At 40.7% G+C, this 140,950-nt stretch overlaps 10 protein-coding genes and 1 long non-coding RNA gene across 31 annotated transcripts in view; 7 read left to right on the forward strand and 4 right to left on the reverse strand.

Annotated features, from left to right (window-relative positions):
* Positions 1-26,091, forward strand: part of LOC133466492 (serine/threonine-protein kinase N1-like) — a 48,247-nt gene extending 22,156 nt beyond the window's left edge. Inside the window, exons 1-22 of one of the 5 annotated variants that reach the window (XM_061750265.1) lie at positions 1-92; positions 4,002-4,302; positions 8,513-8,658; positions 8,767-8,887; positions 11,447-11,592; positions 11,678-11,891; positions 13,337-13,531; positions 14,230-14,339; positions 14,827-14,970; positions 15,175-15,250; positions 17,501-17,642; positions 18,240-18,315; positions 20,396-20,484; positions 21,094-21,169; positions 21,571-21,662; positions 21,781-21,957; positions 22,488-22,550; positions 22,626-22,702; positions 22,787-22,929; positions 23,732-23,839; positions 24,742-24,822; positions 24,935-26,091. The exon at positions 1-92 is cut by the window's left edge and continues 55 nt beyond it. In XM_061750265.1, coding sequence (XP_061606249.1) covers positions 3-92; positions 4,002-4,302; positions 8,513-8,658; positions 8,767-8,887; positions 11,447-11,592; positions 11,678-11,891; positions 13,337-13,531; positions 14,230-14,339; positions 14,827-14,970; positions 15,175-15,250; positions 17,501-17,642; positions 18,240-18,315; positions 20,396-20,484; positions 21,094-21,169; positions 21,571-21,662; positions 21,781-21,957; positions 22,488-22,550; positions 22,626-22,702; positions 22,787-22,929; positions 23,732-23,839; positions 24,742-24,822; positions 24,935-25,138 — 2,871 coding nt within the window. In that variant the 5' untranslated portion in view covers positions 1-2 and the 3' untranslated portion in view covers positions 25,139-26,091. Of the gene's footprint in view, positions 93-2,195; positions 2,325-4,001; positions 4,303-7,318; positions 7,341-8,512; positions 8,659-8,766; positions 8,888-11,446; positions 11,593-11,677; positions 11,892-13,336; positions 13,532-14,229; positions 14,340-14,826; positions 14,971-15,174; positions 15,251-17,500; positions 17,643-18,239; positions 18,316-20,392; positions 20,485-21,093; positions 21,170-21,570; positions 21,663-21,780; positions 21,958-22,487; positions 22,551-22,625; positions 22,703-22,786; positions 22,930-23,731; positions 23,840-24,741; positions 24,823-24,934 lie in introns of those variants that run through there. The other 4 variants (XM_061750264.1, XM_061750267.1, XM_061750266.1 and 1 more) reach the window with 4 other exon arrangements.
* A 4,315-nt stretch (positions 26,092-30,406) lies between these two features.
* On the forward strand, positions 30,407-58,755 carry engl (endoglin, like). Of its 9 annotated transcripts, XM_061749827.1 has the most exons (18): positions 30,858-30,921; positions 31,996-32,105; positions 32,195-32,364; positions 33,418-33,555; positions 34,773-34,947; positions 36,103-36,274; positions 36,377-36,521; positions 36,661-36,865; positions 38,066-38,235; positions 38,427-38,582; positions 40,281-40,364; positions 40,860-40,928; positions 41,013-41,090; positions 41,297-41,797; positions 42,186-42,333; positions 42,395-42,505; positions 43,401-43,515; positions 44,585-45,011. In XM_061749827.1, exons 2-17 carry the CDS (start codon positions 32,036-32,038, stop codon positions 43,511-43,513), a joined length of 2,505 nt encoding a protein of 834 aa, XP_061605811.1. In that variant the 5' UTR covers positions 30,858-30,921; positions 31,996-32,035; the 3' UTR covers positions 43,514-43,515; positions 44,585-45,011. The 9 variants fall into 9 exon arrangements, with proteins under 9 accessions (XP_061605806.1, XP_061605811.1, XP_061605807.1 ...); XM_061749822.1 differs by lacking the exon at positions 30,858-30,921 and adding an exon at positions 30,407-30,768 and having other exon boundaries at positions 40,860-41,090; XM_061749823.1 differs by lacking the exon at positions 44,585-45,011 and adding an exon at positions 57,981-58,755 and having other exon boundaries at positions 40,860-41,090.
* LOC133466568 (zinc finger protein Gfi-1b-like) lies at positions 48,654-52,680 on the reverse strand. Of its 2 annotated transcripts, XM_061750417.1 has the most exons (5): positions 50,837-52,680; positions 50,536-50,708; positions 49,242-49,367; positions 49,017-49,182; positions 48,654-48,933 (listed from the first exon to the last, which is right to left on the reverse strand). In XM_061750417.1, exons 1-5 carry the CDS (start codon positions 51,138-51,140, stop codon positions 48,740-48,742), a joined length of 963 nt encoding a protein of 320 aa, XP_061606401.1. In that variant the 5' UTR covers positions 51,141-52,680; the 3' UTR covers positions 48,654-48,739. The 2 variants fall into 2 exon arrangements, with proteins under 2 accessions (XP_061606401.1, XP_061606403.1); XM_061750419.1 differs by lacking the exon at positions 49,242-49,367.
* A 171-nt stretch (positions 58,756-58,926) lies between the features above and the next one.
* On the forward strand, positions 58,927-69,265 carry mcm5 (minichromosome maintenance complex component 5). The gene is made up of 16 exons (XM_061749830.1): positions 58,927-59,232; positions 60,013-60,139; positions 60,575-60,703; positions 60,770-60,942; positions 61,028-61,183; positions 63,272-63,441; positions 63,546-63,717; positions 63,811-63,922; positions 64,276-64,419; positions 64,933-64,998; positions 65,188-65,364; positions 65,487-65,599; positions 65,685-65,813; positions 66,466-66,608; positions 68,632-68,759; positions 68,930-69,265. Exons 1-16 carry the CDS (start codon positions 59,060-59,062, stop codon positions 69,029-69,031), a joined length of 2,214 nt encoding a protein of 737 aa, XP_061605814.1. The 5' UTR covers positions 58,927-59,059; the 3' UTR covers positions 69,032-69,265.
* On the reverse strand, positions 61,528-63,594 carry LOC133466280 (uncharacterized). Its single transcript, XR_009784908.1, has 3 exons — positions 63,482-63,594; positions 63,255-63,401; positions 61,528-62,193 (listed from the first exon to the last, which is right to left on the reverse strand). It is a non-coding gene; the product is annotated as an uncharacterized LOC133466280 (long non-coding RNA).
* Positions 69,266-69,728: 463 nt separating the features above from the next.
* On the reverse strand, positions 69,729-72,222 carry hmox1a (heme oxygenase 1a). The gene is made up of 6 exons (XM_061748891.1): positions 72,098-72,222; positions 71,966-72,015; positions 71,757-71,868; positions 71,139-71,354; positions 70,787-71,059; positions 69,729-70,686 (listed from the first exon to the last, which is right to left on the reverse strand). Exons 2-6 carry the CDS (start codon positions 72,013-72,015, stop codon positions 70,537-70,539), a joined length of 801 nt encoding a protein of 266 aa, XP_061604875.1. The 5' UTR covers positions 72,098-72,222; the 3' UTR covers positions 69,729-70,536.
* A 991-nt stretch (positions 72,223-73,213) lies between these two features.
* Positions 73,214-79,532, forward strand: foxred2 (FAD-dependent oxidoreductase domain containing 2). Of its 3 annotated transcripts, none has more exons than XM_061748517.1 (10): positions 73,214-73,366; positions 74,540-74,757; positions 74,833-75,138; positions 75,223-75,474; positions 75,687-75,995; positions 76,695-76,861; positions 76,989-77,154; positions 77,900-78,126; positions 78,242-78,412; positions 78,808-79,532. In XM_061748517.1, the coding sequence occupies exons 2-10, from the start codon at positions 74,543-74,545 to the stop codon at positions 79,035-79,037; spliced, it is 2,043 nt and encodes a 680-aa protein (XP_061604501.1). In that variant the 5' UTR covers positions 73,214-73,366; positions 74,540-74,542; the 3' UTR covers positions 79,038-79,532. The 3 variants fall into 3 exon arrangements, with proteins under 3 accessions (XP_061604501.1, XP_061604500.1, XP_061604499.1); XM_061748516.1 differs by having other exon boundaries at positions 73,223-73,375; XM_061748515.1 differs by lacking the exon at positions 73,214-73,366 and adding an exon at positions 73,382-73,521.
* Positions 79,533-80,686: 1,154 nt separating this feature from the next.
* Positions 80,687-87,854, forward strand: ankrd54 (ankyrin repeat domain 54). Of its 3 annotated transcripts, XM_061748524.1 has the most exons (9): positions 80,688-81,417; positions 81,781-81,828; positions 81,915-82,013; positions 83,567-83,638; positions 84,182-84,229; positions 84,480-84,604; positions 84,879-84,986; positions 85,099-85,209; positions 87,502-87,853. In XM_061748524.1, the coding sequence occupies exons 1-8, from the start codon at positions 81,030-81,032 to the stop codon at positions 85,171-85,173; spliced, it is 963 nt and encodes a 320-aa protein (XP_061604508.1). In that variant the 5' UTR covers positions 80,688-81,029; the 3' UTR covers positions 85,174-85,209; positions 87,502-87,853. The 3 variants fall into 3 exon arrangements, with proteins under 3 accessions (XP_061604509.1, XP_061604508.1, XP_061604507.1); XM_061748523.1 differs by having other exon boundaries at positions 85,099-87,853; XM_061748525.1 differs by lacking the exon at positions 83,567-83,638 and having other exon boundaries at positions 80,687-81,417; positions 85,099-87,854.
* A 118-nt stretch (positions 87,855-87,972) lies between these two features.
* On the forward strand, positions 87,973-101,732 carry hmgxb4a (HMG box domain containing 4a). 4 transcript variants are annotated; one of them, XM_061748518.1, is made up of 14 exons: positions 87,973-88,062; positions 88,403-88,443; positions 88,674-88,770; positions 89,386-89,522; positions 89,634-89,709; positions 89,825-90,415; positions 91,212-91,415; positions 91,516-91,694; positions 93,611-93,692; positions 93,779-93,843; positions 96,953-97,049; positions 97,137-97,291; positions 100,730-100,852; positions 101,037-101,732. In XM_061748518.1, exons 3-14 carry the CDS (start codon positions 88,734-88,736, stop codon positions 101,079-101,081), a joined length of 1,791 nt encoding a protein of 596 aa, XP_061604502.1. In that variant the 5' UTR covers positions 87,973-88,062; positions 88,403-88,443; positions 88,674-88,733; the 3' UTR covers positions 101,082-101,732. The 4 variants fall into 4 exon arrangements, with proteins under 4 accessions (XP_061604502.1, XP_061604503.1, XP_061604505.1 ...); XM_061748519.1 differs by lacking the exon at positions 88,403-88,443; XM_061748521.1 differs by lacking the exons at positions 93,611-93,692; positions 93,779-93,843.
* A 146-nt stretch (positions 101,733-101,878) lies between these two features.
* On the forward strand, positions 101,879-104,846 carry si:dkeyp-69e1.8 (uncharacterized protein LOC100001340 homolog). The gene is made up of 3 exons (XM_061748522.1): positions 101,879-102,730; positions 103,008-103,147; positions 103,749-104,846. Exons 1-3 carry the CDS (start codon positions 102,679-102,681, stop codon positions 104,601-104,603), a joined length of 1,047 nt encoding a protein of 348 aa, XP_061604506.1. The 5' UTR covers positions 101,879-102,678; the 3' UTR covers positions 104,604-104,846.
* A 26,957-nt stretch (positions 104,847-131,803) lies between these two features.
* On the reverse strand, positions 131,804-133,211 carry foxd7 (forkhead box D7). Its single transcript, XM_061748981.1, has one exon. The coding sequence runs from the start codon at positions 132,927-132,929 to the stop codon at positions 131,988-131,990; it is 942 nt and encodes a 313-aa protein (XP_061604965.1). The 5' UTR covers positions 132,930-133,211; the 3' UTR covers positions 131,804-131,987.
* Positions 133,212-140,950: the final 7,739 nt, after the last annotated feature.

A 140,950-nucleotide genomic window follows, 5' to 3' on the forward strand; every position in this document is an offset into this window, starting at 1 on the left:
ATATGACCAGTGAGGATGCAATAGAGGACTATATGAGGGATCAACCTGCGGATGACCCCGTGCACAATGAGCTGAGTGACACAGACTGTTCGGTAGGCAACTTTTCAGCTCACAACATGGCTGCCTTTTTCTCCCTCCAACATTTAACATTGCCCTTCTCTTTTCTGCTGCTTCCTCATTGAAGTTTTGGAAATCTGAATCACTTCTTACTGTTCCGCCGGGCACTGTTTTGGCCCTATCTGCGACCTATCTTCCACTTGGGCGTCTTTGTTGTCAAACTGCAGACATTAAGATGTATTGTGTTGAACAGGAATGCGTCACAGCACAAAATCTCCCTTCCTGCCTTTCATGGTGTGTCACCGTTGAGGTCCCCGCTGTGCTGGCAACGTGGTGTACACTCACTGACCTTAATATTCGATACACCTGCATAATATACCTAAATCAAAATTAACCCATTTACGAAGATAATGCTCAGTTTGGATTGACTCTGTCAGTGTCAGTTTTTTTCTGTGAAATTTCCCATCTACAGATTTGAGTACAAACAGATGTTTTAATCATGCGTAGTTATTCTTCTGTGGATGTGCCCATTAAAACATGAGAGATGTTCTTTGCATTCTCAGGGTCTGTCGGATGCCCTGGAGGTCAGGGTCACTTTGAGTCTACTCCTCAGGGTCAACAGTATGTTATCATAAAGGATGACTAATAACCCATCCATCTATCCATTTTCGACCGCTTATCCGAGGTCGGGACGCCAGGGCAGTGGCTTTAGCAGGGACGCCCAGACTTCACTCTCCCCAGCCACTTCATCCAGCTCTTCCGGTGGGATCCCGAGGCGTTCACAGGCCAGCCGAGAGACATAGTCTCTCCAGCGTGTCCTGGGTCTGCCCCCCAGGGTCTCCTCCCGGTGGGACGTGCCCGGAACACCTCACCAGGGAGGCGTCCGGGAGGCATCCCTTCCAGGTCTCACTGTCATTGCCCACGTAAGCATTGAAGTCCCCCAGGAGAACGATGGAGTCCCCAGCGGGAGCGCTCTCCAGCACCCCCCTCCAAGGACTCCAAAAAGGGTGGGTACTCTGAACTGCTGTTTGGTGCATAGGCAGAAACAACAGTCAGGACCCGTCCCCCCACCCGAAGGCGGAAGGAGGCTACCCTCTCGTCCACCGGGGTGAACCCCAATGTACAGGCTCCAAGCCGGGGGGCAATAAGTATACCCACACCTGCTTGGTGCCTCTCACCGTGGGCAACTCCAGAGTGGAAGCGAGTCCAACCCCTCTCAAGAGGACTGGTACCAGAGCCCAAGCTGTGTGTGGAGACGAGCCCGACTATATCTAGTCGGAACTTCTCAACCTCACACACCAGATCGTGCTCCTTCCCTGCCAGAGAGGTGACATTCCGCGTCCCTAGAGCCAGCTTCTTTAGCCAGGGATCGGATCGCCAAAGTCCCTGCTTTCGGGCATCGCCCAGCTCACACCGCACGTGTTACTGCACGTGGGGTGGGGGGGGGGGGGGGGGGGGTGCTTGTCTTCACATTTCGTGGGTCTCTATGAAAAATACATATAACGATTTGTGTTGAGGGCTTCTTTTGGACAGAAATGAGGTGCTGCTGTGTGTTGTATTTTTTTCTCTTGGCCTGTCCCTTCTCGTGACATTTTCTATAAATCTCAATTCAAAGTGCAACACAAGGAGACTCGTGCACAGCAAAATTGTTATGGAACTGTAAAGTCAATCATATGATAAGACAATCCATATGTTTATGATATAACAATGTCTAAATTATTTGTAATAATGAACAAATAACCGCCTTTCTGTCCAAACCTGTTCAATTTGATTACAATTTGTTGTGTGGCGTGTGAAATGCTCTGTCAAGCTCAAATTGTATCTATATTTAGATCTGCCTTTAACATTTATAATCTCAATTAACGTAAAATGCTTCTATGGCAATGAAATTAAGGAGTAAGTGTTGCATAAAAGTCAAAGCGCATGGAGCATTGCGTAACTTGTGTTTGTCTCCCCCCCCCCACACACACACACACACAAAACATGTTGGACAAATTCCTCATTGTACAACATTAGGGACAGTAAGTATTTCAAAGAATGAAGACTGAAAGAATAACATACTAGAATCTGCTTCAGAAACTCCTGGCTGCATGGTTCGGAGCAACTGTTTCACTAACTACGGTACTACTACGCTGCAGTTGGATTATGATTGCAATGATACAGAGCTGCAACCCCAGTCAGCTTGTAGCTGGATGCACACAGAGGCATACAGTAAGACGTTGTAATCAGATCTACTAAACTGGATGGATGGCTGGCTCCATGATTATGTGAGTAACCCTGTGCCTCCAACTATGGTGCTTTGACATAGGGGAAGAAACATAGTAACAACAAAATGCGTATAATTTACAGGTGCTCATATGTTTTCCACAAAACTGGAGACATATAATGTGAACACCATTTTGCCATTTGGTTAGTTTCTGCTTCCAAGGTTTTTGGTTTCCCAAGAGGTTTGGTCTACATTGTCACCATGTAGATAAATTCACACTGCGAGTGCAAATACACACACACACACTGTTGATACCATTCTGAAAACCCAAATGAATCAAGTCAAGTTTATTTAGACAGCCCTTAATCACAAAAGATTGATGTACAATGTTGGTTGAAACAGCATGAGATTCCATTTAATGAAATTAAATGTCACACCTCCGGCAAAGTGCTTCTCCTCAGGAACGTCCCAGTTGGTTGGTATGGATTCTTCCACAGCAATGTCTCTGGGGAGGTGGTTCTCCTCAGATGATGCAGAATCTTTACAGCAACATCCTTACTTCATCAGAAATTTAGAGCCTTGAACTAACCCACGTTTTTGGGGTAAAGGAGGAAGCCGAAGTACCTGAGCAAACACCCACATAACCCTTGGGAGACCATGCAAACTTTACACAAGAAGCTGAGATGTGAATCCTAAATTCCGAGCTGTGAGGCAGACATGCTAACCACTAGTACAGTAGCCTTTGCACCATCCAGAAGCAGATAAGACCCTGATTAAAATCTGTATTCCTGCAGTTCTAATCTGCTATAATCATGTTTGTGTTGATCATAGGAGTACTATAATGTTGGCACTCAGCTGTTTACGCACTTAAAGTAGATGATAAATGGGCTCCATTTATATAGAACCCTTCTAACTTTAAAGTACTCGAAGGGCTTTTAACAATGTTACAGCATAAACCCTCAACTCATAAACAGAGGTGGTTAGAGCAGCCAAAAATTCGATTCAATTAGAATAATATCTAAACATTATTATTATTATTATAGCATCTTTGCACATTACATACACGTTTTTACACTCTCTAAACTACTACTGAGCTGTAAGTCTTTTTTAATTTTATTTTGCACATTGTCTAGACTACCCTTTTTTATATACTCATGATTTTTCTTTTATCTTCTTTTTATAAGTGGAGGGAAACTAGCAAAATAAGAATGCCATTGCATTGTGTTAACATTGTGTTTCACTGTGAGGATGGCAAACATTTTGAATATGACTCAAGGAAAAAGTAGTCCTCCAAATAATTACTTGCATAAGAGTAAATATTGTAAGTAGACAGTGAACAAACTACTCAAGTACTTAGTTAACCGGGTAGTTACTTCTGATTTATTATTTACATCAAAAACCTTAACGTGTTTTCTCAAGTTCGAAGTGGAGATCCTGTAAGCTGAAATGTGGAGATTTTTAGGTAGACAATGATGACATTCTTTTTTTGTAGTCTGTAGTGTCAACATAGACTGAATGTGAGACTTGGTGTGTTGTGCCTCTTCTGACTGTGAGTGCTCCTGCTTTATTTAAATTAGTCACTTGAAAACTTTGCATCTGTGTCAGACCGCAGAGACGTGATAGGCTGCAAACAGCTAGTGGTTATGTTGGAATGGTAAAACAGAGTCTTTCATTCATTCTAGAGTTTCTCTTGGATATTTGCACAATTATTCATTCGAAGCTTTTTCTCCCACTTCAGACTGATCCAGGCGGTCTGTCAGTGCTGCAGCAGCTCGGCTTGGACCAGAACGCTGACCTCTCGGACTCCAGTGTGCAGCAACGCCTGGATGAGTACCGCGAGAGGATCCGCAGGGAGATCCGCAAGGAGCTGAAGATCAAGGAGGGAGCGGAGAATCTCCGCAGGGCCACCACTGACAAGAGAAATGCCCAACAGGTGGACTCGCAGCTCCGCAGTTCCAAACGCAAGCTGGAGTGTCTCCACGCTCAGCTGCAGGAGCTGGATGCCCACATTGTGGTCAAGGGCCACAACGAGAATGAAGGTACACTTTCTGCTTAGAAAAACATTGAATAAATTACAATGCTTTAGTTGGTATTGTATAATACATACATGTGTGTGTGTGTGTGTGTGTGTGCGTGTGTTTTGAAAACTCATCCATCCATTTTGTACTGCTTATCCGACTGTATGTCTTATATTTATCGTCCTAGTTTTGTAACATTTTCACTTCGGAATGAGATTGGATTTTTTTTATGTTTGTGGAACGGAATTAACCGATGTTGGAACCTTTCTCAAATACTATTCAGGTAGTAGATGGTAAAGTTTTAAATAGTTTTTAGATTAAAAAAAGTTAGTCTAAACAATTTTTTTCCGGGATTCTTGTCGATCTCTCCTTTGTACTTTGTACATGTCTTTTGTACACAGTACAGTAAGCCGCCAAGCCCAGACGCTCGCACACAGACTATCCAGCAAAGTTCCTGATGTCATTCACAAGCCCCTTAAAAGCACCTACAGTTTTTGTTGTTGTGACTTTCGGCATGTCCTAACCTAGATTAATTACTGTATACTGTATTTAAACAGTTAATTTCTTTATATTCTATGTTTTATTGTGTGTGTGTGTGTTTTTTATACAATACAGTGCTGTATTTCTTTATTAAAAACCAAATGTTGGTGTTCTTTCAAGGGGCTGGAAAGGATTAATGGCATTTCAATTCATTTTTGATTTGATATACGAGTAAATGTTAAGAGCTCGGCCATGGAATGAATTAAACTCGTAAGTCTCTGTACCACTGTATTAGGTTTTTGCTCCACGGACATTTATTTATTTAACTCATCAACAGCAGTAATCCTGCATTACTTGACCAACATAAGCATTAACAATGCCAACCAATACTTATTAGTAGACAATCTTGTCAGTTTTACAACCTCATGTCTGGAAATAAACATTGATCATTTTATTGTGTAGCAAAGTGTGCTGTACAAGCAGTAAAGTCAGCACCGGCATTAGTTCCAGCAGAGGTAGGAGTGGGCCAGGTTGGTCCAGTAATAATACAGACCACAGACCACTAAAATGGGTCTTCCGGGCATGGCTGAGAAATTTCACCTTATAACGAGCTAGTGTGACATCAACCCACTCTATTGCAGTGTTTCCCCAACCTTATCTGAGCTGCGGCACATCCAGGTATTTTACATTAGGAATAATCTCATTGCACCCCAACAAACAAAAATGTCACAAAAAGTGGATACACGAGTTAATGATGTACCTTCTGGTGGAAGAACATTCAATTGTTCTGTCTATCACTGTATGTCGCTGGCATAGATGGATAGATGAACAAAGATATACATTATTTGTAGTAAATGAATCATTTTCAGACCCATTAGGATAAATTGGATCATTTCCCATGGCCCACCTGATTATCTCACAAGGCACACAGTGGTTGAGAATTATTGCTAGATAGGCTGTAGACAATGGGTTTATCGCAATTCTGCCTCTTAGCCCTTCCGCTTTGTTTTACCCCCTTCCCCTTAATTATTGTAGGGTAATTGACCCTAGGAATTGGGACAACACATCGTCACCCCTCACCCCCTGCTGGCTGTGTCATAGCCAAACGCGACAATTGTTTACACTTGCAAGATGATGTACTAAATGAATGTTACTATTGTTATAAATTGCTTGTTTTATTTAAATCAGAATCAGAATCATCTTTATTTGCCAAGTATGTCCAAAAAACACACAAGGAATTTGTCTCCGGTAATTGGGGCGGTCTAGTACGACAACAAACACTTTTGAGACATGAAGACATTAAGAAAAACAGTCACTGAGCAATAAAGGGTTGCTAGTTATCTGGTAATGGTAACATTTTTTATTTTTATTTTTTTATTTTTTTTGACAATTGTGCAAAAAGATGCAGAGTCCTCTAGCACTTAGAGCAGTTTGAATGACTAATATTACAATAGTCCGGTGCAATGACCATTGTGCAAAGGGCGCCGAGACTTCAAGCGAGTAGTGCGATAGTGTGGGACAATGTTGATTGTGCAAATGTTGCAGATACTTCTCAGTCAGTGTGCAAATGGAGCAGATGCTACTGTGGCATGAGTGGTCAGTATTGGTCAACAACAGATATGCAAATAGTGCAGCACGGTGAAACTACTACAGTGAGTGCACGAGTAATATATAATTGGCCCAACAGAAATGTGACAACAAACTAAAGACAAAAAATTGCCAGCATGTTGCAATGGAATTGTAGGTTAGGTGTTTAAGAAGTTGATTGCAAGAGGGAAGAAGCTGTTGGAATGTCTTGCATTGATCGGTAGCGCCTACCTGAGGGAAGGAGCTGGTGACCGGGATGTGGAGGGGCCGAGAGGATTTTGCACGCTCTTGTCTTAGTTCTGGCAGCGTGCAAGTCCTCAAGGGTGGGTAGGGGGGTACCGACAATCCTTTCAGCAGTTTTGATTGTCCGTTGCAGTCGGAGTTTGTCCTTTTTTGTAGCAGCACCAAACCAGACTGTGATGGAAGAACACAGGACTGATTCGATGACCGCTGTGTAGAACTGCCTCAGCAGCTCCTGTGGCAGGCCGTGCTTTCTCAGAAGCCGCAGGAAGTACATCCTCTGCTGGGCCTTTTTGAGGACGGAGTTGACCACTTCAGGTCCTGAGAGACTGTAATTCCCAGGAACTTGAAGGTCTCGACAGTTGACACAAGTCAGCTGGACAACGTGAGGGGCAGCTGTGGCGAAGGATGCCTCCTGAAGTCCACGATCATCTCTACAGTCTTGAGCGTGTTCAGCTCCAGGTTGTGTCGGCCGCAACACAACTCCAGCCACTTCACTTCCTGTCGATATGCAGACTCGCCACCGTCCTTGATGAGGCCGATGACAGTGGTGTCATCTGCAAACTTCAGGAGTTTGACAGCCGGGTGCGTTGAGGTGCATTCGTTCGTGTAGAGAGAGAAGAGCAGCGGAGAGAGGACACAACCTTGGGGCGCCCCAGTGCTGATGCTGCGTGGGGATAAGGTGGCCTCCCCCAGCCTCACCTGCTGTGTCCTGCCTGTCAGGAAGCTGTAAATCCACTGGCAGATGGCAGGTGAGACGCGGAGCTGGAGAAGCTTGGAGGAAAGGAGTTCAGGGATGATGTGTTGAACGCTGAGCTGAAATCCACGAACAGGATCCTCGCGTAGGTCCCTGCACTGTCGAGGTGTTCTAGGATGAAGTGCAGTCCCAAGTTGACTGCATCATCCGCAGACCTGTTTGCTCGGTTGGCAAAAAATGTCTGTTTGTGCAGTTTGTAAAGGTGACTGGTATTTTAAAATTGTTTAGAATAATTGTTTCCTACCACGTGACAGGGTGCATACATTTCTATATTTCACCTTTATCTACTCTAAAATCAGTTTTATATTGAAGGAACATTTTGAGTAACTTTACGCCCTAAGGTCGGCCAATAAATAACACTAACAACAACCATCACAAAACACTGAACTAAACATTTGGAAACACACACAAAAAGAAAATATGTCAAACACAATAGAATAGAAAAGAACTTTGTCACTGTCACAGGAAAATCCTTTGTCATTCTGGCGCCACGCTTGTTGTTCTGGAGTGTTGTGCGCTGTTGTGGAAAACAGACGTCTTGTCGCATCCCTGTGGCGGAAAAGGCGTCCGGGTTTTTATTACGTTGACCTCATATGTAAACCGCAAACCCGATATCAGACGAGGATATTCACAGGGAATGACAGCTAACGGCATCACGCCGATGAAATACCGCATTACATGAGTGATAAGGCTACAGCTGAATTACACTACAGTATATAGAAAGCGAATGTCACAGTATACTCAGAAGCGACATTAATAGCAACGTTACATTTGCTACGTAGCTTCTAAATGTGACTTGGCTGTCTAAAAATGATTTCTAATCGCTCATGAAATGCAGCACATTGTAGTGAAGTCCCTTTCATGGGAATTTGTCACCGTAGTCTAAAGGTAGACTAGGAATACGCGAGCTCGTTATAACGAATCGTTTAGCCAACAATTCAAAACATGACTACACCCCTTCGTCTTAGCCCTTCCCCGAGGAAATGGGATATCCCTTCGTTCTCGTGCATCCGCAAAACCAAGGGCTAAGAGGAAGGGGAAGGGCTAAGGGGTAGAATTGGGATTGGCCCAATATGTGCTGATTGTTTTGCTCAGGCTACATTTTCCTGTTCTACTATTACAGTTTGTCCGACAATGTGTCCTTGACCTGCTGAACTCCTCTTTTAGATGCTGCAACATCTCCAGGCTCAGTTAGTCGACCTTCTGCCAACCAACACCGCATTGCTGCGTTGGAGCGTCAGCTAAACATTGAATTGAAGGTCAAACAGGGAGCAGAAAACATGATTCCCATTTACGCCAATGGAGCTACCAAGGTATTCATCTGGTCCCACTATCAGACTTAGCCTTCACTACGTAATACCTTCTTCTTGAATTTTCTCCAATTATGTGCATTCACACTCTTTATTTTTTTTATTTTGTAGGACAAGAAGCTTCTCCAGACGGCTCAGCAGATGCTGCAGGACAGCAAGACGAAGATCGACATCATCCGCATGCAGATCCGGAAGGCCATGCAGGCCACAGAGCAGTCTGAGGACAACCAGTGTACCTATTATGCTTTAGTTTTTAATCCTCACTCATCTTTCTGGTCCCCTTTTAGCGTTCACCCACCTGTCACACTGCATATTTTATGATGCCGGCAGTAATGAATCGATTCTTGCTTCAGAACCTCACAGTGCCCGGTCAAACCCACTCACAAACACACACACAATGATATACACATTGCCCATTACAGCCGTCTCGCTCCTGGTTAGAGTCTTACTGATGTTCCTGCAACCCCTTGATGTTGGCTAACAAGAGAGCCAGGCGTCATTCAGCAAAGGTTGGAGACAAAGCAGGTTGGGTCGGGACAGACGTCGGGATGGACGGGTGGCTGAGTCAGAGATGATACTTCAAGTGATACAACGGTGTTCCTGCCTTGTCAAAAATAGGGCTACAGTTTGGACATTTGTTATGGCAAAAATGTAAATGGTTGGTTAAAGTCCAGTGATGTCCCTTTTTTTTTTTTTTTTTTTTTTTTAAAAGTGTAGCTTCACAAGCAGCGAGACCACCTAGAGATTTAAACATTAGCCAATAATGCATGGATTGCTTACACTACCCTATTGATTAGGACCTTTGAAAGATCAAATTTCACATGATTGACAAAGTACATAAATACTAAATATTAATATAAATATTGCAAAAAAAATTTTGAAATGGCGATATTTTTTGAGAAAAGAAAAACCGTTCAAACTGTGACAAGTGAGTGACTGTATACCCCGCCATATATACTACTCGGCCAATGGCGAGTATAGCTTTTGTCACTATGACGATCAGGGCGGAGCCCTGGCACTATGATTAGAACGCCTTCTACTTGCGGGAGCAGAGCCCATCGTGTGCAAAAACATAGTGAGCACCCATCAAGACAATAAAAGCAGTTTTACTCATGGAGGCAACACTTCTTGCACTAGCCGCATTCACACATCACCCAATTGTGGTGTCACAATACAGCTAAATTCTGAACGGTCGCTATGAGACACATTTTCAAAAAATAGGCATAAAGCTAATTTTTCCACTGTATGTCTCATTCATTCATTTTCTATCGCGCTTGTGCTCATTAGGGTTGCAAGTGAGCTGGAACCTATCCCACCTGACTCTGGACTCGAGGCAGGAGAGATTTGAACCATGAACTGCAGAAATGAGAGGCAGACGTGCAAACTACTAGCCGACCGTAGTGCCTGATATGTCCCCTTTAAGACAATTCCTCTTGAACCTTTAGTTAGTCAGAGTTTAAAATAGACCTGGCCAAGAGGTCAGCAGCACATCATCAGAACAGTTACAAGGAAGTGACAGTGAAGAGTTAAACAATGTTTGAGGTGCAATGATGTTTTTTTCCCCCCCAAATGGCACAAGAACAAACAACAATTTAACATTTAATAAAACACAGGCACTGTTCGTTGGTCTCAAACTGGAAGTCCCTCAGCATAGAACGGAAAATTCCAAGTGGAATAAATTCAGTTTCAGATTAGTCAGCAGAGTATTCTGTGCCGCGGGGCCACAAAGCTGAACAATTGTTTCCCAAAATCAGTCCCTTGCCGAGGAACCAATAAATAAAACTAGTTAAAGCACACAAGGCATTGCAACAGCGTGTTTTTTTTCATGTGTGCAAAAAAGCACACAAATAAGGAGGAATAATTTGTAAAAGAGCCTTATTAATTAGGGTCAGCCAATCTGCATATAAGTTTGATTTTAGATACAACTCACAATGGTGGGTGAGGCAACTACAGCCAGTGCACATCGCATTCCAGAATGAAAAACAGGAATGGAGACATTTAGTTTATGCACGTAAATAAAGCATGTCTCATCCATCCACCCATTTTCCGTACCGCTTGGGCAAGAAAGTTGCTGTGACTAATTTCTTTCTGAGACTAAGAGAGAAGCAGGTTCTATTTCTGAAAAGAACCCAAGCTTCACCAAAAGTTGAGTGACCCAAATTTTTATACGGGCTTTAAATAAAAGCTCCGGATTTACTATGTAAGATTTTCTGCTACAGAAACGCAAAATATGTTTAGTGGGGATTTTACAAAAGACAAAGGGCCGAGCTCGGCGCATCGCATGGTAAAAAGCAGCATTTCCGTGCCATCATTTCCGCTTCGTCATTTTCGGTGTGCCATCAAGTGAGCCAGCGCGGGTATAGATACGGTATTGACTTAATATATAAACATCTAATCCTGAAAATTACAGCATGATGTTAGAGGAGCTGATAGGCTTAATCAGCATTGTGTCATCTCCCCTAGTAGTGCCTTTGGTGAAAATGACTTTTATGAACAAAAAAGTTACATACTGCAGGTTTAAAACCGGCATAGCTTTCCCTTTGTATTTTATTATAATTGTAATATTCTGTGGTGGCACCTTTGTATGAGCGATAACCATGATTTTGGTTTTATCTGTGTTTAAAACCAATTTAAGATCATATAAATTGGTTTCCGCTCATTCTAATTTATCTGAGATGGCGTGCTAAAAATGAAGTAAATAAATGAAGTGAATGAAGTGTCATTTTATCAGTTTTGCTAATTCTATGCTATGTGACCTTTATACAATATATAAAATCCCACTGTGTCCTAGGTAAACCTGACGTATGTGGGGTGGAGCTGCGCGTAGAGGAGCTGTGGCATCATTACCGTGTGGAGCACGCCATGGCGGAGGGAGCGAAGAACATCCTGCGACTGCTTGGTGCAGGAAAGGTCCAAGACAAAAAGGCCATGGCAGAGGTCGGAGAGTTGATCTTTGTTTACAAAACAACACAAGCAGGTACCAATACTTGTGCTGTAAAGCATTGCTCCTTATGACCTGCAGGCACAATGTGGTCTGAGTGAGTCATCCCAGCGTCTGGACCTGCTCAGGTGCTCTTTGGAGCAGCGGCTACTGGAGCTCCCAGAGGACCACCCGAAGGCCTGTCTGATCAAGGAGGAGCTGGCATTGGCTTCCTCCGCAGCGTTTAGCTCCCGCCACAGCACACCCTATGTTCACAACCAGTACAGCACCTTGAGTAAACCATCACCTCTCACAGGTAGACGCCAAAAGCTTGATTTACTAAAGGTTTGCACAATCGGACGCAAACTTGATTGCTCACGCAAACAGAAGTGGGAGCTGATCAACTAACTGGGCGCACCCAGCAATGCATCTGCCAAACGCGCTAAACTACCTCATACTTCATTTCATTTTGCGCGTTCTCGGAGGAGTAAGTGCAAATAGGCGAAATTAGCACTCGCAATGGGATTTATCAAACCGGAGACAAATTGTGATGACTGATGGCCTTTTGAAAGTGCAAACAGCACTGCTGTGCGTAACCACGACCAAGAGGAGATATCTTTTCCACTAGTCTTAAACATTTTTGAAATGCGACGAAAAAAAAAAAAAATGTATATCTTCGACTCAGCAATGCAATTTTGGAACTTCTGAATGATTTAAGGGCTGACTTGTAGTCTGTCACAATAAGGGGTCATGCCATATCTCACCTATGGAAAAAAAAAAAAACTTCTTCCAACTCTGCATTTCCTTGCGTCTGGGTCATTTCAGCTCACTGTGACAATTTTCTGGTGCTGGCTTCTTAAAGAGCAGTTTTTCGGGCGTGCTATCCCAAGATTTGTTACGTAAAATGTTAGGCAGGCTTGGCATTTGGTACGAGTTAAATCAAACAAAACATGGCTTTTATGGTGCCTTCACCAAAATTATTAGTGCAACATATTTCGTTTTCTGTAACTCAGTAATGTGTTTGTTCTCCTTTCACTGTCGAATTCCATTTCTTCAAACTTCATTTTGAGTTTGTGGAGGCCTCCCAAATTTTTTTATGTTGAAAACCATCAGCGCTATCTAAACCACATTTGGCTTTAAAAACTGACAGCCATTCAAAAAATGGCTAAATGCATGTGGGAAATAGTTTATTTTACTAATAACATATATATATATATATATATATATATATATATGACCTGCTTAATGATTTGCCATTTATTTTTAAATAGTTGTTTCTGTGAAGATTGGAAAATCCCAGAAATAAAATCAACAAGTTGTACTGTGTAATGTTTGTAAAGAAAAAAAAAATATATTAAAAAAAGTGTATAAATAAGACATTTCTGCCCCTCATTTAGCCCCCGGTGTCACTGCTGGATCAACACATTAATATATTTATTATTTATTCATATAAATTCACACATCTGTTTTTAATATAACAACAAAATGGTATTAGATAATAAGAAAGATAAGCCCATTGTAGTTCGACTTCAGTAAGTCATTTTGAGAACTAACCGGGGGTGTTGGGGGGGCTAATTAGTCATTTAAACAGTTGTAGGAGGAATCGGATAAATGAAATGCAACAAATATAAAGGAGTCTTGGTATTGGTGGGTGGACTGGATTAAATAACGGAATTGTCATACTTTGCCCACCCCTGTACTACAGCATATCATTCTCACCTCTTATTTCAAGCATTGATATGTTTGTTCTTTTTTGTCCAGGAACTCTTCAAGTGCATCTTCTGGGATGTGTAGGGCTTGCAGAGGTTGTCCCAGGCAGGAGCAGAGGGACTCCCGTGGTTCTTCCAGCTTACTCTCCAGGAGATGGACGCTCCTCCTTTAAACTGAGTGGCCTCTATAGCCGTAGCACCAGTAGCATGAGCCTCAAGATCCCTGGCAAGAATGATGAGCTGTCTCGTACGTATTTTATTAAATTATAGATGTGAAAAAAATGAAGGAAAGAAAAGAACTCACATTATTCCTTTCAAAGTGATCAAGAGACTGATTGTCATATTATAAGAAACAACAAAAAGCTAATTTCCTAATCATTTGCTGCCATACGAGGGCCCTAGTACTTTGTTGTAGGTATGATGTTTTGATATTTCCTTGATTAACTAAGGGGAACATTGTTGATTGATGAATAACATGTTTCAAAATATTATTATTATTTAGCAATCAACTAATGTTATTTACTGTGTGTAAATATTGGCGAGGATGGCGCATGGGCCAAGGGAGAGTCCATGCAGTTGTGAATTAGGATCAAATGTTTTTGGTTTTATTACTGCGGTAACTGAGCAGATGGCAAACATATCTTCTTTCTTCATTGGTTTAGCAGTTTCCATAATAATACACTTTGCCATCTGCAGGATTGGAGAGGAACACTGGCCACAACTTGCATTTTTTATTTTTTTTTGTAATAACTTTGAAATTTGGTTAAACCTTAACGTATTTAATTGATATTTTTATATATTTTCACCTTTCCACATTTGTTTTTCATCCGAACATCACCAAGTTGCAGAGCGAGTCAAACTCAAGGTTATTTATAACATTCATGAATTACTTAATTCACCTTTTGAATGAATAAAATAATGCCTCTGTTTGTGTTAATATTACAGAGGAAGTAAGTGCAGTTCTGAAGCTAGAGAACACAGTGGTGGGTCAGACCGCTTGGAAAACCTTTGGAGATCAGACGTGGGACCAAAGCTTCACTGTGGAGCTAGAGAGGGTGAGAATGGACTTGTGGCACCGCAGTCACTCCAAATGAGTCGAAAACAGAGCCCTTTAGAATACGCCACATATGCAGATGTCTACTCTAATGCCAGTATTGTATTGAGAAGAATTTTGTTTCCTGGAGGGTCCAAAGAAGAAGCTTGAGTAGCGCTCAACTTCTTATAGCTGGCATAATGTTGTTGTTCATTTGATTGCAAACTAGTTACGACTGTATTAACAGCGCCTCTGCTGGTTGCCTCCAAGTAGTACACGGTTTTACTTCAATCGCTTCAACAAAGATCAATTCAAATTCTTGACAGTCAAAAGATTATTATGCCCATCCCTCATAGGAGATTTTAAGTTTGAACCCCTGTGTGCATTTTATTGGTTAAGGGGAAGCCTGCAACAATGTGTTATTTGCATTCAGCATTGTGTACATTTCTGCTTGTATTATATAGATGCGGGAACTTGTGTTAACATTCTGTTGTTTTGTTTTGGATTAGTCCAGGGAGTTGGAGATTGCGGTGTACTGGAGAGATTACCGCTCCCTGTGCGCTCTGAAGTATCTCAAGCTGGAGGAGTTTTTGGATAACCAAACACACAGAGTCAAACTAGAACTTGAACCACAGGGGCTGCTGCTGGCAGAGGTAGAAACAAACAAACAACAGTCGTATGTTTTGACACACGAATTAGCGATTTTGTCAATGCGATTTTTGGTATAATTTTGACTGTTTCACTTTGAGGGATTCAGTCAAATTGAATCCAGAATCACAGCTGTGTCATGGCATTCAGAGCAAAAGCCTTTATTTCCCCTTCACTTTCCATTTGTTAACTTTAAGCTTCTGTTTCAGGTCACCTTTTTCAATCCAGTAATAGAGAGAGGACGAAGACTCCAGAGACAAAAGAATGTCTTTTCTAAACAGCATGGTACGCTACAGAACTCACAGACCAACACTGGGCAATTGTGTTATGTTGCATTGTATGTTTATTTCAAAATAGGAGTTAAGCTGTAGGCTTTACACGATCACTGATCACCAATCAACGAGCTTAAAAAAACGATAACCGATCACAAGATGGAGGAATGTGTATTTAAATGACCTGTTCGTTTACTGTTTATACTTGTGTACTTAATTGCTCAAAAAATGATATTTACAACAAATTATGTATTTTTGTTCCTCTATTTATGCCTGTGAGGCATTATGACAGACAGAACAAATGAATTGTCTTCTATTAGATGGCAGGAAGTAAATACAATAATTAATGTGTCCACTTTTTGTGACATTTTTGTTTGTTGGTGTGCCGTGAGATTTTTCAATTGTCAAATATGTTCCGTGGCTCCATAAAGGTTGGAAATCACTTCTCTACTCAGGTCATGTATTCTAATCAGTCAGGTCAAACCAACATGACAGAAATAATGGGTCCTAATTTACTATAATTAAATTACTTTATTTTTAATTAAATTATTTCACCCACACCGAAAATTTGCGGCATGTTTACATACAAGCGTTCATCCTACCACTCGCTTGCTAGGCTACATATCGTTTTTGTTGCCTGCTTGCGAGCCGTATCGTATTAAAAGTACATGAACATACCTCAAGCAAGCCTTAAACGAACGTCCTCTCCTGTCCTGAGCACCGGTGACCACCAACACACGTTTTTCCCCATTTTGTCCTCATACTACAGTCTGCGCGATCCACTCTTGTTGTCGTCGCCACGGTAACGAGTGTATCCGGTCGCATTTGAGTTGACAAGATAAAGCCCAATGATCGTAAAAAACGGGATGCGGTGGTATCAGAATACAAGATTTTATTGCAGTAGTCTGACATAGTGCAATCTTGAAAGAGCAAATTTGTCTTGTAGTCTGATCCGGGCATTACGTGTTGTATGTCTCAGACGTGTTGTCTGTTCCACACCGCCGACATGTTTTTTTTTTTTTTTTAATAACTTTATCGGCCATCAGATATTTACAGGACTACGCCAAAAAACACGCATCAAGGCTAAAAATAAACTAGCTTTGGGATTCAAATATACTGTGCACGACGGCGAGGCGGAGTCAATGTCTTTTGCGGAGCCAATCAATGACGTCATTGATCTGATCGGCGAATAATGACATTAAAGCCGATCAGCATTAAATGCTAAATATCGGCCGATATCGATAAGGCCAATAAAATCGATGTAAAGTCTAGTAAGCTTTCACATGGGAGCCACATAGGGGATGGCAGATGGCCTTGATGCATTTCCAAGCAACATAGTAGAGATGATGATTGCTGGCTTACAATGCAGCTTTAAGTCCTTGGGAGCTCTGCTATTTGAACACATTGTTCACCAGCAACAATGAGTTAGAATGGCATGTAAGACACAGTTACGCATTTAAATGTTAACAGCCGCTTACCAAAATAAACATCAAACAGATGAGAATGTTGTTTTCAACATTCATTGTACATGCTCAAGGTGTGCGTAGAGTTGCATTAATGTGTTACATTTGTATGGAACTCTGCAGATAATACAGTCGCATTCGCTGCGCACTTTATTAGGTACATCAGCATAATCTAATAAGGTCTAATCGTGGGTAAGTAATGCATAAAAGAAGTCTTCAAGCACACCCATGCTCCCATATTGCGAGACTCATGTCTTCATGACCAAGCTACAAACTCATCTATTCATTTTCTATCGCGCTTGACCTCATTTGAGTTGTGGGTGAACCTATCCCAGCTGACTTTGGGTGAGAAATTGGGTACACCGTCGACTGGTTGCCAATCGCGGGCTACACACTCAGCACCATTTAGAAGTGTAAAAACTTTCTTGACAATTTTGCATAGTATGTCAGTGTATCATAAACATACGCTCACTTTCCACAACAGTAGACTGACTTATACAATTTGATAAGATCAAATTCAAAAGTTGTATCCCAGATTTGGGAAGAAAGAGAGAATAGACAACAATTATCAATTCTAGCTGACACATTAATTCATTCGAGCTGTTTCAAGCAGGTTGCTCCTCTCATGTTGCTAAATAAAAAGAAAGAACTGTCACCAAATGCAAGTGTACCTGTGGTTAGTGTATAGCTTGACTGAGACGCATGAATTAAATCACCGCTTTTTTTATGTGAATACAAATCTACCAAGAAGGTAGTTTTACTTGCACTATATCTTTAGTTATTTACATGGTTTGTCTCAGGAAAGGCATTCCTGCGTGCTCGCCAGATGAACGTGGACATCAGTACATGGGTTCGCCTGCTGCGGAATGCCATCCCAAGTGGAAGCAATCCACCTGCATACGCACCTGGTTTCTCAAGCAACACACTCACACACAGCCCTGGGTAAGCCCATCCACCCGGACCAGTAACACGTGTTCAAAAATGTCTTGCATTATTTGCATTTTACTGTTTCACTTTGAGGGCTGAAAACCATGCTAGTGGTGAGTCTGACGTTGAACGTCTAACATGTTTAACAGGGGGTCCTCGGTTTAGGACTGTGCCAGCGTACGACAAGGGGACAAACTGGTTGCAGCGTAAGAATACGTTGTTTCATACCACAAAAAGGAACGCTCAGTTACTGACATTCTTACTGTTTTTCATTTGATTGTTTTATATTTATGGCTACAAAGTGTTTTTGTTATCCAAATATTTACTGTAATCAGAACTGTACTACATTGTTAACGTGGGATGTGATCCAGTGGCGGGCCGTGCCTTGTTGGCCATCCGCCTCCACTAATGCATTCCGACTGATGTACAAATTCGGGTTACATTGTCACTGTAGGAACGGAACTGCGTGGTAAACCGAGGACCCCCTGTACTTATGTAATGTGATTTAACTTAAACATGTTTCCATACTTTGCAGTTAAATGTTTACCCATTAATAAAATACGTTGAATAGAATGGAATGGAATCTGTCATTTAGTGTTGTTGTGTTTGCAGAGAAATCTCTGTAGAAAAGCTAACTCTGGACACAGAATCTCCCCTCAAAACCGAGATCGGAGACTTTACCACTGTGGTGAGTGAGTGCGGGTCAAAGACGAAGTGGCCCGTCTTAACACAATCATGTTGCAGTTCCCCTCTCTTGGATCTGAAACATTTGGCTCAGAAACTGAGCAGCAGTCACACATTTGCTGGCAAGAAAGGAAAGTTAGGAATAATTAGAGAAACGACAAAGCCCAAATCCAAAGCTGGACAGTTTTAATGGGTCTAAATTGGATAGAGGGGACGCTTAATTTGATTGAAGCCAAATCCCTTTGAGTTTCCTGGTGAGAGGAATACAATCAATGGAGAGTGGCCATGTAGGAGAGAAAACATGGGAAGTGCTCTTGGGAATGATAGACAAGAATACAATGTCTTTTCTCATTCCAGTGCATTAAACTAAAACTGTACACTATTCATGCTACTATTCCACTAACATGAAAGACAAAAGCAAACCTGAATGAATAGTTCATGCAGTATGATGTAAGAAAAATGATATATGATGTTAGTGGTTTTCCATTTATTGCATGGTAAATACACTGAGCGGCCACAAATTTATGAAAACTCCAATGCAATAGCTATAAAGCTATAAATATCCTAATGCTCAGTTAGACAGTTTTGAATTTAGTAATACTGTGTGTTTATTATGTTGCAGTGGTTGCTACGTGAGAGTCAAAATTCAGTTGCCCTCTGTATAATGACTTTTTCTGCTGTTGCAATATGGACATTCTCACGCTCAATAAAAGCAAATAAGAATTTTGCAGGCCATAGAGTAGGGGACTGATGATGCCAGCTCGGAGGAGAGGTGATACGTCATCGAAGACAATCAGAACAGTCCAGTTACAATCGATTCAATGCCCAGAGAATGAGATGACTTGTATGAAGGAGAATAAACACAGGCATAATGTAGGATAGCAATTCCAGAATTTTCCCCATGTTATAAATGCTCCATGGGAATTAAGGTGACTACATGGCAATTGATACCACTTACTATGTATAAAATGGAAAGTTGCAAATTACAGGTTTGTCTATAAGTGCAAATTAATTATAGCTAATTTGGAGCAGCACTAGCACTTGAGCAAGACACAGAACACCATCCTCCCAAAATTTCAGTTTGAGGGTGCAACACCATTTGTGAGAACCATCAGCCTGGCAGCTCTCCTTCCATACCTGTATGTGTGGGATGTGTTTCTCTGTGTGATGTACAACACAAATATACAGCAGAGTGAAAACTGAGTCAAATATTTTTGATGAATAAATTAAATAAAACATTCGGGAACTAGCTCGGCCAGCAAAATATTGCTTAAAACAACCAGAATTGATGCACTATGCATCCATCCCTTTCACCCCTGCATTCCTCCATCACACATATCCAACAGAATAGTTATAGAATAGAATTAGTTGAAGAATTCCTCAGATGAACTTCCCATGGAATGTTTCCAAAAATTTATTGTAACTTGTCCACCCACAAAAAGTAATTAAACAAAAAACAGGTCACAGATTTAGCGAGTTGGAGCGGGAAAAGGCTTGTGGCAGATGGCATATTCATCAGAGGTTGGAGCATTAAGAAATTAATGACAGTGTTTTTAGGGAATTAATTAGCATTGAGGAAGGAGGGGAGCAGACAGGGTGAGGGGAGGTGCCAGCAGCCAGCACATTGGTCAGCAAGGGGGATCTGCCATGCATTTGCCAGCGGCCCGATATCCTACTAGACTAGATCCGCCCCTGTACTAATCAGCAGGAGAATCTTTGCATTCAGAACCAAAATAAGAGCAATTTGTATTACAGCAAACAATCGCGATTCACGCAATTTGCTGCTGTACCGGAAGGATCTTTATTCATCGGGGAATTATAACTAAAAATGTTGTGACTATTTTTATTCAAAATAGTCTCTTTGCATTTTTGTCTGAACTAGATAAGCGCTTATTAATATTGAGGATGTAAATTTTAGTATTATGCCACAGTCTGCAAAAACGGACAGCGGGCTGCGTAGTTTGGACACCCATGTTGTAAAATCATTGTAACATATTATTTCTAATTAGTCCTGTATTTTCTTTGTGATCCCTTTGTCTCATCGTCTTTTCTTCCCCTGCTTCGTTCTGCGGTCTCCATAGCAGCAGACGGCGGTCTTCGAGCCCCCTTCCATGCCGGATGTTCCTGTTCCTGACCCCCCAACCAGATCACAGTCCTGGGACTCATTGCGCAGGTGCCAAAAACACACATCTCGTCCAACACACTCACTGTATGTCTGCACATAAACTGTGTGCGCATCCTATTGCAATATGGCCAACACAGCATGACACCAGAAACACACACCTGCACACAATATGTTTTTGGGTTGAGCCTTTTTTTAATTTTTTTTTATAAATAACCCATTGTGCTGTGAATTACAGCGTATGTTGCTGGTAAATGATGAATACTTAGATAACAAATACTGAATAAACAGAAATTGTCCTTATCAAAGAGCAACACAACATTCATTGATACCATTGAGGTTTAAAGATGACGCAATACATCATTTTTTTGTACAGTAATCATTTACTTTCAGCACAATCACTTAAATTGTTTTAAACACGGTTGAGAAAGAATTTACTAGCGCTGGCATCGAAAATGTGAAAATGACATTCTTTCTTTTTTACACTGGAGAAATAAACCTTAAAATTAATCAGTCTTAAAACGGTGGATACTGTAAACTGCTCAACAACCTTCACATTTGCTGATATCTAAAAGTCCAAACAATCAAATGATGAATGAGAACTGTATACTACTGTATGTTGCATGCATGCATATAATCTCTATTTAATCTCTCTTTTAGACCAAGCAGAGGTTTGCCTGTTTGCCTGCAGGATTTCAAGCTGATAGCAGTGCTTGGCAGGGGGCACTTCGGCAAGGTATTAACGTGCCATTCATTTATTTGATGAGTGACACCCTTAAGCTCATTTTTAAAACTATCAGCCTCTTTTTATTTGTAATTCTTTTTTACCACTTTGCCTATTGTGATGACAGATGGTGCCGAATAGCTTTATATTGGAAATAGTGGAGGCAAAAACAAAATGCAATATTGTGCTAGATACGTCTAAGCACATTTGGAATAAGAATTAAAAAAACAAAAACTTGCATATCTGATGGATATGTGCTGCCCCTTTGTGGTGAAATATAGTAAATCATTCCACTGAATATAAATGAGTGGTCATTTTACCTCCAAATCATAATAATTTTGATGGTATACTGACTTGTAATTGTGTTTTATTATTTCAAAATGTGTATTGAAAATTTTTGTTGGGCTCTGCAGGTGTTGTTGTCGGAATACAAGCGGACAGGCAGCCTGTACGCCATCAAAGCCCTGAAGAAGGGAGACATCGTCACGCGGGATGAAGTGGAAAGGTAATGATGAAGCCCACAGGCCCGTCGCTTAATAGTGATCCCTGCAGTGTAATCTAATAACCGTCTCATGTTCATTCTCATCTTCCTTCCTCTCGTCTGTCTGCTTGTCTTGCTTCAGTCTGATGTGCGAGAAGCGGATCTTTGAGACCGTCAACAGCTCCCATCACCCATTCCTGGTCAACCTGTTTGCGTGTTTTCAGACGCCAGAACATGTGTGTTTCATCATGGAGTACACTGCAGGAGGGGACCTGATGATGCACATACACGCAGACGTCTTTTCAGAGCCACGTGCTGTGTGAGTGCTACGCTGTGTGTCAGGATCTCATTAAATAATCATACAACTAGAATCACACTCAGGAGGGCAGAGACCTCCACCAAGGTGGAACTTTAAAATTAATGAATACATAAAGAGTAACTCATTAACAATAATCATAATATGTGGCACACAAGACTATACCCCCCCACCCCACCCCCTCCATTCTGGAGCCAGACAGAAAAATTGTAATCCGCATAATCCTCCTCAGAAGCCAACTAACAAATGGCCATTAAAATATCACTTAGCTTTTTTTCTTTTTCTTTTTTGGAGGGGGTTGGGGGGGTCCATCTGTTATTTGTTTTAAGATGGATATTAATTGAAACGGACGGAACAAGATTCGAGAGGGGACAGACAGAAAGAAAAGAGAGCAGAGAAGAATTACAGAGGACAGTAAGAGAATGATAGCATGATGTTAGATTTTACACTTTCATGCTGTGTGCACATAATTAATGTTACTATGAAGCTATGTTTTTGTTGAAGTCTGTGGCCTTGTCCACCATGTCTAACAGGTTCTACACCGCTTGTGTGGTCTTGGGTCTGCAGTTCCTTCATGACCATAAGATTGTTTATCGGTGAGTCTTGAGCTTCAAAAAAGACAGCTACATGTGTATTTGTCTGATATGAATTCACTTTGGTTTCCTTCTCAGAGATCTGAAGCTGGACAACCTGCTGCTTGATGTAGATGGTTTTGTAAAAATAGCAGACTTTGGTCTATGTAAAGAAGGTGAATCCTTTTAGCTTCCATCCCTTACAATGCATATTGTAAGTATGCTTTTAACCTTGACCATTCTTCTTTCCTTTTACTAAGGCATGGGTTATGGGGACAGGACCAGCACATTTTGCGGGACCCCTGAGTTTTTGGCCCCAGAAGTACTGACAGACACCTCATACACAAGAGCAGTCGACTGGTGGGGCCTGGGGGTGCTCGTCTATGAAATGTTGGTCGGAGAGGTGAGAGGTGGCTAAAAACACTCAGCACTGCTCAGTTAAAGAATTCTGAAATAGAATCTCATCATTTCCAGACACTGGTCAACTTCTAATTGGTTTACATTGCCAAGCAAATTCTTCCTATCACAAACAATGGAAATAGAAGAATGCCTTTCGTAACTGTACAGGCATATTTAAAGTAACACTTTAACATTTAACAGTCACACGAACAACAAATTAATCTGTCTTATGTGATGGTGATGTGAAGGTGGTTGTGCACCACATACAAGTGTAAAAAGAAGGTGACCACTGCTCATAGCAAAACATAATAACAATAAAAGCAATCTTTGATAAGTGATGATGCGGTCGCAGGTCACTTTGGTGTTTTGGAAAGCAGTATGCTTCTGTTTCCATGACACCTGCGAGTGGCGCTACAGCATTGAAACAAAACTAAGGGCTACTCAGTGTTGACAGCTTTGTGACTTTGTCGTTATATTTCATGACTTTTACAACCCCACTAGTGAAAAGAAATTACTACGAGTGACTTTTTCTTCTGCAAATGACTCACACGTCCATGAATCCACCACCATCTAATTATGTTTTTTTTGTCTCACTCAAATAAAAAGCAAAGACACATACCGACGGTTAACTGAGGTAGACCAAGGTCTCGCCTTACGGAAAAGTCTGTTTGAATTCTGAAGGTTGCACTGTACTCTATTTCAAAGGAGATGTCATGCAGTCATGCTAAAAAATATTGGCACCCCAGGTGTGCCAATCTTTCTAACCACAACTTTAGGAGAATAAACACATCCATTCTTTTTTTCAGTCTCCGTTTCCAGGTGATGATGAAGAGGAGGTTTTTGACAGCATAGTGAATGATGAAGTCCGCTACCCGCGCTTCCTCTCAACCGAGGCCATTGGAATTATGAGACGGGTGAGATTTGTACTTCGCAGCTTCTCACGAACTCATGTTGGAAGTATTAAAGTTACTACATTATTATTTTCATATCAGGCAGTTCCTGTACAACAGCTGTCTCACAAATTCAGTCATTAAGAAGATAATAATGATCAGTCGTGCGTGATATTGTCAGAATTATTCTTTTAACAATATGATATTGTAGTTACTGATCATTTAGTCTTCAATAAACCAAACGTATATGTTTTTAAAATTTGGCTGGAAACAGAGGGGCTTTTTTCTTGTTTTTGTTTCTTTGGGATACATTATATGAAGCAACTATTATTGTATTAACATGACAGAAGTCAAAATATTGAGAATGGGCTACGACTAGATGTTTTTTTTTTCTTTTTTCTTTTTTTTTTTTTTTTAATTTTTTTTTTTACTTCTTCCTTTGAATGTAAACTGTGCTGAAAACAGATGTTCCTTCTTTTCTTTTAAAATTTCCTTTTGCTGAACCCAGATGTTTCCTTTTACTTTCTGTTATAATATCTTCTGTTTCATGTTCATATGTTAAATAAAAAGAAATCAATCAATCAAAACCTACAGACTCACAAAGAGAACAAAAATTGGCTAACCATGTGCATTACCATCCAGCCTATAACATTAATATTAGAAGTAGTGAGGGCATTAATAGTAGTAGTATGTATCTGTATTATGAGGAGTAGTAGTATGTATTGCATTTATTGTTGCCTTTTCAAATACACAAGAGCAAGATATAAAGTAGGTAATACATTATAAATCCTAATGATAGAACAATCAATAGAATGGCAAAAAGTGGGAGTAGTAGACAGGATATAAAAATACAAGGTTACAGATACATTTATAAACCTTCATTTGATGTGGTTTAACTTTTTCTATGCTGTATGCTCTGTTGTAAGATGCTGAGAAGGAATCCTGAGAGGCGGCTGGGTTCTGGAGAAAAAGATGCTGAGGAAGTCAAAAAACAGCCTTTCTTCAGAGTGAGTTTTAACTCATTCTGTCACTCTTGTCTCAAAAAAATACAAATGGTCTTTGTGGATGTTATAGTGGAATGAGATTCTCTGACTAAACCAAAACTAATTTGTGCTTTAGGATATGGATTGGGAGGCTCTCCTTCATCGGAAAGTCTCTCCTCCTTTTGTCCCGACCATCACTGGAAAAGAAGACGTCAGCAACTTTGATGTGGAGTTTACAGCCGAGGCGGCGACCCTCACGCCGCCCCGCGAGCGACGCACTCTCTCCCGCAAGGAACAGGCCTATTTTAAGGATTTTGACTATGTATCTGACCTCTGCTAGGGTCTACGGATTAGTAGATGACCCCTGCCAGCCTCAGACTCTAAGAGGAGAGAGATGAGGATGGGATATCTGACTGCAGGAACTCAATGGGATGAACAACTGGCTTGGACCAGTGTGTGCGTGAGTGTGAAAGACGGAGGGGGCGGGGGGTGTCAGCTAGAATGTGATCGCGTGTCTCACACAGCTGCAGTGTCACTGACCTGCTGACATTTTAGACAATCTGGAGGGGCTTTTAGAGGAAAATGAGATGATAACTGAAGATAATCCAGATTATGTAGCAACTGAGTTGACTGGTCCTCCTGTTTACTGCACTGTGTGGAGTCAATGACAAATCGGCATCATTGTCAGCGAAATGCTCAATGAGCCAAAAAGTAACAATCGGAAGCTGATTATCATCACGGCAGGTTTTTGTCTCCCGTCTTGTCTTTTTGTCTCTGCTGTGTGCTGCTGCTATGTGTCGCCGTGACCCAGGCTCAGTCGTTATGAATGTACGGTGTCAGCCTCAATCATGTGCAACTTCAAAATGAACACTTGGGGACGGCAAAGAAAAAATCTGCTTGTTGTTCTTCAAACTCTGTTGCTTTCTGTTGATTGTGTCAGAGAGACAACGCGTGATGCTCTTTAATAAAAGATGACACGTTTGTAATGGTATGAAATGCTCTCTCGCTCCTATCCTGCTGTGAAAGAGGTGTTGTCAACATTGCTTTAGTTTACATTACTTTAATCCACTCTTTCACATAGAAATGCATTTGTGTTTGGCTAACAAAGAATGTCAAACTAAGCCTTTGGGAAAAAATTATTCAATGGGTGTAAATCGACTCTTCAGCCAACAAATGCAATCATTTTCAATGATAAAAGATAATTTGGTGATTTTATTTTTCGCACTGTTTCCTCTTGTATAATTTTCTGGTTAAATGTGTTTTAGTAAACGTGAACCAAACATGAAGTTCAAATCATGGTCTGTTCTTCTCTTTGGTGGTGACAGAAAATCCAGTTTTTTTCAGCATTTTACCAAACGGCAACAGTTTGTGAGATTGAGGGATGTACAGTTAAACCAGACGTTAACATGAAGACATGCTTTTTTTTTTCTCACTGAGTCACTTTTTTCTCACTAAACTTTTCCTGTTTTAGATCAGTTTGGATTAACAAAATAATTTCTATTGGCTAAGTGTCAGATGAAGTATTTTTTTAAAGACAATTTGTCATTACTTTCTTCAAAGTCAGAACTTTACGTACAGTAAGATTACTATGCCTATAAACAATTTGGGAAAACCTACAGTAGATTATGATGTAATTTCTTTGGAAGTTGCTGATAGATTTGTTGACAACATTTAAATTAATTAGCGGCACATCTGTGGATGTATTTGAACTAAGCTTCACCTAAAACCCACCGCTTCATGGAAAGTCAAAAACAAATCAGCCAAAAGATCAGGAGGAGAACTGGGGACTTACACAAGTCTTGTTCATCCTTGGGTGCAATTTCCAGATGCTTAAAGGTGCCACATTCATCTGTTCAAACAATTATATATAGTTATAAACACCATGCGAATGTCCAGCCATCATACCACTTAGGGAGGAGGTGGGTTTTTTGTCCCAGAGAGGAACATGCTTTGGTCTGAAATGTGCATATCATCCACCCAAGAACAAAAGCTAAACACTTTGTGAATATGCTGGTTGAAGCTGGTAAGAATGTAACGACATCCACAGTGAAATGATTCCTGTACCGACATGGGCTGAGAGGACACACTGCCAGGAAGTAGCCATTATTCCCCCCCAAAATTGTTCAAAAAGGCAGATTACAGTTTGCAAATTGACACCGGGACAAAGACCTTAATTTTGGAGATATGTCCTGTGGTCTGATGAAACTAAAATTGAATTGATTGGGCATAATGCGCATCGTTACATTTGGCGGAAAGGCAGAGGGCAGCTCGTAAGCCGGAGAACACCATCCCAACTTCGAAATACGGGAATAGCAGCATCACGTTGTGTTTTTTTTTTGCTTCAGCAGGAAATGGTGCACTTCACAAAATAGATGGCATCATTATTTGGGAAATACTGAAGCAACATCTCAAGGCATCAGTCAGGAAGTTAAAGTTTGGGTGTAAAGGGGTCTTCCAAATGGACAATGACATGAAGCATACTGCTGAACTGGTTACAAAGTGGCTTAACGGATAGCAAAGTCAATGTTTTAAAGTGGCCATCGCATTTCAATCCTATTGAAAAGTATAGGCAGACCTGAGAAGGTATGCGTGAGAAAGGTGGCCTACAAACTTGACTTACTTGCACCAGTTCTGTTGGGAGGAATGGGCCAAAATTCCTGCCAACTAATGTAAGAAGCGTGGGGAAGGATATCCAAAGCTCAAAGCTGCAGTGATGCAGTTTAAAGGCAATGGTACCAAATATGAATGAAATGTACTCTATGTTAACTTCTGACTTTCAAGAAACTAATGAAAAATTATAATAAATAAATCCTCTCATTATGCTGTTGTTTAGCAAATAAAAACAATTTTTGTCATCCTAATTGACCTAAAACAGGAAAAAATTTGATTTCATGTCAGTGAGAAAAGAAGAATATGCCTTTTTATATATAGTATATGTAAACATCTGGTTTCAACTGTAAGTGTAGGTACTGTACTGTGTGCGTGTGTGTGTGTGTGCAGGATCCACTTGGTTTTTCTATTTTTACACTTTGTTTCACTATGGGCGGCACGGTGATCGACTGGTTAGCACATCTGCCTCAAAGTTCTGAGGACCGGGGTTCAAATCCCGGCCCCACCTGTGTGGAGTTTGCATGTTCTCTGCTTGCCTGTATGGGTTTTCTCCAGGCACTCCGGTTTCCTCCCACATCCCAAAAACATGCATGGTGGGTTGATTGGAAACTCTAAATCGCCCTTAGGTGTGAATGTGTGCGCGAATGGTTGTTTGTTTATATGTGCCCTGCGATTGGGTGGCGACCAGTTCAGGGTGTACCCCGCCTCTCGCCCGAAGATAGCTGAGATAGGCTCCAGCACGCCCGTGACCCTTGTGAGGATAAAGCGGTGCAGAAAATGGATGAATGGATGGATGGTTTCACTATGGTTCTGTGACCAGTCTGTTGACTCCATTGTAATGTATTCCTGTAGGTGGCGGTAAAGCACATTTGTGCCAGCTCACACACAGCAACCTTTTAGTCACCATTCAGCTTCATCTTCTGGATCACTGCCACACTTTACCCCAATGCAACTGGACTGTATCAGCAAAAGGTCAAAATGAATTCCTCAGTCTCTATCTTTATCCAGATCGGCATTTAAATATGGGTTACTTCTGTGGTGTATTTTTTAATAGTACCGTACTTGGACATTTTCACCGTACAGCATAGTGCATGTAAGAGAGTTATTGTTTCAACTATCTTGTCTTTGAACTATCTAGTTCAAAGAGGGCAATTGCATTCTTTTGACCAATTGCTAATCTAGCAGGTCTCACCTTGCTGTTTAGAGAACAATACGTCCTCTGGGTACGTATTTAAGAAAACATGGATTGTTTTTGCGTGCAGCAAAGTTCCGACAACATATACGTGTAATGACATTTGCGCAACAATACAACGAGGCAACACAAGAGGTTTGCAGCCTGGTCCACCAATATTACTTAGATGGAAAGTACAGTAGGTTATCCACGGCTGCCGTGGGAATGGCACACATGTCAATGTAGTACTAATATAATTTTGAAACTGTTAAACAAGGCAAATTATTTCATATTGCTGCTTGAACCAAGCACATAAAATGTATGTATTTATTTATTTCGTCTGAAATGTGAGAACACGCATATATCTACAGTATGTGTATTGTCCTCTGTGCCCTTAACAAACAGCCCTGTTAGGTATGAGTTGGTCCAGAAGTGCAGAGTTGTTATTGTTCCTTCATACACCCACAAACACAACAGATTTGTAATCAAACAATCGAGATGTGATTGAAGAGTTCTAGTTTTAAGTTTCACAAAAATACAGCTCTCTCATTTACTCTTCAGGGATTGCAGCCACTTTAGGAAGACCTTTCCAAGGTCTAAAAAGTATTTTGACAATTTAATAATTGTAAATGTAGCCATCAACTTTTGTAGTCAATGATTACCTGAAATCTGGAGCCCTTGAACAATTCCTTCAGGGGGATACTTTGTCAGGCCAGTTGCCTTACTGTGAGGTACTATGAAATGTAATATTTTTTTTTTTTTTTTATTTACATTTAATATTGTTAAATGGCTGAGTCAGAGGTCTGCTCTTAATACAATAGAGCGGATTTGCGATGAAGGTATCACAACTTACGTTGTTGTTTTTTCTTAACAATAATGTAAAATCTCCAAATATTTTTGAGCCTCTGTAAATGGATCTATTCTACTTACAATTACTGTAAGTCCTTAACATATGTTGTGGTGGACCACAAGAGGGAGACAGTCACGATGAACGTGTTATGTTCATTGGTTGCAGTCTTCCGCTTGCCATTTTCATTTTGGTGAACTCAGTGTTGACGCCACACATAAGGATTTGCTATTGTAAATGTTCAACATGTTAAACACTGACTGACAATGTTGACTGTTTTCCCAGCAGATCAGGGAGGAAAAAATACTCTTAAACCCGAGACCACAGGATAATCGATCACAATAATCTTTGTGTGGCAAAAGTTTTTTTTGTAGCTGGCCACATTTTAGTAACGGTTTCCCTCAGAGGGCCATTATGTCTGTGAAACCCTTATAAATGGATAATTGCCTCAGCATCATCTTACATTTACACAGAAAATGTATTGATATCTAGTTTTGGAATCAGAAGTCAAGGGAAATTGTTTATTAAACTATTGTTCAATTTATTTTAAATGGAGGTTTGGTAACAAAAAATGTTTGCTATATATCAACAGTCTCAAAAGTGAAGACACTTTTGGTACAGATTTTAACAAAAACACAAAGTGCTTTAGCGGGCCACATAAAAGGATGTGGTGGGCTGGATCTGGCCCCCGACCCTTGAATTTGGCACCTGCAGTTCAAAGCCATTGTATAATCAGGCCTTTGCTGGCTATGATTGGAAGTGTGTGCGTGTGTGTTTGTGCATGTCCGTGTGTGTGTGCACGCGTGTGTGTGTGTTGTGGGGGGGGGGGGGGCTGGGTGTATCAATTTAGATCAAATCTACAGCCTGTGTGTGTCAATGGTAAATGACATTTCTGTGAAACCTATTAAATCAAAGCTGAAAGTCTACATTTTTTTGATTGTTTTATTTCAAATCAACTGTGGTGGTGTATCAAGGCCAAATCATAAAAACTCACTGTCAATGTCCAAATTGCTCTGGACCTAACAGTAAACCAAAGAATAGATTGAGTAATTGATGGATAACCGCCAACTTTATTTGTTGTCTTAAGCGTCAAAATATATGTGCTGCCAGTCAAGCAACAAGCAAGTCCACCTTCTTTCCTTCTCTGTCCTTCCTGTTATCACTTCTGTTGGGAGACATTTACACTCACACCATTGCCCCTTATCAGTTGTCTTTGGAGCAACCCCCACTTCCCCGCCCCCTTCCTCAACTGTAGATCCCACAGTGTCCCATCAAATTCCACTCACAGATATTTCCAACAAGTTGCACCTCAGCTGCAAAGATGCATTGAAGCAGCCCGCAGGTGAGTGTTCTCGCTGGTGCAGGATTTGGAGGGTGTGTGTGAGTGCGTGGTTGTGTGTTTAGGAAGTGAGTGGGGTGGGTGGGGATGTATCAAGCTGTGGAGACAGTCTTTGCAAAGACGACAGAAGCAGCAGCTGGAGCAGCTCCTTCCCAGGTGAGTTCAGCTTTTGGGGTATTACTGGCAAGGGTGTTGGGAATTTTAAAATGAACTTGAAATGCAAAGCAAACATGCAGGTATATCCTTTTTGAATCTAGCTGGAAATGTATTTTAAAAGCAAATAAATTGTAAGTAACTGTATGTTTGGTAGATCATTCTGAATAAGTATGTGTTTATCCTCCTAACCTCCATGTTGAACGTTATACATACCGTATGTACATAAATTATCGAGGGCAGTTTTTTAAGGAACTAAAACATTGCGCAATCTTAGTTACAAATGCAAACTAATGAGCGCCAGTACAAGAGTTCTGTTAAACATGTTGCCTTTACCAAAATTACAGTTTTGATTCATCCATCCATCCATTTTCTTAGCCGCTTATCCTCACAAGGGTCGCGGGAGTGCTGGAGCCTATCCTAACTATCTTCAGGCAGCAGGCGGGGTACACCCTGAACTGGTTGCCAGCCAATCGCAGGGCACATACAAACAAACAACCATTCGCACTCACATTCACACCTACGGGCAATTTAAGAATCTTCAATGAACCTACCATGCATGTTTTTGGGATGTGGGAAGAAACCGGAGTGCCCGGAGAAAACCCACGCAGGCACGGGGAGAACATGCAAACTCCACACAGGCGGGGCTGGGGATTGAACCCCGGTCCTCAGAACTGTGAGGCAGACGCTCTAACCATTTGTTTCACCGTGCCAAAATATTTATTGACTGTTTCTTGATTTTAAAATAATAGCTTAGTACAGTTTGTAAAGATTTACCTTTCTAGTCAAACTTATCTCGTATTTGTATTTTGAGAGAGAATTAACAAACCATCCCAACCTGGAGAACAAAATATCCTCTTCTGTTCTGTTCTGTTCTGTTCTCTTCTCTGTCATTCATTAGAAATTATGAAATCAGGCATCAATTTTGAGGTAGCTATCATTACGTACACCTACTGTACATTCACTGCACAATATAATCCGCACTCCATTAAAAGTTCTGTCTTTACAAAGATATTTTTCACTTTTAAGAGACTGTGCGGTATTATTTTAACTAGACATTGTTTTGGTTGTTCCCAGTGGTGGAGAACTGCACTGCACCATACTGACATACCATTTCATGATGCCTTCATTGCCAGGAATTGGATGGACTGTTTTTTGCGTACTGCTGCTCTGGAGGAGACGGGCAGGTACAATGACAGTCGGAGCTCATTTTTATTCTAAAGAACGGACACGATATTTAAATGCCTCCGCTAATGGATATGCGGTCGCACCACAGCTTCCAGTAAAGAGAGACAATGTTCCGTGGCTCAAGTGGGGGCGCTCCACCCAGTTGAGGCTCTGCTGGAGAAGTTTGAGGCTGGCCCAGGCTGTGCTGCCAGAGAGAGTGGGGACAAGGAGACTCATGTCATCGCAGTGGGGAGAGTAACCAGTGGCCCTGACAACATGGTAGTACTCATCTTTAATACCCTGGCACTGGGTTACCATAGCATCAAAGGGACCCACATCCCACAATCATAATGGTGCAGTCCAAGTGTTTTTCATCCTTTATGAATCAGCCTTCAAACTAACAAGTAGAGGAAAGTCTCACCCATGTTCAAAGGAAATTTGCACATATTGCTTGTTGTTTTTGAGCATTTTGGCTGATTTTTCAAGTCCCCCAGAATATTGTGTTCTTTGACAATATAAGCACCAAACTAGCCAAAAACAGAAAGAAAATGTCTCTAGGTTTTTCAGTTCTTTAATAATTAGCAATGGAACACTTGGTTGGTTTCACTAAAAACACCACCCTGACCAAAAGGGGGAGAAAACAAGCTTTTTGCGAAAAGAAACATGTCAGACAGAACAATGACTTTGATGCTAATAATGTATCTTTTTGTGACACCTCCAACTATAAAACAACAAAAAACAAGACTGAAAAGGGCTTTTGATCAAAATATTTTTTTTCAAGATATCCAACTAAGAAACTTGCTGTGAGTGACACTGACTAACCGCATGGCTCCAATGTAACTTTTTACAAGGTGTTATTCAACCAGTGAACGGCAAAAAAAAAATCTTACAAACATGACACACGTTCTACTAACTACCGCAACATATACTCTGTTTATACATAGATATACATACTCTGTTGAATTTCCAACGTGTTGGCACTTCTCTCCCTCATACTTGACGTGGCAAGCCGAGATTTACTCCCCAGTCTATATCTTCAACTATAAACCTGTGCTGATCTCAAATCCAAAGTGATGCAATGCAATGATCTGTGAGCCATTAGAGTGGGTTACAAACCTGAATTTCACAGACAAGCTGGACCAGACTCTTTTCCACACATCGTTGGTAGTAAAAGGTTAGATTCAGTTGATGAATTTAAACATCCATGGCACAGAATGAGTTAAGTTCGACCTTAATTGGTACAGGTCTGTGCTCTGTTAAGTTCTAGTTAAATATGGTTTTCACAGCGTTGCTAAAACAATAAATCTAGCTGTGGCCCTTTCCTTCCCACAGGTCACAGTACTGTTGAAGCCCCTGGCCCCGGGCCAGTCAGGTTTGAGAAAAGTTCACTTACTACTCAGCTCCAAGCAACCAATCAGCTGGAGGCTGGAAGCTGAGAGACTGCCCCCTGACCTCCCTGTGCTAGTGAAGGTCAGTGCAGCCTACTTACAGTATTTCTCAATTGCTAAAACATAAAACCTTATTGTATGAAGAACCAAATGCTCAGTGTCCTGAACCCACTTAGTGAATTGGTCACCCTTTTTATAGAACCGGAAGCACTTTTCGCATAGTTAACCACAACTCTGATGTACTCTTGTTGCATAAAGGGAAGCACATACTGTATAGCAAAAGTGAAACTCAATTGAAAGCACAGGTGTCTGATCACAATTTGTGGCTAATGTTGTGAAGAAACCAATATAAGCCAGTTCAGTGAGCACCGATTGTTGAATTTTCACTATGGATAGAGACAATCAGCGAGAGAGAGAGGCAGAGTAAGAGTAAGATGTCGTCGAGGAGATGATGTCCGATCATTACGTGCATTTTTACAGTGTGACTCGCTACACTTCTGTACACAAAAAGGTGTTTCAATGTGTCCATTTTCTATTATACTTTTATTCATAATATTTTGTTACGTCTTCAAGTTCTAAACATGATTGGTGTTTTGTTTTTCAAAATGACTTTCTAATGTGAACAATAAAGACAGTTTTTCACAACTGCCAAGACATTTCTTGAAACCCTCCATCGTTTTCTCTAATCTGTAAACACAAAAGCTTTTTTTTAACTACATTCACAAAACCACAGACTCTTCCTGCCAAACCAAACTACTGTATTGTCTCAAAACAGAACCAGAGCCAATAAAAGGAAAAACCCCACTGAACAGTCATAACACAGAACACAGAAAAAGGAAAACATAAAGCTGTAGAATTAATCTTTATTGATCAATGTCTTATATTATTTTCTTTTTTTCTCCACATGAGCAGTTGTCTTAGACAATAGAGTTTTGTGTTTTAGCAATTGAGAAATACTGTATTTCTACAGCTTTATGATCTCATCATTGTGTTTTCCTTTAATTTATGTTGTGTGTAATGACTGTTCATTTGTGTGTTTCATTGTGATTGACTCAGGGTCTGTTTTGAGGCAATAGTGTGGTTTTGCTGGAAGACTCTGGGGTTTTGTGTTTCCAGTTTAGAGGAAGTTATTGAGGGTTTCATAAAATGTGTCTTAACAATTGAGAAAAACTGTAAAGAACCCCAAACTGTTTTGGTTCCAAACACATACTTCTTGTGGAAGGAAGCCATGACAACCAAATTCATTACATCCACATGACTCCTCTTCTTGTGCTTATCTCATTTTAAACAATCTTTAAGGTGTCCTCAAACTCCAGTGTTCAGTCCCAGACTCTACGCTTGCGTGTCCGGCCGCTACATTGGGTCCCTTTCCGTCCGCGCGCGCTGTACCGCTGGGCTCTGAAACACCATGGCAACCTGTCCTCTATGACACACGTTACACATGGAAACCGAGTGTATGTCCGACTGGGAGAGGGTGAGCCACTGCAGAATCAACCATGACTTTGATCCCACACCAAATTAGGGTCATTCCAGAATTAGAGGACAATTTAAGCACCAAAATTTTTTTTAATAACAGATGATTTATTTTGTAAATTTTATGTTATGTTTTCAAGAAAAGCAGGTAATCAACCATCATATAATTGGATTCACCCACCATCAACCACTAGTATTTTATTTGTCATGTGTTGTGTTTGGCGCACCCGTGTTACAGATACTCAGCCACTTGAAAAACATGTTTCAAAAATATTTCTGAACAAATCATTTACAATTAAATAGTTAAATTTTATTTGAGTGCTAATTTAATTTGAGTGTTACTATAATTATTACAGTAACACGGTTGGAAGTAAAAGCTGAAAATCAATGGTAGTGTTACATGCTAGCTGGTCTAGAACAAACTTAGTTATGTAATTAATAGCAAATTGCTATTATGTCTTTTACTGATAGTACGAGTAACACAGGTATGTTTGTTTGCGTGACTCACTCCATTATGGCTAAAAAAAAATATGAAATATAGAAAAGGACTTACCTTGATTCCATGACCGGAGCAATTAGCTTGATGATTTCATTTCTGCTGAGTTATGTAGCTCACATTTTTTTCTTTTTCTTCCTCTAGATGACTAAAAAGATTTTAACAGGGTGGTATGTTTGTTGAAAGACACAACATAATCACTACAACTTAAAATAGGACAGTGGTAAACAAGGACGAAATCAACAAAATCATACAAAAAAAGCTGATATAAAACTTATTTTATCATTATTATATTTGATATGTAAGTCGGTCATCAAAAAGGAAGAACAAGATTGAAGAACATAGCAAATTTAGGGAGCATTCAAGAGCTATTTGGTATTTAAAATAATACTTAGGAATCACTGCGATTGGCTGGGGACCAGTTCAGGGTATACCCCGCCTCTCGCCTGAAGATAGCTGGGATAGGCTCCAGCACGCCCGCGACCCTTGTGAGGGTAAGCAGTACAGACAATGGACGGATGGATTTTGGAATCACTTTACTGCAGATATACTTGCTTTGAAATTTCATGGGGGGCAGAACATGACCTCCAATTCTGGAATGTCCCAGAAACAGTATTAAATTAATATTCAAACATCTCTATTTTTATCTCCCCATTGCAGATCTGACTCAGCCTCCAGTGTGCCATCTTAAGTCAATGTTTATCTCCAACAACTACATGACCTCAGACCTGCAACCACAAGAAATACAAGGCTGCGACCATTCCGCAGCAACTGGAAACAACCTAGAGGTCCACGTGATCAAACTCTATTCAGCAGGCTCAGGACTCTGTGGGTGAGTCTTAAACATTGGCTGCAAAGATCAAGTTCTTCTTATGTTTCAAAAAACAGGAGGTGGTATGATCGCACCAAACAAAATGAAAGATGTCTGCTCCAGCTCACTGCAGGTGGAGGTGATTGTGTCGCTTGTGCCCCCTTCGGACACTTCTTTGAGACAAAAGGTGGTGCTGATTCTCAGCAGTTCGGTGCCAGTCAATTGGGCCATTGTTGCTCACGACGTCCAGGGTTATATTTTTATTCATGTAAGGGTGCACGCTTTGTTTTTATACCAGCAGAAAATTAAAATGCTGGATCTACGTTTTGTATGACATCCTATGGCACACTATTTATGCATTTGCAACATCTCACAATTTTGTCCATGTCTCTGTGTTTTTTGTGTAGTCCTCTAATAGTGTTTCCCCTCCCTACCCTCCTGAGCCCGAACTGACTCTGACTACTACAATCATCCCCGACCTGTCCACCATACCGGACCTGCTTGTGTGGGCCAATGACAATGGCTACAACAATGTGACATCGTACACGGAAGCTGACCGGGCCAATCGCTTTGTGATCCAGCTGGCTGGGTCCGGGGCAGGTCAGGACCCATGTGTGTGTCTCCTGTTTCCATTTATGTTATGTGAAGTTTGGGTTTGTCACACAGGGATTGCAAAACATAATCAAGTGTTTATGAATCACTCTTTCCTAATGTCAGTTCATTAAATCCTGGCATTATTAACTCTGCAATTTGTCCAAATACTATTTTGGGTCAGAAATTATTGAATCAAGTCCAAATTGTAGCACATCCCCACAGGCTTGTAGGCACTATGGAAGTAATCACAAGTGACTATCGCTTCATCCTATTTTTACCCTGAAGAGCTCATTATTTTGGAACACAGTCAAAATTTTCTCTGATATCCATCCATTTTCTATATTGTGTGTCTTCACTAGGGTTTGCCTGGACTGGTTGCCAGTAAATCGCAAGGCACATACAGTATACCAGTAGACAAAGTACCATTTAAACTCACATTCACAATACATAGACAATTGAGAGTCTTCAATTAATCTAATATGCTTGTTTTTGGAATATGGGAGGAAGCCGCAGTAACCAGAGTGTGTGGAGCGTGCTTGTGTGAGTTTTCTCCGGGAACTCTAGCTTTCAAACACATTTCAAAAGCATGTTAGGTTAATTGAGGATTCTAAATTGTCCATACTGTAGGTGTGAATGGTTGTTTATGTGCCCTGCGATTGACTGGTAACTAGTCCACCGTGTACCTCGCCTCTCGCCCCAAAGTCAGCTGGGATAGGCTCCAGCTCACCGGCACCCCTAATGAGAACAGACATTAAAGGAAATGGATGGATAAATGAATTGCACACTCACTGACTGAATTTCCATAATGCACAAATGGTTTACAAGAGCGTATACGCAAATGATAGGTGTCAGATTGAAAGCACTCAGTGTGGATTAGAATCTCTCTAATTAACTATTACTAAATTCTAAACATTTGGGCTGGTGCAAGATTTGAATCTTCAACCCCCCACTCTACACCCAAGTACTTACAGACTGATCTACCACTGACCTCAGTACGTGCAGTAAATGTGAAAGTGCTTGTTACAGGTCAGTACTTTGGCCCTTCTGAGTGAGAAAGACATTTCTTTTGACATTGTTATTGATTAAATGAAGAAGTTACTTAGTTTTACAAGCTTAAACATGTAAATTATGACAGAAATTACCCAACAGACATACAAAAGCCATTGTTTTTATCTGGTGTATGTTGCCATGTGTCAGCCATATTTATTTATATTTTAGATGTAGTTGGAGCAATGAAGCCCATTGCCAAGAGGCCTAAGTGGGCTGAGGAGCGTCCCCTGAGAGAATGGCTCAATGGCGGCGGAAGAGCAGAAGGAGACCGAGACAGTTTCACAGTGCAGTGTGAAGACGGACGCCTGAGTGTGGCAGTGGACCAACGCACACTGCAGGTCTTTAAACAGTCTATCGGTAGTTCATGCATGTATGGCCAGCAACCTGCTTCTTTCTTCATCTGACAAAAATAAAATAATCTCTTTGCAACGTCATTGATATACTGTACAGATTTAGTCATTGGCTTCTGTCTGGACCTAACTACTGAGTAGAGAAAGCCTACAGAACATGTCACAACTATTTCTTTCAGACTTTGTCTGTGCCAGTTTCTGCTGTAACTTTGCGTGACCCAACATGCCAAGCTCAGTCCAATGGGAGTCATTTCCTGTTGGTGTTCCCAGTCATTTCCTGCGGGACTGAGGGGAAGCTCCTGCCACATACTAAACGGGTGCAGTACAAAAACATGGTGAGGTACACAGAACAGAAATATTAGCTCATGGATATTGTACTTTGTTGTCTAATTGCACCCAATGCTGAATGCAGTGGTGCCTTAAGATATGAGGGACTTGGAAGTTATCCAGGTCCGGTCCTTCAATCAAGTTTTTGCTTTGACTTATCACAAGCGGCAATTGCCAGATATATAATTAGTAGATATAGGTAAAAAAGAAGCTTCAATCTGTATATTGTCACTCTCAGCCAAAGGTTACTGTCAAACTAAATGTAAAGCAAAGAGAAACCCGTGGTGTATTCAAAGCAACCTCATAGCTTCTGCTACCTGAATGCTAACATACAATGGGAAACTCCATAGGCACACAGGCTGACAATTAGCATCTATTGTATGTGGTGGGCGGCATGGTGAGCGACTGGTTAGAGCGTCTGCCTCACAGTTCTGAGGACCTTGGTTCAATCCCCGGCCCCGCCTGTGTGGAGTTTGCATGTTCTCCCCGTGCCTGCGTGGGTTTTCTCCGGGCACTCCGGTTTCCTCGCACATCCCAAAAACATGCATTAATTGGAGACTCTAAATTGCCCGTAGGCATGACTGTGAGTGCGAATGGTTGTTTGTTTGTATGTGTCCTGCGATTGGCTGGCAACCAGTTCAGGGTGTACCCCGCCTCCTGCCGAAGATACCTGGGATAGGCTCCAGCACACCCGCGAGCCTTGTGAGGATAATCGGCTCAGAAAATATGATATCTGATATCTGACCACAAAAGGTGCTGAAGCATATATAGACAGACCACATAACACTACTCACAGGCATATCATTATTGTATGCTTTTACCAAGTGCAATAGTATAGAGTTTGTTTGTTTGTTTGTTTTTAATTAAAAATATTACAAACATTGTTGTTAGTTTTTTAGGGGGAGGCTGGAATGCATTATTGGCATTTCCATTCATTTCTGTGGGGAAAGATGATTTCAGATGCAAGTGTTTTGAGTTATGAGCATGGCCAAGGAACAAATTAAACTCGTATCTCAAGACACCACTGTATACAGTATTTAGGGGCAGCTTTGATGCCTGCAAGGCCACACACAATATGTTTTATGATCCATACATTTAATCAGTACAGTGTTGCCGACCCTTGAACAAAAGGAGCCTGTTTGCAGATGGATTTGGTTCTGGGGCCTATTTTGTCAAACACAAATTATCAAAAAATATATATAATAGAACATTTCCACAACAGAATGGCTAATGGATTTTATAGAAGAGGGCAAACCAATCTCATTCAGTACATTTACCATTATGTGATTACAAAAAAAAAAAAAAAAAAAACACTGGTGGAAGTTGCCCCAGTGAAACTCGTGACTTGGGCTGTGTTGACCAGAACAACACCTTAAAAGTGGATGCTGTACAAGGGAAAAGAAAGAATGGAAAATGAACATGGGCAGGAGGTAGAAGTGATAGTGAATATAGAAAGTCTCCACAACCCTATTCAAATGTATTTTGCACCATTATGTAACCTATAACCTGTGGAACTCAATTAATGGGAAAAAGTTTTTAAATGGTTTATATTCTTAAAACATAACATTACAACAGGGGTGTGTAGACTTTTTATCTCCACTGTATTTGTTGATAGAGCCTGTATGTGACTGCAATATGTGGTGATGTGCCATCCATCATTCATCATGTCATGCAGTGTATTGCTTTCTTCTTTCATCACTGGTTAGGTGCTGTTATGGAAAGACCAGCCTCATACCATGTTGTCACATAATGAGACTGATTGGACATCCAGAAGTTCACTTGGTATACATGTGAGACAACTGCTTGTTCATATGTCTGTCTATGTATGTTCATATGGGGCAGTGAAGTCCACACACTAGATCAATACCTGTAGTACAGTAAATTGAAACCACATTGTAACATATTTATCACTAAAATACAACAGGAATTCAATGCCATAATATCCAATTTGTTGGTCAATTTTGATATATTTTCCACCACAGTATATACTTTTAATGCCAAGTTGTAGGTTTAAGACAGTTTATCACTACGTACAAGAGAAAACATAGAAAACAATACTGACTTTAAAAAAAAATCATTCATTCTCATGTTGATTTTTTTCCCAAATCTGGTAATGATTTATACTGTACATGCAATGGCATTGTACAGTACAAGAATTCAAAATTCATATTTAATAATAACAACCATCATTTGATTGTAATTAATTAATTTAACAGGATTTAAGATGGGAAAAATATTGGGAATATCTTCAGCAGTGATAATGTGTATGGTGTTTCTCCTCCTAGTTTAGCTGTTTGGATGAAGTCGCCAGCACACCTCAACTAGGTCCTGCTGGTAATGTCAATACTTCTCAGGTACCCTGGGCTCCCTTGCCTGATCGGGGACCACTCCACATCTCTACACCCAAACTCAAATCTGGGCCTTTGCTTCTTTTGAAGCTTTTCGTCACTGAGAGCTACAAGCAGCGACGCATTGGACCATGTGTCATTGCTGCAGACCAGCGTGTTTATGTCGAGGTGGTTATATTCGTTTCGTGTTTCCCTTTTGTAAATGCAGAGGTTTTCATGGAATATTGTATGGTGTTTTTAAAGTAGAATAACCTCATTGTTTTGTTAATTTTTTATCTCACCTGCGATGGCTCTTTAAAACGTTTTTTTAAACTTTGATGAATGTGTCTATATCATTGCTTCATCAAAAAAAAAAAAAAAAAATTCTATTGCAGATTTCCGCCAAGGGGCCCTTCATAGACGTTGCTGAGGTGAAGTCGTGTGTTGTTTCGCCTCTGTCGGACCCCAAAAGCTCTACCTTCTGGACTGTCATAAGCAACAACTGTCCTGCAGACCCCTCACTTACCTTTGTGCATGCGAAAGTTAAGGAGGAGACAGAAGATGCTGATGAGCAGGAGGAGGAGATGGAAGACAGACTTGAAGATAAAAAAGGATACAAGGAGATCAGTGACGAAGACAAAAGTGTCTCCCATCAAGCCAAACCCGGCAAAAAAGGGAGAGAAGGACCCTCGAGGAAGGAAACGGTTATACGGCCATTAAGATTTAGTTTCATCCTACGGCCAGTTTACAATGTCTCCATGCAGTTTCTCCACTGCAGCCTTCACCTCTGTGTCTCTGACAAGACAACAAGGGAACCCACAAAGAAAAGAGTAAAGAAGGAATGTCCAGATGCTAAAGATATTCCTCCACTTGTTTCCAGGACACTTGGACAGAAGGTACAGAACCAACTACATGTATCATACAAAATAATACTTCATGTGATTCATTATAAAACGTTACAACTGAAATATATAGCAAACGCAGCAACATACCACATTGCAAAATAATTATTTTGATTGTTTTTCCTCATGTCACACATGTTTATGGTCATTTGTTGCTGGGCAGAATTCTTGAAAAAATATCATATCAGTTATGCCTAGTAAAAGGGAAACGCAAATGATTTCGATTGAATTTAGTGAGACATCAATTAAAGAAAAGAAACTTTTACAATAAATAAAATACATATATATATATATATTTGCCTGTAATATGATTTTATTGCTCGTCTAAAGCTTTTACAGATATTTTATGAACAAGGCTTTCTTTTTTGCTCCCAATCTGCAGTGTGAGATTAGAAACCTCTCCCGGCCCATTGTGGTCACCCAGCCTCTTAACTCACTGGCACATAAAGCATTGAAGTCCACCACAGGCCAGCGAAGCAAACGACTCAGTGTCTCCCCTCTGGCCATTCCTGCCCCACCACAGGCAAGAGGTTAGTGAATATTTGGTCATATTTCTGGGTTACAATTATTTATTTTAAATCTAACCCATAGTATCTGGAGGTGGTTCATTGCAGACAGGACCAATGATAGGAATCGCCTTTGCAACCTTTGTAATGGGTGTCAGTTTGATGGGGATGCTGTGGTGCATCTTCACTTATACAGGTAATAAGAACAATATAACCAAAATGTGTTGTGAAATGTGTAATGGGTAAAGTAGCAGGCAGGAGATGTTCTTTTTCATGTTGTTCACAGAATCCCTCTACAGTTTTAAAGTGTTGTTTACTAAATGAAATGGACCTTCCCCAAACTTCCCAGAAAAGTTGGAAGCAAAGAATAATCCAGAATGACTAAATAATTGATTAAGACGTCTGTCTCAGTGCTTTTGTTCTCTTTGTGGTCAGTATTTTGGAGAAGTCTGTATTCAATGTACAATACTTTGACATTATAAACACAACATTACACCTGCACAGTCTAGTGGCATCCGACATCAAAGGGGGAGTTTGCAGTTTTAAAACTGATAGCGATATTTGAATATAGCCTCACTTCACTTAGCTCAAGATAAAACAGTTTAACCGATCTGAGTGTGCCTATGAGTGCACGAGAATGATTGACACCTCATCCGTCATCTCTGGTTGGTTGTTTTTCCTTGTGCATGATGGTTTCTTAAAAATCTATACATGATATGGCCAAGGAGGGCAGATTTTTTTTTCTCACAGATCATTTTCCTCATGTACTAGACTACTGTAATGTCATACTGACAGTTTTACCAATAATGACAAAAAAGTGTTTGTTTGTTTTTTTAATTCCAAACTCCCCATTTAAGTTCATATATATTTAAAAAATATCCCTTTGCAAAGAACAAAAGAGAAGAGCAAAATATTAGAAACAGCTAATGTGCTACAGTTCTACAAAGACAATAATGAATATACTGATGAATTTATACATCTTTCAGAGTGTTCTCTACTGAAAATATATTGATTTGTATCAAAGCCACTTTTCATAGCTGTCCATTAAGTGCATGTATTCATTATAGATGTATGTGTGTATGTTTTGTAAGTGTCACGTGAGATACCATTTGAAGGAGCGGGTTACTTAACAGACCAGACACCTGGAGGTCACCGCACATGGGGTCCACCTTCTCTCTCAGATGAGTTGACCAGCTCAGTATAAAGGTGAGATAATTGGCTTCATTTATTTAGCGCTGCAGCAGGGGCAGCTGTGGGTTCAGGATCTTGCTCAGTGACGCTTCGACATGGTCATGAGGAAACCGGAGATCTAACCCATAACCTATGGGTTGAGAGACAAGCACTCCACCACCACACCCCGTAAACTTGATGATGAGGATTCTTGTGTTAAATGTTATTTCTTTTGGACGCTATCATGCTCATATACGGTACTGTAGGTCCATTCAAACAGTCATTTCACTTAAAGACCAGTGGTGATTCAGGTCTGTTCTGGTCTTTATACTACTGGTGCGTGGGTGCCCCTATGTCAATGGCAATGGGGAGCGGTCAGCGCCTGAACACTATCAGAGGCACTGACCTACATTTACATTATATTTGTTCCATAAAATTTTATTAGTTTAGTCCCAATATATTATCTTCTATTTGTAGCCTGCTTGGATGCACTGCTTCCAGTATTGTATGTGGATGTTAGATTTTTTTGTCCAATCAGATTACAGCCTCTATGTGTTGCCATATCAATCTAATCTGTCCAGAGCCTTCAGAATTAGTAGTGCTGGCCGATGTAACTAAAATGATATTAGCAATGGGAATGTTTCTTTAACTAATCAGATTTCCAATTCATTTGACACCAGCATTTTTCCAGCCAAGTTTGTCAAGCCAGGTTTGTCTAGCAAAACATGATCTGTCATGATCTGCACACAATACATTTAATAATCAACATCTATAGTGAGTATGATATATATTTTGTGTTATAAGGTAATCACATGGCTCAGTTCAGTTGTGTGCTGTTAAATTGCATGTTTGTATAGCATTGATGGTTTCTATGAATATGACATGATAGTGGTGGTGGTATTAAGAGGTGGATGAAGTTGGGTCAAGCCACGCTGAAGGCCATGGTACCAAATGCACCACCCACCACTGGTAAATGGGACAGAGTACCTCACAGATTGTTATCTCAAAACCTTGGCATCAGCCGTTACAGAAAATGTGTCATGACTGGTGAGCACCTGCAAATCGTTCAAACAAGACAGTTTGTTCTGTTTAATCTCTTTCTCAGGATTTCAACAAACTGAAGAGGTGTACTCCCAGCGCATTTAAAATGGGACGTCTGCGCTGGTGTGGGCGTTACCACAGCAGGCTTCTCTAATCGAATCAGGTTATTGCATACCCTTTAAACACGGCGCACATGCGCACCATTAGCGCTCTGGTGCATGTTCCACAGTCTACGAATGTAGAGCCCTAGGTGTTTACTGCTGCTGGTTATTTAAAACGGGAAAAGAGGTGTAAACATGCAGGATTATGTATTTACATCCTCAAAAAATGAACTGAAGGCCAAATTCAAAATGGCCTACACCACCATTTGTCAATATCTGTGTTATAACAGGGAATATCAATGAGCTATAGTTTAGAGAACATTTCTGGTTGCAGACTGTCTCATGTTAATGCGGTATAAGTAACATACAATGCATTAAAAGAGCATCGTGTTTCACCATAATGTCTGAGTGTATTCAATAGTACAACCCCAATTCCAATGAAGTTGGGATGTTGTATTAAACATAAATAAAAACAGAATACAATATTTAGCAAATCATGTTCAACCTATATTTAATTGAATACACTACAAAGACAAGATATTTAATGTTGAAACTGATAAACGTGATTTTTTTTTTAGCAAATAATCATTAGCTTAGAATTTTATGGCTGCAACACGTTCCAAAAAAGCTGGGACAGGTGGCAAAAAAGACTGAGAAAGTTGAGGAATGCTCATCAAACACCTGTTTGGAACACCCCTCAGGTGAACAGGCTAACTGGGAACAGGTGGGTGCCATGATTGGGTATAAAAGGAGCTTCCCTGAATTGCTCTGTCATTCACAAGCGAAGATGGGGCGAGGTTCACCTCTTTGTGAACAAGTGCGTGAGAAAATAGTCGACCAGTTTAAGGACAATGTTCCTCAACGTACACTTGCAAGGAATTCAGGGATTTCATCATCTACGGTCCACAATATCATCAAAAGGTTTAGAGAATCTGGAGAAATCACTGTATGTATGCGGCAAGGCCGAAAACCAACATTGAATGCCCATGACCTTCGATCCCTCAGGCGGCACTGCATCAAAAACCGACATCAATGTGTAAAGGATATCATCACATGGGCTCAGGAACACTTCAGAAAACCAATGTCAGTAAATACAGTTCGGTGCTACATCCGTAAGTGCAACTTGAAACTTTACTATGCAAAGCAAAAGCCATTTATCAACAACACCCAGAAATGCTGTCGGCTTCTGTGGGCCCGTGCTCATCTAAGATGGACTGACGCAAAGTGGAAAAGTGTTCTTTGCCCCGACGAGTCCACATTTCCAATTGTTTTTGGAAATTGTGGACGTCGTGTCATCCGGTCCAAAGAGGAAAAGAACCATCCGGACTGTTATGGACGCAAAGTTCAAAAGCCAGCATCTGTGATGGTATGGGGCTGTGTTAGTGCCAATAGCATGGGTAACTTACACATCTGTGAAGACACCATTAATGCTGAAAGGTACACACAGGTTTTGGAGAAACATATGCTGCCATCCAAGCAACGTCTTTTTCATGGACGCCCTGCTTATTTCAGCAAGACAATGCCGAACCACATTCTGCACGTGTTACAACAACGTGGCTTCGAAGTAAAAGAGTGCGGGTACTAGACTGGCCTGCCTGCAGTCCAGACCTATCTCCCATTGAAAATGCGTGGCGCATTATGAAGCGTAAAATATGACAACGGAGACCCCGGACTGTTGAATTGCTGAAGCTATACATCAAGCAAGAATGGGAAAGAATTCCACCTACAAAGCTTCAACAATTAGTGTCCTCCCAAACGTTTATTGAATGTTGTTAAAAGAAAAGGGGATGTAACGCAGTGGTAAACATGACCCTGTCCCAGCAGTTTTGGAACGTGTTGCAGCCATAAAATTCCAAGTTAATGATTATTTGCTAAAAACAATAAAGTTTATCACTTTGAACATTAAATATCTTGTCTTTGTAGTGTATTGAATTAAATATAGGTTGAACATGATTTGCAAATCATTGCATTCTGTTTTTATTTATGTTTAACACAACGTCCCAACTTCATTGGAATTGAGGTTGTATATCGAATCAAAAGTATTCAACATCAACATAAGATACATGTATTTCAAAAATGCTGTGTAACCATTGCCTGAACGGCTGATATTAAAAAGCACGATAGAAGGAACAACACAGTGGAACCTCAATTTAACGGATATTGGAAGTAACGGACAGTCTGGAGTCCAAATATAGTTAGTCACTTAAACTGACATTGACAAAGTCTGTCAGTACCAGAATTGGCCACTGTAGGCAGAGAGTGGGACACACGTATTTCCGGGTCACAGATATAAAATATAACTAGATCCAGCCAACAGACATGGCCATGCCTATGTGGCGTCCATGTTGAATTTGGCAACATTTCAATGTAATACATTGACGTAGTGGTTATGATGGCAGGAGTATCTACTGTCGCATAAAGCTCTGTGCAGAGTGAGAGCAGCATGGCAGTGGTGTTTAAGAGGAATACGACACACAAGTCTCTGGAGTCTGTAAAATGCTATTTTTGGTACAGTAACAGTTTTTCTGTCAAGCCGTTCGTCTATGGCAAAGGATCTGGAAAAAGGAAGCACAATAATTCCTCGCGGCTCATGAAAGCGAGCCTCCTCGACTCGCCTATGAGTACGCCAACAATGTCACCGTCAAGCACACAAGCGTGTTTTTTAAAATATATTTAAGCTTTTTTTTAATCTTTATTTCACTTTGTACTGTACTGGGCATTTTAGTCCACGAAAAAAAGCACAAAATTATTTTGTACTGTACAGTATTATGGGTGCATATGGCTTCAAAGTGCTTCAATATAACGGACAATCGGCTCTCACGGATGACTGTCCCCTCCTATTAATCCGTTAAATCGAGGTTCCACTGTATTTAATCATTTACAGTATATAAGAAAACATGATCATTTTCATGGATGGTTGAACCCAGAGACTTTAAAAATGGATTCATTCAAGCTAACTTTGGGTTTTAAAGCCACTAGTTCAAGCAATGAACAGCTTCATTACAATGGCTGAATAGTGGCTCTGTCATTGCCATGGCAACCCCAGATCATCTTCCTTAGAAATATTGGACCATCCTGGAGACCTATTGGCTTTATTTATTTATTTATTTATTTATTTTTCCTCCATCCATCCATCCATTTTCTGAGCCGCTTGTCCTCACTAGGGTCGCGGGCGTGCTGGAGCCTATCCCAGCTGTCATCGGGCAGGAGGCGGGGTACACCCTGAACTGGTTGCCAGCCAATCGCAGGGCACATAGAAACAAACAACCATTCGCACTCACAGTCATGCCTACGGGCAATTTAGAGTCTCCAATTAATACATGTTTTTGGGATGTGGGAGGAAACCGGAGTGCCCGGAGAAAACCCACGCAGGCACGGGGAGAACATGCAAACTCCACACAGGCGGGGCCAGGGATTGAACCCGGGTCCTCAGAACTGTGAGGCTGACGCTCTAACCAGTCGGCCACCGTGCCGCTTTATTTTTCCTCATTTTATAATATATATATGTATATGTTCATTTCTTTGTTTTATAACACTGTGGCTTGTATGTAAATTACACTTCACAATGAGCCATAGCCTAGGATCGACAAAAATAAATACAATTATACAGGCATATATCCTTAATACTACTTTAAAAATAAAGATATACTGAATTGCTAGATTCTAGTTTGACATTATGTTCCCAGGCTTTTCCATAAACTTTTTGTTGCTTAATAATAGTGAATTAAATGTTACAAAATACATGTACCCATTCAAAAAAATCTCAGTTTTGTTGACTATATTAATATAATGTGCTTTTTTTCAATTTCTCTCTTGTCCAGCAATAAGTACTTCGTCGAAAATTACATAATGACATATTCTGGAAAAAAAAAGAAGCCAATAGTTTAGTGATTAGTTTGCAGAATATTGCATCATTTTCTTTTCAAATCATTGATGCAGCAATGCGGTAAATTATTCATCTCATGCCAGTCGACATAAACCTTTTAATGAAAAACAAAACACAAAACCAAAAGAAAAATGCATCATTTGTACTACATAAAGCTACTACAATCAGTCTACTTTTTAATTGCTATCCCTTTTGACCATGCACATCGTCACACGGCACATTTTATATTGCGTCAATTCTGAGCATATATGCTTCCATAGCCACACAGAGTCTCTTGGTGGCGCTGTAGGTCGACACTGCAGTGGAAACTGTGGCGACAGGTGGGGCAGCTGAACGGCCGGCTGTCGTGTTTCCGACTGTGAGTGATGAGGTTGGAGCTTTGACTGAATCCTCGACCGCACACCTTGCACACGTGTGGTTTCTCACCTGGGTGCGGATGAAGAGGCCAAAGTGCACTCAACCACATATCAGACACTAGTACACGAGCATCCAGAATTACTGCAACTCACCTGTGTGTATGAAGGTGTGTTTCTTCATGTCTGACTTCTGGTGGAACCTTTTACCACAGTATTGGCACGGGTAAGGCCTGGTGTCTGAGTGGATGAGCAGATGTGTGGACAGTGTAGATGAGCGCTTGAACATTTTTCCACACACTTTGCAGCCAAAGTTTCGCCCCTGTATTGGGAAGAGAAGATGTAAAACATGACAGTTCGTCAAACATGCTCTACCTTTACCTTTGCTCTGCCATAACTCCCAATTGATGCGAAAGTCATTGAAGACATTTCTGTGGCTGGAGACCTCATCAAAGGGACAGGAGAGGTGCTACTGACATGAGACTGCAGATCGAGTTGTGAAAGAGACTGAGGGAAAAAGACAGATTATTGAGGCTCAGGCATCACCAACCTTTTTGAAGCTAAGAGCTACTTTTTTTGGTAATGATTACGTGTGAGGGCTACCAGTTTGATACACTCAAATACGAAATTTGCTCAAATTACCTTTAATTATATATTATTAATAATAAGGGGAAATCATCTCTGCAAAGACACTGATAATGCTAATAATTTCTCACAATAATTATCAATAATAATTTAAAAAGGTAGGAAATGGATAAATATCAATATGCAACATTGTATTTCCCTAAAAATGTTCACATTTTCAAATGATGTACAACATTTCTAGGAAATCACAATGTCCCATCACTGGTGAGCAGGCTACTCATGTGGTCCTTGAGGGCTAGCTGGTGCAGGCACCATGTTTGTGACCCCCAGAATAGATTTATCTGTACAGAGGTACTCTCACTGCCAGACATTCAATCTAATGAGATTCAACACAAAAGCTGAGGAAAAAATTAACCCTCTAAAACGATAACGCTCAGTTTTCGATGGCACCTTCAAAGTGTTAATCATTTATGTGCTCCTCTCATGTAAGTATGGTCACCGAAATATTAGAAACAGAGCTGAGGTCTGAGTATGTTGCAATGCAGTTCAACACCACTGTAAACAACAACCCCATTAATACTAAATAAGTAAGTACTAAGTAACTTTATCCATCCATACATTTTCTTTACCGCTTATCCTCACTCGGGTTGCAGGCGTGCTGGAGCCTATCCCAGCTATCTTTGGGCGGGAGGCGGGGTACACCCTGAACCGGTCGCCAGCCAATCGCAGGGCACATAGAAACAAACAACCATTCGCACTCACATTCACACCTACGGGCAATTTAGAGTCTTCAATTAACCTACCACGCATGTTTTTAGGATGTGGGAGGAAACCCACGCAGACACGGGGAGAACATGCAAAGTCCACACAGGCGGGGCTGGGATTTGAACCCCGGTCCCCAGAACTGTTAGTCAGATGTGCTAACTAGTCGTCCACCGTGCCGAAGTTACTCTTTAATTAATTAAAATCAAAACCACTACCTTCCTACATTCGTTTTCATTCAACATTTAGCTGTGAGTGATTTGTGTAACAATTGCTTCTCTGGTTTCGTATTCACACAAGGTGAATTCATACATGGAAGCCATTATACCTTTTCACAGAGAGGACACTGGCTGAATGGAGCGCTGAGGTCTGTATGTGACTTGCAGTGGAGTAACATGAAGACCAGTTTCTCTAGTTGTTGTTCTCTGTCAGATGTCTGTTTTCTGTTTGTTGACCATGTAGAGTCCAGCACTGCATTACTATTATTCGCAGGGGATTTTACTGGAAGAAGAAATGACAATGACAGTTTTTCTTTGACTGCTATTTATATTTTGAGGTGCTTTGTTCTGTTTGCAAAAATTCAGAAAATTCTATCTGCTATCATCAAAATAATTAATTAAGAAAGTTACCAGATGAAGAGGGGTCTCTTGCAAGATAGCATTGATTCTGCAAAGATGTTCCCTCCCATGGGGAATGGACTTCAGACAGAAGCTCCTTAGGGAAAACAGCCCGCACATTATCTTCGGAGTCCTTTCCAACTTGGTCCACAGGCTGACCTTTATCAGTATGAGATATATCCTGCTGTCTGAAGAAGTCTTTGGATGAACCAGGGGGGTGAGTCTTTTTACTCCTCACAAGAAACGACCGCGGCATGACAGGACCTGGAGGAGTCAGACAAAACTCCTCACAATCATTGCACACCTGCGAGTGCATGTTCGTTTGAAATGCCAAAGCTTGAGGTTTCCAACCAAGCCCGCCACCTGCCAAACATGCGCTTGGTGGAGAGCCCCCCTGTGTGCTGTTATCGCATTGTAGGTGCAAAACTGCTGCTGAACTACTTTAATTAACTACTTTCATAGTTCACTTAAGACACCCTATTTGGACAGCTAGCAAAACAGCAAAGCACATTTTGATAATAAATGAACAAATGTATTTTTCAAATTTGGGTTACATCACAACATTTCCAAGAGCTGTCCCAAACATTTGAAGATATACTGTATGGGTCCATATGTTTGTTATTGTATTGTTGTAGTTAGCAGTGGTGTAAAACTGCTCCGAATCTTTAGAGATGCTTTAATCGCTTTTTTTCTGGAAGGTATCTTTAAAAAGCCAACATTCAAATCACCTCTGACTGTGTCACTAATAGTTCCATCCCCCTGCAAACGACAACTACAATAAAAAACATCTTGTTAAATGAATACCTTTCTGACAATGTGAGTCTAACCAAATTTTTACCAATTTGAAACCAAACTTTTACTGATTTAGCTTTTTTTGTTGGCCGTAACTGTATGAATTGTGAGAGCATTTCTCAGACATGACATCGTTTGTCATCATATAATTCCTCAAATCTTTGATGTCAGATAATTTTCTCAATACGGCCTGCACCACAAAACACCATCACATAATGTTGATTATCTATAAATTTAAGCATGATACCACAATCTGACATTTATGAATATTTAAAGACAAAACTTTCAAATGTTAGGTTATAGTACAAAAAGTACTGTCTAAATTCTGTCTTGAAGTACTGCTGTCCTTACCTCTCAAATGCACAGATGAACGTCGAGTGCAATTCTAGCATTGTCAGTTGCGTCCTCTTTTCTCCACCCAACACGTCTGTTGATGACACACCTAAGTTTGAATGTGTTTTTGAAAAGTTCGAGAGCATTGTGAGAAGCATCCCTGCTATAAAACAAAACCCAAAAATGGTTGCGCACCTCAAAACAGTGTCTGTTTACTTACTTCTTAAATGATGCCATATTTTGATTTTAACTGTAAGTACAAAATATGGGATTTAATCAGTTGTGTGTTAAGAAGTATAGATCTAGATATAAAACTATAGTTGTGTTACTTGAGGTGCGAATATACATCTACATTTACTGTGGGTTGAACATCTCATCATCAGATTGAGTATTATGATCATAAACCCACACAAAAGTGAGCAAGGGGTTTTCTTTCACTGAATCATAGCCTGGCATTATTATTTAGCATCAATCTGAGGAAATTATTAACTTAACATGGAAACATTAACTCAATGTTAATTTAAGGAAAACAAATCTTTAATCATGACAAACAAAAATGTAAATGAGTATCTGTCTTGCAATTATCAGTCAAAACAGATGGGACAGAAGTCCAAAAACCTGGCTCCATCGAAATCCTTCACTTCGTAATAGCAGATTGCAAAATAAAAAAATCTTATTTAGATTTGCAACATAGAAGCACACAGCTGTGACCCAATAATACTGACTTGATTTAAGCTTGTGAAAAAAAAAAACATACCTGTAAGTGAAAAGGCATTCTATAGAAGTACAGTAAAAGTGGATATGGACTTGTATTTGTTACTGTTAGGCTTTGTATTTTATACAAGATACACAAACTATGCCTGCATGCAGACGATACATGGTGTTCATGATGAATACAAAATGCCAGTTTGGAGGCAGATCTGGGAGGAAATGCAACATCACATTTTTTCCCCCCATTGGGTTGCTGACTTCAAGTATCAAATATACTTGACTGCCAGACTACCATTCAAAGTTTCATAATAAAAAATGCAATTGCTTCAATATATACTGTAAATATGAATTAATTAAATCTTGACAAGTTTCTGTCCCAAGATTGAAATCAAATCACTGAGTGAATTAAGAGAAACCAAAGCAGCCATTACATATTTTTGTCCACATCTTCTGTGAGCAGCCTACAAAAGTATGCGCCTGCCTTGATGTGCATGGAGAGAAGCATTTCGCAACCCTGTGGTTGGTACGGTGGGGGGCTCGTGAGTCTCTCCAAGGGGCTGTTTGGGGGAGCAGACGAGAGGAGTGCAGGGAAGTAAGACGGGCTGGTGGGTTTGGTGGGTTCATGTCTCACTGGGGGGGGGTTCAATGTCTTGTGTTCTCCTCGTGGTTGCGGCAAGCTGTCTTTCTAAGAAACAGAAACTTGGAGAGGATGGAGAAAAAGGAACATGCCTAGAATTATATTGCTTTGTTACAGATGTTTACTTACTGTCTTCCTGAATCAAGGTTTATCTGTATTAACTTGGGTGAATTTTAAAAAATAATTTAAAAAAAGATATGATGCGTGTGTGGTCTGTTTTTCTGTGAGGTGTACAACAAAAATGTACAGAAAAATGTAAAAATAATAATAGAATTGTATAATTAAAATAAAAGACAGTTTTGTTGTAAGTGCTTCATTTGTCTTCCCATGTGGGAGGGGCCAAGGTGCTGCGTGAGCCGGGCGGCGGCCAAATGTTAACACTAAATTAACAAAGTCCAAAAAAAAACAAGGTTGCAAGTAACAAAGAAACACTACTGGTAAACTCACAACATAAAACATATCATGACAAGAGAAATGTGACTCACAGCAACAGACTACAAATGAGATTGACAATGAACCAACAAGTACTGAAACAAACCAGCAAACTAAATACAGGCAAACTGACGAGACAACGAGGAATACCTGGACAAGACACGAGTGGCTAGAGGAAGCTGATTGGTTGACACAAAGTAGCGGGCTGAGAAGAACGGGTTGGCACAATAACCAAACAAGCACACAAGAAATTAACAACATGGCACACAGGAAAACAAAACAAAACTAAATATAATCGAAACTAAAACACAGACCATGACAAGGAGGATGGGCTACAGGACCCCCTGATTCGGGCTGTTTGGTCCCTGTATGACTAGTGTCGGAATTTGGGCCGCATTGCCGGCAGTAAGTCGAACACGTTTCCAGTGAGGGTTGGACTCCCCCAAGACTGCCCTTTGTCACTGATTCTGTACATTACCTTCATGGAGAAAATTTCCAGGCGCAGCCGAGGCGTAGAGGGGGTCCGGTTTGGTGGCCTCAGTATTGCATCTCTGCTTTTTGCAGATGATATGGTCCTGTTGGCTTCATCAAGCCGTGATCTCCAACTCAGAGCGGTTCGCAGCAGAGTGTGAAGCGGCTGGGATGAGAATCAGCACTTCCAAATCTGAGACCATGGTCCTCAATCGGAAAAGGGTGGCATGCCCACTCCAGGTCGGGGATGAGATCCTGCCCCAAGTGGAGGAGTTCAAGTATCTTGGGGTCTTGTTCACGAGTGAGGGAAGAATGGAACGAGAGATCGACAGGCGGATCAGTGCAGCATCTGCAGTGACGCGGACTCTGTATCGGTCTGTCGTGGTGTAGAAGGCAAAAGGCAAAGCTCTCAATTTACCGGTCGATCTGCGTACGTTCTTAACCGCACCTATGGTCACGAGCTGTGGGTTGTGACCCAAAGAATAAGACCACGGATCCAAGCGGCCGAAATTAGTTTCCTTCGCAAGGTGTCCGGGCTCTCCCTTAGCGATAGGGTGAGAAGCTCGGTCATCCGGGAGGGGCTCAGAGTAGAGCTGCTGCTCCTCCGCATTGAGAGGAGCCAGATGAGGTGGCTCGGGCATCTGGTTTGGATGCCCCCCGGGCGCCTCCCTGGTGAGGTGTTCAATGCACGACCCACGAACCCAGGACCCAGGAAATGCTGGAGAGACTATGTCTCCCAGCTGGCCTGAGAACACCACGGGACCCCCCTGAAAGAGCTGGACGAAGTGGCTGGGGAGAGGGAAGTCTGGGCTTTCCTGCTTAAACTGCTGCCCCTGTGACCCAATCTCGGATAAGAGGAAGAAAATATATGGATGGATGTATGTTTAATTTCTATCTAATACAAATTCTAAATTTAATGGATTGTAAAATGGCAATTTTTAGGGTTGTTAAACATTCACGTGAGTAGCGGTGGAGGCAGCAATATACAATACGTATAGCATGAGCGACACACAACCGTCGACCTGTAATGGATCTAGTCCACTAGTCAGGGACTATTCCCGTTTGCAAATATCTGAAAGTTTGTCAACTGCACTTCAAAAAGACACTCATTTTTTACACTTTTAAAACGCTCTGAGGGCCTATTTACATCCAAATAAAAACATTTTAAAAAACTGCCACATTTTAGTGTTTCAACTATGGCATTTTGGGGCATAAAAACACAAACTGTAGTATTTAATTTAAATATTATTTAATTTAAATTTAAGTAGTTGAATTAGTTTTTTTCATTTTTCAAATGCAATTCTAAATGTAAAGATTATGGTGCTCTAATAACGTTAGAATCAACAATTTTTTATAAAATCTTTGGTGGCTCATAAAATATGGGTCATAAGCGCCGATATGTGACACCTGGCTGCAGGTTTTATTGACCTATTAGACCCCCTGTAGGTAAACCACTAATAAAGCCAAGAAAATAAAGTTTCTGAAGAAAACAGTACATTTAATCCTATGTGCTACATGCACTAAACAGTATTAAAACCAAACATGGCTCACGCCTCACAGATGACAACTTGAAAATGAAGGCGTCTACCGCCCTGAAAAAACAAGGAAATATAAATATTCTAATTGGCTGTTGTTTTACATACTGTATACTATGTATTTCACACTGTTAAGTGAAATAGTCCTTTTAAATTCAAGTTGACAGCTTACTGCACGCTTCAGACACGATAAAATGATGGACCATAAAAAGATGGATGTTTTGGTTGCCTGCAGGTGGATAATTAAAGTTTGGCCTTTCTTAATACAAAAATACAATAAAGACTTAAAAAGAGATTGACTATATTATTTGAAAGTAAGTTTCAACGAAGCGGGGTTTTTTTCAGAGTTCAAAATGCTTTTGTTACACGTAGGAATAAAATTTTGCATTCTCTGTAGCAGTTCCTTGATTTAATAACTGCAGCACACCAATTTTTTATATATATATATATACATACAGATAAAAAACTATATATGTATGTATATATATATATATATATATATATATATATATATATATATATATATGCAGCGTTTTCCTCACGTTAGATGTAAAAACGATATTGTGGCTCCCGGTGTTTTGTTTTTTGCTCATTTTGTTCAATTCAATTGCTCATGGCATCTCCCACAATTGTACATCCATTGTACATTCTATTCTGCTGTTATTTTTCCTACAGCAAATTGTGAGAAGTGACTGCAACTTTTTAAATAAGTAATTGCAGCCTCAGAAGAGATGAAAAATAACATCATAGCATATAATATATTTCTTTATCAAAAAAAAAAAAAGGGTAACAGATGTCAGTAAAAGCTTTTCTTAAACTCCAGATCCAACAGATTACACTGTTTATTTATTTTTTAAATGTACTTCATATCTAATACAGCATTATGATTCAGTTTCAAATTTGAATTTCTGGCTTCCTGTTCCTTCTGGTTTTCTGTCCAGGGGGGCAGAACGCTGTCCACTGCATTCAAACGGACGAGTGGGCGTAGCGCGCATGTTTAAGTCAAATAAGTGCATCTGAACAAACCAGAACATTACAGTTCATTTACTACAGTAGTTCAATTCAAAATTGAAACTCATACAATAAATTATACTGATTCTTTAAACACATAGAAAATTACTTTTCAGGGTAGGGTTCCTGCCTAAGTTCTGTATTAAAATCATTATTATTTTGATTGTTTCTTGGATCACTGATGGTGTCGTGGTATACTCGCCTGACTTTGGTGTGGGCAGCGTGGGTTCAGTTCCCACTCAGTGACGGTGTGAATGTGAATGTGAGTGCGACTGGTTGTCCGTGTCTACATGTGCCCTGCAACTGACTGGCGACCAGTTCAGGGTGTAGTCTGCCTTTTGCCCGAAGTCAACTGGGATAGGCTTCAGCGCCCCGTGACCCTAACCAGGATAAGCGATGTTAAAAATGGATGGATGGATGGATGTTTCTTGGGTTATATGATAATTTCTTGAGATGGTCATTTTTTTCTGTTTGTTTGTTTTTGTTACCTCTAAGCAATAATCATTCAAATAGAAACAAAAATCATGAAACTTCTGGTGGTGACTCTCTGTGGTTTACATTCATGGGACTAGTGTCAAAGTGTGATGCCACTTTCCCACAGCCAACAACTTCTTTTATCTCTCTGACACCAACACAGTAAGTTCCTCCTCAGTTTTCTTTCACTTTGCCTAATGATTATGGTTTTGAAATGCATTTTGACAGAATGGAACACTTTTGATATTTTAGATAATATTTTTCAGTATGATATAATTTATTAAAGTTGAAGGAGCTGCTATGGTAAAACAGGATGTGTAAACAACATTTATACAGCCATGGGAACTACAGAGTGTACCAGCTCTCGATATCACAGTCACACACACCCACTGTATGTGCCTCCCACTAAACAGGAAACAAATATATTGCTGATGCATTTTCTCTTGCTGCTGCAGAAGCAGATTACATCATCTGGCTGTTTTTAACCCCCAAAAAAATCCCACATAGGGAGAAAAATACAGATTTTAACCATTGTGGTGGTTTCCATCAAAGAATAATTTAAAATAAGATGAGCTCTGGCAGTGGTGTATATTAATATACAATATATACTGTAATGTACATACTGTATACATATGTACTGTGTGGGCAAATGTAAAGTGTATTATATATATTACAATATATATAATTTTACAGCAGCTGTACAGCTGTCTGTACTTTCTTTTTGTCATTTTATCAAAATGCTTGTTTTTTTCCCCCTCAGTCTCCACAAAAGGCGTCACAAGAGCAACAAAAAGACATCAATAGAGAGAGGTTGTCAACTGTAAATGAGATCTTGGGTCTCATAAGACAGACACAACTGCCTGGGACCGCAGCAAAATGGAGGAACATGTACCAGGAATTCAGAGAAGAAAGATATTCCCCATCCGTGGCCTTATTTAAGAAAATTGTTTGATACTGCATTGTCTTTTGTCAGCATAAAAAAAAGTTTTATTTTTTGTACTTAAGTACATTTTAAAGTGCATTTTTCTACACAACTACAGAAGTTCAATTATTACTTTTACCAGTCTTTTACACAAGTGTATGTACAGCTACCTAAGTAGAGAGTGAATACTTTTTGTGTCCGTATTATTCTGTAATGTAATTCTCCAATCACTCAAAGCAGTTTCAGCCAAGACACTGTTATTTTACAACTTGACCACTACGAGGCCCTGTCACTCTAAAAATTGGACGAACAGATTCAGCTGAAACTGGTGGGGTTTGGAAGACAAATGCTACTTCCAGTTAGAACAAACAGGATAACGCAAACGCAAAAACATACTGTGTACAGTTTACTATTGATCACACCGGTTTACAACACCTACTATCCTTAAACATTCTGAACACTGCCTGAATTTATAGCATTTTTATTGTTTTATTAAAATCATCATTATGAACAGTGCTTGCATTTATATAATTTGTATTTTATTATTTAAGCCATTTGATCCCAAATTTCACAATAGGTTTATAGCAGGATGTTTTTCACAATGGGGTTGAAAGCCGCATGGCGCACGTCATTGACGTCACTCCTTGGTCTCTCGTCTTTTTCGCGCCACTAAGCGCTGAATGAGGACCACCTCCACAAAGATGTAACTTCCGGCATCTGCGATCCGACCAATAAAATCAAGCCAATTTTCTTCTCAGCCAATGAGAGGCAAGAACGACCGAGTCCGCGTGACAGACTCGCGGCAAAACTCAACTTCTTCCTGTCTGTTTTGCCGCGAAAAGAGTGATCAGCACCATTGTTAGCACAAGTTGACGGCGGTGTCGATTTTTCTTCTCAATAAGAAACCAGCCTGCAACATGTCTGGCTTTGACGATCCTGGAATTTACTACAGTGACAGCTTCGGAGGGGGAGAAGGATATGGCCCAGATGAAGGGGGACAAAAGCGGATTCAGATCAAGAAACGGTTCCGTGAATTTCTCCGACAGTTTAGAGTGGGAACCGACCGAACTGGCTTCACATATAAATACAGGTAGATGGACTTTTCTACGCAAAATTAAGTCCGTTGTAATTCAATAAACGCTAAAAGAGTAATAAAACAAGCTCGGACAGTTGTTCCACATGACGAATAATTTTCAAAGGAAATGAGACATGCATGACAAATCGGCAGACTTGACAAAAGTACTCACACTCTGTACATCAGTAGAAGTATACATACTTGAGTAAGAAAGATTCAAGTAAAAGTGCAGTACTGATTCATCTTTACCGAAACTCTGAACTGTACTTGAGTGCAAAAGTAAAACTAATTTTATACTGGCAATTTTATACATATCTGTTTTGGTAACTGCACAACAGGGAATAATCCTAAATAGGTTCATGCATGGGGAGATACTGTATCTTGGAACAAAAGTGAATCTTTTACGTTGTGTAGTCATCCGCAGAGGTTGAAAAACGTAAGGAGCCTAGTTAGACAAAGTAAGGAGTAGAAAGTACAGGTTTGTTTCAAAAAATCTAGGGAATAAAAGTGAAAACTCGTCAGTAAAATAAATAAATTAATTACAGACACCTGAAAATTCAATGTAGTTACAATATTTGTACTTCGTTACGTCCCACTACAAATTTAAACAAAAGCTTCTCATTGGAAATGTGTGAACCACGTTTATGCATTCCTGGATGCCTAATTCCACACCATCAGGGACTGTAATTTACATTTCAATGTTTTACACGAATGAGCCCCACACTAAGCCCCCTGTTAGCGCATGATTTTTTTCAGCATCACACTGTTCATTCAGTTGTCATTTCTGTATCTTAGAGATGAGTTGAAGAGACACTACACCCTTGGAGAGTACTGCATTGAGGTAGAGATGGAGGACCTCGCCAGTTTTGATGAGGATCTATCGGATTCTCTGTACAAGCTGCCTTCTGACAACCTGCCACTGGTAAGACTCTTAATTTGAACTTCAGCCATGTGAATATAAGGGGACATTGTTCACCCTGTTAACTTACCTATTAAACCATCCATCCATTTTCTGAGCCGCTTCTCCTCACTAGGGTCGCGGGCGTGCTGGAGCCTATCCCAGCTGTCATCGGGCAGGAGGCAGGGTACACCCTGAACTGGTTGCCAGCCAATCGCAGGGCACATAGAAACAAACAACCATGTGCACTTACGGGCAATTTAGAGTCTCCAATTAATGCATGTTTTTGGGATGTGGGAGGAAACCGGAGTGCCCGGAGAAAACCCACACAGGCACGGGGAGAACATGCAAACTCCACACAGGCGGGGCCGGGGATTGAACCTGGGTCCTCAGAACTGTGAGGCTGACGCTCTAACCAGTCGGCCGCCACCTATTAAACCATATGACTGTAATTAACAGTTGGAGGAGGCTGCTAAGGAGGTAGCTGATGAGGTGACACGTCCACGTCCAACCGAAGAAGAGACTGTGCAAGACATTCAAGTTATGCTGAAGAGCGATGCACATCATGCTTCTATCCGCAGCCTTAAGGTAAAGCACAACTAAATCTCTCACGTGACTTACTGATAATTTGAATTTGTCAATACTGTCCTGCAGTCAGAACAGGTGTCTCGTCTGGTGAAAGTGCATGGCATCATCATCTCAGCCACCCCAGTGAAGGCCAAGGCTACCAAGATGTGTCTGAAGTGTCGCAGCTGTCGTCATGTCATCAACAACATCTCTCTGCCACCGGGCCTGCAGGGCTACGCTCTTCCTCGCAAGTGCAACAAGTAAGCATGCTCGGAAAATAATTCTCAAATAATGAGCACACTCAGCAGGTTTTATTAACCAATTGCCCAATTTCTCTTTCCATAGTGATAGCACTGCAAGAGTTAAGTGCCCCGTGGATCCTTACTTCATCCTGCCGGACCGCTGCATTTGTGTTGACTTTCAGACGCTCCGACTGCAGGAATCTCCAGATGCTGTACCCCATGGAGAAATGCCTCGACACCTTCAGCTCTACTGTGACAGGTCAGAATTTTTATCTGGCAATCAACTCTTTTTGGCTCTTTGAGTCGACGTTTGAACTGATAGAACAACGAAATGAAAAATCTTTGTCGATATCCCATACTTAAACACTGTGCTTTACTGGTCCAAAAATGAATAGGAAGAAGTTAAAGCTAATCTCTTTATGATGAATTATCCACCAAGAAGTGCAGTCCGAAATACCAACATACAGTACATACCAGCATATGTACATGCATACTATAATCAGAGGTGGTTAGAATACTGTTACCTTAGAATAATATTACTCAAGTAAAAAGTAGTCCTCCAAATAATTATTCAGTGAAAAACAGAACTACTCAAGTACTGAGTAGCTGGTAACTTCTGATTTATTTTTTTAAATAGTGCATGTCCTATAAACAAAAATAGAAAAGGGGAGTGTGCAAAATAGAACTGTGCCCAACAAACTCACTTTGAAACAATATTTTTTAAATACAATTAATAAACAAAGGCAAGTTTAGCCACAATAAAAGATTAAAATTAACTTTCTTTGTTCACATATGAGAGAGCACAATAGGCTCACTAGGCAGATATGAATAATTATATATAATTTGATGATATTGAACTTTGACTGGTGAATTGACCCACATTTATCATCAGCAATACCGACATCCGTTCCATTGCTCGAAAAAAGTTTGAGTGCTTGCTTGCAACGTATATCTTTATCTTTAGGCTGTGCATCCATTGGGGAATGCTTAGTCTCCCTCCTCCTTTTGAATGCCAAAAAGTGCAATTTGCATTCATTTGCAGTTGTTGACCTGCTGCTTTTATGCCACTGAACACTACATTTTGCAAACGTAGACCGGGGCAGCCTCTTGTATGTTGCTGAAGTTCCGAGTGGAGTAGGGTGAACTGTGGGCATTTTTAAGCAGACACAGATGACAGCGCATGACAGAGCTGTTCTTTTTTTTGTGGTCCATCCATTCAGTTTATATAACGCTTGTCCATACTTGGGTCGCCGGTGAGTTGAAGCCCATCTGTGAGGTAAAAATAGATTACTGCCATGTTACTGTCACAGTTAGGGTTTTTGAAGGCAAGGCAAAACATGGAGGACCCAAGTGCAGGGAGGCAAGGCAGGAGTCCCCAAAAAATTATATTTAATTTCCCAAAAAAAAGGCAAACATGGAAAAAGCAAAGTAAACAAAGTCCCACAACAGATAACCAAAGTAACAAAGAAACACTTGAATAAACCTAAAACTGGAAACAAAACATGACTGGTGACTAGGACGTGGCACAGACCGAGACAATAACACCTGACAATGACATACTGTAAAGACAATGAACTGACCAGGCAACTAAATACAAACAGATTGACGAGACAACGAGGAACACCTGGACAAGATACGAGTGGCTGGAGGGAGCTGATTGGTCGACACAAGGCAGAAGGTTGACGAGAATAGGTGGACACAACAACCAAATGAGCACACGACAAACATGGAACACAGGAAAACGTGTAACAAAACTAAACACAACCCAAACCAACACACAGACCATGACAGTTACACTTAAATGAATCACTTTGAAAAAATTGATTTTGTTTGGCGTCGTAGAAACTAAGAAGTCACATGACTGCCTGACCCCGTTTGATTAGTCGAATAAAGTCAAGCGTGACTCGTAGTTATGTTGGCTTGGGGAACCAGTCATGACAAGTCTCTCTGGCGAACCAAAGTAGATTGCGCAAGCAACAATGTCTGTACGTAAAAATACATGTAGCGGGTGGAATGTAGTTCAATGTAATGTTCTAAAAGTAGCATTTCTTCTTAACTTAAATACTCAAAGGTAAAAGGTACGTTGCATTAAAACTACCGATTTTACTACTAATTTATCCAAAATGTTACGGACTAAACCGTACCTTACCTCTGACTAAATGCATAATTTCCACATGTATGCCTACACACACACATTGCATGATTGAGGATCAGGGAATAAGTGAAAGTACACGGAATGATAAAAGTTGAAAGTTCGTGACATAATATTTTAGTTGAATATAATAATGGAAAAAAATCACAATAATCTTGGTGTGCGGCTGTTAACTCACAGTACTTCCTTTGTCAGGTACCTGTGTGACCGTGTGGTCCCAGGCAACCGAGTAACCATCATGGGTATCTACTCCATCAAGAAGACTGCGGCTGTGAAGTCCAAAGGCAGAGAGAAGAGTGCTGGTGTGGGGATCCGGGCATCCTACCTGAGAGTAGTTGGGATACAAGTTGACACAGAAGGGGCAGGTAAAAAAAAAAAAAAAAGAAAGAAAAGAAGAATGTGTACCTGACCCCAATTGATTTGTTTGTTCAGACCACAACAAGATGGTAAAGTGTTGTGTCCCCTCCAGGTCGGGGTGCTACTGGGACAGTGTCTCCACAGGAAGAGGAGGAGCTGAGGTCCCTGGCTGCTTCTCCTGACGTTTACACCTCTCTGGCTCGCTCCATTGCGCCCTCAATCTACGGCAGCGATGATCTCAAAAAGGCCATCACCTGTCTGTTGTTTGGAGGTTCAAGGAAGAGGTGAGGCTGGTGTTGTTGTTGTCGTCAAATGGCAAAATGATTGCTTGGTTCTGTGACTCGTCTCCCTTATACATGTGCACATCCTTTTTCTAGGCTGCCTGATGGACTCACTCGCAGGGGAGACATAAACCTGCTCATGCTTGGAGATCCTGGTACAGCCAAGTCTCAGTTGCTCAAGTTTGTGGAAAGATGCTCGCCCATTGGGGTAAATGTTATTTTCTTATTTTTTATATATATATATATATATATATTCTTATTAGACTGTAGCCTTACTGTGACTATGGTGGTCATGTCATTAACCTTAAAAATAAATGGCTTATTTTATTGTGAGCTTTGTCGCCATCTTGTGGCATTGAAGGGGTGAGTTTTTCAGTGAATAACAGGATGAGGATAGGTTACAAAAAACGTGAATAGGAGAATTTGCCATTGGTGCAAATAGGCAAGGGATAACTGTACTCATATTTGTACTACGTAATTACAAGCCCATATTTCCATGACTTATTGATTATTTACAAAGTTAATCAAATGATTGCCACCGCTTGTCTTGTGCAACTTCAGGTTTACACCTCAGGAAAGGGTAGCAGTGCTGCTGGTCTGACTGCCTCTGTTTTGAGGGACCCGACTACCCGTGGGTTCGTCATGGAGGGTGGAGCTATGGTTTTGGCTGATGGCGGTGTTGTCTGCATTGATGAGTTTGACAAGGTAAGATTGGGGTTTATATTTTACAATGCATGTCTGTGGGTTAGTGTCAGATCTTGATGGACATTAACATCTAACATGTCCTGGCCCGCCAGTATATAGCACATGTGCCACTAATATTACAAATGCCACAATGCTTTGCTAGTGTGTTGGCCCATCAGTCTCGACCGGCGAGCTGATCTGTTTATTCCAGATTCAGTGTTTAAGGAAAATTTAAGTTTGTTGTCATATAATAAACTATAACGTTACATTTCTGGAGAGAAGGGAAACCTGCACATCGCAGTGATTTTTCATTAAATATTGAGTTTGGCCCGCGTCGTCCCAATTTTTTATTTTGACCCACTGTGAATTTGAGTTTGACACCCCTGATATAGTATGTCTACTATTAGATGGCCAGAATCCTGCATGACTTTAGGCAAAAATTACCTGCAAAGAATATGGGGTAACAGCTGTAAGTTTCAATAGCAGTGTTTTAATTTCCAATTTTAAAACAAACCGTGTTGTCTATTTTTGAAGATGCGAGAAGATGACAGAGTTGCCATCCACGAGGCCATGGAGCAACAAACCATCTCCATCGCCAAGGTAGAGTGATTGGTTAGATATCATTTGGGTAGGTAAAGTACTTAGAGGAGGATGGTTTCGATCCATCCAGCTCTGGGTTATAGATCCAGCATGCTTCTGCTGCGTCACTCTACTGACGATGCATGTGTGCCCCACTGCGATGGAGTGACTTCCCCTCACAACTTAGACCAAATCATCAACTTTTCCCAGGCTGGCATCACCACCACTCTGAACTCTCGCTGCTCTGTGCTGGCTGCTGCCAATTCTGTTTTTGGCCGCTGGGATGACACCAAGGGGGAGGACAACATTGACTTCATGCCCACCATCTTGTCCCGATTCGACATGATCTTCATCATTAAAGACTCGCATGATCATCAGAGGGACATGGTAACAGGACTCGCGTGACTTCGTTTACTGTCATGTTTTGGCAAATCTTTTTCTTTTTCAACACACACATCCTTAAGGTTTCTGAGTATAAAAATGCAAAATGCCCACTCTACGCCTTGCAGACATTGGCTCGTCACGTTCTGAACGTTCATCTGAGTGCCCAGACACAGACGGAGGGCGTTGAGGGTGAGATTCCACTGGCCACCTTTAAGAAGTACATTGCCTTTGCCAGAGCGTAAGTCCTAAGATTTTACATTCTTCCCTCAAGCCAGATGTGTGTTCTCTACTGAAATGCTCACCAATACAATATTTCCTTGCAGTAAATGTGGCCCTCGTCTCTCTGCTGCTGCTGCCGAGAAGCTGAAAAACAGATATGTGCTGATGAGGAGCGGCGCAAGAGAGCATGAGAGAGAAACAGACAAAAGAGCATCCATCCCAATCACTGTCAGGTATTAATTATTCCTCCTCCTCTTTGGTCAACCCCTAGTGGTTAAGGACCAAGCTTCATTCATAATTCTCGTTAGCTTCATGAGTGTAAGAACACTAACCATCTGCTGCTGTTTTTTCGGAAGTTTCCAGAGACCGCAACAAGGTCGAGAAACATTTTTTTTTGCCAATTACCTCCCAAAGCTGTTGAACACACTACCAGAGAAGTCATTTTCCGAGATCTTTCTGAAGTGAAAGTTGTTTTGTTTTCACAGTATTTATATGCAGTGTTTATATGCATTATTTCCACCCCCTTTTCTTAAGGAAAAATGTGATAATGGTTCCTAAAATGCAGATGCATCATTTATCTTCGAGGACATTTGAGTCTGTTATGCACTGGTAGAATGGAGCATTTAAGAAAAACGTGAACTCCATCCATGTATCAGATTGACACCAAGAAGTGTTCGAAGAAAGTGCGTATAAGCATGTCACAGAGACACATTTCAATTTTTAACATCCTTTTGTTGATCTTGTAAGTTATTCTTAGTGTCCCACGTATTCCCAATGTTGGATGTCCATTAAAGGTACCATACAAATGAAAACCCACTGATGTTTCTGTTGCTCCGTTCCATTTTGAGCTGCTTCTTTATCAGTTTTGTCTCTGCTCTATTCCAGGCAACTGGAGGCTGTGGTGCGTATTGCAGAGTCCTTGGCCAAAATGAAGCTGCAGGCTGTGGCTGGAGAGGAAGAAGTGGATGAAGCGCTGCGACTCTTCCAAGTTTCCACACTGGATGCTGCGCTCTCCGGCAGCCTTTCAGGTGTGTTTTTTAGTTGCAGTTGTGCTGTTACATCTTAAGTACATTATGCTGTTTGCCTTGACTCACCGAAAATGGCTTACCAGGGCTCTACAGTAATGTTTACACTGGTCGCACTGGTGTGACCAGCGCACATGATGTTGGTGTGTGAGGGGGTGGGGGTATTGTTTGGGTGGAATTGGAGAAATTTGAAATCATGGCCAAAACAATAATGAATTATCCATCCATCCATTTTCTGAGCCGCTTCTCCTCACGAGGGTCGCGGGCGTGCTGGAGCCTATCCCAGCTGTCATCGGGCAGGAGGCGGGGTACACCCTGAACTGGTTGCCAGCCAATCGCAGGGCACATACAAACAAACAACCATCCGCACTCACAGTCACACCTACGGGCAATTTAGAGTCTCCAATTAATGCATGTTTTTGGGATGTAGGAGGAAACCGGAGTGCCCGGAGAAAATCCACACAGGCACGGGGAGAACATGCAAACTCCACACAGGCGGGGCCGGGGATTGAACCCGGGTCCTCAGAACTGTGAGGCTGACGCTCTAACCAGTCGGCCGCCAATAATGAATTATTGGGAAAAAATAAAATAAAATGCGTACCTGATCATTTCTTGTCATGAATGATGGAAATGCTAATCACAAGCCAAAACTTCATGCCAACGGCAAAATCTGTTAACATTTGTGTATGAACTGAAGTTTAAACAATGACATTTACATAAATAGAAATCATTATGGAAACTGTATATGACGGTTACATTCTAAATAACAGTAGTATTGTTAGGATTTCCCTATGGTGCATACAGCATAAAAACGTTTTATATATGAAAAACGCTCTTAATTTATTTATTTATTTATTTATTTTTCTCTCTGAACAATACAACAGGCACTGCGTGTTACCTGATTTTAGGACCATAGCCACAGAATTCTGTGTTGGTTCAAAGTTTTAAAAGAAAAGATGTAACTATTTCCACGGATATTTTGAAGCTATTTCAATTCTCCTAGTGTTACGTTTGTGCCACAAGACTTATCTAGCTAAGTAGAGATAAATATACAACTATCAGTGTAAATTGATATTTAATTTTAAGTTGAGCAGACACCTTGTTTTTCAGTGTGGGGAGTGTGACGCGGTGTGTGCAATTTCCACTCAGAGGCGGAATCTATATAACTCACAACATGTAAGGCCAGAGTTGTGTGCTCCCAGCGCTTCTCAGTCTTACAAACGTACAACAAAATATGTAACTATACAGATAGTTTTTTTGCACGAGAAGCAGATAGCATGAGTTCCATGTCGGGCTTGTAAGATTCGTCTCTCTTGCCAAGTTGGACATCCAGCTTAAGGAAGAAGGGGTGATTAAAAAGTGGACGGGACTGGTCGATGTCATTATGAATCTGAGTTGGGTACCAGTACTAACTGCGCCCTTGTCAGTGGCCCCTCGTCGCTCGACGATGGAAGGGACCCTCCGCGACCACAGACTTTCTGCAGGTCACAACCGCTCCGCCACGCAAGGCTCGCTCTCGTCGAACGTTCGCCTTTCATAATTATGAAATAGCGCTCTATCTTCAGAAAGAGAGCGTCCAGGTGGAGGAGATTGACTAAACCATTGAAAAAGACAGCGACTTTCAACCGCCATGTCTTTATATAGTGAGACTGTGTTAAAGGGAGCATTAAAACATGCACTCGCAAAAGTGCGACCACAGGAAATATTTACTCACACACACACACACTAAAAAAAGGTTCGCAGTCCTGAGCCCAACTTACATATGTTAAAAAAAAAAAAGCATAAAGTAAAATTAACGACCTGTAGTGGTCCGGCCAATACAGGGAATGTGCCAGTTTGCTTCCAGAGGTCTATCAATCTGCCCTTGAGCAAGGCGCTGAACCGCTGACAGCCCCAATCTGTTGTACGCATGTGCGACCAGTTGCGTTTAGCCTAGCACATTTAAATATAATACGTCAGTGGATGATATGATCCCTTGGGTTTACTTTTTTTTTTTTTTTTAATGCGGCTCCATTCTGATACACAGGAGTGGAAGGTTTCACTACTCAAGAGGACCAGGAAATGATTTCCCGCATTGAGAAGCAGTTAAAGAGACGCTTTGCAATCGGCTCCCAGGTGTCCGAGCACAGTATCATCCAAGACTTCGCCAAACAGGTCAGTTGAAACGTGGAAAGTGCAGTGACACTTGAACATACCAACAAAATAAGGTTAGCACATGCTGGAGAGCGGCTATTTTGCCGCTTTCAACCATCACTGAGTTTTTTGTTTGTGAGGAGCATTTAAAATTTCTATTTTTTTTTTTTTGGGCCAATGTGATCTGCTAGAAATATCCTGACCACGCCATCTACAAAGTCCTACACCTGATGTTGAGGAGGGGTGAGCTTCAGCACCGCATGCAGAGGAAAGTACTCTACAGAGTCAAGTAGATGATTTTGTTCTCTGTCACATACATATTGATGTAAGTAGTTGTCTTCGCAAGTTAAAATCCTCACATCTGCCCTTGTGATCACCTGTGCTGGTAAATGGATCTAAACTTTTAAGGTAAGGATCCAGCTGTTGCTCTTACAAGGATTTTGTTTTTTTTTTGTTTTTTTTTTTTGTTTTTTTTTGGTAGCGCAGATATCTGCATGCCCTGTAAAAAAAGAAATATTGGAAATCATAAATAAAATGTTGTAATGGCAAATGCTTGTTGGCCTTTCTTCCCCTTAAGACTTCAATAACTGGTTAACTGTTTTTTGGATTGCAATTTGCCTAGTCATACAATATTTGTTTCATTCTAGAATGCAAGGTGTCTGTGAAATGTAGAATGTCACCAGATTGTTTACACAACATACCCCATTGTAAAAGAAAAACCAACTTAAACGGGTACATTTAAATACCCCACTGTAAAAGAAAAAACAACTAAAAAGGGTACATTAACATACAGTATCACTAAAATTATATCAGAAATAAAACTGCACACAAAAGCACCTGATGTGTGCACTATCTACAGCTACATTTGAGAAATAATTAGGTAAAGGTTTTCATTTTGTCGTTTGTGTGTAGATGTTAGCTAAGATGTTATATTTTACATATTTGCACATTGGTTATTCACACCCAGGAAGAAGCAGTACTAACCCCGCAAACATTTTATTTATTTTATTTAAACAAAACACTATTATACAGTGAATTAACTTGAAATGTACCAATCAGAGTTTAACAACGTTGGCAAGCTTGCTATTGTTGAAGATTGACATTATTAATGCATCAAAAGGGATAAATAATGGGAACCGTATACTTTCTATATGCTGTATTTTAATAAAATCAGAAAAATGAATGCAATCAGCTTACTAAATAATATTCAGACAATAGTGAGATTTCCAAGTGTTACTGATCAGATTTAGTTCAGACATTCTTGGGCTGGCTTGGGAACCGAGGGCTCATGGTTTGAATTGCACTGCGGGCAAAATGAATTGCAACTAGTTGTAAAGATGCTCATGTGCATTCTGACTAATGTTATGTCCTTTAAGCAAGATGCCAAAACGTAGCTCAGGGCTGCAGTCACTGCCTATGTAGGGTGTGCATTATAAACATCCATCCATCCATTTTCTGAGCCGCTTATCCTCACAAGGTAGTGCTTGAGTCTATCCCAGCAGATTAAATTAAAAGAATTATAACTAAATGAAATGCTTGCAAACAAATTTTCCTCTTTCACCCATAGCAAGTTTATTTCCTGTTTTCTATTTGGTTTCTAGGAATACATACTCTAAAATCAAAAGTCAATAATATCACTTGGAAGTAGTAAATGTAACAAAAGTGTATACAGTAGGTTCAGTCAAATACAAATGCTGACATTTTAAAAGCCATGGCTGGTTTTGATTTCAATAAGATTTGTTGCATTAGCTAAAAGGGATTAGTGAAGTGGTATAGGTCCATGTGGTGTTGGCTGATACTACAAGATATACATTCCCATTCCAATAGTAGCCAGTGTGACACACAGCCCCACGGTGAAATGCATGAGTGGAGGAAATGGAAAACTGGCCGAGTTGTTCTTAGATTGTTCTGTTGCGACATACAAAAGCTTCTGCAAGTCATCAAAAACCTGGTGGAAAAGAAAAGATGTCAGCATATTTCCTCAATAAACTGCATCAACTAGTTCCTCTACTGATCCCACAACAACCCGCTTTGTATGAAATGATCACCTGGGTGTTGAACTCAAAGGCTGCAACCGCCTCATTCAGCACAGCCGCCCTCTCCTCCTCGGTCAGCTCAATGCCGTTCATGCGGCTCCTGTACAGCTGCTTGAAGCGATTAGGACTGCTCACACCAGGGAAGAAGAAGAACGAAAGGCCCTCTTTGCCTGTCAGTTTGAGGGATTTCTGGGTAATTTTCCCCAGCACTTGTCCTCCTGACAGATCCCCAAGATATCGAGTGTAGGCATGGGACACCAAGAGGACCGGTTTCTCTTTACCAATCTGCAAAAGAGAACTTGGCATTAGTGAATTTAACTCACAGCAAACACAGTATGGGACTGACAGCTCATTTTGCATTCACCTGTCGTAGCCTCTGAGTGTATCTGTGTGTGGCCGCAGGAACAATCATCTTCCCCTTCCAATCAGGGCCAAAAAAATGCTCCAGGTCACTCTCGAGGCATTCCAGGCGAGCAAGTTCCTGGGGGAAGTATATAGGTGCGACCGCTGGATGGGAAGAATTCTTATCTAGTTCCTCTTCTAGCACCTTGTAGATCTCATGGAGGGAACACAGCAGGAGCTGACAGATACATAAAGTAGTTTTATTTCACATTCAGTGATACCTGCATTAGTGTGCCATGTGCCAGTTTCACTTAATTGGTCCGAAAATCATTTATTAATTACAAATATGTACATAATTTGTTCATCAATGTATGCAAACGATGTATAATGATTGGTAGAACAATTGAATTCTCTTCCACTAAATGGCAGAAGGGAGACCACATAATCTGTGTATCCTTTTTTTGTGACATTTTTGTTTGGTAGAGTGCTGTGAGACTGTTGTGTAAAATACATGCTTTGGCTCAACCAAGGTTAGGACACATTTAACTACTGTGTTCGATCATAGCTGTCTCAACCTAAATGATGCCTCATCCGTCTTCCGACACAGAATTTATATAATCTGGGAGAAATTGGTACTGACCTTGTACTGTGGCAGGGTGATCTCTCCCCTTTGGTAACTCAGCATCAGCTCTGTATTTTCAGCTCTCTCGTGGTTGTCTTTTGTGGCTGCTTTAATCTGCTCTGATAAATCACTGATAGTACAATATACAGTACACAACCATTAGAACTTTTTTTTAAATGCATTCATTCACTCATAGCAATTTTGTAATCTGAGACTGAGCATCATACTTGCACACTTCCCCCGTGTCATATTTCCTTGCGCTCTTCTTGGTCTCCATCTACAGAGGCAGGTTTATGTTTAATGCAGTACATTTGAAAGCATATGCAACAACTGAGATTCTACATATTAATATATCTTACCTTATCAATGTCTTTCCAACATAAGAGTGTTTGAATGAATACAGCCTCTGACAATTGTTGCTTCCTGTGACCCACTGTGGCCTTAGTGATCCACTGTGTGGTATTTATACACAGGCATAATGTGCTGAAGGTGCTGAGACAGATGGGAAGTGTTACTGCTGAATGACATGACTCTGCTTGCTTGCAACATAACATGACTTTGCAAATATGTTAGTGAGGTGGGGGGAAAAATGATAAAACGTGACATGGTAGAAATTATCCATTTTGATTTTGAATTTTGGATGAAGAAGCCTGTGCAGAAACCTGTATGTGAATGTGATCATAGAATAAGTCAATTTTATTTATAAAGCAACAATTCACAGCAAAATATATCCCAAGGCACTTTACTCACTGAGCATATAAAAAAAAAAATGGCACCCATCGCCAGTTGGATAGATTTCATGTCTAGATTTATTTTTGTTAACACAATCAACAGTCAATAAAACTATTTACAAAGGTGGCGAAGGGAAGCTACACTGCATATAAAAAGTCTACACACCCCATTTCAAATGTTTGTGATTTAAAAAAAATGAGACCAAGATAAATCACTTCACAAAAAATTCGACCGTTAGTGAACTTTAACCGATACAAATCAATTTAAACAAATAGAATTCTTAGAGAGGTGAAGTAAAAATAAACAATTGAGATAATGAAGTTGCACAAGTGTGCACACCCTCTTATAAATGGGGATGTGGCTGTGTTCAGAATCGCATTCCAACTCCTGTTGCTAAATGGCAGTCAGCACACACATGCCAACATTTAAAGTGCCTCTTATTTACCCTAGATAAAGTACAGATGTTTTAATATGCTTTTAATTTTTTTTATTTGCATCTTACAGCAAAATGGTCTGCAGAGTGCTTCCACAGCATACTATTGAGATAGTTAAATAGTGAAATCATAAAAAATTGAAATAAGTACATAAATATTGACATAAATAAATATTTAAATAAATAATGAACTGATTAAATACTCTTGATTTTGGGATTCTTGGTCCTCCATACTATTCTATTCTACAGTACAGTATTTGATTTTATAACCACGCCTAGATGGGCGGGCAGAAGTCCGCCGGAGGAGAAAATGGGCGGTGCTTGACGATTTTCGGGAGGGAACACATTCTCCCACATTCATCAAGCGGTTGAAAACAAAATACATAAAAATGTAGAAATCTCCATAGATTTGATTCTCTCCGCACCGCAGATGTCGTGTTCAAGGGATCGGCTGTTCTAGAAGGTAATGCAGGTTCGTTGTCCTTTTCGATTGACCACACGGTTCATCTGGTTCAACGGACGATGGCAGTCGCCGTATCCACAAGAGAGTGACATAACAGCGGCCGGAGAGTTCAAGGAGAGCCGGGGATTCTTGTCCCGAGTCTCATGAGGATTCTTGTACGTTTTGGTCGATTCTGCACTGCTTTATTATAGTTGAATGTATCATCTGATGGTGTGCCAGTGCCAGAATTATCTTTATGTTAGTTTGCGTTAAAAACAGCTCAAGGAATTTACACCTGGTAGTTGGTGTCACAGCGGTGTCTAAACAATGGCCTGGGGACTATTTGTGGCCGGGTCGTCCATTTTTAAGCAGCCCGGGGCACCTACTGAAATTCACATTTGACACAGCCCATGTCATTTTCCTGCATTGTATGATTTACTCTCTACATTCGTTGGCTGGGTAGGAGAAGAGAAGTTCTCTTCTCTCACTTCCCATCATTTTCCACTAATCACACATCACCAAAGTAGTATCAAATGTGCATAACACGCCAATGAATACAGATAATTCAATTACAGCAGGAAATAGTGTGAATCGTAATTGTTTGCTCCATTTTCTGCTCTATGTCACATAAATTCAGCTCTGTACAGATTGCTCTAGTTATGGTTATGAATGTGGAGATGGGTTTTTGCTAAATACAGGAGCAGATGTATTCCAGTGGGATACTAGGGCCACTGGCCACCCAAAAATTGTTTTGAATTGTTGCTTTGTTTTAAGGCTGTTTAAAATATTATAAATGTATATCATATACTGTATACAACAATATATTAATGCTTCGTATTCATAATTAAAAGAAAGTAACACTTGAAAAAAAAGAAAAACAGTCTATATTTAGGAAAAGAAAAAAAAAAAAAAAAAAAATATATATATATATATATATATATATATATATACAAACCCACACACACACAGCCATCCATTTTCTGAGCCGCTTCTCCTCACAAGGGTCGCGGGCGTGCTGGAGCCTATCCCAGCTATCATCGGGCAGTAGGCGGGGTACACCCTGAACTGGTTGCCAGCCAATTGCAGGGCACACACAAACAAACGACCATTCGCACTCACATTCACACCTACGGGCATTCAATGACTGTTTCTCTTAGCAGTGTCATTCACACTTTTCCATCTCTGGTTCAACAGGTTATGGATTCCAGCCTTCCATGTTTGATCCTCTTCATCCTAACCAGTGTGACCACATGCATTGGAGATGATCACCGGCACAATGGGACTTGCCATCGTGACTATTGCATCCTTGGAGCTGGGCCTGCCGGACTGCAGATGGGTTACTTCCTTTCCAAAGCCAAAAGAGATTACATTATCCTGGAGAGAAACTCTGGGCCCGGCAGTTTCTTTCAAAAGTAGGTGGAGAGAATTTTGTCTCCGCTGTTGTGTTGAAACATATCAGTTTCACCCTTTATTTTCTTCATGTCAAGATATCCCCGGCACAGGAAGCTCATCAGCATCAATAAGATCCACACTGGACGGCAAAACCGAGAGTTTAATCTCCGCCATGATTGGAACTCGTTGTTGAGCGATAAACCAGAGCTCCTTTTCCGGCAAGTAAGCAGTGAGTTTTACCCGCCGGCTGATGCCTTCCCACTCTACCTGTCCATGTTCGAGAGGGAGCTCCGGCTGAGGGTCCAGTATGGCGTGGATATTGGAAGGATCAGGGCAGTGGTGTCATCCACCAGAAGAAGTTACATCCTAACTGATCAACATGGAAAGGAGTACACATGCAGGTGATTTTGCCATTCTCTGACTTTGAGAGTAAAACTTCACATACCAAAGAATCATAAACTCACATTGTGGTTTTTGTCTCGCAGGGTTCTTCTGGTGGCCACCGGTTTGTGGGTTCCTCAGGAGGTAGAATTTGTTGGTTCTGACCTGGTCGAAGGCTATGAATCTATCTCCACAAACTCAGAGGACTACAAGAACCAGGCTGTACTAATTCTGGGCAAAGGAAACTCTGCTTTTGAAACAGCCCAGAGCATCTTAGGACACGCGAGTCGGGTTCACATGGTCAGTCGCAGCCCGGTCCGACTGGCCTGGCAAACACATTATGTTGGAGATCTCAGGTAGGACCACAGACCAAATTCTGCCTTCTTGTGTCGTTTTGAGCCCAAAGGTATCCAATCAATAGAATAATGAACATTTGATTCATTTCAAATCTTCCTACCAGCTTCCTCTTGTTATTTGAGGATTACCATTCTACATGTTGTTCTGTAACGGTTTTGCACTGGAGCTTTTCATACTGTAACATGACCTGACCTTTTGTTTGTGTTTTCAGGGCTGTGAATAATGAACTCATAGACACATACCAGCTGAAGTCTCTTGATGGGTTGGTAGAAGCCAGCCTGGAGCGAATAGTGATTGTTCAACAAAAGGAAGATGGCAGGAGGAAATCAGGCAAAGCGAAGAAGGGACAGTTATATGTGACGATAAATAAGTACATACAAAACCAGTCTGAGAAGAACAAATCTGATGTGACAGCTGAAGAACTGCTTGGGTATCACATTGACAATTTCTCCCTGCGGAAACCCTATGATCGTGTGATCCGATGCCTTGGCTTTCGATTCAACTTCAGCATATTTGACAGGTACAAGTATCCATGCATCCATCCATTTTCTGAGCCGCTTCTCCTCACTAGGGTCGCGGGCGTGCTGGAGCCTATCCCAGCTATCATCGGGCAGGAGGCGGGGTACACCCTGAACTGGTTGCCAGCCAATCGCAGGGCCCATACAAACAAACAACCATTCGCACTCACATTCACACCTACGGGCAATTTAGAGTCTCCTATTCATGCATGTTTTTGGGATGTGGGAGGAAACCAGAGTGCCCGGAGAAAACCCACGCAGGCACAGGGAGAACATGCAAACTCCACACAGGCGGGGCCGTGGATTGAACCTCGGTCCTCAGAACTCTGAGGCTGACACTCTAACTAGTCGGCCACCGTGCCGCCCAGGTACAAGTAATGTGCAGTTATTGTTTTTGGGTACGGAAAAGATTTGACATTGTTGTGTAGTTATTACAGCACGCTGGCTTTGGTCATTGGCAAAAGAGTATCTCCAAACTCAATTTTAACCAATTACATTTTTTGTTCGTGTTCAAATGTGTGTCTGTTGGTGATAAATTATGTTTATAGTAAACTGATAATTGTTTTTTATTGTGTGTCAATTTTTGCATCAGTACATTGTTCTTCATAAATTCCTTCTTATGTGTCATTATATGCAGTATAGGAATAGTCACTGCTGTTGTTTTAGATAATGTTTATGCTAAAATACAAATATCTCCCCAGCTCTGCCTGTCCACTCAACAGTAAAAATGCAAAAGGAAGGTTGCCACGGGTGACGGCCTGGTATGAAGGTCATGACATGCCTGGTTTGTTTGTACTGGGCACTGCTGCTCACTCCAGAGACTACCGCACATCAGCTGGCGGTTTCATTCATGGATTTCGCTACACAGGTGAACATTATCGCTTATTCTTCACTAATTTGGTTGATGATACAATGATGGTGATACACAATACTGTAGTACACTTTGCAACGTGCATTTTAAACATGCTTTTTCCGTAATTCTGTTTGCATCTCAGTGCGAGCTGTGCATCATTTGCTTGAGCAACGTTACCATAGAACACCGTGGCCATCTACAAGACTGTTGACAACGCAGCTACTGTCTGCAATTTTGAAGCGGGTGGGCGAGGCCTCTGGGCCCTACCAGATGTTTGAGATACTGGGAGATGTGATATTGCTGAGAGGGTAAATTATGTTTTATGGTTTCAAACCATCTGCTCACTGGTCATTTCAGCTTCGGCAACATGGCCTTTTTACATTACTGGCATTTTAACTCTAGCAAACTGAAATGTACTGTACACACCTTAGTCTGTCTGAAATTGCATAAAAAAGACAAACAAACAAAAAAAATGTCAATTTGATACCGGTTCAATAATCTCCATATGTTTTATGGTTTAGATATAATATATATATTGTATTTGTTAAAGATCCCACATTTGGTCCATTTAAACTTCCATAGAGTGACTCTCTAACATGGACTTTGTTTAAAAGTGTCAATTTCATTAAAAAAAAACACCTTGGTTTTGCCCAAGAAAAGGTCCCTCTGACAGGTACTTCTGTTTGACCCAGTTTTGTATCGACTTTATCCATATTTGGCTAAGACCGCCCCCTTTCCTCTAATTGGTTACCTCCGTGTCGAAGACCCACTTGTGAGAGCACACATTTATGTTGACAGCGCTGGCTCGGGAGCGGGGAAGTAGGCGGAAATCTTCGCTAGTTACGTAGATATACTCGAGAAATTCGAATGACCTGATTCTAGGCCTCTCAGAAAAACGCCTGCAACTCAGGAATGTGTGGACGATTTTAATTCATATTATGTTTACTGAGGCTTCATAGAGCCATACCAAATACTAGAAAAAGTTGGTTTGGTAAAATATGGCACCTTTAATACCTTTTTTTTGTTTTCCTGTCTCCTTTATTTGACTCAAAGCTCTTACTGCCAGTATGTGGAGGAATTCCCACTCCAGGCCTTGCCTCAGTTCTCTTCTCTTTCGGGTCATGAGGTGTCTGAGCATGGACTGGTGATTCTAGTGATGCAGTATGGAAAAAAGAAGATTGACTATTTGGGAGGAGGCAGGGCAGTAACAGACTGGACAAATGCTTGGAAATCCAGCTTTCTACACCCGGTTTTATACTACTATGACACACTTCCCACTGGTGAGTAAAACTTGGTGGCTCTGTCAGGTTTATGGCACTTTTTTGGCACTGCCATTTAAGAGGTAACAATTTTTGCATGGAGGAAGCTGACTGATATACCTGTATTGTACTTTAGAGGAAGAAATGAAGAACCGTCCACATCGGTGGCCTTTACCAAGGCCTAAGGCAATTCATCACATAGTTGAAGACTTCCTCACTGAGTGGGATGGCCCCATATCTCACATCCAGCCTTTGCGACGTTTCCTGGAACACTGCGTCAACACTGACCTCAGAGCCTTCTATGCAGGTAGAGCAGTCCAACCTGTTGGATCTAAAGTGGGGTACACACATATAACCTATAATTTGAATCCCATCTGTGTGCCTCACAGTTCAGTCTTAGTATTATCACAGACATTCGGTGTGGGGGGGGAAGACTTAAGAATGTTGGTGAATGGTGAATGTTGGCATGTGGGTGGAGTGCTATGTTGCCCATCTCGAGTACACCACACACTGTATGAGCAGTAAGCGGCACTTGCCATTTTGTTCCTTATCTTGTGTGAGGTCTCTCACATTTAAAAACTATGGTCAGGTTTTTTTTTTATTATTATTTTTGTGTGTGTCACCCGCTTTAAGGAGAAACAATAGAATATACCAACAGCCAAGGTTGGGTCACTGACTGTTGCGTTTTCTTCCATCTTTTAGAATCATGTTTCCGCTTATCTCTCACCCACCGCATGGCTCCCCTGTTTTGTCGCCAAGGATACTTGAAGCAGCAAGGCATCGCCCAGAAAAGTAAACTGATGCATTTTCATTCCACTGGGCCTTCGCCTGGTGAACAGCATGCAGAAACATCAGCGGCTAATTCTGCATTTACGAACTACCTGGCACAAGCTGGAGCCTCCATGTCTTCAGGTCTCAGACTTGATTTATGACTGTTTTGCTACCTATGAATCCAGACAACCTGGATTGTTCCTTTTCTTTACCAGTTTGAATTTTAAGTTTCTCACTCCTTACATAAGCTTTATGTCTGGTATGCATACATAAAGATAGATTTACCCCTTTCGGCCAAGGCTAGCAAAAGCCCCATAGTGTTTTTTTCCTTCTCCGATATGGTCGGAAATCTGTCGGAGCCGACAATTATAACTGTTAAATAGTTCCAATTGGAAATCCTATTGTGTATAACACTGGTGTCGTCTGTGCCCCAGAATCTATGATTGTGGAATGGAACGATACCCAATCAGGAAGGGAACTAAAAGTAAGGCTGTTGCTGGACTTCCTAAATGCAGGACCAACTCGCTGTGTCCAGAAATTATATGAGTTGGCAAGGAATCACCACTGTAATGTAGCTAGTTACCAGAGAAGCAAACAGATAGCCTTGCATCTTCCAATTGTTTCTTTTTTTCTTCCCCCCCCCCCCCCCCCCCCCCCCCCCCCCCCCCCCGTCAGTCTCTTGGGTTCAACTGGGTAATATGCTGGATTTCTGGTTTGCAGTAGGAGACTCTTTTCTGTGAGAGATCGTAAAATGTGGGGTGTCTTGTGTTGGTCATTTACAATTACTTCACATGACACAGACACACTATATTAACAATAAACAATGGTATTTCTTTTTATTGTCATGGGTTGAGTCTCACATTCTAAAATTCAGTATGTTAATAATTTTTAACTGCAACTGCCAAGAATGATTGTCCCCGTTTTATCTTAGTTTGATCATTTGTCACACAGTGCGGTAATGCAATACAAGAGTCACTAAAAGCAGTTAGGGGGAATACCTAACTTGTTTCACAGAATTATTATTTTACCTACCATTGCTTTGCAAACTTACGTGTTCCTCACAAAATATGTACACACACACACACACACACACAGGTATTTACTCCATTCATCTATCCATTGTCTGAGCCGCTGCTCCTCACTAGGGTTGCGGGCGTGCTGGATATCCCAGATATCATCGGGCAGGAGGCAGGGTACACCCTGAACTGGTTGCCAGCCAATCGTAGGGCACATACAAACAAGCAACCATTTGCACTCACATTCAAACCTACAGGCAATTTAGAGTTGTCAATTAACCTACCATGCATGTTTTTTTGGACGTGGGAGGAAATCGGAGTGCCCGGAAAAAACCCACACAGGCACGGGGAGAACATGCAAACTGCACACAGGCGGGGCCTGGGATTGAACCCCAGTCCTCAGAACTGTGAGGCAGACGCTCTAACCAGTCGTTCAACGTGCCGCACAGGTATTTACTAATACTATTAAAGGAAGCAAGATGTGTCTAGATAGTGTATTTAAAAGTATAGTAAGTGTGTGTGAGGGGGATGGGGTTGGAACTTAAACGTAGAATGTACAGCAGTTCACATTAAGGTGAAAATAAGAGGATAGAAAACAAGGATAACTAAAACTGTTCACGTCCTTCACACATTACCCGTACTTGAATGTACGTAATACGCATGCGCAGATGCCTGCATGCATGCAGTCGTCAGTCTTTTTGTGATTGGCTGCCTGGTTGCTTGTTCTCATTGGACAGGAACAGGTGAACAACGTGGAACGGGATTTGTTAAAGCTTAACTCGTGTGGTTGCGACTGCTCAATGGGTGTGTCTTTTACTACTTTAGTTAGAAACGGAAAACGCGAAACAGGAGACATTTTGACATGACGGGAAGATCTCTTATTATTGAAATACTTTTACAGAAACGGTAACATATTAATGAGGAGTTAGTTAGATGTGTCGACGCGCCGTAATGAGGTACTCTTCCTCGGGGTAGATATCACATCCACTATATATATATTTCTCTCTCTCTATATATATATGTATGTATATATATATATATATATATATATAAACATATATTAATGGCGACATTATTTCCTTTTGCTCGGACAACAATGTGCTAACAAGTGTATTGTAAACACAGCTCCCACATGTCATGAAAATAAGTATGGACGAGTGGGGCTTAGTCGTTGCACCAGATAATGACCCTTCAAGCTCCGAGGGGGAATACATAGTCGAACCAGGTCCCGAACATGAAACAAGGGAGGCGGAGGAAGGGGCGCATCCGGGCTGTGTGGAGCGAATGGACGACGGGGCCACCAATGTCGGATTTGGATTAAGTGGGATTGGAGAAAGCAAAGTGTTGTTGGGGCGAGTCGGACAGAGAGACGACAAAGAACTTCGGTACTTGCACTTATTATGGGAACCGGGACGAGCAGAGATTGGACCTGGTGGTGTGACCAACAAACTGGGAAAGATGACCGGGAGCAGGGCCAGGCGTTTTCAAAGAGCCTCAAGGAACCCCATTGGTAAAGATGTGTATGGTGAGACAGTGTTTTTATGAACAATTACGTTGACTTTCTCTGTAATTATTCGGATCACAGGCAACCTTTAAACGAGAAGATAACATTTGCCACGGTTAACACATGAAATGGCAAATACTATGTGTTCATCACAGACGTATTACTAAATATGTAAAGATGTACGGTACTTCATGGCTGTTCAGGAAGTGGTCCCTAAATTGCCCCAGGCTGTGAGTATGGATGTGGAAAGTTTCTAGTTTATTTCTCAAAAGTGCATCACTTCAGACTGTTAAATTGATTATTTGTTCTTTAACCCTTTGCAATATGATGCCTTTGCCTGTCTCAAAAAGCAGAGTATTTACTTTGACTATCTTCTCATCACAGCTGTAAAAAGACTGAGGGACGCCGCAAACAGTAATGACATTGACACAGGTACAAATATAATGGTGATGCAGTGAGAAAAAAAGAGAGGAAATAAAGAACAAGCTGTTTTGATCAATATAAGTGTGTTATTCCAGTTCGTAAGCTCCTGCAGGATGACATAGACCCTTGTGCAGCAGATGACAAGGGAAGGACGGCCTTACATTTTTCTTCCTGCAATGGCAATGAAAGCATCGGTAAGTTGAAGACTGGTATTATATTATGAGAGTCTGCTGAAAGCTTTTCGTTTTCAGTTTGATTACAATTAATCAATGTAATGTAAATATTTGGTTACATAATGTTACTGAGGCGGCACGGTGTCGACTGGTTAGAGCGTCTGCCTCACAGTTTTGAGGTCCGGGGTTCAATCCCCGGCCCTGCCTGTGTGGAGTTTGCATGTTTTCCCCGAGCTTGCATGGGCTTCCACGCACACCGGTTTCCTCCCACATACCCAAAACATGCATGGTAGGTTAATTGATAACTCTAAATTCCCCGTAGGTGTGAATGTGAGTGTGAATGGTTGTTTGTATGTGCCCTGCGATTTGCTGGCAACCAGTTCAGGGTGTACCCCGCCTCCTGCCCGATGATAGCTGGGATAGGCTCCAGCATGCCTGCGACCCTAGTGAGGAGAAGCGGCAAAGAAAATGGATGGATGGATGGATAATGTTACTGAAACAGTTGCTGATCATAAGATTGTTTCCAGGGGCTGGTCAGGTACACATTAGGCAAGTCTGTCACATTATCCTCAATAAATAGATAATGATAAAACACTGTCATTTGTAAATACATACATACATGCATAAACATATACTACATAAACTATCACTGTATGAATGAAAAATTGGCTTAAAAAGTCAGAGAGTGAACATCATCATTCTATACATACCAGGGATTCATATCACAAGCAAATTCAGCCTTTTTTCTCTCACTTTCATCTCTCAAGTTGTCTTTGTGCAAGTGGATTTTTTTTCCCCCGTCAGTATGAAACATGCACACACAGGGCTAAATTGTTTTGGACCATTCTGTTAAAGAAAGGGGGCGGGGCCACACTAGTCACTGAAGTAACTTGAAACTGGCAAATGTATTAATGAATTAATATGTTAGCAAAATTAAATTTACTGAAAATTAAGTAATGCGGTCCAACATAAGTTTTTATAAAAACCCTGACCTTAATCCTATTAATGGTATTTGTCTTGTAACATAATTCTATTAGAAGAAGCTACTGCATCAGTTAGATTTAAATATCTGTTTTTACGTAACAGCTCTCTGACCTTCCGGTTTTCTCAGAGCCACAAAATGTTTTTATTTATTTATTTTTTACATTATTTTGATTAACGGCGGAACGACTGGTTGGAGCGTCTGCCTCACAGTTCTGAGGACCAGAGTTCAATCCCCGGCCCCGCCTGTGTGGATTTTGCATGTTCTCCCCGTGCCTGCGTGGGTTTTCTCCGGGCACTCCGGTTTCCTCCCACATCCCAAAAGCATGCATGGTAGGTTAATTGACAACTCTAAATTACCCGTAGGTGTGAATGTGAGTGCAAATGGTTGTTTGTTTCTATGTGCCCTGCGATTGGCTGGCAACCAGTTCAGGGTGTACCCCGCCTCCTGCCCGATGATAGCTGGGATAGGCTCCAGCACGCCCGCGACCCTTGTGAGGAGAAGCGGCTCAGGAAATGGATGGATGGATGGATGGATTTTGATTAACAGGATCCAACTACTAAATAAGAAATATCCCTATTTATGTCTGCAGTGCAATTACTGCTGAGCTACGGCGCTGACCCCAACCAACGTGACAGTCTGGGTAATACACCACTCCATCTGGGTAAGAGAGAATAGGGACCTTTTCATCCTGCAGTACATGGGTTTCCTGTGACTCTACTGCTGTGCCAGTGTCACATGTTATATTAATAAATATATAATAAAACATGGGCAGGTGAACAAGTGGTTGGAACGTCTGCTTCACAGTTCTGAGGTTTGGGATTCGAATCTCTGCTCTGGACTTTGTATGAGGATTTGCATGTTCCCCCTTGCTTACGTGGTTTTTTTCACAGACCCGTCTTTTTCCTCGAACATTCCAAAAATATGCGTATTAGGTTCATTTAAGTTTAGTCTGAATTGCCCATAGGTGTGAACGTGAGTGGTTGTTTGTCTATACGTGATTGACTGGTGGCATGTCTAGTGTGTACCCCGTTTCTCGCCCAACGTCAGCTGGGATTGGATCCAGCTCACCTGCGAACTTAAGCAGAATGGCTAGATGGTAAAATACACGATTATGTAGTTTTTAGAAGTAAAATAATGCTGTCATCAACTTTTAAGCATGCAATTTTCTGTTTCTACATGATCATTTTAACCTGTTTGTCTACAGCGGCCTGTACAAACCACGTGCCTGTAATCACCACATTGCTAAGAGGAGGTGAGACTAGGACTCTGTGTGTATTAATATTGCCCACCTATTGCATTGAAGACATTAAAACCTCTGGATTCGCTCACGATTATAGGATGATGTAATGTTTATTTTGAATTATTTCAATAATAACAAAATTCTGTTGCAGTTTTGTCATGACAGTAACTTAAATGTAGACTCCCTTCAGTGGTTATGATTGTTGGGTTACTGAATATTCATGATGTAACTGACAACTGAGCCATCCTGTTTATTTGCAAAGGATCCCGTGTGGACGCCCTTGACCGGGCTGGCCGGACCCCTCTACACCTTGCACGTTCCAAACTTAACATTCTGCAGGAAGGTGATTCTCGTAGCTTAGAAACCCTGAGAGGAGAAGTCACACAGGTAGAGAACACGATCTTTGTTCTATTCAAGGTTTCTTTCTGTTAAAGAGGGCAAACCTTAAAAGATGTGAACGTCCCCCCCCCCCCCCCCCCCCAACACAAAACATGCAAGCTGTGAAATTTTTAGATAAGGAGCTCCTTTGTGCTTCATTATCTTATTGCCTCTTGGGTATCAGATAAAAATCTGAAATGTCTGCAAGTTTCCAAATTTTTATGCATGTTCTGGTGATGAGGATGATGATGATAATTTATTAATGTGTTATTTTCCCAATCAGATTATTCAAATGCTGAGGGAGTATCTAAACCTAATGGGCCAAAGTGAAGCTAAAGAGAGACTGGAGCACATTTCCTCCCAGCTGCAACACACACGAACCAAAGAGCAAGTAAGATGTATACAATGATAAAATTGCAAATCGTTGCATTGATGATTTATTACAATTATGAATCAATCAAATCTTTTTCAATACAAAAATAAATTACCTGGTCTTTCTTTAGGTGGATGAGGTGACTGATTTACTGGCCAGCTTTACTTCACTCAGCCTTCAGAAACAGAATTTGGGAGATAGGTAGAAGATTAAGAAATTTGAGTCCTGCTCCCTTGATAAAGTAAGCCTCAACTCCTCCAGCCTGAACACTGATTTATACCTCTGGTCGTAATCTGGACTAGAATTTCAGATACAGTACCACTGTAATGAATGTCATTCAGAGTTCCTCTAATTCTAGAAATTTGTCTTCTTGCAACAAATTCTTTCATCAAAGCAGGGACAGTTTTTGTAGCCTACAATAACGTAATTTTTTCCCCCAAATTACTCAAGTCTGTGAAAATAAGGGAGAAGGTTGTAGGTTAAAGAATATGGAGTCCTATGAAAATCATGTATGAAATGGAAAACTTCAGAAATGAATGTGTACAACCTCATCATGCTATAAAAATATTTTCCTGCATGTTTGATAGGGTTTGGCATCGTTTGAATTTGAGCGTTTCCTATTCCGGTTCCTTAGTTCGATTCCATTTCCAAACCATTCTCAATTCCGATTCTTTTAGGGGGCTGGGTCAAAAAAGTTTGCATGGTTTAAATAAAGGATGTCCAAAATATGAACTTCCATATTCTTAGCAGCCCGCTGCATAGACTAAAATTAAAATTTGACTCGAGGTTCTTTGTAACCAGTATCAATATCAAACCTATGAACTGAAAGGCAATGTGTGTCGAACTAACCCAATTGACTTGATATTCATTAATTAATGTTTCAGCTAAAAGTTAAATATATCATTGTTAAAATAGTTATTTTAACAATGCTATGTAGCTGCCCCTGTACTCTGTTTCGTGACAAATGGTTTATATGTGTAAGTTTTAACTTGACTTCTTGTTTTAAGTTTGTAGCCTTTCGTTTTGAAGGGTATCCACCGGAACTCAGCATTTTGGCACAAAAACTGACTTCACACGGCCCGGGGGATTTAAAAAAAAAATAATAATAAATAAATAAATTGTATTTATTTTTTTTATGGATGGAACCGAATGCTCTAAAACGCTGATTCCTTTCCTGACCCACCGATTAGGCACAAGGTTAGTGTTTGTGATACTGTGAGACAACGTTTATGTGAATTTTGTCCCAATTCATTGTGGTATAAAGTTGTTATGGTGAAGTTTTAACCGAATGTTGAGCTTTTTTTTTTTTTTGTCATCGGTGTGGTTTGAAGACTAAAATAAATGCTAAAAACCATCAGTGCAAAAGTGCAAGCAACCGTTTATCTTGTTAGCTGTCTCAATGTTGGCATAGCTTTATTTTGTTGGTTCACTCACCCAATTGACTGAGAGTTGACTTCTCTGAAGCTCTGCGCGGTGTACACAACGTGAAAGCCGGTACACAACGCGCGTCAGACGGTACACAACGTGAAAGCCTCCTTTGGACATCTATCCATCCATCCATCCATTTTCTGAGCCGCTTCTCCTCACTAGGGTCGCGGGCGTGCTGGAGCCTATCCTAGCTATCATCGGCCAGGAGGCGGGGTACACCCTGAACTGGTTGCCAGCCAATCGCAGGGCACATACAAACAAACAACCATTCACATGCACAGTCACACTTACGGACAATTTAGAGTCTCCAATTCATGCATGTTTTTGGGATGTGGGAGGAAACCGGAGTGCCCGGAGAAAACCCATGCAGGCACGGGGAGAACATGCAAACTCCACACAGGCGGGACCGGGGATTGAACCCCGCTCCTCAGAACTGTGAGGCTGACGCTATAACCAGTCGACCACCATGCCACCCTCCTTTGCACAATATAATCTTATTTCAAGTGTTGCACTGAGGCCACTGGTTATTCATTTTAACAAAGCTAAGACACACTTTTGTCCGCCGCCACCACCGTTGGGCACAAGGACGTCATCGTGCGTGTTCTTCTTCGTTGGGTAACGCCGCTTCTTCGTTGCTTTTCACCACTTCTTCTTCGTGGCTGGAGGACTAGGCATTGAAACTGGGAACCGAAATGTTTTAATTTGAACGGTTCAGGGAGAACCGGAACCTTAGTCCCGGTTCCAAACGGTTCTCGATTCGCGATGCCCAACCCTTATGTTTGATCAATCTGAAAGCGGTCCATGTGCTGAATATAAATAATTGTTAATTGCAAACCTGTTCATTGTCATTTCATTTAAATGTTCTTCTACACACTAGACCAAAATATTACTCCTGATTTATTGTTACTTTGCATCTTTAGTGTGGACTTCCAATAATGTCATGTTTTCAGAAAAAAACTTAAGAAAATTGACACATTAAAGGCTGTGTCGAACAAAGCTACCTCTATTGTGCCAAAAAGTAATACTCATTCAAGGTTTCTGAAAGGTAAATCTGCAATTCTTAGTTCCATGTAATTCCAAGTGCATTTTATTTATTCCCTTTCAGCCAATAATCATTCATAAATTATTCCTATTGGACCTTAGAAGGCATCACAGAACACAACAGACTGGACATCAGTGCACAAAAAAAAGGGAAAAAAATGCAGTTGGATGATGCGTCAGCCTGTGCCTGCCTTTCCCTGTTTTTTTTTTTTTTTAAACTATTACTCGCCTATGTTAAGTATTAATTACTTAAACTAAATGAGCAACCATGTTTTACTTTGGTGCTTTGGGTTTCTTAATCAGCAGGATATTTCCCATTTGCACTGCATGTTAATGTTTAACTGAAGTGTAAAAGTACTGTCAAAATGTATGTTTGATCAAATAAATGGAATCGTTTAAGTGATAAGTGGCTTTCGTATTTTAATTTAACAGTATAGTACCCGTTCATGTAAAATAAAGTACAGTACATTCGCAGAGTATGCATGCAATGTGAAGGTTTTTTTTGTGGCTTCGCCTCGACGTGGATTCGTTGCAGACCACAAGCCCCGCCTCCAGCGCAGACGTATTGTTGTTCGCCGGGATAAAGATGGCGACCGGGCCCGCGTAATTTGGAGACCCAATTGAGGTAATTCATTTTGTAAAACATACTTTCCTTGACCTGCTAGTTTCTGAAATGAAGACGAGAGTAATATTGAAGGTGAAGATATGAGAGTAGCTGAATGCACGTTTGCATGAGTATAATGCTTTGTAAATGGACACTTCGGCCTCGCTATCTCGAAAGCACCGGGCTGGCGTGAGACGATTACGCCGGAAAGACGAGCCCACTCACGGCATGGAGCGTCGCAGTGGTGGAAATGCCAAGGAACGGGAAGCCGGGTGGTCAATAAATGGGAGAAGGGGTGTGTTTGTGTAACATTACGAAAAGTAGGCGGGAAATTAAGTTGTCACTGTTTGTACTCCTATAGGTGACCGACGAGGACATGGTATTCTTAAAATCAACCCCAACGTGAGTCTTTTAGCAACCACGCTTGTGTTTGCTGGACTGCTCTGTTTGAAAATTATCTTCACGAGCTGATAATGTAACTGAATTTGGTGTCTGTAATTTAATATCTGTGCAATGTTGTAGGTGAGCCAAAGAACTTGATAATGGCTAATAAATTACATGCATGCATTGTTAGTACTGGGCTATGTTTATTGAAACATGAACGCCCAACTTGCTTATCAATATTTACACAGGTCCACATCCTGCCTTCATGCTGCCTGCCACATCTTAGATGAATTATATATTGAATAGCAATGGCTTTTGAAGAGATCAAGAACAAAGGCGAAATGGGTAATGATATTTTTACATGACTATAAAATGCATTACAGACCAGAGTTTCCCAACCATTATTGAGCCAAATCACCAATTTTATATTACAAAACCTTTACGACTCCAGTCGCCACAAAACAAAAATCTCCTTTAAAACCGAGTGCGAATTCTGAAATAATTATTGCGTCTCAGTTTACTCAACATATTTATACACTGTGTGAAATGTCAGTCTGTTTAGTTTAAGACATAGCTGATATTCTCACAGGAGTTATGTGAGTGGCAGGTGGATACACAGTTGTACTTTTTGCCATCTGATGGTAGAGCATTTTAAGTGTTCTGCCCTCTCACTATGCCATTGGCATAGATACATTAACAAGTAACAACCACATATTTGTAATTAATAAACATCATTTTCAGATAAATTAGGTGAAATTGGATAACTCCCCGCTACACCCATGATTAGCTCTCATGGCACACTAGTGTACCACGGCACCCTGGTTGGGAATCACTGTTTTAGGCCATGATTAATTACTGTTAAGTCATTGTTTATGTCCAAAGCTGTAGTTTTAAAAACTTACTGGTCTTGTGTTGAATGTTTATAAAAATTGAAAATGTTTTGAAATAATTCTGTTTTAGATGTTGGGATGGATGGAGAGAGGGGTCTTGTCGCTGGTCGTAGCCAGAGGGAGAAGAGGAGGTCATACAAAGATCTTCTGCGAGAGGAGGAGGAGATAGCAGCTCAGGTCCGCAAGTCTTCCAAGAAACGCCCAAAGGTGAATTTTTGTAACCAGATCTTTGCAAAATATTACAGAGGGCATTATATATTTTTTGGGTTGGTACAGATTTTAACTTTTGTGTTTTTTACATGTGTCATTACACATTAGGATTCAGAGCTATTCATGCTTGGAGGTGACTCACACAAAAAGAAGAAGAAATATAGTGATGACTACTATTACAGAGGTTAGTTGAAGTTGATGCATCTAACAACACAATGAGACACTGCGTCTGTAAAAGTAGGGGTTGCCATTTGAGGAAATACAGCATATTCATACTGTGCCTCTGTGTGACTTATTAGAACATGAAGGCTCAGGCCACCCCATCCATAAGAAGAAGCACAAATCTGCCGACCGCTCTCCGACTCTCTCTTCCCCTTCATCGTCCCACCCAGCAGATACAGCAATGGGTCTTCTGCAAGCTATCACCTCTCCCCTGGCCACAGGATCTGACCCCAGTCCCAATTTACACAAAAAACCCTCTTATCCCTCGTTGTCCTCACACTCCTCAAAAGACCGTAAGCGGGAGGGCAGCAGCAGTGGAAACAAAGGGAGCCACTCTCTTTCTCATTCCCGCCCCATGTCTTCATCATCATCGTCAGCTTCCTCCAAGAAGCACTCCTCATCTTCCTCAAAGTCATCGCTATTCCACGGTGGATCCCTCAAAGAGGAGCCTTTAACATTACGGGAGGCTGATGGGCTAAAAATGAAACTGATTATGTCACCAGAGAAAGAGGAAACGGAGTGTAACCCAGTAACACACCACTCATCCAAAGTGAGTGGCAAGAAAGAGAAGGATAGAGAGCGGTTACAGGTGTCAAAGTCACCCAAGAAGAAGCTACAACACAGTCGAGATCCTCTGCCGGTAGTGGGCAAAGAGGTGGAAGTGGAAGGTAAGAGCACCTTAATTATATGGCATCCATTTTTACTTGGATGGCCATCATTATAACATGGCTGTATGATCACCTACCAAATTGTGCCAATTGAGAGAAAAATAAATAAGGAACGGAATTGTGTTGTTCAAACCGTGCAGTGTAAATCCTGTCCAAGTACTAGAATTTCCTTTTTTTCCCTCAAGTGTTACAATTTGGATATGCATTATAGCAACTGGCGGCACGGTGGGCGACTAGTTAGAGCGTCTGCCTCACAGTTCTGAGGACCGGGGTTCAATCCCCGGCTGTGTGGAGTTTGCATGTTCTCCCCGTGCCTGCGTGAGTTTTCTCCGGGCACTCCGGAGAAAACTTTGGCACTATCCTCTCTGGGGCCATCAAACATTTACTTAATTTGGTTGGATTATGGTGGTTTATTTCTCTGTAGACAGTTAACACAAATGTTAAAATGTTACTTATTTCAAACTCCCCTGTTGGACAGCAACACTGTTCCAGCACTAAAGGCATACAGATCCACCATTCTGCAAGGCCATGCAGCTGAACAGGACAGGTTTAAAAAAAATAAAAAAAAAATTACTTAAGCCCTAGCCTTTATGGTTAATAACGTTTTTACCTGGATTGTTTAAATGTTCTTCAGTGGAAAAATGCTTTGAAAACAGAAAAAAATGGCCAACGGGGTGTTTTTGACTTTAGTAGTTCCACAATACAAAGGTTTGCATTCACAATGATGTAACCTTGTAGTTCCAAATTAACATACTTTACCTGTAACTGAACATTCAATGTTGTGCTCTCTGCCAAGGTCATTATGGAGGGGGCATGGGCGAAGGCAGCTCGTCGTCGGGAGGAGAGCTGGAGGCGGGCGAACTAGTTATAGATGACTCATATACACACCAGTCCAAAAAGAAGAAGAAGAGCAAGAAAAGCAAGAAGAAAAAGGACAAAGAGAAAGACAGAGACAAGGATAAGAGTGGGAAGGACAAGAAGCACAGCAAAGGGTTTGGAGGTGTTATAGCTTTTATATATACATATGTGTTTGTGTGTGTTCCCGTGTGTACTATGCATGTCCTAAAACAGCATTTTAATCCTTCATTGTTATTCTTCAGATTCTTCAAAGAGCCATGGCAACTCCCATCCCACCGTCTCTCACAGTGCTGTTGGGCCGATGTATGCGATGGGCACACCCATCCCTACACACCACCATCAAGGCAGTGATGGGGCGATGGAGAAGAAGAAGAAGAAAGAGGAAAAAGATCGGGAGAAGCATGACAAGGATAAAGATAAGGTAAGCCTCCCATTGCATGATGACGTTTGAGTTGGCTTGCAACATTAGGCACACTTGCACAAGCTAATGACATTCAAGAACTTTATGGAAAAATAATAAAACTTCTTTAAGCATAATGCCATACGAATACCTCTGACAATTTCAAATAAGGTGAACTCCTGTTTATCGTGGAGAATACATTCCAGACCCTCCCACAATAGGGGAAAATCTGTGATATAGAGATGCCATATAAAGTTTTAAATAGCTTTACCCCTCCCACACCTTTTAAGTACATTTAAACTTCATACATTACACACTTTCTAAATTATTCCTTAGCGACTGTTCTCACTGTCGCTTTTGTATGTCATAATTTTGAGGAAACGAAGACTCTTCGCCTTCATAGATCGTTTGCTTATTTCAAGCTGGGTTTTTTTTCCATTCCCTACACTTAAAGTGTACTGTATAAATGATGAGAAAAACATTGTCGAAAATATTTAGAAGACTGAAATGTTTAACGAAACCATGCAATATTGTCTAACAAAATTCCACTGGGCTAACACATGTGAAACGCCATAGACAGTCTAACTGAAATTAGCATCATTGTTACAGTAATTACAAACGTTTAAACAACTGCCACTTTAACACACACGGCGCAGCAACACATATCGGGCATACAACAATGCTCACTGGCATATAGTAGATATAAAAGGCATGGAAAAATCTCATAGTGCAAATATAGGGCTTCTTAACATGGATAGGTTTTCCCCATCTTCCCTTGTAGAGAATCAAATGTCTTGTTTGACTCGAGTTAATTTTTAGTTCCTGGAACCCTTTCTTTAACAAGTCTATTTCTCCTTTTGATGTAATGTTTACCTGCACTGCGGTGTCCAGGAAAGCAGTTTCTGTCACAGAGCAATACATGTAATTATAACTGAGTTCAACTGCTCTTCAACTTTGCTCTTTGGTAACAATAAATAATAAAATGGCAATATTTAGTTTATCAGTTTATTTTTGAAAGGGGACAATGCAATTTCATAAAACACATGAAGTACACATGGTTAAAAAAGCCAGAATTAGCCAGAAGGCTAGTTTTCATCTGTAGTCCCCTGGCCATGATGTAAAAAAGCAGTAAAATACATCTACAAGACAATATAATACAGGATACATAATCAAACTATACTATTAAGAGAGAATAAAACCATAATTTTTTTGATCATAACAAAAAGACAACATAACATACTTGAAGTGGTACTGTATTACACTAAAGAGGCATCCTATTCTTGTTGCTCTTAATTACACTGCATCTCGTCTAGTAGACCTCAGTGCTTCTCGGCATGTTGCGGCACATAGTAGTATTACACTAAAGGCAAGCAACTAAGTTAGGACTTGCCTGTATACTATTGTAAAAGCCAAATAAAGCTTAAAATTATACGATATAGTGGCGGTGCAAACGATGAGATCGTTGACGTTCGTCCTGTAATGTAGTCCTGTAAAGCAAGGATTTTTGATACAGCTCATGTATTAGTATTTTATTAACTTAGCATGAGAGAAACTTCCAGGAAGCAAATCTGCTGCTGTTTACAAATTTCGTGGCTAACAGCGCCAACTCCGGACTGGGTGATTTGAGAAGCACTGTGTCAATCTCTTATTTCCTCTGCACCGTGTACAGGTTCAATCAAGTACATTATGTTAATGAGCTTGACCACATACAGCGGGTACATTTTGTGTCCCCCTTGTGCCTTGTTTATTTTTTTAAATTTCCTGTAACCATTATTGCTGCTGAAATGTTGTTCATTCTACCAAATAAAGGTTATGTAATCTAATATATTAGAGCTCATGAGATTGCGCAGCAAATGACGATCCACATTTTGTTCTGCATACACATTACGTATATTGCTGCCTTGACTGTCACATGCTTGGTTCTTGTCTTCATTCAGCCCAAGAAGAAGAGTGCATCTGCATATCAGGTGTTTTGCAAGGAGTATAGAGTTAACATAACTGCTGAGCAGCCAGGACTAGGTATACCATTTGTTGAAGACAGTATCACTTTCTTGTAATAACACTCATATGTATAAGGCAAGAATGTGTGTATTTCTACCCTGCAGTTTTCGGTGAACTAAGCAAAAAGTTGGGAGAGGTATGGAAGAGGATGCCGGAAAAAGACAAACTGGCGAGTTGTCCTTTTTATTTTATTTTATTTGTACTGGCCACCATTATTGGCACCCTTGTTTTTTAAATTTAAATATAATGTACACAATCTGATGTGCCAAATGTATATAATCAGAATATAATAAAAAGGCTTTCTATGCCGCTTGTCCTCATTAGGGTCGCTAGAACCTATCCCAGGTGACTTTGGGGTACAGGTGAGGTACAGCTGGACTGGTTGCCAGTCAATCGCAGGGCACAAACAAAGCAAACCATTCACACTCGATAATTGTAACACAATTTTCACCATATGTCTAACTCTGGCCTGGGGGCCAAGTTTGGCCCACGATGTAATTATATTTGGCCTACAAGACCATATCAAATGTGTATTAGAGCTGGCGTGCTAGTATATAGCACATGCGCCTCTAATATTACAAATCCCAGAATGCTTTGCTAGTGTGTTGGCCCATCAGTCTAGACCGGCAACCGCCCCTTCCCTTTCTGTTGCAGCTGTTAGCAACTATGCTACCAGTCTCCTCGAGCAAATTTACTCTTCCCCTTCCCAAAAATGGCCAAACGAACGATGGAAAACTGTTAACTTCCAAGACATGTGGGAGGGAGATTGTCTGTTCACTAAAATAAAAGACAGACCCGTTTGTCGTGTGCAGAGCAACGCTGTAACAAATAGTATAACATAATTGAATTGTTTTTTTTTTAATGCCCTTCATCAACTCCGATGATTAACGACTGTTAATAGTTTGAAGTTTGGATTTTTATTGAAGGACATTCTTATTTTTTTGGGTTGTTTTGTTGTTGACCTTTGCAATAAGATTTACATCAAAAAGAGAGGTAGTTGGAGATAGATAAATAGAAGATGGAGAGACAGAAGAATTTGTTATTTATTTAAATAAAAAACAACAAATACCACTGTCTTTTATCACAAATTTGATTTCTCGTGTTTATAATATCAAAGTTTGTTTATTCCAGATTCAGTGTTTAAGCAAAATTTAAGGTTGTTGTCATATGATAAACTTTAACGCTACATTTCTGTAGAGAAGGGAAACATGCACATCGCAGTGATTTTTCATTAAATATTGAGTTTGGCCCGCGACGTTGTCCCGATTTTTAATTTTGCCCACCGTGAATTTGAGTTTGACACCACTGATTTACACTCTTCAGTCAACCAAATGGAGCATTGTTTTGGGAATGTGGGAGGAGGCTGGAGTGCTTGGAGAAAATCCTCGCAAGCACGGGGAGAACATACAAACATAGTAGGAAATCCTGAGCCCAGATTCGAAACCTGAACATCAGAACTTTATGGCAGATGTGGTAATCACTAGGCCCCAGGGGTCGGCAACCTTAAATATACAACATACACCACGGCTTCCGTGACCGTTAGCTATCCACTTGACCACTTTACAACTGAATGGAAAATCAATGAGGGACTTTCCACCCAACGTCACAAACAGATTATTGCACTATTAGTCGTTCTAAATTGCATGATGACTCTGCATCATTTGCACAATGGCATTATATTAGCATCACCACACTAGTGGTACACTTTCAGTACTTGATGGCTCTCCATACTTGTGTTTTTTATGTCCTAAATGTATATTTTGTCATAGTGGGTGTTTGTTGTCATACTGGAGCGGCTCCAACTACCCGAGACAAATTCATTTTGTGTCATGTAACATACTTGGCCAATAAAGCTGATTCTGATATATTTGCAAAATAATAGTCAAAATATTTATTTTACCTGGTTAATGGGACTTTTGTTCCTGAACCTATGCACAGTGTCAGCACATCCGGGCTGTAAAACATCACTACCATCTTCACACACGATCACAAACTGTCCTCTGTAGTTTACATAGCATTAAACACTGTTTTCTTCAGAAACTTTGTTCTTGTATTTATCCATGGTTTACCTACCTATTAGTGTTGTGCTCAAAACAACACTATCAGAGACCAGAACTCACAAAGACCAAGAAATTTGGGAGTCCAGACCGAGTCAAGACTAAGACCGAGACGAGCCAAGATTGTGACAAACTACGGCCAGAAAAATCAAGACTGTTGATGGAAACATCTTCGGTTTAGCATGCTATCATTTTCTTTTCACTGCGTGAATGTGGATAATGTGTTCCAGTCGTGCACTCAGCTATTTGTATGCAGTGTTCCGCTAGATCACGATTTAACGTTCGCGCACACAAACACTATCACTGTCACGCAGGAGCTGCTATCAGACACAGCTCATGCTGTGTCATCACGTATCACCCCACCAGGCCCTGCTTCTTAAAGGCACTTACAGATACTTACTACACACAAGACACTTCAATACGCACAGTATTTCTGTACATTTTATACTTGCAGTTTTTTTGTATTCATATACATGAACTACATTTTCATGTTTGAATAAGTTTAAATGTTTTTAAAGCATGTGGGAGGTAAATTATTTTAAATCTATGCTCTCGAGCAGATTTTTACCAGTCATGGGAGGGTCTGGAATGTAACAGGAATTCACTGTATCCTACTAGATTGTCCAGTTAATTATTAGTCATAATCAAAGGCTAGTTTTGCACCATGTAGCATATACAGTATTTGTGGTGCTTTACTCACTTTTCACTCGCTAGTCAGTACAGCAAACCTTCCCGTTTACATTCATGTGACCAAAAAGAGAAGAGATTTATGTCTCGGTTTGTTGTGGATCTTTCCTGCATGAAAATGTTTTGGTTAGTTTTGGGGTGATTAATGTTTTCTTACGTTTAAAAGTAGGGGCTTCTGATTTAATATGTTTGTATTCAAAATATAACTTGTTGCAATGCTTTAGGTGTATCTGTAATGTTTTGCTTTCCATTTCCTTTAGTAATATCGTAATAATACTGTCAATACAGTATCCCCCACAACGCCCAATGGGAGTAATTTCGTTGCTATATACAAAACATTGTTGTGCATTGCCCCAAAGGAATTGGCCTCATCCACCTTGGGAATGTTTGCCTGACTTTTGTGTGGTTTGTCCAGGTGCTATTTGTCAAAGATCATGGGTGCCAATAACATTGACCAAAACTGTAATGTGGAAAAGATGCAGCCTTGTGTTGTCTCTGTTTGTGTCATAACTGTTTCTTGTGTTACCGCTGCAGTTTTGGAGGCAGAAAGCTCAGTATCTGCAGCACAAACAGAACAAGGCTGAGGCTACCACAGTCAAACACAAGTGCTCTAATGAAAGCAAAGGCAAAGGTGCTGCACATGTATCACTAACTCTTGCCTGGAACTTGACTCTTGATGAAAGAGGTTGTCGTTCTCATGACCATATCTTGTTTCTAGCTAAAGCAGGTATGGTGTCACCCAACAGAGCACCAGCCACTGTCTCCCTTTCTCCTGCACGAGTCCCCGATGTTGATCCTATCGATGCAGCCGCTCACCTGCAGCTGCTCGGTGAGTCCCTGTCCCTGATTGGCCACCGGCTCCAGGAAACAGAGGTGGGTTCCTACGCCAGTAGGCATATACACATTGGTAGGTCAGTGCTCTCGGTTGACGCGTAAAGAGGTGTTCATTAAAATCTCCTCAAGTCAAGGTCATCATAATAATTAGCATGCATTTGTAATGCAATTAAATCGTCACCAAGTGTCTGTTGGAATAAAATGAAAAAGATACAATTCTTTATTTTCACAGTGGACTGGAAGGACTAACATTAAGTACATGTTTGCATTTAAAACAATGCTTTTGAAAAGCTGTGGTAAACAAACCAAAACTAAATACAAAAATAAATGAAAGTTTTTAATTGCTGCATGTTGTATGACTAATCAATAAACAATCTAAACAACTTAACATCTTTAACCATTTCTGCTTTGCTGTTTTCTTGTTTCAAAGCACAACATTATCCGTTTACCAACTATTGAGGACCTCTGGCCTAGTCTGTGTGCGCTCCCATTTGATCTTTTTCTTAATTGCTATTTTTCTCACTGTAGAAAACTAGTCATAATGAGGATGATATTTGACACACGTTTTCAGTGACTCACAAATCATTCAACCCTAAAACCTTTATGTCTCAGATTGCTGTAGGGCTGGACGATTGTGGAAAAAATAATATGCACTGATTTCAAAATGTAGTATTTATTCAACTCCCAACACTCAACTGTAAATATAACTGAAAAGACAAACCAGAAAATAAATTAGTAACAAGTAAAAGAATATATTAAAATAATGTAAAATGCTAAAAAATAAATACCTGCTATGCGTGCCTTGGCCTCTTAGGGGCAGTGTGGTGCACGCTGGGAGATTCACATTAAGGTAAAAAGTAGAAGAAAAAAGTGGCAAACTATTCATATAACTCGTTTTTCACAGATTAGAAAAAATATTGCTCTTTTCACACTTGTTAAGCTTGTCAGCCAATTCTACAATTATTATGGGAGGTGGTTTTAACCTTACGCTAAATCCCCTAATAGATCGCTCAAATCTCAAAAATAGCAATCAGCCACAATGCCCCAATATATTAGAGCAGTATATGGACGACTTTCGTCTTGCTGACAGATGGAGGCTGAAAAAACGTACAAAGAGAATACACATTTTTCTCGTCAGTTCACCGCTCTTTCTCAAGAATAGATTTCTTTCTTGCAAACAATTCGGCAGCTCAAAGAATTACTCCCCAAATACTCCTCCTCTTCTCGCCGTTCCTTGCGTCCCGCTGCGGTCGCCTCTTCCTCTTCCCGTGGGGTCCCTTGCAGGCTGTGGGGTTCTTTTCCCTGCCTGGTTTGGGGGGGGTCCACCTCCCACACTCAGGGGCAGGTAGTGGGTGCTGGCGGGAATGTGGGGGGGGTCAGGGTCGGTGCTGCGGGGCTGACCTCTCATGGCCCGCCGCTGCTCCTCGGGTTCCCCCCTTATCAGGTGCCCCTATCCCCCCTCCTTTCCAACAAACAAGGGACAGTCTCGGGGACTGGCTGCATCACAGGCCCTACGTGGTGGTGGGGGTTGTCTGTCTCTCCTGGGGGGGGGGCGTTGTCTGGTGGGGTGGCATTAGGTCCTGCGGCCCCCACTGGGTGGCCAGTTGTCGGGGCACCTCGGTGGGGCCGGCGGACCGCCCTGGGTCCCTCGGTGTGGGACGTGTCCCGTCCACCGGGCTGCTCTCGGGTGGACCCCTAAGCCTGATCCCGCCCCTCGATTAATTGGGTGGGGTCCTCAGCCTCACGGTGCGGCCACAGCAATTACAGGACACTTCTGTCAGTCTTTGTGCATGTAAAACGGTGTCAATTCACTGGCATGTGTCCGCAGACACACACCCCTAGGACTCTTTCACAGGGTGTGGGGTCACGCACTTACTGGGACAAATAACTCATGAATATGCAAATCACTTGTGTATCCCCTCATTTATACTCTCGTCCTGTAGACTTTTGTAATTTACATAATTAATACCACCACACTTCAGTTGTATAGCCGGTTCACGACCTTTGTCCTGTGTGCTTCTTTTCCTGTCCTTGTCCTGTTCTAGCTTGTCCTGTCCTTCCCTCACAGGGTGTAGCACTACAGCCCGATGCAACACTCATATTTAATGTTTAATTCTTGTAGATAATGTAATGATTTACTTCTCTCATCCTGTTTACAATTAGTGCTTTGTCTTTTGTCTTTGTTTCTTTCTCCCTTCTAGAAACTTTGTTCTGTTCGAGTGATCAAGTCTGATTCTCAATAAACCTCAATTATAATACTAAGAAACCACAGCAGAAGCTTAAAAACTCCACTGTGAAACAGTAAAACTGTTCCGGCATAAAAGGGATACAGATTTTCCATTCTGCTTGACCTAAGAGCCGAACAAGACAACGGTTCTGAGGACCGTGGGTTCAAATCCAGCCTAGCCTATGTATAGTTTGCACGTTCTCACCCGTGCCTGCATGGGTTTTCTCCGGGTGCTCTGGTTTCCTCCCACATTCCAAAAACATGCACAGTAGGTTAATTAAAGACTCTAAATTGCCTGTAGGTGTGAATGGTTGTTGGTATGTATGTGCCCTGCGATTGGCTGGCGAGCAGTTCAAGGTGTGCCCCATGTCTCGCCCAGAGTCAGCTGGGATAGGCTCCAGCACAGCCGTGATCCTAGTGAGGATAAGTGGTATGGAAATTGAATGGATGGATGGATGAAAATTCTATAAAAAAAAGGAAGAATATATGTCCTTGAGGATTGTTGTATTACCTTTCTGTATGTGACTTTTTAAACTTGTGTGTGAATATTCGTTATTTGAAGGTAACTCCCTCCCTAATGCTAATTTTTGCTAGCCGATCAATAGGGTTTTCCATTGAGTGCTAGCATTAACCCTTCAGTGTTTCTAAAATGAAGTACTGTGAATGAAGTAATGCATGTCTTGTTTGTAAATATGCAATTTGTGTACCGGCAATTCCTTTTTTTTTTTTTTTTTTGTTTGTTTTTACTACAAAGTTTACTGTAAAACTTCAATAAATATCTTAAAGCTTGCTCAGGGAGGGCAGGACAACGTGTCACACCCTTACTGCAAGTAACAGGTGCATTCAGAGTGCTTTCAAAATGCAGGAACTTTCATACACACACCGCACCATTCAGCATATTAATAGTTTTTCTTCTATTCTAAAAAATTTTATCATGAGAAGTCAAAATCGAAATCCCGTTGTGGGGCATGTGGTAATGATAAAGCCATATGTTTCTTGTGCACTGTTGTATTTTCTGTATTTTTGTTGGGACCCTTCGAAAATGAAATGCTGCTTCTCAAGGGGCTCTCCCAAATGAATTTAATTAAATTTTGATGAATGGCCCAGCCCTAGTTTGCTGGTACATCGTCATGTTTGCAGATGTGAAAAGGATTGAATGTACTGTATTTGCAAAGAGCATATTTCATTACCATCCCTAAATTGTATTTATTTTAATGCTTTAAATAACTTATTTTGTTTGTGCTTTTTAGGGCATGGTGGCAGTGTCTGGGAGCCTCTCTGTGCTTCTTGATTCCATCTTGTGCGCACTGGGGCCTCTGACTTGTCTCACTGCTCAAATACCGCAGTTAAATGGATGTCCCCGAAATGTGCTGGTATAGTATTACAATAATATAGATTTTATATTTTGTCACATGCCAACAGAAAGTTACAACCTGCTGGCCTAGTTTTTTTTTAAAATTATTATTATTATTATGTTTTTATCATTTTATTTATTTTTTGTCCTTTGGGTGTTATACAGTCGCAGTTTTCTAACAAGGGTATCGTTTTGCTTGTTAGTCAAACACGTTGGACAACATTGCCTACATCATGCCTGGGCTGTGAGTGACGGACCCCAAGCAAGCTGGAGGAATTTTGCTGTGAAAAGTCAAGGCCCTGAACAGAAGCATTTTGGACTTTATTTAGTAGCCTTTGACACTTGGCAACAGAAAATATTTCTAGTCTTCTAGTCCCAACATGTTTTTAAAATTGTATTTTTAAAAAAAGATGATGTATGTTTTCATTGTTAGACTTTTAAAAGAAACATTTTATTGTTAATAGTCTTACCAATTAGTTTCATTGTGGCTGTACAGTGTGGGTTTGTATGAAATATTCTTTTTTTATGCTACTAAATGTGTACGGTAATGCTTTTGCACGTTTTTTTTTTTTTTATGGTTTGTTAAGAACATCTGCAACCTTTTAGTCATTAATCACTGCCAGCCTTCCCAGTTAACATGGATATTTGACTTCTAAAGCCGTCAACGGCAGTGAATGTGTTAACATAAGGTAATATAGTTCTCATTTTACCATTTCCCCCCTTTAACAATGTAAAAAGGTTTTCACTCCCAGCTGTTTTGTACATTTGAAAATGCTGATTGCCACACTTAGAAGCAACATTGTCTTAATTGTGGGCTTTTAAAACAGTTTTTATATTTACAATTGCTAATTCAAGGGGTAATTAGCCAATAAACCATGCTGCTTTCTTTTTTTTTTTAATTGTCTTTTATTCTTGCCTTTAACCACAAACATTTTGAAAAGTTAGAACTCAATGTGTGCAGTAAAACAAATTTTCTAAAAAAATCACTGGACATTCTATCAAGACATGTTACATATCTTTGCGAACATTGTGAAATAACTAACAAATAACTGAAAATACACCTTACCTGTGTTTTCAGTTTAGATGGAGAAGTTTTGAATGTGGCGGCACGACTGGTTATAGAGCGTCTGCCTCAGCTCTGAGGAGCGGGATGCAATCCCCGACCCCGCCTGTGTGGAGTTTCCATGTTGTCCCCGTGCCTGCGTGGGTTTTCTCCGGGCACTCCGGTTTCCTCCCACATCCCAAAAATATGCGTGGTAGGTTAATTGACAACTCTAAATTGCCCGTAGGTGTGCATGTGATTGCGAATGGTTGTTTGTTTGTATGTGCCCTGTGATTGGCTGGCAACCAGTTCAGGGTATACCCCGCCTCCTGCCCAATGATAGCTGGGATAGGCTCCAGCACGCACGACCCTAGTGAGGAGAAGCGGCTCATAAAATGGATGGATGGATGTTTTGAATGTCAAAACTGGTGGTTTTCAAGCTGAGACAAGACAATGCATTCATTACAAATCATTCTTGGAGCTGACACCAAACAATTGTCTTGAAGGCCATGAAAGGAGAATGTTTTGCTTTTCCCAATATGTTGCATCATTGTTAATGCTCTCTGAGTCACATAATTCACAGAGGTTGCGGGGGAGTAACAAGCCTGTTCTTACAAAGTAGTAGAAAGTACAGATATCCGCGTTCAAATTTAGGAAGCAAAATTAAGAAGTCGTCAGAAAAAGAAGTAGTAGCCTTAATGGTCGTCGCTGCGCCCCCCTGGCGAAATGTGGTAGAAGAGCGTCAGAGGGCGAGTCATCCTGCAGGAATCAGGAAGCGACGTCCCCAACTAATTCCTCGCTAAATGAACGTGAACAGTGAACGGCTCGACATGTCCGCTTCTGATGCACAAACAGGTCGGTCACAGCGAGCGACTTGTATGTCACGTTTGAACCGCTGCATCGACGACAAAAAAGAAGAAGCTATGACTTAGCTTGACGTTAGAAAAGTTTGCGTAATGATGCCTTTTCAACTATCGAAGTGAAGGGACGCTGGCATTCTGTAATGTCCGCTAATATCACGCAAGTTGTCAGTATTTGATTTTATTCTTTCGATTGCGGGTCGTTACATCAGATTCTTTCTTTTAATAACGTGTGAGCAACGCCCAACGCTTTGCTTCTCCCTCCTGCGCAGAGTTGAGGCTGGTGGTGCTGGGCCGCACCGGGACAGGAGGGCGGTCAACGGTCTGCAGCATCTTGGGCCTCCCTGACAACCATCAGGGGGAAGAAAACCAACAGTGTAGTAAACGCAGAGGGGAAACTGCAGGCAGACTGGTAAGAAAGACCGAGACACGCCACACGCAATGTTCAAGACTTCTTTTGGACACTCCAGCTTCTCCTTTAAAGTGGCTTCCAATCTTTCTATATTACACTGATATCAAATAGATCTAATTAACATATCTGTATTGTATCTACATCTGTGTACTCTTATCAAAATTCTAAAACCCAAGTGTTGAGAGTTAGCACTTGTGCTAAAGCAGTGCATTAGGTGTGTCCAATGTTTTTGTGATGTCCATTTCAAATAAAGTATTTAAAAAAAAAAAAAAAAAGTGCACTTCGTCTTACAACTGGGATGTGGCTGTGTTCAGAATCAACCAATCACATTCATACTCGTATTCTGCAATGATGCAGTTTTCTCCCAACATTCCCTCATCGAGGCTGACTTGCAATTTTGTAAATGTCCATGTTATTCCTGCACAGTTTAGCAACCTGTGGATGCAGCGCAGTTGTACACCACATCATACTACAACCACAACAGTAAACACATTGCCACATTAACACCTCTCTGACAGTGTCAACCAGAATCCTTGTCTCCACAATACTTTTCAAACAAAAGCGCACATAACCAGCTCTGACCTTGGTCTTGTTTGTGTAGGTGCTGGTTGTCTCCAGTCCAGACTGGTTCAGTTCAGACTGCGATGCAGACGCAAGAAGAAGACACATCTCCTCCTTGATCACTTTATCCAGCCCGGGGCCGCATGCTTTTTTGTTGTGTGTCCCTGTGAACCAGCCAGCCGATGGAGAGACCAAAGCACTTGATGTCCTAGAGAAGCTGTTAGGTCCCTCTGCCGTCACCAGAAACACCATCATCCTCTTCACCAACATGGATGAGCTGGATGAGGACGAGAGGCTGGAGGATTACCTCCTCACGTGGCGCAAGGACCTCCGTATGCTGCTGGAAAGATGCGGCGGTCGATATTACGCCTTGGAGACCCACAGCGGAGAACAGGAGGAGAGCAAAGCTGTTGAGGAAATGCTGGAGAAAGTTGAACAGGCAGTGAAAGAGAGCGAGGCTCAGCACTTCAGCTGCCCTCTGTACCAGGAGGTTAGTCAACAAGTGAGGAAGAGACAGGTTGAAATAGTGAGACAGAGGAGGGAGGAAGCACAAGGGGGGCCTTCATCAATTGCGGACTCAGAGGTGACTGATCAAGACATGGAGGAAGTCCTGGAAGAGGCAGAAAGGAGCATAGGAGACTTAGATTTGGACCTACATGAAGTTTTTCCCTCTTCCATGATCTCACCTTCCTCTCCTGCTGCCTCTTCTCTCGGAGCCTTCTGGGAGAAGTTGCTGGGATGGTTGAAGTGGCTGCCCGCTATGGTGAGAAGGGAGGCGTTGCTAGGCGCTCTGGTCGGGCTCTTTGTTGGTGGGCCCATTGGAGGCGTGCTGGGTGCCACTGTGGGCTCTGTGGCTACCGAAGTGGCCAGGAGAAAAACACACAAAACAAAATAATATATAGGATTATATATATATATTATATTTATGGAGTATATGATGCCAAAATAATGTATTATGCCTTACATTGTACCTTAAAGTCCCTTCACTGTTTCAGCATACACAAATGTATTACTAAGCTCAGCAGCTGACACAACCCGTTGCAGCATGGAAACCAGCTTCTAATGACACACTGTATGATGTCATTGCTGTTTTTAACCGTGATAAAAGCTGTTAATAAAAGCAATTACGATTGGATTACTTGCCTTGTTCAAGTTTCATTTCCTTCAACTTTGTCAACCAATGTTGTCCAAGTCATTTTACTTTTCTGTAACTTCATAAAGTCTTAGTAAATGCTTTATTAATTGCGGATCCATTGTACATCAAGTCCAAAATCAAAATTCTAAATTGCAACTTAAGCAAAAAAAAAAAAAAAAAAAAAACAGAAAAAAATATATTTCTTTGGAGAACAAAATGGACACATACCGGTACACGTTCACCAAAAGAAAGGAAATCACTTTACAACAACTTGCCAATTGGAATATGAATGTCAGATATGATTCTCTCTCTCTCTCGCTCACTCACTCACTCACACACACACACACATCTGTATTTCTCATATTTTTCTGAACCTCTGAACATTTTTCTGAATTCCTAAAACATGAGAAAGTATTAGTAACATTTTAAATGCATTTTGCTAGAAAACCTCCACGTGGTGGCGACACAAACCTTTAAAATGGAGCCATAATGCTCACCGGCCACAATATTGGGTAGACGCAAACAGTCGAATACAGAAACAACAAAACAAGAGTTCTAGTACAGTATATTCGAAACGGACTTTTAAAACTGAATTTTGATTGACACCACGAGGGAGTATATGTAACAAACAACATGGCTAATATTTTCTGTTTGTAGTTATAGATCTATTCCTAATATTTGCATTCACTCATAGCTTAACAAGTTGATGAAAATATGAGAAAAACGTATGGCGCAGTTTAGTTGTACACTACTGTAAAGTATCCAGCTATCCATTTGGCTTGTCCTTATTTGGGTCACAGAAAAGTTGGAGGTGGAGTACACACTGGACTGGGTGGCAACCATTCACACTCACGTTCACACATATGGACAAGAATAAACTTCAACCACAGTCAAAGTGGCCCATGGCAAAAGCAAACTAAGCACCTGCTTAGGACCTCACAACCGATCTCCAGGAGCAAGTCAAATGTTTGGATTAGGGTAGTTTATTGTGATTTTTTAAAAACCTTTTTACATATATACCATTATGTTAAGACCTAATTATTTAACATTATATTAATTTTTATTTTTTTTATTTTTATTTTGTCACCTTGTTTCAGGTGCCTCTCTTCTATGTGATTTTATTTGTTCTCTGATTGGTATTGTTGTTCTTACTGTTGCAGTTTTTTAAAGGCTTAGGTGATATTAAATACTGCTTTAACATTTTGAATGTTATGTAAATTAACAACCAGTGCGATCTTGTCTAATAATAATTTGGCTTCTATTTCATTAGACAGTACTAATCCCTCAAGGACTAATTAAAAAAATGATCAATAATATTATTGGCAGCAGGGACGATTTTAGGATCGGGGGTTTAGGAGTGCTGAGCTCCCGCGGGGAAGATAAATTTCACTGTTTTGTATATTTTAATGGAATTTCATGCACGTATATATGAAAGAGAAGCATAGCACTTTTTGAGAAAGTCTGTTACTACTAAACCATGAACTCTGATAAAGTTTATTTAAATGTTCAGCCACAGCAAAAGAGTAATGTATTGGATTTATAAAACAAACAATGTAACCCTATTAACTTATTTTTGATACAGCTGTACCTCTACATACACATGAACAGTGTGCTTTTTTTTTTTAACCGGCCCCGGTAGTATAAATACCAAATACTAGGGATGAGCGAGTACCGATACTAGATATCGGTATCAGGACGATACCAGTCTTATTTCAAGGTATCGGGTACTCGTGAAGGCTACCGATACCAGTCACCAACACTTAAGGCAAACAAAAACAAAAACAAATCAAGTAAGTCCTCCTCGCCAGTAGTTGGCCGCCACGCTGGTGCAGTTTGCCACATCGGCGAAGCATCATGTGCGTCGGGAAGAAAGAAAGAAAGGGTCGATGTCGTCTTCCGTACCGCTTATCCTCACAAGGATGTATCTCAAGTACTAGTGGTATCAGTACTCGGTATCTGTGAGTACTCAAGCGTGTATACTCGCACTGGTATCACTTTGAAAAAAACGTATTGTTGTAAATACAGTATATGATGTTTCAATGAACTAGTGTATGATTGTATAAAAATGACATACAGTTGGGAAAAGATTTTTGATCTCACAAATTTTAGGGCTGCTGGGATTCATTTCCTTAGGGGTGCCCCAGAAAACAGGTGACAAACGCCTATGATTGGCAGAAATAGAGGGCCCCAAATTCAAACTTTGCTTACGGGGCCCCATGGAGGCTTGGGCTGACCACAGCAGTAAGAATCACACATTTTAATAACTCTCTGATTGGAAACTGATTATCTATGCAACGGCAGCATTTCTGTCTATTACAATCAATAATGTTTGTTTTTAGAGAGTCAAGATGGTGGACTTTTAGAATAATTTGATCACTCCAACAATGTCAAGTCAAAGGCTATGTGTTGATATCTGATATTCTGAGATGCATGTTTACTGGTAGTAGGAAAACACTGGTGGATGAAGAGACTCTAAAGATGGCTGTGGTGTAGGGATTTATGCTACATAATTTCCACAGACGACTACTGATGCAATGGGAACCATCTTTGCCAGACATTCCTCCTGACACAATAGCAGGTTATGACTTCTACAATGATGTAATTGATACTCTGCTAAAACCATCAGCCGTGGCCCATCCTTACATCTCTCATTCTCATTCAGTTGGAAGCTCTTCCTAGGGAATGGCGAGGCGTTTCCGAATGTGGGTGGTCCGGCCTTGTGGGAGGGAGCGAGGGAGAGTGAGGGAGAATTAGCCCTGCTCTCATGTTTCCCAAAGAGAGGGATGAAGGAGGGAAAAAAACTGATATGAGGAAGAGAGAGTGAGTTAGAAGGAGCGAGAGAGTCAAAGCTTTGGGACTTTACATCTGTCTTCCAGATGTGACCGCCGCAGTTGTCTGAAACTCGGGGGGGAAAAGTTAAAAAATAAAGCAAAATTGGTGCTAAACACTTTTTTATTGTTAGGGATTACACATGCAGAATATCGTATCAACAGTCAGGATATCCTGCCTCTTTCTCTTTATGAAACAGCGATGAAATAGCACACTAAAGCTCTTGAAGCAAATGTATATAATAGAACACCTGTCCAAATATGCGCAGTCTTAGTGGACACACAGCAGGCATAAGACGGGGGAAGCATTATGAGGAAAATGGAAGAACTTATTATTGCTTTAAGATGGAACATACAAGCATGTCTAATCAAGTGTTGCACATATCAAGAAAAGTCAGGGAGCAGCTGTGGTGGGAAGTAATGAAGTACAATTACAAATGCTTCCTTTAATGTTATTTTTGTGATGACTCTTGCCTTTAACTCCCAACATTTGAAAACAGATATCTTTACTTTCTTCTACTTCCATTTTTTAAAAATCAAAATAGGCTTGTTACCTCTTGAAACCGATTCATTGTTACTTCTTTAAACTGATTGGTTGAGAGCTTAAGAATCAGAATCAGAATCATCTTTATTTTGCCAAGTATGCCCAAAAAACACACAAGGAATTTGTTCCCGGGAGTTGGAGCCGCTCTAGTACGACAACCGACAGTCAATTGACAGAGGACACTTTCGAGACATAAAGACATTGAGAAAAACAATCACTGAGCAATGAAGGGTTGCTAGTTATCTGGTAATTCACTTGTTATCATTTGATAATTGTTTTGACACTGTGTCCAGTGTTTTCTCTTCTTCTCAGTACAATCACTACACAAGTTTATCAAAGCGGAGAACTATTTTGTGTGACGAGGTTTTTTTTCCCCTTGTTGTACCAAGTCTCTCTCTCTCTCTCTCTCTCTCTCTATATATATATATATATATATTGTACTTAAGTTCAGAGTTTGTACTTGTTTACCTTTATGTAAATGAATCAATACTTCTTTTACCAGTCTTTATGTTTACACGAGGATTTTAATTTTTTTTTACTTGAGTACAGACGTGATTACTTCAGCCACCTGTGGGGAGCAGACATGGTGGTCAGTGTGATGCTGGAAGATGAGACTTCATAGAAGAAGGGGGAAAAAGACATAGAGGGAAAAAAAGGACATGCAGTTGATTTGTGGCTGTGTGTCTGAGCAAAACCAAAATCTGAACAAACATGAGAGGGAATCACCAGTGAGCCATCATTAACACACTGGCTGAAAGTTTTGCTCCTCTCTTTTGGTGGATAAATGTTGTTCTAAGGTCCTTGTGGTCCCTTGTTGGATTTGGGGGCAGTCCTTCATGTGAGGGATGGTGGATGCCGTGATATTTTTCTGTTATCATCTCACCCTATGGGCTCGCAAAGACAGCAAACCAAAGGAAAATAAACAAGATGACACACTTTTTCCTTCCCAGCAGTAAGCCGTTCTCCCTACTGCTGATTTACACCGAAATAACATGCTATGATTAAACACTACAGACTAGGTTGCTTAAAACAGACAATACTGTAGTCCAAAGAAAACATTCCAAATAGTCTACTCATAGAGTAAATACATTTGCTTAACAATCCCATAACTTCATTTTAGCCCTGGAAGGATAAAGTGTAATAATAATAATAATGAGGCCGCAAAAACGTTAGATAAACCTGAACCTTTTATGAAGAGTCATTACAAAGAGCTCTTTCAAAAGTTTCCCTTAACATGCACAGAGGTGTTGATGTAACTATATGTTTATTACTATATGGTTGTAGTTTGTAGTAATAGTAGTAGTGGTAGTGTTTCTCCAGGACAGTAAAGTACAGAAAATAGTGTAATATAAATACCTCTAAGCATAATGCAGTGCATTCCTACAACACAGCAGCACAACCACAGTCATAAATATACTGTTACATTAATGTCTGACAGTGTTGAAAAAGTCAATCATAAATCAGCATTAGGCACATGTCACAAAAAGGGGTGATTTAATTTATAAGGGATTTGTATATTGGTTATAACAATGTTATTAATATTTGGAAAGGGGACCTTTATGTACGTGTAATAAATATAACTGATATTTAAATGCAATTTATTTCTAAGAAATGGGCAATGCAGTATAGAACTAAATACGAGCTTGCGATGTTGCATGCAATATGTCACTCTGACTTCTTAAGACGTCTTTAATAAGTCTTAATAGTGTGTTAATAAATCAATTGAATGTACAAATCATTGATAATCGACTAATGGCACCCTGTAGAAAAGCGTTTCAGAGCATTATTATTGTTTTTTTTTTTTTTTTTTAGATTTCTTTTGATGCATTAGATTTATTTTAAATTCTGCTTGTTTACCCAATGTCAGCTAAAGTGCACATATCTAATAAAAATAAATAAATTATAATAATTATATATAATAATTCAAAATTATTTTCACAAAAATATTATTTTAACTATGGATGTCAAAATTATTCGGCCCAATAAATATATTTATTAACTGAATGCACAAGTTATTTGTTCACTTAATTTAAAAACAAAACCTCCTGCAGATCGTCAGCAACAAAGGGAAATAAGCAGTTAATTTATCAGCGACAGTATTTTCGAAGAACTCAAGCCGCCTGGCTCAAAAGCGTGATGCTAATCTTAGCAATTGAACATTTGAACATTTTTATCTGATCCCAGAGCTGTAAGTGTGTCCAACAGCCGGCTTTCTGTCCTCCTCTCTCTGGGTGTGCTCACTGGGAGCCCTCTCATCTTTTTCCCATTAGTGCTCTTTTTATGTTCTTTCCCAGTGAGTGTGTGTGTGGCGGCAATTGTTTGTGTATGTGTGTGTGTGTATGTGTGTGTGTGGGCGAACATTTGTGTGCACGTGTCCATCTAAACTGAATTTTTATTGAAAGTCGTAAAAAACTCCCAATAAAGTATTATTCATCCTGTTATGTATTCCTGTATAGAATGACACACCGTTTTTCAGGTTTGCTGGACCATCATAAATTTGTTGTTATTTATAGTATTTATTGGTCAAACAACAGAGACTATTCATATAAGAAATACATTTTCATACAAGATGCCATACTGTCTGAAGTTTATCTATCACTTTAAAGATACAATTGTGACTTTTGCTCAAGATTTTACATTAGAATAAGGGGCCAGAACAACAATTTTCATTAAAAAAAAAAAAAATAATCTTTCCTGTAAAGTCTCCTGGGATGCTTTGAAAGGAACTTGCAAACCATATTGGTGTATTAAAAATAGTTACATAGAATTAAATATATTTTATCATACCAGTGAGGGAGTTTAATTAACTATTTTTAAGTCAAATTAAGGTAACCCTCACACTATTCTAATTTGATTGTAAATAATACAATGCAATATGTGAACACCATTTGTTATGTATAGCTTGGGACCAAACCAGAGGTCAAATGTAAACATATAAATCAATTAATAGAGTAGAAAAAAATCATTTCCATATTTTTTATTTATATCCTGAATAATAAAATATATATGCCCTTGAGGTATTCAAAATATTGTATTTGTGTTGTATGCAGGTGTTACCGACTGTACTGTATCTCATGTAGACCTGAGATATAATGACTCGTGACACCGTGCTGCCCTTCAGCAATTCTCTGCTGACTAATCAATGGAGTGCATTTTGTCCAGTTCCACCCCATAAAGCAGCACCACTTCACAGCTGGAACCTAATAAAAGTGTGCAAAAAGCAGAGGTGGCAAAAATATTAACTCTGTTCTAAGCAGAAGTACAGATACCGCTGTAGAAAAGAAGAAGAAGTACTGATTCAACACCAATAATTAGTAAAAGTAAAACAGTACAGACTGAAATGTATTTAGGTAGAAAAGTAAAAATGAAATTTTACCGTCAATAATATACGAACCCCAATTCCAATGAAGTTGGAACATTGTGTAAATTGTAAATAGAAATCCTTTTCAACCTACAGTATATTCAATGAAATGTACTACAAAGACAAGCTATTTAATGTTCAAACTGATAAACTATTGTTTTTTTTGTTTTGTTTATTACAAATATTCCCTCATGTTTAATTTGCTGTTCAATAATTACTGCCCTCAGTTCCCAAAGACATATTGAGTATTGTCTAAAGTAAAGGTGATGTAACACAGTGGTAAAATGCCCGCCTCAGCTTTTTTTGGAACGTGTTGCAGGCATCAAATTCAAAATGAGTGAATATTTGCTAAAAAAAAATAAATAAAAAGTTTGAACATTAACTATATTGTCTTTGTAGTGTATTCAATTTAATATAGGAAGAAGAGGATTTGCATTTCATTGTATTCAGATTTTTATTTACGCTTGTCTCAACTTCTTTGGAATTGAGGTTTGTTTTTACCCATTTTGATAACTTGATACTACGACTGACTGAGAAGAAGACAATTACATGATATCGGGCATGCCATTTAAGTGCAAGCGAGTGTTGGCTTGACTTTTATCAGAATCATCTTTATTTGCCAAGTATGTCCAAAACACACAAGGAATTTGTGCTATCAAAACACATTTTTTGTTGTGAACTGACAAAGAAAAAAAAGCTAAATTAGTTAATGACAACAGCGTGAAAAACACCTGAGTATTTTTTATTAATTTTTTTTCAGATTAGTCAGAGAATTTTTGAACAGCACGAGCTGAAAGTGTTGAGGCTGGCACAAGCCACACCATATTTGCCATGACTCATTCTTGCTGCTGACAACAAACTATTCTCTTAAACAAGGCCAAGGATGGCGAATATCTTGCTTCATCTCAATCAATCAAGATCTCACACATGGTTGACTTTACATCTCTCGAGTTATTTATTTGTGTTTTTTTTTTAATGATGTTATCATCTGTTAAAGTTGAAAAATGTAACAAGCCTTTTTTTTTTTTTTTTTTACAGAGTAAGGAGTATAAATTACTGTTTTTAAATGTATGGCGTAAAACTAAAAAGTCATCCAAAAATTGAGGTACTCAAGTAAAGTACAGATAGCTGAAAAAATCTACTTAAGTACAGTAACACATTTCTGAACCAAAGTGTACAGCTTGTCGGCTTTAGTAGTCTTGAAATAGGCTTTGAGTTTGAGTCTGATGTTGTTGTTGTTGCTGTTGCTGTTGGTGTGTGGTGAGACAAGACAACTTACTATACTTGTGGCGCTGTTCTGTCTGATAGCCTTTGAGCTGAGAGCAATTGATGAATCATGTGGTCCACATAAAATGACATGTGCTGTTGGCCGTAAGTGGGCGCAAGGATTGTTGTGTGTGGGGGGAGGGGGGGGCTTTTTGATGCTGTGAGACCCCTCTTTTCTGTAAAGTATACCAGTGTGTGGATAGGCACAGGCTTGTCACGAGCTGAGCTCAGCACACGTAGATATACTACCCTTCAGTAGTATTACAGGGCTTTGGGGGTGATGTGATTGTATTATTCCTGTTGTAACACTCATCTAATTCAAGACAGATTTGACCCTCGCCTATGTTTCTCCTCTCCTGCTATATTGGACCAAGTCTTAACCCTGCGCTCACCACATGAATGTGTGACTGCGTTCACCCTCGCCATACACATCAACTGTCACTCAGCTCCGTGCGCTGTCATGTAGCTTATGCAGGGTATCGTCATGACATATGAAATTTGAGGGTGCTTAATGGAGACCTAGAAAGACCAGAGCTGGAGACAAACAAGTAGGAAGATTGGAGACATGTTTCGTGTAGATAGGATAGAAACCTGGAATTGTTTTCGCAGAGCCACAAACCCACTTGTCCTATGCAACAAAAGCCAGAGAACTGACCCGTGCCACCACACAAAACAATCTTTAAATAGGAGCCTATTTGGAGACACTTTACAGTTTGCTATTACCATGCTATAGTGCCAAAGCTGAAGCACCGCAAAACAACACTGGGAAGCGTCCAACTTTCATCGCAGCAACACGAGCGCCTGCTCTCCGCCAAACACATAATCACTCCTGGTTAAGGGCCCATTATTGTCATATCTCCTCAAACCCAAAACACACACTCCACTCACACTCGACCTTGAGCTAACAAGGTTTGCCGGCAAGGCTTTTCCAATGACCGCATGCAACAGACGAGCCGATTGCAGGGAAGAGACGCTTGTGGTGGGCTCAACTTTTGGGTCCAGCTAAGGAAACACAAGGCCCTTGGGTGCCGCTGAGATCCCCTGTGGCCCTGAGGGGTATACATACCCTTCAATCTTCATGTGAAATGAAAGAAAGGTCTCCGTGAACAGGGATGGGCCTCTGATTTGTTTTGTGGTTCCTTTGAAACTCTTCATCCTTGCAAGACGGAGGAGAGAAGGAAACACCAAGTTAACATGACAGAAGAAATAAGATGAAGATGTGCAGATACGCCAAAATAGAGATGTTGAATCAGTGTGGAAATGATCAAATGTTTTTTGTTTTGGTGCTATTGCATCATTTTTTGTTTGTTTGTTTTTTTTTTTGTTTTTTTTTTTGGGGAAGCTCATGTATTCTATCTGTCAAATAAATTGAATTACCGCTGCGCTCAAAGTCATCAATGGCAAGAAGAAAAATTGCAGATGTTTCTGGGCACTGTTGGGGATGTCGCATCAGTAGTGATCAAAGCACTTGTCCGATCCCTCCCGTGACATGTTCGTACACAAATGTGTTTCAGTTTGTGCATGGTTTGTGCCCGGGCGTGAGGACCGGTGGGGGTGGGGGTGGGGGGTTGTGACAGACAAATCGTGAGAGAAGAAGGCGCATTGTGGTGGCTTTCATGTGCGCTTGGAGCCTGATCCTCTGGAATAGATATGAGCTGGAAAAAAAGGGGAAGATAATGGGACAAAAGTCTTATGCAACCACTACAGTAGAAGAGCATATGGGACTTGCGTGTTTGGCTCTGCAATTCGGAAATGATTTGCACACACACTCCTTCATGAATGCAAACTATTGAGATGGCAGTCACTAAGAGCGATGAAGTGGAAAGAAGTATGTTCAACATCCTCAAGCAGCTTAGACAACCACCGTGCCATTAAAAGGAAACAAAACAGTTCCTACCACATCTGAATCCTGTCCTACTCTCTTTTCAGAATAAACGGTCAGATTCAGTCACCAATCTGCTGTCCATATGTCTGACTCCACTGTTGGATAGAAAACTCCAGGTGGCATCGGTGACGTAAATAAGGAAAAGTCTTATGATGACAATAGAACCAAAAATCTGATTTATTGCAGTGCAGTACAGCCAGACACACATCTCTGTAATACGTAGACAACAACAATATAGATGAACTCTGGACTTTTTTCTTTTCTTTGAGAATCATTCCTCTCCTCGCTTCCACGATGGAATCATCAAAAGTGTGAGTGAAAACATCAAAGACCTGTCCACACTTTTTTGTTCATTGTGCATCATGTAAAAAAGAATTATGGGTTGCTTTCAGCATTTTTAGCCCTAACATTCATTGGAGGAGGATCGTATCGGCGCTTATCGTTTTGGACCCTCACAGGCAACTTGTTTGCAACAGCCCCGTTTTTGTGGGTCGATGCTCTTGGACTGTCTGTGACGGTACGGCTGTGAGTTGCTGCTCCCCCAACGGGGAGCCTAATGCATCCCGGTCGAGTTGTGGAGTGGAATGAGAGTCGGTGCTAAACAGTAAAGTGAAGTGACAAAGACTAAATGGAACTGGATAACTAAAGCATTCTTTCTGTGTGTTACTCACCAATACACGAATGACCGGCTGTTAGTAAACTACAGTTGCTTGTTTACCTTCAAACTGCAAACTGCAAACATGAGTGACGTCATGCACGGTGTGATCGTGACATCTATAACCTCGATGTCCTCATACTGGTCAATGGAGACTTCAATCTTGCTTCTCTCTCCTCTACTAACAGCTTCACACAACATGTGCAACCAGGGGCAGTTTCTGATATGGGCGATATTGTCACACACAAACACACACACACATATTGACGATCGGCCAGGGGTGTGCAATCATTGGGCGGTCCAGGACCACCTCTGCACCTACTATATGACAATTCTGCTTTCAAGTCTGCATTTCCATGTTTTTCCAGCACGATGTTACGAACGAAGTCCAAATTATCCTCAGTAATGTGTTTGCCTCTTCCACTAACAAAGTGCTCGACTCACTTATATATACGGGATACGTGATGTTGGGATGTGCAAAACCACCGAGATGACAAGCTGGGCTGCGGACCTCCTCGCTATCCCTAATCAAGTGGCCATCACTTACGGGTACAAATGGCTTGCCACTTAAAGTCACCAGAATTTCAAAATCTAGTTTTTATTTTGCATTGTGGATTATTTGTTTCCTAGCCTGATTTCAATTTAGGGCAAATTTAAAATGTTTTATTGTCTTACTTGTAGATGTGAGTGAGTAACAAGGGATCAAACTCTTTACCTCCTGTATGCGAAGTGCCAGTGCGAAGGGAGCTATGGTGTGTTTTGATTGGAAAATAAGATTTTGTTTGGTTATTTATGATTGCATTATTATTGTTATTTTATGTTTTGTGTACAGTGCTTTGTTACAGCTGCGGCGGTTATCAAAGCGCTGCATAAATAAAGTGAGAGTTGAGTTGATTAATTATTATTATTTTAACTTTTCTGTACTCTTGCGGCATGTCCGTTAACTTAACACAGCAGATTTAAATATTATATCTCAATGGAAAAAATGTCTGCGATTCGCTGGTGACAAGTTCATGATGTTCATGATGAAGTTCATGCCTCTCAACCTAATGAGAAATGGATGGATGGATGGATGGATGGGAAACATGTTTTGTAACTACAACAAATTGGAATTCATGGAACGGATTATATTAAACTTTAGAGCTTCCACTACTTTCTGTGATACATGTTGTGGTGTAGTGATGTCTTGCTTTGTCTAATGCATGCATAGTTGTCTATTAGAACTAGAGCCCAAATCGGTCCAAGGCCCTTAAGCCTTGTAACTTTGCTGTGCAAACTGATCATGCAGATAAGAAACCCATCAAGCAGCGTCACTCATTTTTGTGCTCTTTATTCCATGGTGACTTCATTTTGAAGCATAATGCCAGACCTCACTCACAGCCAACATGTGAATCCACCATCACTCACTGAAATATCACAGGCTCACAAGCACCCGGGATTTGAAAAAAATGATTGCACATATTCACACAGCTCAACTAATAATTAACGGATGCTATGACTCAACATGTTATTTTTCTGAGGAGACTGTCATGTTGATTTAACAAGAAAGCTAAGACAGCTGAAGTCAGCCCTTGTATGTTGATCGTGACCATGACACATTAAGTATTAAGACCCCCACCCTCTTTTTGCTCTGAGGCATGGGTGGTCCAACCCCAGCTCCAGCCTAATAGTGTGTGTATGTGTGGTACCGTCACAACACAATATGACCCTTAGAAAGTTTCTACATGCTAATTGTACTTCAACAATGCGCACAATTCTGTCCCAGAAACCACAAGGCTGCCATTGACACTGACCTCCATCCCTTCCAAACTCTCTAACCCCCCTCTTGGCCTTCATCACCCTCCCACGTTGTCCGAGCTGCGGTGCTGGCCACGGGGGCCGAGAATGCGGTTCAGGTGCAGGACTCTGCTGTTTCCAATTATCAGGGTATAAATTAGTGTAGCTCTCCCCTGTCTTCTCTCCAAACATTGCTGTCTCTTCATCCTTGTCGACCCTCCACTCTTCGCTCAGGTTTTGACCTCCCGTTTATATCGTCGTGACACATACATTTTTGTCTTTACGGCTCTTGCTGGCATCCCCTGCACTCTCTAAATGCTCCACTCAGTTCTGTTAAAGTCCATTTGGTATAAAACCCTCCTAAATCTACTTTCATATACTATATTTGAAAGGAATGTTACTTCTGGTTTTATGGTAAGTCTGGTTACTGTACGGAGACCTAATGCAGCAAGGCTTGCACTGATAAGGTTTCAATGAGATTCAATTACGGGCAGAGTAGCTGTGTTTTTTCTGTTGTTTGTGATTCTCTTCTTCCACAGGTCAGTCTTTTAAAGCGTGTGTTATTTTTCCAGGGTGGAGAGATCAGCTGCAATGTAGCCAAGTAAGACCTGAGGTCATCCTGGCACTGGGAGTTCACATCTGTTCAAATAAATCCTCCACGATGCCCTAAGCAGTAAAAACACTCTCGCACAACCACTGTCCACCCACACATGCATGCATGCAAGAAATGGTGGAATGTAACAGCTTTACTGAATATAAGGTAATTAAAATCATTTCAACAACGCTATATTTATATTAATCAAAAAAGACTTATTCAATCACCATATTGCATGATGTTAAAACGGAGAACTATATTAAGATAACAGAAGAAGTAAAACAGGTTCAAGAAACAATTAGCTAAATAATAAAAACAGAATAAAGTCAATATTTAAACATTTAAAAATGGGGGAAAAGAATGACATGTGACACACAGTAGTTGGTTGTTCAACACAATTTAACAGCGGTAAACTTGTATTCATTCAGTTGAATTCACACCAGTTGCAACCGGATATAAACACTGTGATTGTTTTAGTATAAGAAAAAAGTTTTAATAATCACAACTCAGTGGTAGTATTATTTTTTTATACTGTCTATAAACCACCATTGTGCATTGTTCTTGCATTCCCTCTCCATACCAAAGTGTGTTACGTTAGGGGGTTTTCCCTAATGTATAAAATCTACCAAATTGCCTTTGTTTCCATATAAAGCTATACGAATATAAATTGACCTTAGGTTAATAATTGCAGCATTAAGATGATTTGGATGCAGCTAATGTACAATTATTACATATTGTTGTTTTAAAAATTGGGCAATAGTTTCGATACACACTTACCAAAATAAATCTTTTCCTTCTAAAACATAATAAAACACGATTCAAAACATACTTATGGAAACTTTTGGCCCACACTGTACAAGAGTAACAGTGAAATGTTTTTTATTTATTTTTACTTTTTATTTTGCTGATACAAGTTACACAATAGAAATGTACATGAAATTAGTAACAGTACCGAAAATATCTATTTACGTGTATAATAATAATAATACATTTGCAGATTTGTATGATATCTGTACTGCACATATCCCCTCCCCCTACCCCCCCCCCCTCTCCCAAAAATAAAAAAAATAAAAAATAGGAGACATGAATAGCAACAAGATAATATTTCACCTTGCACTTTTTTCCACATTCCTGACTTTGGCACCTGTCATATGTGTGTTTTTTATTTCACCTTTTTACAAGCTCAGGCTGCTGTTGCGCACGAGAGAGAAATTTACTGAGCGTGTCCTCCCCAGGCCGTGCGGTGTTCACAGGGATCAAATACTCCCAAGGTGCAATGTGTGTGTGAATGTATCTCTATTACCCTCGCTCCTCTGATGGGAACGCCACCAAAGCTGCTGCCACAGCCTTTCTTCAGAGCTCTTCACCTCAGAGTGCCCTCAGAGCAGCAGTTTATGGCTCCCCATTGGAAAACTCAAAGGAGACAAGAGGAAAAATAATAAAAATTCAAGGTTTTTAGTAGTCTGAAGCTCTGAACAAGGACGGTGATAGAGAAGCTTTAAATGTTGGCTGCAACATAAGACAGAATGTTGCTCCATTTACTGCAGCCTCTGACCTTCACCCGCCTGGAACATGTTAGAGAAACGCTAAAAAGAGGTGAAACAGATGAAGATGAGGATGGAGAGGCTGAACTACCCCCCCCCACACACACACACACACAAGCCCACTGATGTGCACCCCTCCCTCTGCAGGAGTCCTGAAGATAAACACAGCATTCGCTTAACAGTGACTTTCACTTCTTCCCTCAAATCTCAATTCATCTCTCATTTCATCCTCCACACTCCTCTCCACGGCTTCCTCTCTCCATCCAGATGTTTGGCCCGACAGCAGCAGCAAGCGGACGCAGAGGACCCGGGGCGATGGAGTAGGGATCTCCAGCGTGGACTGGAATGCCGACCCGCTATCCATCTCCATCCGCGGAGATGCGTTTGTTTGACTTGAAATGTGATTATGTTTTTTCTTCCCCACACCTGCAGCTTCCTCTCAACTATGCCCGCGCTCCCCCCACTCACCGGCACCACCAGAACCCCTTTCTCCTCTCTGGACTTTCACTGATCGATTGCTTTAGCTTGGAGTAGTACCAACCCTGCTGCTACTACTCATGTTTTCCATTCTCCTGTAGTGTTGCTTTACAGCCAATGGGTCAAGGAAGGGCTTTTTCAGCAAAGCATTTTAATCCAGTAAAGTTGTGAAATGAAACAGGCGTGCTCAGTGTGCTGACAGCTTTGGTCATTTGCTGTTATTTGCTGTCATTTGTGCTGTGATTGACTGGTAGGCTGCGGGGGAGTCGCGTGGTTATCAGAGGCGACGCTTGGGGAATTTGCATAAAATAATAAACCGCACCTCAAATTTGTAATATAATGCTAATCTCGCCATCTGGGCTGGCCATGATGTCTTTGTCAAAACTTTGTGGTTTCATGCAGTCATGTTTTTGAATAAATCATGCAGCAAAGCCACTTTCATTAGTCAAATTAGGCACTCAGCAACTTGTAGGAGCCAATTTGCTGCTCATTGCTGCTGCACACCATTCTTATCGGCCATCCTTTCAAACATGGAGGGCTGAAAGCCTCTGAAGCTGTTCCAGAGATCTGACAACAAGCATGTTTATTTACTGACTTCATTTGGCTTACAGGGGCCTTTACAGCTCCCTCGAGTGGTGCCAGTTCATGTTGAACTGCTCATTGCTCATGGATGTTCTTTCACTTTAAAAAACTGCTGTTAAGTGTTTAAACACTCAGGTAATGATGTACTGTGGTGGAAGTGAAAAAACGTGGGACAAAAAACTTCCATTTCGACTGATTCCCTTTCTTCTCCCTTGAGTAGAAAGAGAACCACTGTGGTATGAGATTGAGTAAGGCTCTGTTAATCAAAATGAATGAGCACCTCTTAAGGTCCTCATGTTGACAGCAATCACTCAACATGCTACCCCCTCCCGTTTTTCAAGAGCGCGGAGCCTCAGTGGAGAACATGTTCCAGATGCTCTCCAACATATTTTGTTTGTTCATTTTGTTGCATCTAGTCAACAAAATATCTGAAAAAAAATTACATGACTGCAGGATGACCTTTACAATTGACAGATGGACAATAATTCTGTGTTTTGGTATTCTTTGGCCTTTTCTATTTTTTTAATGCCCCTCATAAGGGTACAAAGAGTCTGCATCTAAATTAAAGATGAGTAGTACAGATTAAAAACAAACTGACATAACTAAAAAAATAAATATGATACGGGAAGTCAAAATGCAAACAGCTCGGTTGTCCTGCAGTTAGCACGTCTCCCACAATGTTCTGACTTTCTGGGTTTGAATCTTGGCTCCGGCCTTCATGTGCCGAGTTTCCATCTTCTCTCCATGCTTGTGTGGATTTTCTCCGGGTACTCTCGTTTCTTCCTATGCTTCCCACATTCCGAGAATCATGCATGCTCGGTTAATTGAAGACTTTAAATTATCTATCTGTGTGAGTGTGATAGATTGTTTTTCTCTTTACCCTGTTTCTCGCCCAAAGTCAGCTTGGATGGGCTCCATCTCGCCCTTGACCATACCAAATATAATCGATAAGGAAAATCGATGGATTGATGGAAGCCTCCCATTACACTTTCCTATATGCTACATATGCTATATGTACAAAGGTACAGTAAGAAATATATTGTTTTTAAAGTTTTACGGTACAATGGTATACTTCTTTTTAACTGTAACTTTATTATATTTAGGAACATTAAAAAAAATCTTACTTAAAACGCAGTCTATGAAGTTAAAAAAAACTTATTAACATTAACGTAACAACAGTTTGGGCATGAAACAAATACATTCGATTAAAATTGGAATTAAATAATTTTCTGCGGGAAAATGGTTTCAAAATGCCAAAATCTAAGGTCAACCAACATTCTAGAATGAATTTTGCCAAAACATGTTGTCGCATTTGGGAAGTAATCTTGTCTCAATGGTGCCTCAGTAAACGTGAAATATTAATTAAAGTCGTCCACACATTCCTGAGTTCCAGACGTTTTTGCTGCCGAGAAGCCTAAAATCAGGTCATTTGAATTTCTCTATTTTATCTATCTATGGAAGCTCTCCCCCTTCCCTTTGCACTCCCTAGCCAACGTGCGCTCACAAGTGGGTCTTCGACATGGAGGCAACCAATCAGAGGAAAGGGGGCGGCCTTAGCCAAATATAGTCAAAGCAGATACAAAACTGGGTCAAACAGAAGTAGCTGTCAGAGGGGCCTTTTCTGGATGCTCGTATGACAAAACCAATTTGATAGTTACTCAAGTCACTCTATGACTAGATCTAAAGTACGGGACGTTTAATGTCAACCTCAGTGATTCCATTATGTGCAGTGGCACGACACAAAGAACACATGGGAAATAGAACTGCAGAACACTATAGTGTCAATTGTTTCTTACACACTCACTGGCTGTCACATTAGATATACCTGCACTTGCAAAAGATCCCATATTGTACCAATAATGCTTCCTTCTACAAAATAATAATGTTCAGTTTAAATTTAAAACTGTCAGAGAGGTATTCATTTAACAATTTTTTTTATTATTAAGATTATAGTTTGCAGTGGTGTAGAAGTGCACCATTCTGTGTTTCTAATATTTTGGCACTGCACATGAAGTTTCATGCGTAAAGCACTCGTCCATTCATTTTAAATAGTGAATCATCAATCTTATGAATCATCAAAGTGTGAGTGAGAACATCAAAGACCTGTCCACACTTTTTTTGGTTCATTGTGCATCATGTAAAAAAGCATTGTGGGTTGTTTTCAGCATTTTAAGCCGTAACATTAGTTGGAGGAGGATCGTATCGGCGCTTGTTGTTTTGCACCCTCACAGGGAGCTTGTTTGCAACAGCCCCATTTTTGTGGGCGGCCAATGTCGATGCTATTGGACTGTCTGCGACGGTACGGCTATGAGTTGCTGCTCCCGCAACGTGGAGCCTAGTGCGTCCCGGAGGAGTGGAGTGGGATGAGAGTCGGTGCTAAAAAATAAAGTGAAGTGACAAGGATGACTAAATGGAACTGGATGACTGAAGCATTCTTTCTGTGTGTTACTCACCAACAGACGAATGAAAACTGTTAGAAAACTAGTTGCTTGTTTACCTTCAAACTGCAAACTGCAAACATGAGTGACGTCATGCACGGTGTGATCGTGACATCTATAATCTCGGCGTCCTCATATTGGACTTCAATCTTGCTCCTCTCTCCTCTACAAACAGCTTCAAACAACATCAGGGGCAGTTTCTGATATGGGCGATTCTGTGGTCCAGGACCACCTTTGCACCTGCTATATGACAATTCTGCTTTCAAGTCTGCATTTCCATGCTTTTCCGGATGTACTCTCAGAAGTTTTGAGTACGATGTTACGAACGAATTCCTAATTATCCTCAGTAATGTGTTTGCCTCTGCCACTAACAAAGTGCTCGAGCCTCTTATAAATACGGGATATGAGATGTTGGGATGTTTCATGTGCAAAACCACCGAGATGACAAGCTGGGCTGCGGACCTCCTCGCTATTCCTAATCTGGTCGCCATCGCTTACGGATACAAATGTCTTGCTACTTGAAGTCACCAGAATTTCAAAATCTATTTTTTATTTTGCATTATGGATTATTTGTTTCGTAGCCTGATTTCATTTTAGGTCAAATTTAAAATGTTTTATTGACTTACTTGTAGATGTGAGTGAGTAACAAGGGATCAAACTCTTTCCCTCCTGTATGTGAAGTGCCAGTGTGAAGGGAGCTATGGTGTGTTTTGAATGGAAAATAAGATCTTGTTTGGTTATTTATGATTGTATTATTGTTATTTTATGTTTCGTGTACAGTGCTTTGTTACAGCTACGGCTGTTATCAAAGCACAACATAAATAAAGTGAGAGTTGAGTTGATTAATTCTTATTATTGTAACATTTCTGTACTCTTGTACTCTTAACTTAACAGAACAGATTGAAATATTTGTCCTCAATATGGTGACAGATGTCCTAACTATCCCAGCTGACTGAGCAGGAGGGAGGACTGGTCGCCTGTCGATCACAGGGCAAGTACAGACAAGCCACCATTCATACTCACATTCACACCAATGGAAAATTAACCGAACGTGCATGTTTTGCGAATGTGGGAGAAAACCCACACAAGCACGAGGAGAACATGCAAACTCCACTGAGTAAGGTCAGAGTGTAGATTTGAGGCAAACGTGCTTACAATAAGGCCACTGTGCTGCAATGACTTAACCAAAATATTAGAAAAAGCTCTCAGTATAATATAGTGCAATTCTACATCACTGTAAACTCCAACTGCAATAAATAATAAAAATAATGGTAAATGACCTCTGTAAATCAAAACTTAACATTATCTTTTACCAGTCTTTTTTGTATAGCTTTTATTATGGATTCTTAAGTCTGTGGAGGTCTTGTCTTGCATGAATTGTTTCACAATTGCTCATGTAGGAGGAACCTCGTTCCAGAGGCACAATTACAGAATCAACAAGATGCTTTGGCATGAACTAAGGTCACAGATATTTGACACTATTTACTTATATAGACTAAATGAATGACAATGCTGTCTCAAACAGAAGCCAAAAGTGAAGGTGCTTATTTAAGTGGGCAACTCATCTGGTGATTGTTTTTTTTTTTTGGTTTGTTTTTTAACTGAGGCGTCCATTGAGGAAATGTGGTATAATTGTAGAAAAAAAAATGCAACTACAAAAACTACAAAGTGCTATAGATAAAGACGATATAGTCTCCGAAATGCAAACAAGTCATGGCTGTCCCTGCTGGTTGAAGGCAGTCTGGTCAGAGAGATATTATGAGACAAATCCACAGTTTACTTTCACGAGTACTGTACTTATATTATTTACATATTATTTGCTTGAGACAGTTGAGCTTAAGTACTTTCTCTCATTAACTCACTAACCTAAGCTTCTGAGGCAATAAGACAATCCAAACACAGATAACTATGTATTATTTTGGCTAGTATTTACTGATCTGATTACGTTAAACTTGCATTGACATGCAATACAAAAGCAATGAGAGCTGTAAATCCATTTCATTCTGATGCTGATCAGGTTTTGTGTATAACTTATGGTACATTTCGCTAATTGAATTTGTGCCCACTGCCTCTCTCACTCCTTTCCCCAGTGCGATTCGGCTGGGTTGCACAGCGCGCCTTCAACATAGCAGCTTTTTCAAATTTGAGGCTTGCGTCGCTCGGCCAAAAGCCACAAATTACCCCCCTCTAGCAGCAGAGAATTAGGAACAATTTTGTGTTAGCTATAAAAAAGGAGTGAGGGAGAGAGAAGTGAGGGGAAAATATAGCTTCCACTGGGGACCACCAACAGAGGCAAAATAGGATGAAGCGCACGACTGTTTGGGTGGCAGGGCGGTGCTACAAAAGAGCCTTCAATCAATCCTATCATATCACATCTACATACAACGGCACAACCATTATCAAACACAAAGGCTTGAATTAGTGGATTTATATTGCTGTTACAGGGTGCTTGCGCGCCTGTTAACTTTACAGTTCCCTGGGTTCCTGCAGCCGGCATCCCACCGGCCCTCGCAACTCAAAGCATCACATCCACAACCGACATGAGGTGACAATCTGGAATTTCGTTCTCTCTTTCAAACAGGGTGGCATTTTCGATTGGCCTCCACTGTGTGGTTGGTCCTTAAATGTGAACATTAATGTTAAAAGGCTCTTTTTCTTGTTTCTTACAAAGCGTGAGGTTTGGCAAGCCCACCTAATCTACAGTACTTCCATTCAGCCATGTTTTTCCCATTCTGGCACTCCTTCTGCTACACCACTTTTAAAATCAATTTTAAAGCTGCATGACTTTATTGGGGGGAGACAGCGGCGAGATAATGTGCAGACATGAGAGAATGGACAGAGAAAGGGAAGGGCTGCCGTTAACGAGGTAGTATTCTAATGTCCCCAGATCTCTATGACCGTGACTAATGCAGAAGGTAGACCACTTTGTCTTCCTTGGAGATCCTTCAGAAGGTGCAGGCTGAAGCCGGTTGGGATTTGTGACTCCCATTAGGCCGTAGACCAGCAGCCATCACACTGTACAAGTGTAACAACAGCCAGCGTCGTTATACTCTGACCCCTTTCTGACACATGTTGATTGTGCTTCCTGCTCCACATTTGATTAAATGACAGAGTTTAGCTTTTTGTTTGTGGGGCCAATGGCTCTCATTTAGTGAAATAAGTGGTTTAGGGGCTGCAGTTTGGGTGACATCACACTCTCACCGCCTTTGATCAGGTGAAGGTCATGAGGCAAATGTTTCTTGTTGGCGGTTTTCAGACCTGAAACTTCTGTACACCAGTTCCACTGCCAGCATGAGGAAGCACTTGTCTCTGAACCATATTGCACTCACAAAGTTTACTCATTTTGATTTTACAACATAAGCAGTTTACTTTAGATATTATATGAATACATATGAATGGCATATCCATAAATACGTCCGCTATTTCCTTTTGACTAAGTTGGCCCATCGGAAATTATTATTGTTATGGAAGCCTAGTTAGTTTTTATTGTGTCAATAAGTATTACAGTAAAATGCTTTGGGCTATTTTTTTTTAATAATCAAACAGACACACCTCCCTGAAGTGCAGCGCCTGTGGACATCAAACTCTAATGCTGGTCTGTGGAAATGCTTTGTCAGGCCTTCACCGCAGCCACCTTCACTTTCCGCTTGTTTGTGTTTCTTTGTACCGTCTGGTTGGTCTGCAGTAAGTGAAAAGCATGCTCTATTTGGTTGAGATCAGGCGACTGGCTTGGCCTTTGAAGTCTTGAGTTGATTTCGCGGTATGTTTATTGTCATTTTTCATCTGCACTGAACACTGTCAACTCAATACCTGATATCTACTCCAGACGTTTTTCCGCTTAATTTGTTTTAAACAAAATAATCTGAGTGAATTATTCAACACTTTGGAGCCCAAGTGACAGAGGGAGTCTGATAGAAAAATTGTGAAGGCCATATTTTTGTTTAACCCGCTAAATAAAAACTTGAACAATCCTCTGTCATTGTTCAAATACGTTTTGGAATTATTTGTATAGGCCAGATAATAATAGTAGCGAAGACTTATATAGTGCCTTTCAAAGAATCCAGGATAAGCTTGAACGGTGCCTGTTTACTATTATGGTCTAGATATAATTAGAAATATACTTTTAGAAGAAAAATATTATCAGCACGTTGTTTAAAATAAGTATACAGTCCATTTAAAGTCTTAGGTTGCTACACCGGCAGTCAACAGTCGCTGTAGCACTGATTGAGTTTTCCACAGGAGATTTGAGCATTTGTAAAGAAGAAGATCTATCCGCAGTATAACCTTGAACGCAATTGTGTTTACTGGAGCGCTGCATTTCCTTTGGGGATTGGCTCGCACACACAAAACCGCAGTTTGAGGGTAGGAATATAATGTCTAAGAGGTTTATTTGGAAATTATTGAATTATACTGCATAGCAAGTATTTCAAGATGTCATGGACAAATTATTATTTTCCAATGAAGTGCGTCTCTTCATTTCAGCAGACCATTTACTTGCTTTTTTGTTTAACTCTTTACTTGTCCTTTTCGCCACACTTGCCTCCTTTATTAGGTTTTATTGTCCCCTCTAACCCCATGCTTCAGATCTCCCCTCTCTCTAGTTGCTCCCATTCCCTCTGAGCGCGTGGCTGAGGTGTGAGATCATTCTCCTTCTGGGTGGCTTTCCTGTTATATGTCACTGTCATGTGTTGGCACTGACGCTTGAGGGGGGTCCCCTTTTCCAAAAACACACCGCACTCCGCTTCACCACCCCGAGCAGAATCAATTCCCAGGCACTAGACTGCAGAGGGGTGCACCAGCGGAATCGTGTGTTTTAATGTGTTTTAATGGACTTGGCAGGTTAACGCATAGACTGATGAAAGAGGGAAAGCAGAGGGGGGTGCAGCAATGAATGCAGTTATAATTGAATAACTCCTCAGAGTGGTTCAAGTGATTTTTTTTCTGGCAATTGTGAGTCTTGTGGAAGTTCAGCTTGCATCTGCCTCGGTGGAAATGTGAGGGATTTATTGATGCTAACTGCAAAACCACAACACTTCTTTGCATTCATCCTTCTGATTCTGCAAATTAACTTCATGAAACTCTAAACCAAATGTAAATGCACCGGCAGCAGCAGCAGGCTTCTCACAGGATAAATATGTGAGGATAATTTATTCCAAATTACACATTTCAACCCTTCAGAAACAATACCAACACAGTGTTTTTCTTGTGCTGACTGGTTCTGCAGGGGATATCCCATAATGCATCACTTTCCCTTGTGGCTCAAAAATGTGGATGCATAGCGGTGAGTTTATTCTGCTTGTTTGGGTTGGCAGAAGGTGGCAGCCTGGTACGGCCGCGCCATTCGTTGTGAATGGGAGCGCGTCGACTCACTTTCCCCTCATGAACGACCTCCACGTCAGAGGGAGGAGCACAGGATAAGTCACAAATGTGGCCGTCCACGTGGAAGTGGGCATGTTGCAGGGGAACCAAATGAAGGAGGAATCATCAAGGAATCACATTCATAACACTATATTCAGGCAGCGTAATACAAATAATTGCAAAAATAATAATAATAAAAATAAAATAATAATGGCATCAAAGTGTCCTCCTCTGGAACATAAAAAAAAAATAAAATATGAATAAGAAACACAAGACTGTGCGCCTACTTGATGATCAGTATTTTCTAAAAAAAAAGAATTATTTTATGCAACACCGATTAATACCATTGCATTCTCATTGTACTTACAAGTTGTACCGCTAATAGCAAAGGTGTCCATCTTGTTTTCATCACCAGCCATATCACGGTTATGGTTTTCCTCAGGGTGCTGCTCAAAATGATGAAACTATGTAAATGTCATTTAAAATGAAACAGCAGTAGCTTGAATATTTCTTTTGGGGGAAGTTAACAAATAATTTCTTTTGAATGAATGTTTTGCAGACAAGTGAAATGGTAACCATTTGAACAAGCTGAATTATTATGCTATAAAAACATTTAGAATGGCATTTGCTTTATGCTGTGACATCATCTGAAGAACCCAGAAGAAAATGTTTAAAGTTGCATTTGTATTTTTTTTCTTAAGCATAGCCATGGCATGCCATGACGTCTGCTAGCCAGAAGCTGAGCACCACTGTGTTTGTTTATGGATTAGGTATGTGGCTCAAGCACGAGGCAAAAGAAGTGTAACATGTAACATATTATCAAAGGGAAACCTTTGATAATATGTTCCATGCAAGAACCATAATAATCTCCCCATTATTTTACATACGTATGCATTTGGTTTTCATTTTTCTGGCTTGTTTTTTAAAATTTGTGGTAAGCTTTCGTGGGTCACATAAAATGACGTGGAGGACCAGATGTGGCCCGCGGGCCTTAAGTTACAGACATACTGTATATAATGATTTACTATTTAAATTCTAACTGCATTGTGTATATACTATATAATATAGTTTTGTGTGCTTGTAAATCTTCATAATATACTACTTAAAGGGGCGCTGCTAAAAGACAAATAATGATTATTATTTTTCTATTCTACTCCATTGTAGTCTATACTATACATAGCTTACATTACAGCATTTTACTCTGACAATGGGCCACCCAATTAAAACTGGGGCCAACCCCAAGCATACTCAGAGATGTTTCTAATTATGTTACATTTAGCTAACTGAGTATAATAGAACCAGCAGTGCAGTACACCACTGCTAACTACAACTAGAATTGCATGGTTGTCAACATTGTAAGCCGCAAAAAAAACGCTTCTCTCTGAAGTTCTACACCACCTCAAACTACATTAGTGTATGTTGTTAAATTCATAACTTGTTTCCTGTTTCAGTCCAAACTGAGCAATATTATCTCCTGCGATAGCATTATTGTTCATGCACCTCTTGGAGTGGAACGAGCGAGTGTAACTAATGTTACAGCTCTCTGATGAAAACAAGCTAAAGTTAAATACAGTGTAAGACGCAGTGACCTGCAAAAAGAAGACAAGAAGTTAGAAAGTCTCAAGGCAAATGGGTTTTACCTCCTTCAGGATGAAAAAATGACTCAAACACACATACACACACACACACACACACATTGTGTGTGTATCGTGCTTATTTTATCAGGTGCACCGGCTTCTCTCCCTCCAAACAACATGACTCCCACTCCCCTTTCCCAGCTGCCAATCAGTCATTACAACAATGTTTTGTCTGCTCCTTTCTCTTTTTCTCCATCAGAACAACAAGCTCATCATTTATGGGGGAAAAACAACTATCCCATCTTTGATTCATTGATGTTTAATATCAGTGATCTGTCCGATGCCTGATGATGACGTTTATATTGACTACAATTCAGACTGACATTTGCTCCCACTGTTCATTAGTCACCAGTTTGACATAAAACATTTGGTTCTGACAAATTTGATCTATGGCTTGAAATACACCCATTCTAATTGAGACACTGAAACAATATTAGGCACTGAATTTATTAGACCTCAAATTTCCAATCAGCAAAATTTTGGTTGCAGAACTGGTTGATGTTAATTTTATAATGGATGCATATTAACCACAGTTCTTCCTAGACAGTTGAGCATTAATATATAAGATATTTGGATATGACACAAAGAAAAGGAAAAAAAAATCCCACTAACATTAAAAACAGATTGGATTAAATCAATTAAAAACAGTGTTGAAAAATTGGGGCACTGCCAGCGATATGTGGAACAAACCTCCACTTCATAATTCGAAAATTGGAAACACTATTTTTTGTGGCCCCTGTGAGTCATGGGTCCTTTGAATCTTTCTCACTTACGGAGGCCTTTGCAAAAAAAAAATGGCAAGGAAAAGGAAATGTGAATAAAAGAAAATATGCAGTATGTTCATAAATCCCCATCAGGTACCAATCTTGTTTACTTTGTATTTGTTTCCCAAATTCTACTCAATTACTATTATTGGGTGTATAGTGTGACCCATTAGCCCTGTCCAAGAAGTTATCTGTCAAAACAGACTCGCTCCAGCATTAAATAAATACTGCTGTGTTGCAAAAGCTTGGCAGTAAAATAAACATTTTACTGTCATGTTTAACGTAACTCTGCTCTATGCATGGACTTTAAATGAACTGAAATAATAAATGACCTAATCAGAATGTATACAGTACCTGCATGTACACATGAGAGGAAATATTGCATTCATTTATATAGAACATAATTTTAAGCATGTGTCCTTGGCTAAATTATGTTCATGTCAACAAATGACTATATGTTTTATTTAATATAGCAGTATATATTAAATTGTGGACCAGTTATGCAGTTAATGTGATATTGCTATATCATTAGGCAATTGAGATTGTTTTATGTCTCTTTTATGTTTATTAAATTTCCTTTTTTTTTTTTTTTTTTTTAAATATGCTTTGATTGGCCCTGGTAATGTGTGCATGACATAACATAAAATGACAGATCAAGGCAACAATTATACCCTTATAAATATAATTTACAGAAATTAATACCTTTCCAATAATTCCATTATCTTTTCATTTGCAAAATTTTGAAAAAAAAGTTTTTTTAATCATTTGTAACTATGACAAAAGAACACAAACCTAACCTATTTTTCTTCTGTTTGATACTTTTCTGTGCTCTGCTGTAAGTCTTGAATTTCATCAATGAATAGCTTTAGAAGCATCTCCTTTTTTGAATGTGTTAGTGTGTGTGCGATATGTAGAACTCATAGAGCTTATACTGTATGTATATATATATATATATATATATATATATATACGTACCCACAGCTTCATTTAAATACAATTTTAGCAAAGGAGCATCCGTATTTAATGGTCTAAATGTTAATATCAGATCACAATTTAGAACGTGCATGCGTCGATTACTCTATTACAAAATTTTAACCTTTGTGAGAACAAAATATTGCAATCCCGAGGCCTGATTAATTAATTTTGTCCCTTTTGTCAATTTGTCATAGTTACCAATCCGTTTAGTAAAAATAATCCGTACAAAATGTAATTTAACATCCGTAACAAAAAAAATACAAATGAATTCACTGTTTAGATATTCATTTTTATTTATCTCCAGGAAAACCTGTCAGTTAAACATCCGATTTGTCCCAATAAAAAAAAATAAAAAAAGAAGAAGGGGTATAAAAAAATAAAACAACATTTTTACGGATTGCCAAAATTGTCTTTGTTACCTGAGAAAATTCAAAGTCCTGCGCATGCACCCAACCTAGTTTATTCATTGTCATCACCGCCGTGTTTAGCTGCCAGCTCACAGGTTCCACGCCGAGTGTGTAACTTGTGATACTCCTGCTGCAAGGTGACCTGCAGGTGAGGTGAGGACACCGCCGGGTGGAAAAGCGCCGGGGACGTGAAAGCTGTTCCGGGAGCCATAGGGGCGGAGTAGGCGGCGCAGTGAGCCGCCGAGAAGGCTTCGATGGCCGGCTGCGACTGGAGGAAGGCTTTGGCTGTAATGGCGCTCCGGGAGAAGAAGCTGGAAAGAGCCGGCAGGATGCTGCTGACAGGTGGGATGGGTGCGTGATGATGATGCTGATGATGATGCTGATGTTGATGCATATAGGGGTAAATATCCAGAGTTGGTAGCTGGAGTGCGGGTGCCCCCAACCCGTAGTGTCCATGCGGGAATGCGTGCAGTGCACCGGGCTCCGCGTGATGGTGCTCCTTGTATCGGAAATGTTGCCGCTTGAAGCGCTTTCTCCTGCGCAAAAAACTGCCGTTCTCAAACATGTCAGAGGAGTTGGGATCGAGGGTCCAGTAGTTGCCCTTCCCGGGGTTCCCAGGCTCTCTGGGCATCTTTATAAAGCAATCGTTGAGAGACAGGTTGTGCCTGATTGAGTTCTGCCAAGCGGGGAACTTCTCGCGGTAGTAGACGAAGCGGTGGCTGATAAAATCACAGATCTCGCTGAGAGTGAGGCGCTTTTTCGGACTCTGCAAGATGGCCATGGTGATGAGGGCGATGTACGAATAGGGAGGCTTCACCGACGCGGGACCTTTCTCTTGCGCAGGGCTGCACGAGTCCGAGTCCCGCTCCTCCCCGTGAGGTGTCAGCGCATCCACGGTGCGCTCCGGTTCCAGCTGCTCCCCTCCGTTCTCTCTTAGCCCTTCTCCCACCACGTCGATAACAAGATCCTCCATAATCTCCGAGCCCAATGTCATAGTAGATGTCCACCTGCAAACAGATGGCAACAAAAGGGAAGTCCGCTTTTTACGCACGACTCATCTCCATTCACAAAAAGGGAGAGCGCACAAAGGAGAGCACAACCAGCAGCATCTCCTTGATCTTCAGAAGATCCACAAACTCCCGAACCACCAATTATTACTAAAGTTTCGCTTTTAAAATGGGGGAATACAAGTGCGTAAAAGTGCGTGCGCCCTCCGAAGGTGTCCGGCATCATCTGTAATCCGCTGGCTGTCCGTCGTGTAGTTCGGGTGGTGATGATGTCACGCTTCGGCCCGAGGAAGAGGCTCCTGACCAATGAAAACGACGGAAAGGTAAAACAAGGATGCCTAGACCAGTTAAAAACAAGCACTCTCATCATTTGGCCGTCGCTGCCAAGTGGATGTTTGCGTCATTCCATTCAGAAAGAAAAAAAAAGACCAACGCAAGGAAAAAAAAAAAAAAGATGGATTTTTTTTTTTATGCCATTGTGGCATCAAAAACACATTTTGTTTTCGTGCTCCAAATTCTTTTTTCCCTCTGTAAATGATGCTTGCCATAAACCGACTTGGGACAACTCGGCTCCTACACTGGCATACTTAAATGCAAACCTAATTTAGATTGAAATACAAAAAATAAAAATTGTTATATTACAATTATGCATTGCGTGAACTATCTGCAGTTTAAAGCTGTAAACGCCCTCACAGTTATGTGCAGGACGCACCACAATTGGCCGTTTTCAGACGTTAACAATTACACGGAAATGACTATTTTATAAGCTTAATTGTAATTTATTTAGTTGAATTTCAAAAGCTAGAAGCGTTTTATTAAAAACAAATATATATATATATATATATATTATTTAAGAATCCATGTTTGGAGTGAAGAAGAAAAGATATTTTACCTCCACTGTGCGGAAAGTGGGATTTAAGGTTTTGGGGCCAAAGTGTGCATTATGTTATCGGGTTTAACAGCGGGCTACTGGAGTGATGGAGTTGAGAGAAAAGTGGTAGATTTTCACCAGCTCCGACTTAAACGAGCACCGGAGAGAGGGGGAGACTTTTTTTTTTTTTTCGGTATTGTTAGGAGGCCTCTGGTTGTTTGGCTTTAATGACGGAAGCCTTTGTTGGGGATTCTCACGTTTCCTGCCTCTAATCGTATTGATACCTCGGGGCAGAAAAGGGACCGGGTCCGGGCTGGGTGGGCTATTCGAGACCAGTAAAGCTGTAGATGATTTCCAAAATTCATCACGCATGTCTGCAGATTGGAAACAGGCCTTCGTGAGTACTTTTTAGTGCTTTCAATAAGTACAAAGCAGCCCCCCGCCCAAAAAAAATACAACATAAAAATATTTGGTGCGCATCCCTCATAATGTGACACAAAAATGGGGAAGGCAATTTACTAGTCCTCTTTTGTTTCTGATCATTTTCAATTTCTGTCTCATGAAATTACCATTTTTAAATCGTACTTTCAACATCTGTCGTGTTTTTTTTTTTTTTTTTTGCCGCCAAACGTGTATTGGCGCAACATTATTTGGCCACGGAGATCGCACTGGAGCAAAACGAGCCTCCACCGTGGGGACCATGAAGCAATAACAAGATGGATGCTTTATGGGCCACTTCAGCTGAAATGCTTTCTTACTTAGTGAAAACATGAGACCGTCCACATGATTTGGTCGATAAATAAAAGAGCGCGTTTATCATCCTCAGACGTTGAATTGGCTTCAAAGAGCTGTGTGAGATTGTTTTCACACACCGTCCCACTCTCAGCCGACATTTGAAGCTCTGCAGCTCACTGGATAATACTGAATAATAGACTGGATGATATACAAATACCATTAAGTATGAACAATTTGTGTCCATAAAAATCTGTAGAAGTAATACTCTGTGTAATGTTTTTTTTTCTATTTCCAATTATTAACTCATTTTCACAGCGATACAAATATTATAATAATGATCTTTACTTCTAATCTAATTGGGCAGTAATAGAACAGATAGTCCTACGTGACTTTTTGTCAACCTGTTGACTCCTGCGCATATTGATATTGGGAGCTAATATAGTGACACCTTGTGGCGGAAATGGGAGTCGTCTCTTGTGAAGGCCACCTTACTTCAGGTAATCTTACGTAAGAACTTGTAAATCTAAATAAGAAACCTAAAATGACCTACAATTATGAAAGTATCAATTCAAGTGTAGTCAGGTTTTATTATTACTAAGTAGAAGAGCAAACTGTTGTAGTTTCACCTAATTGATCATCAATACTATTGATGACGATGGTGATGATGAAAATGTTGATGATGATGAGGATGATGATGATGATACTTGCTGTCTTGCATCAATGAGAACATCAGCCATTCATGAAACACGACTGGAGAAAGTGAATATTTACTTAATGGCTCTGGAAACACGTAAATGCATTTAAAACTCTCGAACACCTTTAAGTTGTGCAATTCATTTGCTAGAATATACTGTATTGCCTCCTTTACTAAAAACCAATTAATCCTACTGTGAGCTCATCAGGTGTGCCGGGGGAAATGATCCATTTTCACTTAACTAGGCTGAAAAATTATTTATTTATTTCAGATAATATATATCTTTTTTTATCTATGCCAGCAAAATATAGTGGGAGGCAGAACAAATGTTCTTCCGCTAAATGGGAGAAGGTACAGTTCTTAATTGACCTGTTTATCCACTGTTTGTGACATTTCTGTTTGGTGGTGTGCCATGACATTTTATTCAAATAAGTTTTGCATGGGCTCAACAAAGTTGGGAAACAACGACATAATAATTTATTACGTACTATAGAAAGTCACTTTCGGTTTTGGTTCATCAGGAATCGCCACAGCGAATCCCTCGCCTGATTTGTTGAGAAAAGTCGTTACGCCAGATGTCGTGTCTGGCGCAAGCCATCAATTTTGATCCTGGCTTGGGACACGTAGTGGCTGGGTTTTGGGGCACTGACTGGGAATCGAACCACCAACCTATGTGAAACAAAGCAGCATTCCACGACACCACTTCTGCACAATTGAATGTGCTTTACTACACTATACTTTCTATACTATATACTACTATACCACTACATTGCACTACGAGTATATTATTCTATAATATAGTCAAATGTACTGTAATATAATTTACTACTTACTGCATAAGCTATGCCTGTCTGATATTTTATTATTAAATCTAAGTAACTATACTCGACTATATTATCATATATCATTTTATAGCTATACTTCACAGTCTGGTCTTGTACTAACCTATAAAATACCATAATCACATGTATTCACTGTTCCTGCACTGCCCTACACCATATTTCAGTACGCTACAGACGACACTATTCTGTACTAAACTAGAGTGCACAATAGTGTATTGTACTCTTTGTAACAGATGTTTTTTTTTTATTATAATTTTGTTTTAATTGTGGCCTTTTTATGTAGATAACACTTGGGAACAATTTGAAGAAAACAAATTATGTTGCGGTAGAATTGTATGCTGTTTAAAACTAACTTTGGCATGCTGATTCCAAAATTGTAGTTTTTTTTAGCATGTTTTTCCTCCACAGCTTACTCCCCAGATAAGCAAAATTCCACCGATTAGCTGGAGTAATACTTGCCAGTTGATTACGATTGGACTCATCTACAGGTACATGGCAACTTGTTTGTGCAGTCACAATTGAGACAGTAAGGTGAGAGGTGTGTGCAGCTCCCAATATCATCACTATCAATATCTGGAAACAGAAAGCTGGCATATTAGCAATTCAGAGGATTTGTGCTGGCCTTTCTCTTAACCTTGTAACCATGGTCATACCGTTATAAGTTCTATTTCATTTTATGCTGTTTTTTTTTTTTTTTTTTAGTTTTTAAAGCTTGTAACTATTCCATCTTAGTGTTTTATTTACATAGGTATATATTTCCTTTGTTCCACTTTATTCTCACTTTGTTCAAAAACTTGAAGTGATACAGAAAAACTGAGATCAGTTTTGGATTCCGCACCCAAAAATGTGTTAAAAACAGCTGTCAGATGTAACTCAACAAAAATTGTTCCCGTGTACTGGCAAAATCAGTGCAGTGCAATTATGCACCACTTCAATAACCACCCTAATGGTGGAATGGCTTAGATGGTAGAGTGGTCATTTGACGACTCGTCTCTCACCCCAAAGATTGTGGGTTCGAGCCCCTATGACCATGTCCAAGTGTCCTTGAGCAAGATATGGCACCCCCAGTTGCTCCTGATGCTGCGTCATCAGTAGGTGAATGAGGAAACAGTATTAAAGTGCTTTGATTTCTTTGAAGGTAGAAAAGTTAGCCTATTTAAATTATTATTATTATATTTGTTAAGAAATATGTTTTCGATTGGAAACTGTTTTTATTATTTTTGGAGATTATGTGCATCTCGGGTAGCTGGTGAATCATTGATCTGTGGATATTCAATAGAGGGAGCTCTAACACAAAAAAAATAAAATATTTTTTTATTCAGGCAGTGAGCCCCACGTTCAAATGATTTTACCAAAGAGCTTCTAAACCTCATTATTTGTTGTGTATACATTTGTGAATTTGTAAAGCCATGATCAAGTGAAAATGTCCAGTATATTTCTCACTTCAATTATTCATTTTGCATACTTCAGGAGTTTAGACTCAGTGTGCTAGTTAGATGATGATACATTGAAGAAGACCTTAGTTATGTCATTTCATCGATGTAAACACAAAGCCAATGAATAATAAAATATTGAATTTTAGACCTCTTATAGCAATACACACACACACACACAGATGCATGACACGTGGGGGTCACTACTAAAACATTCCACTTCCTGTTTTCTGGTTACTGCATCCCCAGATGATGAATTTCCTCCTGGCATCACCTATGACTGGCACTGCGTGCTACAGCATGTCATACGAACAGCAACAAAGGAACAATTCATAAAAAGTAATCCAGTGTCAAGAGTTAGTTTATTGAGGTATCCCTTGGGAAATTGAATAAGTTGCAGGTTTCTGTGATGTGGTGGGTGTGTTTGGTCAAAAGCTAGTGAATAAACACATTGCGGAAAAAATCAGCAGGTGTTCCAAGTTTTTAATGTGAGAGATTTCTGAGGCCAGTGGGAAAGAGACCTTGGATACCCCTAAAACATAAAAGAAAAACTGCCTAACTTCACCATTTTTGAGTAGGATTTCATTTCTTTATGAATATGCTTGCTTTGAACAATTAAAAAAAAATAGTTACACATACTATTTCGGTCAAGGTGTAACACTTGCCCAAGCTGTTGGTGCAACATACAATGAACACAGTAAATCATTCCCTGACATCTGAGGCAAGTGTTATGGTTACATGCTTTGACCCCCACCCCTGTCCCCTTGTGAGTGGAGAAGACCCACAGAACCAACTGGTCCCCGAACACACTGGGGTCACGACCCCTTGGATCTCTGTTGTGTATTTAGAGGTCAGACAGCGACTCTCAAAGCCAGGTTTTCTCTCAACACTCATGATACATCGCCACAACACGACAAAAAAGAAATACGCTGTGTGTGTTTACACGAGGGAGTCAAGCAAGAATCGTTTGTTTTGCTTAAGATCTAGACACACGGTTTTAATGCAGGCTTGCAGTACGATTGGCTAGTGGTTAGTACATTTGCTTCACAGTCAAGAGGTCCTGGTTTCGAATTTGGCCTTCCCATTTGGACTTCCATGTTCTCCCTGTGCTTGTGTGGGTTTTCTTTTGGTACTCTAGCTTCCTCCCACATTCCAAAGACATGTATGGTAGGTTTAGTAAGTGTTTGTCTATGGTACAGTATGTGCTCTGCAATTGTATGGTGACCAGTTCTGGGTGTACCCTGCCTTTCATCCAAAGTCAACTATAGGATTAGCTCCAGCACACCCGAGAAACTAATGAGAACAAGCCCTATAAAAAAAAATGGATGATGGAAGATTTTAATGTTGTTGTTTTTCTGAGTAAAGCAAGCCATAGCTCAACTACGTGCAAAAACATCAATGTTGGTGCATTCACTTCAAGTATTATGACCTGTATTTGATATTTTTTCATAACTGATTGTTATTGAGCAGGATTATGAAACAACTACCAAACAAAAAACTTATGTACAGTAGTGAGGCCAAAGATGACCCCAATTAGGTGCAAATCCAGGATTTTTGTTCTCCCTTTTGTTACTATTGCAATTCATTTTCCCACTTTAATTTGTGAATAAACATGCCTGATCTTTAATACAAGTCATGCAAATGTGGATTGTTCAGAATCAGAATCAGAATCATCTTTATTTGCCAAGTATGTCCAAAAACACACAAGGAATTTGTCTCCGGTAGTTGGAGCTGCTCTCGTACAACAACAGACAGTCAATTGACAGAGAACACTTTGGAGACATAAAGACATTGACAAAAAAAAAAAAAAAACAGTCACTGAGCAGTAAAGGGTTGCTAGTTATCTGGTAATGCCGGTACATTTATTTTTTTTTTCAGCCTTTGTTGAGTTTAAAGTTTGTCTTTGGCTTCTCACTGCAAATATAACATGACTTATTATCTAAATTATTTACACAAAACAACAAGTTCCTACAAATCTAGCAAAAGCAAAGTAAGACAATGGCTGTTCACTAACAATATAGTAAAACAATAAAACCAACTGCACCTCAATTTGCCGCAGAAAACTCTTAAGCATCGTACGTGCTTTTGTTGGGGCTCCCCATCTCTCTCACACACGCACACACACACACACACACACACACACACACACACACACACACACTGGTGGTACCAGGCCAACTGATAGTTGTAACACATTCAGCTGTGACGTTGAACACATTCCGCGGGTGACTCCCTCTGGACAAGGGCAAAGCTGACATCTACATTCCTCCACACACAAACATGCCATCACAAACCCACCTGGTCCTTTTGTCAACTCTGTGTGGTCCTCGTTGTCCATAAGGCAGCTGCCATCCTCAAAGATTATTCACAGCGATAATTAAAACCAATAAAACCTGTGGATGGCAACTGGACAGCTTAGATTGTGGAAACAAATGTGCCTTAAAAGGTACCACACTGGTTTTTGTCAGTTATGTCTAGAACTCCCCTGCTGGAAGCCGTTATCTTATCGTGGTGGAGGGGTTTGTGTGTCCCAATGATCCTAGGCTTTATGCCCCTGTCAGGGTCGGTCACCCATGACAAACAGGTCCTAGGTGAGGGACCAGACAAAGTACAGCTCAAAGACCCCTTATGATGACGACAAACTATGGACTCAGTTTTCCCTTGCCCGGACGGGGACACCCGGCCCCCCCCCTCTGGAGCCAGGCCTTGAGGTGGGGCTTGAAGGCGAGTGCCTGATGGCCGGGCCTGCACCCATGGGGCCCAGCTGGGCATAGCCCGAAAGGGTAACGTGGGTCCCCCTTCCCATGGGCTCACCACCTGTGGGAGGGGCCATAGGGGTCGGGTGTAGTGTGAGCTGGACGGTGGCCGAAGGCAGGGACCTTGGCGATCCGATCCCCGGCTACAGAAGCTGGCTCGAGGGACGTGGAATGTCACCTCTTTGGCAGGGAAGGAGCCCGAGCTGATGTGTGAGGTCAAGACGTTCCGACTAGATATAGTTGGACTCGCCTCCACACACAGCTTGGGCTCTGGTACCAGTCCTCTTGAGAGGGGGAGGACTCTCTTCCACTCTGGAGTTGTCCACGGTGAGAGGCGCCGAGCAGGTGTGGGTATACTTATTGCCCCCCGGCACGATGCCTGTACGTTGGGTTCACCCCAGTGGATGAGAGGGTAGCCTCCCTCCACCTTTGGGTGGGGGGACGGGTCCTGACTGTTGTTTGTGCCTATGCACCAAACAGCAGTTCAAAGTACCCACCCTTTTTGGAGTCCTTGGAGGGGGTGCTGGAGAGGGCTCCCGCTGGGGACTCCATCGTTCTCCTGGGGGACTTCAATGCTCACGTGGGCAATGACAGTGAGACCTGGAAGGGCGTGATTGGGAGGAACGCTCCCCCCCGGTCAGAACCCGAGCCGTGTTCTGTTATTGGACTTCTGTGCT

Source organism: Phyllopteryx taeniolatus, chromosome 16, assembly GCF_024500385.1.
Source record: "Phyllopteryx taeniolatus isolate TA_2022b chromosome 16, UOR_Ptae_1.2, whole genome shotgun sequence".
Classification (NCBI taxonomy): Eukaryota; Metazoa; Chordata; class Actinopteri; order Syngnathiformes; family Syngnathidae; genus Phyllopteryx; species Phyllopteryx taeniolatus.

What these genes read in the sequence shown, in the direction of transcription:
- hmgxb4a (XM_061748518.1), top strand. Translation starts at nt 88,734, where the DNA reads ATGGCTTTTGAAGAGATCAAGAACAAAGGCGAAATGG. An exon ending in CAAAGAGGTGGAAGTGGAAG is followed by an intron (nt 90,416 to 91,211) that starts GTAAGAGCACCT and finishes CTCTCTGCCAAG; the next exon opens with GTCATTATGGAGGGGGCATG. An exon ending in ATGACAAGGATAAAGATAAG is followed by an intron (nt 91,695 to 93,610) that starts GTAAGCCTCCCA and finishes GTCTTCATTCAG; the next exon opens with CCCAAGAAGAAGAGTGCATC.
- ankrd54 (XM_061748523.1), top strand. Translation starts at nt 81,030, where the DNA reads ATGAAAATAAGTATGGACGAGTGGGGCTTAGTCGTTGCACCAGATAAT. An exon ending in CAGTAATGACATTGACACAG is followed by an intron (nt 81,829 to 81,914) that starts GTACAAATATAA and finishes GTGTTATTCCAG; the next exon opens with TTCGTAAGCTCCTGCAGGAT. An exon ending in TGAGAGGAGAAGTCACACAG is followed by an intron (nt 84,605 to 84,878) that starts GTAGAGAACACG and finishes TTTCCCAATCAG; the next exon opens with ATTATTCAAATGCTGAGGGA.
- mcm5 (XM_061749830.1), top strand. Translation starts at nt 59,060, where the DNA reads ATGTCTGGCTTTGACGATCCTGGAATTTACTACAGTGACAGCTTCGGA. An exon ending in TCCATCCCAATCACTGTCAG is followed by an intron (nt 65,814 to 66,465) that starts GTATTAATTATT and finishes GCTCTATTCCAG; the next exon opens with GCAACTGGAGGCTGTGGTGC. An exon ending in GCTCTCCGGCAGCCTTTCAG is followed by an intron (nt 66,609 to 68,631) that starts GTGTGTTTTTTA and finishes TCTGATACACAG; the next exon opens with GAGTGGAAGGTTTCACTACT.
- si:dkeyp-69e1.8 (XM_061748522.1), top strand. Translation starts at nt 102,679, where the DNA reads ATGAACGTGAACAGTGAACGGCTCGACATGTCCGCTTCTGATGCACAA. An exon ending in CGCTTCTGATGCACAAACAG is followed by an intron (nt 102,731 to 103,007) that starts GTCGGTCACAGC and finishes CCTCCTGCGCAG; the next exon opens with AGTTGAGGCTGGTGGTGCTG. An exon ending in GGGAAACTGCAGGCAGACTG is followed by an intron (nt 103,148 to 103,748) that starts GTAAGAAAGACC and finishes TTGTTTGTGTAG; the next exon opens with GTGCTGGTTGTCTCCAGTCC.
- foxred2 (XM_061748515.1), top strand. An exon ending in GATGTGATATTGCTGAGAGG is followed by an intron (nt 77,155 to 77,899) that starts GTAAATTATGTT and finishes TTTGACTCAAAG; the next exon opens with CTCTTACTGCCAGTATGTGG. An exon ending in CTATGACACACTTCCCACTG is followed by an intron (nt 78,127 to 78,241) that starts GTGAGTAAAACT and finishes ATTGTACTTTAG; the next exon opens with AGGAAGAAATGAAGAACCGT.
- LOC133466568 (XM_061750417.1), bottom strand. Translation starts at nt 51,140, where the DNA reads ATGCACTCGCAGGTGTGCAATGATTGTGAGGAGTTTTGTCTGACTCCT. An exon ending in AGTGTCCTCTCTGTGAAAAG is followed by an intron (nt 49,368 to 50,535) that starts GTATAATGGCTT and finishes TTTTTCCCTCAG; the next exon opens with TCTCTTTCACAACTCGATCT. An exon ending in GGAGTTATGGCAGAGCAAAG is followed by an intron (nt 49,183 to 49,241) that starts GTAAAGGTAGAG and finishes TTCCCAATACAG; the next exon opens with GGGCGAAACTTTGGCTGCAA.
- engl (XM_061749822.1), top strand. Translation starts at nt 32,036, where the DNA reads ATGATGCCTTCATTGCCAGGAATTGGATGGACTGTTTTTTGCGTACTG. An exon ending in CCAGTGGCCCTGACAACATG is followed by an intron (nt 32,365 to 33,417) that starts GTAGTACTCATC and finishes TCCTTCCCACAG; the next exon opens with GTCACAGTACTGTTGAAGCC. An exon ending in TGCCCCACCACAGGCAAGAG is followed by an intron (nt 42,334 to 42,394) that starts GTTAGTGAATAT and finishes TCTAACCCATAG; the next exon opens with TATCTGGAGGTGGTTCATTG.
- hmox1a (XM_061748891.1), bottom strand. Translation starts at nt 72,015, where the DNA reads ATGGAGACCAAGAAGAGCGCAAGGAAATATGACACGGGGGAAGTGTGC. An exon ending in ACACTCAGAGGCTACGACAG is followed by an intron (nt 71,060 to 71,138) that starts GTGAATGCAAAA and finishes TCTCTTTTGCAG; the next exon opens with ATTGGTAAAGAGAAACCGGT. An exon ending in CCTTTGAGTTCAACACCCAG is followed by an intron (nt 70,687 to 70,786) that starts GTGATCATTTCA and finishes CTTTTCCACCAG; the next exon opens with GTTTTTGATGACTTGCAGAA.
- foxd7 (XM_061748981.1), bottom strand. Translation starts at nt 132,929, where the DNA reads ATGACATTGGGCTCGGAGATTATGGAGGATCTTGTTATCGACGTGGTG.